The following is a 144,179-nucleotide window of genomic DNA, read 5'->3' as shown; positions in this document are numbered from 1 at the left end:
ATGTCCTGATAGTCAATGCAACAATTGGGTACATGCAGGACAACTGACACTACTGCCGGATCAGACGTTTGCAAGTTGAATGCCATGGCACAGGCCTGTCTGGTGAGTCAGTCTTCACTGTCTCCTGTCACCGGGCCAGTGCATCCACACAACAACTGTCAGCACTTTGGAACAATGAAAGGTCTTTGGGGAATACAAGCTCTGTAGATGACAAGTGCACATGTTCACCCTCTGCCACCCACATCATGAGGACTCAGATTATCAGACATTAAAGAAATGAGACTTTACAGTGACTGAAAACAAGAATCCATACACATGTGCACTTCACAGTCTGATGAGACAATAACAGCCTGCACCGTAATGTTGCATACACCTATGTATGAAACAATATGCCAATCCTATAGTCCCATCTCAGATGGCTGCCTCCCTCAAACTGTTAAAACCCTCCAGCAGTCCACTTAGCGAGGCCACACCACAACAACACAGAGCCCGACACATGAAGGCACTTTTCACAATGCCCAATATGTGAGCTGAGACATGGGAGTGGGAGAACAAAGAGCATTTGATGGCAGGAGTAGGCATTACTGTCCTTGTGCATGTGCAACATGGTATTACCCTGAACACTAGGCAGGTGGCTATGCATGTGTGACACACATGATGTACATACGTCAGAGGCTCCAACATTGGTCTCTCTTGCATCATGAGTGTGTGGCAAATACCTCACACATGTGGTGAGTCAAAGCAGCATTAGGAACAGGTGTCAAAGGCACACACTGAGTACATGTCAGATTACAGGCATTGTGTGAGCACTTGTACCATCCATTAAGACAACGACAAAGTTGCTGTAACGGATGCTGGCCCAGAATTCTACCTCAGGTAACTAAAAGTACGCAGTACCCAAGTGACCTTAGTCACTATGGGCTCGATTCACAGAACTAACTTAAGACAAAATCCTAAACTTACTACTTTTGGTATTCACAGAAGTTAGGATTAATCCATCACCGTTCTTTAGCCCACTCTGCCACCCCAGTTCAGACATGGCTATATGCAAATCAGTTTGACCCTGTGCCTCATGGGACCAGTCCAGCCCGAACTGCCAAGCCATGTCTTCCCTGGACCGGAAACAAGCCTCCGAGGACCGGTTTCTGGCATGGCAGCCTTCTTCAGCCCGGCTTGCTTGAATCCAGTGGCAACATGAGCAAGGGACTCACGTCTGAGCATAGCCTGCCACACTTATGGCGGGCAAAAGCGGTACAAAAGGGGGTGGTGATGGACGGAGCATCTGAACCAATCAAACACTCACACCCAGTCAAAAGATCTGGGTTTAATCCATCACCGTTCTTTAGGCCACTCTGCCACCCCAGTTCAGACATGGCTATACGCAAATCATTCGGACCCTGTGCCTCATGGGAACAGTCCAGCCCGAACTGCCAAGACATGTCTTCCCTGAACCGGAAACAAGCTTCCGAGGACCGGTTTCTGGCATTGCAGCCTTCTTCATGCCGGCTTGCTTGAATCCAGTGGCAACGTGAGCAAGGGACTCATGTCTGAGCATACCCTGCCACACTTATGGCGGCCACAAGCGGTACAAAAGGGGGTGGTGATGGACGGAGCATCTGAACCAATCAAACACTCACACCCAGTCAAAAGATCTGGGTTTAATCCATCACCGTTCTTTAGCCCACTCTGCCACCCCAGTTCAGACATGGCTATATGCAAATCAGTCTGACCCTGTGCCTCATGTGAACAGTCCAGCCCGAACTGCCAAGCCATGTCTTCCCTGGACCGGAAACAAGCTTCCGAGGACCGGTTTCTGGCATTGCAGCCTTCTTCAGCCCGGCTTGCTTGAATCCAGTGGCAAAGTGAGCATCACCACCCCCTTTTCTACCGCTTTTGGCAGCCATAAGTGTGGCAGGGTATGCTCAGACGTGAGTCCCTTGCTCACTTTGCCACTGGATTCAAGTAAGCCGGACTGAAGACGGCTGGAATGCCAGAAACTGTACCTCGGAAGCTTGTTTACGGTCCAGGGAAGACATGGCTTGGCAGTTCGGGTTGGACTGTTCCCATGAGGCTCAGGGTCAGACTGATTTGCATATGGCCATGTATGAAATGGGATGGCAGAGTGGGCTAAAGAACGGTGATGGATTAAACCCAGATCTTTTGACTGGGTGTGTGTGTTTGATTGGTTCAGATGCTCCGTCCATCACCACCCCCTTTTGTACCGCCTTTGGCCGCCGTAAGTGTGGCAGGGTATGCTCAGACGTGAGTCCCTTGCTCACGTTGCCACTGGATTCAAGCAAGCCGGGCTGAAGATGGCTGCAATGCCAGAAACCGGTCATCGGAAGCATGTTTCCGGTCCAGGGAAGACATGGCTTGGCAGTTCCGGCTGGACTGTTCCCATGAGGCACAGGGTCAGATTGATTCCCATATAGCCATGTCTGAACTGGGGTGGCAGAGTGGGCTAAAGAACGGTGATGGATTAAACCCAGATCTTTTGACTGGGTGTGAGTGTTTGATTGGTTCAGATGCTCCGTCCATCACCACCCCTTTTTGTACTGCTTTTGGCCGACATAAGTGTGGCAGGGTATGCTCAGACGTGAGTCCCTTGCTCACGTTGCCACTGGATTCAAGCAAACCGGGCTGAAGAAGGCTGCAATGCCAGAAACCGGTCCTCGGAAGCTTGTTTCCGGTCCAGGGAAGACATGGCTTGGCAGTTCGGGCTGGACTGTTCCCATGAGGCACAGGGTCAGACTGATTTGCATATAGTCATGTCTGAACTGGGGTGGCAGAGTGGGCTAAAGAACGGTGATGGATTAAACCCAGATCTTTTGACTGGGTGTGAGTGTTTGATTGGTTCAGATGCTCCGTCCATCACCACCCCCTTTTGTACCACACTGTATACTAAGTCAGATAAGGCTGCATTACGTGTGTGTGTGTGTGGGTCAACATGTGGTTTGTTGGGTGGCACTTGGGGGCAGCCTCTCCCTGGCTATGCACGTGTTCTTGGGGACAGAATCCTTTGTGTGTTGTGCACATGACCAATGTGATGTGCACCTGGTCAGTTCAGAGCATGTGGCATGGTCACATCTGTGTTCATATGTGTATGTCATGTCAGATACCACACGAGTCATCGGTGGGATGACATGTACATCACAGAGTGACCCTTTGCCGCAATTGTGATGTACATACAATACATACAATCTGTGTGCATGTTGTGTTTCAGATGTCTGAGATTACATGTGCCCATTGGTAGACAGTCTCCACATCCATGTGGTGTGTGCATCAACATTGATGGTGTTTGTGTGTGTGTGTGTCTCACATGTCCTGCAGAGACAACATGGGCCACTACCTGTGGGAGTCATTGTTGTTTATTGGCATGTCCATGATACACCATGTCATGTCAGTGTCCATGTGCCAATCCAGGGTCCATGGGAATCTACCTTCTGAAGAGCTGTGATGCCTGGGACACATCTGTCCTCACTTGTTACTGTGGTGTGTGTTTGATCCGTGGCCACAGTATATAGGTTATGTGACACAGCCTGGTGATTTGCCATGGCACAACATTGAACTTGTTGTGTACACATGTTGAACTGAGATGTTAGATGATTGGCATGTTGATGACATATGTGTCCATACACAACGGCACACACACCAAGTACTTGTGTGTTGAGTATGGTGAATGCCAAAGAGGTGTGGGGATTGACAATTTTTCTTTGCTCACCTATGTGCTGCAGGGAACTAGCTGTCCATAGACCGTTCCCTGACCTTGCAGCCATGGTGGAACGTGACTGCATCTGACGCTACCGCTTCACCAGGCCGCTCATTGAGGAATTGGTGGTGTGGTTGGACCCACATTTGCAACCTGTCCAGACATACCCTACAGCGCTGACCCCCAAGGTGAAGGTCATGGCAGCTCTACACTTCTTTGCCACCGGTACCTTTCAACACACTGTGGCGTCTGCTGGTGGGATGTCACAGACCATGTTCACCCGTGTGCTACGAGATGTGTTGGAGGCAATGTTCCTTTATTTGAACTACTGCATCTATTTCCCTAACCCACGGCAACTTCCTGACATCAAGAGTGGCTTCTGTGCCCTGGGGAGGATGCCACAGGTCATTGGCTCCATTGATGGGACACATGTGGCTTTGGTTCCACCACAGGCACATGAGCAGACATACAGGAAACATTTCCACTCAATCAATGCTCTGGTGGTATGTCTGTCGGATATGGCCATTTAATATGTGTGTGTCCGTTTCCCTGGGTCTGCACACGATGCCTACGTAATGAGGATTAGTCGTATCCGATGCTGATGACACAGATGCAGAACCAACATGCCTGGCTTGTCGGTGTGTGCTGACGTTTTACCATTGTATGTGTTGTGCAATGTTGTATTCCACCCTCTCTCTGTACTCATCTAATGTGCACTTGTCTGTCTGTAGGTGACTCTGGATATCCCAACATGCCGTGGTTGCTGACACCACTCAGGAACCCCGTGACACCAGCCGAGATGCGCTACAATGAGGCACATGGTCGGACCGGAAGAGTGATCGAGCGGACATTTGGACTCCTGAAAAGCCGCTTCAGATGCCGGGACAAAACAGGAGGAGCTCTCCCATATGACCCTGAAAAGGTGTGCAAAATCATCATCGTCTGCTGCATGCTACACAACCTGGCAGTGCGGGAGAAATTGCCTCTCATCAGGGAGGACGATGACCAACATCCGCCACCTTTGGAGGATCCTAGCCTGGGCCACGATGCTAGTGATGATGATGAGGAGGGTGATGTCCGCACACAGCTCATCAACAACTTATTTAGCTGAATGTAAATGTACAGGGATGTTATGTCACTGTCTTGACTTTGCTATGTATGTGTTGGTGGTACTCTGTTGCTGTTTTACTGTGGCTATGTGCTACTTGACTGGATGCATGCAGTGATGTGTCCTTACAGGTTGCCTGTACTCCCCAACAGTGTTGACAAATTTTCTTGGTTTTGTGTGTATATCTTGTGACAGATTTTGGGCATGTGTATTGCAGTTCTACCTTTGTCTTCTGTGCTTTTGACTGTGTCTCATGTCTGTCCTTCACAGGGTTCTTTGGCTGTGGTTTGTTCAACTCTGACCCCCGACACACAGATTCTACTTCCAGGGTGAAAGTAGTTGTTTCACTACAAGTGATGTGCCCTACACCCCTGGACTTCATGTCTTCAAGACCAGGGGCCCGATGTAGGTAAATCCCATTTACCGTTTTTGAAATACCGAATCCTACCGATTCGGTATTTCAAAATCGGTAAATGGTATGTAGGTCCCAACATCTGGATTCGTTACCGAATCCTTAGCAATTCTTTAATTACCGATTCGGTAAATACCGAATCGGTAATGCCCATTCATTCCTATGGGCTTTGAAGCCCATAGGAATGATTAGGCATTACCGATTCGGTATTTACCGAATCGGTAATTAAAGAATTCACAAGGGTGCAGGGGGTGTCACTTTGACACCCTCTGGCACCCCCAAAACAGGCACAGGTGCCATGTGGCAGGCAGACCTGCCCTAAGGGCAGGTCTGCCTGTCACATGACATAGGTGTGCATGCACACATGTGCATGCACACCGGAATCGGTATTTTACCATGGATTTGTATTCCATGGTAAAATACCGATTCTGTAAGCCATGTGCACAAGGTACATTGCCTACCTACATTGCATTTTCGGTAATTTTACCGAATCGGTAAATATTACCGAATCGGTAATTATTTTACCGATTCGGTACATATTACCGAATCGGTAAATTTACCGATTCGGTAATGATACCGATTCGGTAAAATTACCGAAAATGTGCCCCTACATCTCAATAGCCCTTTACCGATCGGAAACGGCCGAAAATCGGTATTTTCGGCCGATTCCGATCGGTAAAGGGCTACCTACATCTGGCCCCTAGTGACTGTGTGGCCATTGCCATGTGGATTTGCCCTGCATTTGTTAAGTAGTTATCCTGTTGCACAAGTGTAATAAACTGTTGCTACACTTTGTGATATGGTTGTTTTTCTCCACACATCTGGCTGGCATTTGCTTACTGCACCTGTGGGCTACTTACCACTGACTCTGGATAGGTGTGGTGTGTGTGCGTCCAACTGTATTTCTTGGCAACATCAGTGTAGGAGATGGGTCAGATGGGCATGGTGTGTATGTGTTGACCTGGTGGTGCCCTAGTGGAATGTCTCCCTCATATGTGTCACATCATCCTTACCCACATGATGGAGTTTACATTGCTGTAGCAGTTAGCAAGCACAGTGTCATTTAGCATATAATCTTCTCCATGACAAAAGCCACATTGGAATCACAACAGAGACAAGTATTGTGTATTTGTGAGTTTATTAGCATGCATGTGTGAGTAAAGTGCACAGGATGGTGGGTGCTGTACAATGTGTTGGAATCCAAAATTCACAGATGAGTAGGAAGCGTTTGTAGATGAAATGTCCAGAGTAAAGTTCACAGTCATCTGATACATCAGACAACTGAAACCCTCCAGGTCATGTGGGAGAGTTGAGTAGCATTCGACAAGGTGAACAGTTTGCACACAAAGGAAAAGTTCCAGAACAGGCGTTGGGTTCCTGGGGGATGTGCATGGTGATCTTTGTCTCACTTGCCCTTCTTTGGACAACCCCTCTTGTTCCTGGGGGGACCCTCAAGTGCAGTGTGCTACTGTGCAGAGGACTCTCCGCCAGAGTTATCCTCTCTCCCTGTGGCAGTTGCAGATGTTGCAGCACCAGATGTTGTGGGCACACAGGGAGGTGTGGACATGTTGGTGGTAATCTGGCGGAGGCATGTTAAAATGTCCCTATGCACCCCTGTCAGTTCTTCCAATGTGTCCCACTTGGACTCTATGCGAGACATGTGTGTCTCCAAGCGGGCATGATGGGCAGCCTGCTGCTGTTGTATGTCCCTGAGGATCCCCACAACCTGGCTGACCTCTGTGGTGGTAACCTGGAATCGTACCGGTTGGGGGTCATCATGCAGTTCAGCCCCCTCTGCAAGGCATGACCTCTGTCCACCACCCCTAGCCACATGGTCCAGACCTGCAGTGGCACGCACAGATGACCCTGTGCCCCCCTGGGAGTCGGTCCGGTTGTTGATGTCTGTTGCTTCCCGGGTGGGCTGGGTCCCTGTGCTGGTGAAATCCTGTGTCCGATGTCTGTCTGTGTGATCAGTGGTGGTGTGTCTGTTGCCAGAACTTGGAGGGGTGGGTGCAGATGATGGTCTTGCTGGTGCTGCAGAACGACTCACACCGGAGGTGCCAGGTCCTTCTTCATCCGAAGAGGACAGAGACTGTTTCACACAAGGGAGCTGATGTTCCACCGGAGCGTGGGACTGGGACTCTTCTTCATTGGCTGATATGTCCTCAGCATCAGCTGTGTTGGAAGAGACACACAATGTATGTTAGGTATATACAGGCATCCCTGGTTCATACACATGACAGTTGTGACTGTTCGTCAGGGTGTATGCCTGGGCATTGCATTGTCCTATGTTGTCACAGACAGAGGTTGATGTAGTTAAAGCACATTGTCCTGCCAACCTGAAACATTTCAATTTGCATGTGGAGGTGTGTGCATGCCCAGCTCATATATTGTTTGACTGTACATGGCCAATGCTACTCAAGTCCCATCACGTGCCTACCACAGGTGTGTCATCCCTGTCAATATTAGTCCATTAACGGTGACATACGCGCAATTCCACTTCAGATATGTTTCTGGATTGGGACATGTGTGTTGTCAGTGCTAGCAAGTCTTTGTGCGTCCCATCGGTGTGTGTGAACAACATGGTCATAGTCCAGTATGCCCGAGATCTCTTTCGTGGATCTATGTTGGTGTCTGCGTTACTAGTTCACGTTCCATTTGAAATGGGTTGTGATGTTGCCGTAGCTAATGATGTGTTTGCAGAGTTTAGTACGTGCAGGCCAGATTTATCCGGTCACTGACCTCCATGGGGATTGGGATTGGGCACAGTAGTGCTCTAACTTTTCCATGTACATGGGAGTGTGGGAAGGGGTGTGTGTGTAGCAATTTTGCTGCTGTGAGGAGCATGTCTCCTCCAATGCAGTCCAGGTTGGTCCTTGTGTCTACAGTATCTATGACAGTGAGTGGTGTGTTTAATGCAGTATGCATACGTCGCAGAATGATGTAGGGGTGGAATTCAGCTCAGTACAGCACCTTGTGTGAACGACACCATGCTACAGTGTCAGCTATATTATTGTGTCCATTCCGTTCAATGTCAGGTGACCTCTGCCAATGATGTCTGTGCGTTCCAGTGTGTTTTGTGCTTTGTAATCTGTCAGATTTTCCACAGTTGTCATGTGCAGAACACACCTTCACAGCCAGGCCAGGAGGCCCCCAGGACACTGCATCCCCAGACCATGTTTGTTGAAATACAGTTGCAATGGCTGTGAGTGTGTATGTGTTTGGGTTGGCCAGTGCAAGTGGGTGATTTCCTGGCACATCTTTACTCATGGCCATGTGTCAGCCATCTTACCAGCCCATTATGTTTGGGAGTGACTTGTCCCACTTGTGCAATGTGTGTTTAGCTGAGACGTTGTGTGAATAGAGAGTTTTTTTGTTTTTTGTCTGAAATCCTGACCTCTTTCTCCCCCCCAGGCCAGTTCTCCCACCATGAAGCATCCCACCCTTGCAGTGTGTATGTTGACTCTCAGGATGTCAGTCAGTGGTGTCCTGTAGTTTATGTGTACCCAGTTCACAACAGGACCATGTGCTCCCCACAGCAGAGCCTAGTGTGAGACATCTTGTAAGTGGCTTTTCACTACCTGTGAGGTGTGCATGGTTCAGGGTGAGCTTGCTGGCCCATGTGGAAGGGGGGATATTGTGCTGTGACTCCAACTCCCACCATGCTCTTGGCTACATCCCCTTCCCAGCATGCCCAGCCTTCCTTCCTGTTATTATTATTATATTTAATTTTATAGAGCGCGCAGCTACCCGGAGGTTTCCCGGCACTAAACCAACAAGGGAGGTGTGCCTGCCGAAATAGTTTATTGATTGAATAACCAAGTTTTTAGATCCCTGCGGAACTTTAGGTAATTAGGTTCAATCCGAAGGGGTAGAGGGAGAGAGTTCCTCAGGGATGGGGCCAGAAAAGCAAAAGAACGACCACCCATTCTGGCTCTCCTAATCCTGGGAATCTGGAGTTTGTGTTGATTGGATGAACGAAGAGTGCGGGAGGGAGCGTACAGATTAATCAAAGATCTCAGATATTGAGGGGCCTTGCCAGTATTAATTCTGTGTATAAAACAGAGTGCCTTAAATTTACAGCGACTATCAATGCAAAGCCAATGAAGGCTACGGCGGGAAGGGGAGGTAGAAGACTTGTAGGGTAGTTTACATAGCAGACGGACTGCCATGTTCTGAACCGTCTGCAATTTACGGATTACCTCTTTGCCCGCCCCCAGAAAAAGAACCTTACCATAGTCCAGGCGAGATGTTATTAGCGCCTGGACTACGGTTTTATGGGTGTCCAAAGGAAGCATCCATGTGATTTTCTTCAACCCTTTGAGAATAGTTGTGCAAGTGGAAGAGACTCTAACAACATGTTGCCTCATGGACAACTGGTCATCAAAAATGATGCCCAAGTTGCGAGCTGTTTTAGATGGGTTAGGAGGGATGCCCATTTGAGCAGGCCAATGAGAGGGTCCCCATAAGGCGGTGTTGTTGCCAAACAGAAGTTCTGTTTTCCCTCTGTTCAATTTTAACTTGTTGTCATGCATCCAGGAGGCAATGTTGTTGAGACCATAGCAGAGGGAGGATGTAGTGGAGTGATGGCTGGTGGAAAGTGAGAAGATGATCTGTGTGTCATCTGCATATGAATATATGGAGAGCCCCGCTTGCTCCGCAATAGTAGCCAAGGGTCTGACATAGAAATTGAAGAGAAGGGAGCTCAAGATGGAACCTTGGGGAACACCGTATGCTAAATTGTGGATTTTGGACGCAGAAGTAGCCGAGAAGACTTGAAATGTCCGATCAGACAAAAAGCTGGTAAGCCATCCAAGGGCAGAATGAGTGATGCCAGAAGTCTTGAGGATGTTAACCAGAGTGGGGTGGGAGACCGTACCGAATGCGGCACTTAAATCTAGTAGAATAAGTGCCACGGTCTCCCCTCTGTCCACCAGATGACAAATGGTTTCAGAGACTCCTAAAAGAGTGGATTCTGTAGAAAAACCCGAGCGAAAGCCAGATTGTGAATGATGTAAAATATTACGAGATTCAATGTAGTTGGTGAGATGTTTATTTACGTGCTTTTCCAGAATCTTAGAATAGACTGGAAGAAGCGAAATTGGACGGAAATTGGCGGGGTTATTTGGATCTGCATTGGCCTTTTTCAGCAACGGTATAACCATTGCGTGTTTCCAAGAACTGGGGACCGCGGCCTCCCTGAGTGACGTATTCAATAACTCCAAGATGAGCTTAAGAGAGGAGGAGTCTAGGGTTAGCAGAATTTGGGGAGGGATGGGATCCAAAGGGGAACCGGATTTAATACTTCTAACTATGTTGTGTAAAGTAGAAAGGGTCAAGGGGTCCCAGGCAGTAATATCCGATTCCGCCGACTGATGATTGCACGGAGTGGTAGAAATGATAAGCTCAGGGGGAAATGGGGGGGGCGTTAGGGGGACCAAAGTCACCATATATATTCTCAATTTTAGAAACAACAAAGTTTGCTAAGGAGTCGCATTGTGCTTCATCCAAACAAGGGGCCTTAGGTTGACAAGTGGCACCAGAGAGTTCCTGCTCAACCTTAAACACGGCTTTGGGACGATTTTGGCCATTTAGAATAGATGAGTTAACATATTCAGTTCTGGCTATCTTGCAAAGGGAATGATATTTTGTTAAAGCAGCTTTATATTGCAATTTAATGTGAGGGTCGTAGTCAGAGCGCCACTTCCGCTCGAGGTGTTAACAGCTGTTTTTTTTCCTTTTTTGAAAGGTCATTGAACCATGGTGCAGGGGGTGATGTACATTAAATATCTGCTTTCGATGTGGAAGACAAGTATTAACAGCAGAAGTAAACCAGTGGTGAATGACGTCCACTTGATCAAGGCTACTAACCTCAGTAAGAGGCATAGAGTTTAACAAAACGGAATTAAATTTGTTGGAATCAAGATTCTTCCAATTGCGGGTCACTCTAGGTGTAGAAGCCGTTGCAAGGGAGTTGAAAGATTGGTCAATCGTAATGGAGAATTCTACAATAAAGTGGTCAGACCACGGGACAGGTAAGGGAGACTTACACATTACTGCTTCTAGATTGGAGAAAATTGGGTCGAGCAAATTACCAGCCTTATGAGTGTGGCCCGAATTATGCAGGGTAATGTTCATGGCTGCTAGATCAGACAACAAATTGGTACTGATAGGGCAGGTTTTGAACATTAAAATCGCCAACAATTAAAAAGTTAGTCGCATTCAATAGTAGAGGAGCTAAATGCTCTGGAAGAGATGAAGCCCAAGAACTGGCAGGGCCAGGGGGGGCGGTAAATCAGGGCACCTGTAAGGGTGAAATTGGGGGATAGAAGTATCTTAAACAGCCCAGCCTCACAATTTGGAAAACAATATCCTCCCACTTATAGGAGAAAGCTCTTTTAAAAATAATAGCTATTCCTTCACCCTCCTTACCCCTTCTGTTACTACCCCTATAGGTGTAACTATCAGGAAGAGCAGCTGCGATATCTGGACCCGAATGGTCCTTCAACCAAGTCTGCGTAAGAAATAGGGCGTCAGGTTGGGAGGAGCTCAAAAGATCAAAAACGTCTCTACTGTGTTTTGGGAGAGACCTGCAATTTAAACTGATAAAGTTAAATGTGTGGGAAGGGGGCTCCTGAATAGGTTTTCGTAAGAAATTGGATGCAGAGATATCTAATGTTGAGGGAAGCGAAGAGAGTGTCAGCGAACAATCAGGGCACGTCAGAAGGGCTTGCTGTGGGCACAGAGGAGTATCATACGAGCATTGGGGTGGCCTAAGGGTCAAGAGTGTATTTTTGGAATAGGTTATCCTTCATGTTGGACACGTCGAGACGGAAGAACTGGCCCTTGGTACAGTCGCGGACGGGCGCAGACGGGCAGGACTCTGGCACGACTCCGGCGCGCCACCGTTGCGCCCGCTGCACGTGTCCGCTGCGCGTCGGCCAGCACATCGGTTAAGTAGGGAGGCAGCGGTAGGACTGTTGACTCTGCTGCCCTGAGTGAGTGTGCCTGTGCAGACAAGATGGCTGACAGTGGTGTCCTGGTGTTGTTTGGATACAGGTCACTCAAATGGCCATGTGCCCCCAACAGCAGAGCCCAGTGTGAGACATATTCTAAGTGGCTTTTCACTCCCTGTGAGGTGTGCATGGTTCAGGGTGAGCTTGCTGGTCCATGTGGAGGGGGGATATTGTGCTGTGACTCCAACTCCCATCATGCTCTTGGCTACATCCCTTTCCCAGCATGCCTTCCTTCCTGCTGACTCTGCTTTCCTGTGAGTGAGTGTGCCTGTGCAGACAAGATGGCTGACAGTGGTGTCCCAGTGTTTGTTTGGATTTAGGTCACTCAAATGGCCATGTGCTCTCCACAGCAGAGCCCAGTGTGAGACATCTTGTAAGTGGCCTTTCACTCCCCGTGAGATGTGCATGATTCAGGGTGAGCTTGCTGGCCCATGGGGGGGGGAGGGGGGGGTATTGTGCTGTGACTCCAACTCCCATCATGCTCTTGGCTACACCCCCTTCCCAGCATGCTCGGCCTTCCTTCCTGTTGACTCTGCTTCCCTGTGAGTGAGTGTGCCTGTGCAGACAAGATGGCTGACAGTGGTGTCCTGGTGTTTGTTTGGATACAAGTCACTCAAATGGCCATGTGCTCCTCACAGCAGAAGCCAGTGCGGCAGATCTTTGTGGGATATTTCAATAGAGTGTGAGGCAATGCATTTTCCTAGGTGAGTTGTGTGGAGTTTGTGTTAAGGGGTGTGTGACAAAACCTGCTAGGAAGTATGGTCAGAGCTGCCATTCCTCCTTTCCACCCAGTCAGATATCCCACCATGAAACATGCTTCCATTGCAAGGAGGGCAAGTTGTCTTTTAGGATGTCAGGCAGTGCTGCCCTGCTGTTTGTTTGACCACAACTCCCAGCAGGGGCTGATCCTCCACACAGCAGTCCCCAGTGTTAGTCATCTTGTGAGTTCTTTTCCACTCCCTGTGATGTGAGCATGGTTCTGAGTGTTGATGATGGGCCAATTGAGTGGGGGTGCATTTTCTGTCACTACAACTCCCATCTTGTTTTTGGGTACATTCACTTCTCCAGAATTCCCACTTTTCCTTCCTTGCAGTCAGCTTCCATGTGGTGTGGTGTGTTGGTGGTGGCAAATTGCCTGACAGTGTTTGTTAGTTGGATTACTGCCACTGCCTTGCTCTATTTGTAGTTAGGTGTGTACATGTCCTGACACAGTTATATATTACTATGTGATGGCAGGTTTGGTGTTTGTCTGACTGGCATACACATCTAGGGATGATTCTCTTGTTGTTAGTGTGGGTTTGCTAACGGTGCATGGTTTGGATGTCCCCTTGCCAGGGATGTGTGTGTATTGGCAAACAATTTTGAGTATATAGGTTGTGTACTCACCAGGCTCTGGGATGTCTGATAGTCCATGTACGCTCTCTAGTGGTAGGATGGCCCACACCTTCTCCTCCCAGGACCGGAAGTATACTTGTTTGGCAGGAGGGCCTCTGCCGGTGCGATTAGCCAACTCGTGGTCCTTGTGGATGAGGTTCTTGACCCTCCTGTGCACATCATACCACCTGTTCTGGATGTCGTCCTTTGTGCGCAACATTGGTGCTTGGGCATTCACCTTGTCGACGATCCTCTCCCACATCTTGGTTTTCTGAGACATGGGGGTCTGTTGTACCAATGTACCAAACAACTGTGGCTCTACTCTGATGATTTCATCTACCAGCACTTCCAACTCACTGTCTGTGAACTTTGGATTCTTCTTTGGGGGCATGGTGATGGGTGGTGGTGGGAATTGATGTGTGTGTGTGCAAGTGAGGGTAAGTGAGTGTGAGTTTTTGTGTGTGTTTGTGAGTGCTTTTAGAGAGGTGCAAATGGTGTATGAGTTGTGGGTGTGTCTGTGGTTGGTGTCTGCTGTTTTATGCTGGACAGTCTGTGGGAGTTGCAAAGGATCATGGTAGGGAATTTGTGGCATTTATATGGGTGGAGTTGTGGGAGTGTCTTTGTCCCACATTTTTTTTTTTATTTATTGACTTTGGGATTGCTTGTTTGGTCCTTTTTTGAGTTTTTTCATTTGTGTTTTGTAGTCATGAAGGAGAGGTTTGAGCGACCGTGACAGACGCTCCTGTTGGCTCGTGCGGGCTTCTCCGGGTCGTTCACGCTGACTTTCTGATGCTTTTCATGTATGGCATACATTTCGGTCGCGGGGGACTCGGTTGCTTTGGCTCCCCGTTTTCTGTGTGAATCGGTCGTGCGGTTTGTGCTCCGTGTGATTCGGTCGCGTTTCACACGCGTTACATCATACTGTGTGTCGGACTTCGCGTGTACGTGTCGGTCTTGTTTCCCCATAGGTACGTGTCGGTCAGTGCGAATCCCGTCATTTTTCCGTCTGGATCGCTCGTTTACGTACGGTTCGGTCGTACGACTTACCTCCGTCCGGCTCGGTTGTAAATCTCTGACTTTGCATCGTACTACACGTGTTGTACGGTGTCGGTCGGTCTGAATACCTGGTCCGAATCGGACGGAACGTTTTCTGCCCGGATTCGGCCCCTTTGTGTCTTCCTGTTTTCAAACACCAGTTGAGAAACCATGGAAGTGATGTATGTAAAACCTTTGGCTATGATAGGGGGAAAGCTCACATCTGTATGTTAATGACACACGTTTGTTTAATGACTGCATAGTGCTGCTGCCCCAGTCCTCCAGTCCTAAACATAGCACAAAATACACTGCTCAAAAATGAGAGAATAAAAACTGCCGATGCCTGGTAAGCGTCCCACCTGCTCTGGCAGGGGATGGGAAAAGGGTTAGGTATTGCAGAACCTTTGAAAACTTGCACATAGTCAGAGTTTTACAGCCTTTATTGAACAGCAGCATTCCCAGCCTTTGGGCACTTGGTAATGTACGCAAGCAGAAAGTTGGTGTAAGTGTGCTTGTGTCGTGGAAAAGGTGACCGGATCACCCCCGATCCCATAGGGTGCAACGTAATCAGCTTCTCAGACACGAATGCAATGGGTTTGTGAACAGTTGAGCCGAAAGGAGGAAGGCTCGAGTAACCTTTTCTGTGTGAAACAAATGGAAATCTTCAGAGAGTGCAGGTTCAAAGCAGCATTGTGTTTCTGTTTGGAGTGTTGCACACTTCCCTGGTCACGCGAGCCTGCAGCGAGTCTGGAGAGATCCCACGCATCGGCTACTTGCTGGTATAGATCCTATGCCTTCTGTATATATTAATGTAGATGGTGTAGCTTTCAGTTGTTTTCTGTGTGTTGGTTGTACAGGATATTTATATACGTAGAACGATGCCAGAAATTGTGTACACGTTAGTGGAAGGTATGTTATTTACATGTATTACGGTACTGGGTGCATGCACCATACATTATCTGCATGTGTGGGATATGAATATATATATCTCATACATGAGTGTGAGGTGTTGCTCAAATATATGTGCTAGAAGTACAGTCTCCATACTATATCTACATGCTAGAGCGAGATGCATGGATCCTCCCATGAATTAATTACTTTACTATTGGAAGAACAGTTAGTTAGATGGGATTACACCTCCCATTAGCCATGCTTGGAGGCCACAGGCCAGTTCCTTTGGGGCACTGGGGGGTCCCTCCAGCCCATGCTCAGCCTCTCCTGTGCTTCAGACTTCCTGGCACAACTCTCAGGAGGCAGCAGAAGGGCATCGCTCCTCCCGTCTCACAGCCTAAATCACCAGTGGTGCCTCCTGCTACGAGGAGGCAATACTGCCGGCTCTGACGAGCAAGCACAACAGCGTGTCAAAAACACACCAGGTGAGACAAAGCCAAAACATGCCCAAACTACAAAAAGAAAGGAACAGGATAAACAAGTGCAACCAAATGTACAAATATAACTTTGACTGCACAAACAGGAGTATGCACTGGCGTCGGAAGAAAACTCCTACCGAATCCAAATCCGGGCTTTTATCTCTGTGATTTACCATTCGCTATCTAGTTTAATTCTTTTTTTACATGATCAGTTTTGCTTTTTTCAATATTTTTAGCCATTGGCACCACTTGGCACTCTTATTTGTTCTGTCCACACTGTTTTTCCCCGGGGCTGAACAATTATTTTCGTTGTTGCTCTACGAGGTTTAATTTTCCAAAAGGTTATTTTCTGCATGTAATCAATAGCATAGGAACTATGCTTTCTAGGCGCTATAGTTCTCAGTCAACATAAGGTTTCTCTGTCACTGCCTTACCTGCTTTTCAAAAGCATGAACCGGATGTGTTACTTCTCCCACAACCCGCATGGTAAATTCCTCCACCTGCCTAGCTCACTGAAGTCCTCTCTTGGCGCTGCATACATATAGAGTTCCGTTCGGTATGACTAGAGCACAGTGCAATGAGTTAAGCCCTGCCTCAGTTCCCACCTGCACGCAGAGTCCATCTGAATATTGAACAGGGGGCTACAAGAAGCATTCTAGGAGGAATGCTAACTTATTCTGAAGACGCCAGTAGTTTATTACACGCAAAATCAGATTTCCTCAGATGCAACATTGACTATTATGTCTGCCCTGCACATCTGTGCAAGGGCACTCTGGATCGGGCCCCTCCTGAGATACTCATCGCAAAGAACGCTTTCTAGGCCTCTATATAGCTCAATGCCATTACATACCCATAAACATCAAGGCCCTTATGTTTCAACGCATTTTCCTATTCACAAAAAATGGGTAAAACCCTTTGCGAGAGAGGGTCGGAGAAAGCGAGGGTGGGTTAGAGAAACCGAGAGGGAGTGGGAGAAAGCCAGAGAGGGTGGGAGAAAGCCAGAGAGGGTCGGAGACAGCCAGAGAGGGTCGGAGACAGCCATAGAGGGTCGGAGAAAGCCAGAGAGGGTGGGAGAAAGCCAGAGAGGGTGGGAGAAAGCCAGAGAGGGTGGGAGAAAGCGGGAGAGGGTGGGAGAAAGCGGGAGAGGGTGGGAGAAAGCGGGAGAGGGTGGGAGAAAGCGAGAGAGGGTCGGAGACAGCCAGAGAGGGTGGGAGAAAGCCAGAGAGGGTGGGAGAAAGCCAGAGAGGGTCGGAGACAGCCAGAGAGGGTCGGAGACAGCCAGAGAGGGTCGGAGACAGCCAGAGAGGGTCGGAGAAAGCCAGAGAGGGTGGGAGAAAGCCAGAGAGGGTCGGAGAAAGCGAGAGAGGGTCGGAGAAAGCGAGAGAGGGTCGGAGACAGCCAGAGAGGGTGGGAGAAAGCCAGAGAGGGTGGGAGAAAGCGAGAGAGGGTCGGAGACAGCCAGAGAGGGTCGGAGAAACCGAGGTGAAAGACAGGGCTCGTTCATCTCGTCGTTGATGCCTTTCAGTCCTGCTACTTGCAGTTTGATTTTTCCATTACAAATGCAGAAGTGTCACAATGCAAGTAAAGACCAGGACACAACAAGCCTTGGCAGGACCAGCTTGGCTGTACAGAGAACTCATTTCACATATTGGAGTCTAACATGTGGGGGTGGTGTGGATCAAGATTAAAAAATAAAAACAGCGGGGCATATTACCAACAACTAGCGATAATTATTGTCTCTAACTTGTTTAGAGACAAAAATTATCGCCGCACATCGGCGATTTTTATCGCAGATAAACCTTGCTATTAGCAAGGTTTATCGCAAATGCGATAAAAAACGGCCGCAATGCATGAATATCGCTGAAAAGTCAGCGATATTCATGCATTATCGAGCAAATGCTCTTAGCCATGTTATCCACCTCCCATTGGATAACATGGCTAAGAACTGCTCAGGGTAGGTGTTAGCTTTTGGAGATATTCGCGCTTAGCGCGAATATCTCCAAAAGTTGGTAATAGGAGATAGCGATGTTAGGGACTGTTTCCAGTCGCTAACATCTTGGCACGCCCACTTTGCATGTCATTAGTGATAAATATCACTGACATGCAAATCGGGGCCCAAGATGGTCGCTATCTCCTATTAGCTGTCACTAACTGGTGTTAGCGACAGCTTGGTAATAGGAAGATAATTTTATCTCCGCTTTCTTGGCTTTTAAAGCCAAAAAAGCGGAGATAAACCCCCTTGATAATATGCCCCAGCATTCCTTAGTGGTTTCCGACAATGTGTGTCTCCTTGTTTTCAAGCACCAGTTGAGCAGCCAAGGAAGTGAGGTATGTAAAACCTTTGGCTTTGAAAGGGGGAAAGCTCACATCCGTGTGTTAATGACACACGTATCATGTTTAATGACTGCTCAGTGCTTCTGCCTCAACCCCCCATTCCCAAACACAGCACAAAAAGCACTGTTCAACAAGCATTGGAAATGCAATAGGTCTCGCATTAGAAAAGTTGGAGCTATTGGTCTTGTAAATGACAAATATTTTATTTATGTGTTGGTTTTTAAAATAGCTAAATGGATAGCTTTGTCATTTACAATGCCAATAGTTATAACTTTCGTGAATGTGACACCTATAGCATTTGGAATGCAACATGTTTTGTATTTACGTGACTTAGATGGCAGCTCTGGCCGTTAGGCCACATCTCTAGAGAGCACGAGAGTGCAGCAGGGGAGAGAAGCACAGAGAGGGAGCAGAGAGTGCAGCAAGGAAGAGAAGCACGGAGAGGGAGCCCAAGAGTGAAGCAAGGGAGAGATGCACGGACAGGGAGCCTGAGAGTGCAGCAGGGGACAGAAGCATGGAGAGGGAGACAGAGTGTATCAGGGGCGAGAAGTACGGACAGGGAGCCCAAGAGCGAAGCAAGAGAGAGAAGCAGGAGAGGGAGTCTGCGATTATAGAAAGGGAGAGAGTTGAGCATAGAAAGGGAGAAGATAAATCTTCCCAGCGCGGTAACAAGAACTACCAACCAACTCAAAGCAAAAGAAAAAAAACCTGTAACCCTTGTCGCATCAGCAGCTTGGGCACGTGGTGTACATTCATTCAAGCTCTTTTTTTCGACAGACATTGGTAAATGCACTCCCGTAGCGATTTAAAAATAAAAAGCCATTTGGCGGCTGACTTTGACAGGTTTCGGGGCGTTTAGTGTAAGTGTGAAGTCTAACTGTTTAGAAGTCACGGCAATGCGTCATTCCACAATCTGCATGTTCAAGTGAACGTTTTGTTTACCCGCTCAGTCCTAATACCTCCTTCGTTTGTTCTTTTAAGTTAACATCTCACATTGGCAAGCTTTTATTAATACCCAGCTGTAGCATTATATCAGCATAAACACGCAGGACTCCACGAAGCTGCTAGCCTTTATAAGGGAACCAATAACGTATTCTGACAGGCTACAAACACTTTGTAGTCTGGGCAGATAACAGTGCGGTACTCACACCTCGTGTCTTGGAAAAAAAAGATAGCTCGGTGCTGGTATGTGGTATTTTATTCGCATTACAGTAAGTGCTTTGCCAGCAGTAGGGTTCTGACTTTGCTAACAGGGTAGCGTTGTCACAAAGGGAACGTTCACAATGAAAGTGTGACAGGCGCAAACAAATCTGCGTGGGGCTGGGAGATTTAATTGGCAGTAGGGGGGGGTGGATTTGAGTGATTGATAGATGCTTGCTCTTACAGACGGCGATATTATGTGATTATGTGAGAGCTGCGAGATGATTCACATCCATGCCTTGGCAGGCGTGAGTCACACTGATTGCTGATTGGGCAGTCGCAGGGGAGGCTGGGGCTGCAGACAGGCAAGGACTCATTCTCTCAGCACGGGACCGGCCCTGGAACACACCAGGACCAGAGGCGGGGCCCTTGCCCAGGTGAGTAAGCAGCGCCCTCAGCTCTGGCTGATCGTATACATCCCACCCCTGGGTCCCGTGCCCTACTCTGCCCGATCCTACAGGCATGCAAGTTACGCAAATACCGGGCACACACGGTGCGCCTACAACCACGTCATGGCAGACAGGAGGGGCGTAGGCAGCAAGGGGTTAATAGGAGCTGTACACCGAGGGATGCCACACGCTTCTGGTGAAAGGGGGCGGGGAACCTCGCAATATGCTTCGCATGCTAGGCTAGGAATCGATACTAACAGTGGCAGGGTGTCTACAGGTGTCGACGTCAGCGTGTGCGTCACACAGTACCCGGGCACACGTGTCTTCCGATGTACCGTTTGGGCGCTTCTTTAGGGTGTATCTGTGATGTCCACGGAAACTTCTATGCTTCTGTAGCGCAGCACATTGGGTTTGCAGGCAGCACAAAATGGCTAATTTCCCCTTAGCAGACGACCAGCGCTGTGAGAAGGTGGCCTGATATGCAGTGCTCACTATTCTAGTGAACACTATGTATCAGTCCAGCAACCCTTATTGATGATTGGTTGTAAGTCAACCTTATAGACCAGCTATCCTAGTAGCGTGGATACGAGCAGTCTAAGGCTAAAGACTCGAGAGGGCGCGTTAAGCCAGCTGTTTACCACACATATACCCCTTGAATACCAAGTGAAAGGACACCACACAAGTGTTATGAAAATAAACAGTTATTTATTTAAAGATCACAACAGCCCTGTACTCTTTATGAGGACAGGGTACTAAGCACAAACCAAAACTCTTACAAAAATACTTAAGTTAGCACAGTATATACAAATGCCCGAGGGGCACGGAAAACCATATACTCTGAAAGTGGAATGCGAAATTCCTAGCAGGTAAGTACAGTGCTAATAGCTTTTGGAATCGCTAGGACTTGACTAGGGAATCGTTAGATTACGTCTAGGAGGCCTAGGGGACTCGGGTGCAGTGTGTGCACTCTCACGCGAGATGCGGGACAAAAGTCTATGGTAGCTAGGAAATAGAAAGTTAGTGTTCTCGGGCGAACCCGACCTGGTAGGGAGAAAACGAAAGTAGATTCTGACCCTTGGATAGTGAGGCTATGCTGGGGCACCGAAATGCCGAAGTTACCTAGCCCAGGGGCTGCAGCTGCATAGGTCTGAAAAGACGTCGGGAATCCTCGTAGACGGACCAGGAGCCGGAAGAAAAGATGCTGGCCGGTGACCAGTGAAGAAAGTTCAGTCGGATCCAAGCCGGGATCTTGAAGATAGATGACACCTGAAAGCAGAGGGGACCAAGTTCGAGACTACTAGCCAGTAGTCAGTGGGCACCAGGAGGGCACCGGATGGTAGCCACCTCGACTAGGTGAGTGGGTGACGCTTGACTCGAAGATCTCACGGACCAGGAGGCGTTGTCGGCGACCAGGATGGAGGATCGAGCTGTCCCACGAAGATAGAAGCTGTCGGCGTCGCTGGACCCAGGATTGGGCAACAAAGCCTTGGCAAATTCAAGCCCACGCGGTGGACCTAAAATGGCGTCTGGAGTGGACCAGGAGGGTCCGGGGTGCCTCTCTTGAAGAAGGAAGCAAAGGCCAGCCTGGAGCAACCAGACCAGCAGTCGTGAAGTCGTTGGGCGTCGTTCAGAGGGCCACAAGCCAGCCGGCTAGTAGCCAAACAACGCGGTGCACAGCAAACAGCAGAAGGGCCCCACGCCGATCGTGGAGATGCAGGGAGGCTGATCTTGGGTGCTGGAGCTGCGCAGGGTTGGGGCTTCTCGGACCCCAAAGCACTCACCAGTGGAAGACTCGGTGGGCTTGCAATAAAGATGTCGTGCAGTCTTGGCGATCGTCGGTCCCTTGAGGTCTCGTCGCACTCACGGTTCTCAGCTGGGCTGTAGAGGTGAGTAGAGGTCAGAGGTGCCAGGGAAGCCGGGTCTCGTCGAGCTGGGTCGTCGGATTCGTGATGAAGGACTTGCAGCAGACCGCAGTGTTCTTTAGGATGGTGCCTGCGGATGCAGGGTGACTACTCCTTAGCCACAAGGGAGAATCTTGAAGAAGAAATCGTGAGGTCCTTTCGAAGAAAGTGGTATCTTGATTCCAAAGATGATCTAATTTGAACAGGGGGCCCGCTCCTATCTTTATACTAAAAAAGGGGGCTGACCCGGTGACTAGGTCCTGCCTATGGGTGGGACCAGGAGGGGGGTGGTTACACCCCTCTCCCCTGCCGGACTTCCCCAGGCCAGGGGCTGGTGTGCCCCTGGAACTGGTTCTGACTGGCCTATGCGTAGTGAGCACCGGGGTGCCACTCAGCAGTCACCTTCCTGAAAAGCCCTGCCTACCCAGGATACACAAAACCATGTCTGGGACGGTGCTAGCACCGCCCCTGACAGGAAACCCTTTGTCCAGGCTCCCCTCACTGGGAGGACTCCCAGCTGCAGGGGGTCAGACTCGTGTCTGTGGTGGCAGCATCCATTTTGTGGAGCTGAGGCTTTGCTTAACTTTAACCGGGGTTCACAGTTACATACATGTCGTGTCCCTCTAGAAGGGTGGAATGCTAACCCCGTCGCCAGAATTGGCGAGGGGTTAGTATTCCAATTCGTATGACACCTTACTCGACATGTTTTGATAAAGCAATACCAAAGTTAGCATTTAACCGCGAGGATTATAATGCACTTAAGAGTATATGGTATGCGATATCCTGGAACAGCTATTAGGACTTGATTCCGCAAGCTGCAGACAGGCTCAGCTCATGCCAGAGCACCATCTCACACGATTCCAAGCACTCTGCCTTCAGGATTGTCAAGGCCTGCCATAGGAGTGACTGATAGGAATCTGTGTGTCCATTTTAGGGTTAGATATAGGTATACTATATCTACAGCAAAGGGTGATTACACGACTTTGCCCCAGCTGTCATGCAGCCAGTTGTGTCAAATTTAGGAGGCCAGCCAGGGGTGGCATAATACATGCTGCAGCCCCTGGCAGCCCTGGGTACACCCATGCCCTGAGTTACAGGGTCTGATAGGGTGGCCCAGTACCAATTGGAAATGTACCTAGGGTACATGGAATCCATTTTAAAGAGAGAGCAGTAGGCCTGGGGTCCTGATTGGCAGGGTCCCAGGTCGACTATGTCCAAAACCAGCTAAAACACAGGGCAAAAAGTTGGGGGCAACCATAGTCAGGATGTACCTTCCTACACAACCCCCCCCCAAACGAAAGGAGATAAGGCTATCCTTGTCCAGGTAAGCCTCTATTACCTAAGTGGCCATATAAGGAAGGACCAGCTCTGGCTTGGTTTCCCCCTGTGTCATGGTCCACTAGGCAACCCCTCACCCTAAGGGTATCTGAGGGTCTCCACCATAGGGAATCTCTGTCTCTGGTGTGTCTTGGGAAAGAAGAAGGCTGATGTTGGGATGGAGTACTGAAGTGAGGCTCCTCTACCTTTGGGCTCAACTTCCTCCAATCACCATCCATCATATGTGCCTTTCTTTCTTTAGCTGAGATGCACTGAGCTCTCAGGGTCAGCCTCTGGCTACCTAAAGCTGGAGGCTGAGTCCCTCTGTTTGGCTTACTGGAGGGACAGGTCAGGTCTGGGGTTTTTAGGCCCCATGTTTGGCTGTGCCCAACAGTGTCCAGCTGTGGGAGTTCCCTAACTGCTTTTAAGGGGGATCCCTCAGGAGTCTGTTCTATTTTCACTTGGCTAGGTTTACCAGCTTCAGTGATCCTAATCTGTTGATTAAGGGGTTCTTTTGGACAGGGGGCCCTTTGGGGTCCACCACTGGCCTCCCTGATCTCTTCAGCCCTGGGCTGACTGAGACAGGGTAGAGAGGTGCAGGTTACCTGCTCCAGACTGGGTCCCACCTGGGAAGGGTCCACTGCCATCAGGGGCTCTGCCAGGCTAGGCCTGACTACCTCTGGGGCAGTTCCCTCAACAGGGGTAGAGTCAGTTCCCTGAGGAGGCTGGCTCTCACCTAGTGTCTGGGAGGGGGAAGACTCTTCTTCCTCCTCAATGCTCTCTGTTTGAGTGGAGTGATCCATTGTTTCAGGCTTCACAACCTCACTATCTGTCTGAGTAGAGGCTGAGACCATTTCAACCTTGCCAACCTTTTCAGGAGGGCACTCAGTCTGTGTTTGGGCTGTGACTGTCACAGCCCTCCTATCCTGTTTTGAAAAGTCTGTCTGAGCCTGGGCTGTAGCTATTACTGCCCCACTAACCTGTCTGGATAGGCCTATCATTCTGGAATGTGTTTCTTGTTCCACCTCAGCCCATGCTGAGAGTTCCAGGTCATTCCCCAGTAAGCAATCTACAGGTAGGTTATCTGTCACTGCCACTCTCATGGGCCCTGTGACATTACCCCAACTGAGCTTGACTACTGCCATGGGATGCCTTCTCTTCACTCCATGAATGTCTGTCACCTGATAAGTAAAACCAGGGGTCAGTTGAGCAGAGGGGACCAGATGGTCACTCACCATAGTGAGGCTGGCCCCTGTGTCTCTGAATGCCTCAACTTTCTGACCATTCACTAAAACTTCTTGTCTATACTTTCCCAAAATGTGGGGTCCAGTAGTGAAGTTGGCAAACCCCATGCCAGTCTCACAGACAAGAGTGTGGTCAGGGAACCTGGCTAGGCCATAGTCCTCCTGATTGCCCAAAGTAATGCCCACCACATTCTTGGGGGCACTCCCACCACCTGGGGGATTACCACTAGTGGTAACAGGAGGTCTGGGAGTGTTACTTGGGGGTATGTTTTCCTTATTGCTATTTTTAGGGCACTTGGCATCACTTTTGTAATGGCCCACCTGTTTACAGGTATGGCAATAAGGTTTCTTCTGTTCTGAAGGAGTGTTCTGGGACCCACCACCCTTGTTGGAGTTTTGGGGCCCTTGGGAAGTCTTCTCTGTGGATTTATCCCCACCCTTCTCTTGAGGCTTGGTTGATTCCTTTTTCTGGTCACCACCCTGGTTTTTAGGCCTCACCCTGGTTCTGACCCATTTGTCTGCCCTCTTACCCAATTCCTGTGGAGAGGTCAACTCAGAGTCTACCAGGTGCTGATGTAATAGCTGGTTCTGACAATTATTTAAGATTTGCTCCCTCATAATTAGATTATACAATCCTTTAAAGTCAGTAACCTTACTACCCAGTAGCCAGCCTTCAAAAGCCTTAGTGGCACAATCAACAAAGTCAGTCCAATCTTGAGACTGAGTTTTCTGGGTATCTCTGAACAGCATCCTGTATTGTTCAGTGGTTAAACCAAACCCATCAACCAGTACATTCTTCAAGATTTTGTAATTGTTAGCATCCTCCACCCTTGTGGTGAGGAGCTTATCTCTACCTTTACCATCAAAGGAGAGCCACAAGATAGCTGCCCACTGACTTTGGGGAACACCCTGCACAGTGCAGGCTCTCTCCAAAGCAGTAATCCATTTGTGGATGTCATCCCCTTCTTTAAAGGGGGGCACTATCTTATTCAGGTGCTTTTTATCAAAACTCCTTTCCCTATTGCTAGGATTATTGCTGCCACCAGTGGGCTGTAGCCCACATAATTCTTGCTCTCTAGCAAGGGCAAGTCTCTCTTTGGCCAGGGCAAGTTCTTCCCTTTCAATCCTCAGTTTGACTGCCCTTTCTTCAGCTTCATACACTCTCCTCTTAGGGGAAGACATTCCTCTGTGAGAAGAGTTGAGAGAGCCATTGGTTCGAAAGGATCTGCTAGAGCCTCTTGATAGAGACCTAACTCGTCCATTCCCAATGTTAAGCTGACCTGAGAGTGGGCCCAGGGGTCCCCCAGTACCAAGCTCATGTCTGCTTAAGTTGGACCTGCTTAGTCTTTTGACTTCTAGCTGTCCCTTATCTGCCTCATCCCCTGACAACTCATCCTCCTCCTCAGCATCATCTGCCTCATGGAGGGGATGGATATCAAAGGGACCCTGTAAGGAGGGCAAACTTCCATCTGGATTAGAAGGGTCTGGGTTACCAGCCCTACTGGCATCATAAGCCTCTAAGAGACCAATCAGAAAGGAAGTGGTGGGGTTAGACCCCTGTTTTAGTTTCCTGAGAGTACACACTTGTCTCATCTCATGGAAGCTAAGAGCAGCATATTTTGAAGTAAGGACCTGTGGAGGGTCCACTGACACAAGGGGATACTCAGAGTTTCCTCCTTTGTCTGACATGCTGATTCTAGTGTGGTGTAAGTGATGCACCTACCTACACTATGTGTTACCTACTGATCCCTCGCTAGAGTTGCAGCCAAGGTGTGCTAAGCCTTGAGGAGCTACAACAGCTGGTTCAGTAGAACTCAGAGTATTCTAAGCTTTAGTTATATGTACCTAACAGTACTTTATGTGATCTTTCAACAAGATATTCTTAGGATACGTGTGGTAAAACAACAGCAAGCTCAAATCCCAACCGCTGCTCACCAATGTGAGAAGGTGGCCTGATATGCAGTGCTCACTATTCTAGTGAACACTATGTATCAGTCCAGCAACCCTTATTGATGATTGGTTGTAAGTCAACCTTATAGACCAGCTATCCTAGTAGCGTGGATACGAGCAGTCTAAGGCTAAAGACTCGAGAGGGCGCGTTAAGCCAGCTGTTTACCACACATATACCCCTTGAATACCAAGTGAAAGGACACCACACAAGTGTTATGAAAATAAACAGTTATTTATTTAAAGATCACAACAGCCCTGTACTCTTTATGAGGACAGGGTACTAAGCACAAACCAAAACTCTTACAAAAATACTTAAGTTAGCACAGTATATACAAATGCCCGAGGGGCACGGAAAACCATATACTCTGAAAGTGGAATGCGAAATTCCTAGCAGGTAAGTACAGTGCTAATAGCTTTTGGAATCGCTAGGACTTGACTAGGGAATCGTTAGATTACGTCTAGGAGGCCTAGGGGACTCGGGTGCAGTGTGTGCACTCTCACGCGAGATGCGGGACAAAAGTCTATGGTAGCTAGGAAATAGAAAGTTAGTGTTCTCGGGCGAACCCGACCTGGTAGGGAGAAAACGAAAGTAGATTCTGACCCTTGGATAGTGAGGCTATGCTGGGGCACCGAAATGCCGAAGTTACCTAGCCCAGGGGCTGCAGCTGCATAGGTCTGAAAAGACGTCGGGAATCCTCGTAGACGGACCAGGAGCCGGAAGAAAAGATGCTGGCCGGTGACCAGTGAAGAAAGTTCAGTCGGATCCAAGCCGGGATCTTGAAGATAGATGACACCTGAAAGCAGAGGGGACCAAGTTCGAGACTACTAGCCAGTAGTCAGTGGGCACCAGGAGGGCACCGGATGGTAGCCACCTCGACTAGGTGAGTGGGTGACGCTTGACTCGAAGATCTCACGGACCAGGAGGCGTTGTCGGCGACCAGGATGGAGGATCGAGCTGTCCCACGAAGATAGAAGCTGTCGGCGTCGCTGGACCCAGGATTGGGCAACAAAGCCTTGGCAAATTCAAGCCCACGCGGTGGACCTAAAATGGCGTCTGGAGTGGACCAGGAGGGTCCGGGGTGCCTCTCTTGAAGAAGGAAGCAAAGGCCAGCCTGGAGCAACCAGACCAGCAGTCGTGAAGTCGTTGGGCGTCGTTCAGAGGGCCACAAGCCAGCCGGCTAGTAGCCAAACAACGCGGTGCACAGCAAACAGCAGAAGGGCCCCACGCCGATCGTGGAGATGCAGGGAGGCTGATCTTGGGTGCTGGAGCTGCGCAGGGTTGGGGCTTCTCGGACCCCAAAGCACTCACCAGTGGAAGACTCGGTGGGCTTGCAATAAAGATGTCGTGCAGTCTTGGCGATCGTCGGTCCCTTGAGGTCTCGTCGCACTCACGGTTCTCAGCTGGGCTGTAGAGGTGAGTAGAGGTCAGAGGTGCCAGGGAAGCCGGGTCTCGTCGAGCTGGGTCGTCGGATTCGTGATGAAGGACTTGCAGCAGACCGCAGTGTTCTTTAGGATGGTGCCTGCGGATGCAGGGTGACTACTCCTTAGCCACAAGGGAGAATCTTGAAGAAGAAATCGTGAGGTCCTTTCGAAGAAAGTGGTATCTTGATTCCAAAGATGATCTAATTTGAACAGGGGGCCCGCTCCTATCTTTATACTAAAAAAGGGGGCTGACCCGGTGACTAGGTCCTGCCTATGGGTGGGACCAGGAGGGGGGTGGTTACACCCCTCTCCCCTGCCGGACTTCCCCAGGCCAGGGGCTGGTGTGCCCCTGGAACTGGTTCTGACTGGCCTATGCGTAGTGAGCACCGGGGTGCCACTCAGCAGTCACCTTCCTGAAAAGCCCTGCCTACCCAGGATACACAAAACCATGTCTGGGACGGTGCTAGCACCGCCCCTGACAGGAAACCCTTTGTCCAGGCTCCCCTCACTGGGAGGACTCCCAGCTGCAGGGGGTCAGACTCGTGTCTGTGGTGGCAGCATCCATTTTGTGGAGCTGAGGCTTTGCTTAACTTTAACCGGGGTTCACAGTTACATACATGTCGTGTCCCTCTAGAAGGGTGGAATGCTAACCCCGTCGCCAGAATTGGCGAGGGGTTAGTATTCCAATTCGTATGACACCTTACTCGACATGTTTTGATAAAGCAATACCAAAGTTAGCATTTAACCGCGAGGATTATAATGCACTTAAGAGTATATGGTATGCGATATCCTGGAACAGCTATTAGGACTTGATTCCGCAAGCTGCAGACAGGCTCAGCTCATGCCAGAGCACCATCTCACACGATTCCAAGCACTCTGCCTTCAGGATTGTCAAGGCCTGCCATAGGAGTGACTGATAGGAATCTGTGTGTCCATTTTAGGGTTAGATATAGGTATACTATATCTACAGCAAAGGGTGATTACACGACTTTGCCCCAGCTGTCATGCAGCCAGTTGTGTCAAATTTAGGAGGCCAGCCAGGGGTGGCATAATACATGCTGCAGCCCCTGGCAGCCCTGGGTACACCCATGCCCTGAGTTACAGGGTCTGATAGGGTGGCCCAGTACCAATTGGAAATGTACCTAGGGTACATGGAATCCATTTTAAAGAGAGAGCAGTAGGCCTGGGGTCCTGATTGGCAGGGTCCCAGGTCGACTATGTCCAAAACCAGCTAAAACACAGGGCAAAAAGTTGGGGGCAACCATAGTCAGGATGTACCTTCCTACAAGCGCTTTATGGATTGATGCCGGTTTCTAAGTGCTTTTGATATTTAGGCGCTTGAGGAACTGTGTCATATGTAGAAAGCGCGAAATGCCCAGGATCACACAACATGAACATTATAGAGGAAGAGAGTCCATCAGAGAGCTGCGACTTGGGTCCTAGACGTCCTCTTCTCCAGGGAGGGTGCATTGATGTGCTGTGGAAGGGTACAACCGGGGTTAATATTGTGTTATCATTTCTTATTATGTGGTTGGCATAAGAAGTTGTTAGAATGTTTAAGAATTGTCGAGAGATTTAGCATTCTGATTTCTGTGTGGTTATAAAAAACAAATAGACGGGGATTTTGTGCAAGGCGTGTTGGGGGTTTTGTGAACACATTTTATGAGTGGTTTGAGGATGTGTTAGGGATGGAGGAAGGTGGTTTATGCATGTGTTCGAGGTGTAGGCATGTGTTGGGGTAATGTAAGTGTGTATTTGATGATGGTGTGCGGTGTTTTGGATGATGAGAGAACGTGCTGTTGTGGTGTAGTGTGATACGTTTGTTTAGGGACGTGTTGAAGATGCAGCGATCGATCTTTTAGGGTTAGGTCTAAGGATATTTTGTAGAAAGTGTAAAGCTGTGTAGATGATAGTATACATTTTGTAATGTGAATTCATCACAAAAAATGCGAACGAGACGGAGGGAAGAGAGGGGAGGGGGGAGGAGAAATGCGACACGGCGGGAAGGGGAGGGGGCGGAGCGGGTAAAATAACAAACAAGACGGAGGGAAGAGAGGGGAGGGGGGAGGAGAAATGCGACACGGCGGGAAGGGGAGGGGGCGGAGCGGGTAAACCAAGACGGACGTGCACGCGCTTTTAAGCTCAATGCGCATGCGCATTGAGCTTAAAAGTCACGGGCACTGCAAGGAATCGCCACGATTCCTTGCAAGTTGGGAAAAGAGTGGATAAGTCCCAATACTCTCGCTTGCTCGATGCGCATGCGCATCGACAGGCGAGACCTAAAAATGAGGGAACAAAACCTGCAGATGCCTGGTAAGCGTCCCACCTGCCCTGGCAGGGGATGTGAAAGGGTTAGGTATCGCAGAACCTTTGAAAACTCGCACAAAGTCAGAGCTTTACTGCCTCTATTTACAGCAGCGTTCCCAGCCCGTGTGCACTTGGTAATGTACACAAGCAGAAAGTTAGTTTCTGTGTGCTTGTGTCATGGAAAAGGTGACAGGGTCAACCCGATTCCATAGGCTGCAGCGTAATCAGCTTCTCAGACCCGAATGCCAGGGGTTCATGGACAGTTGAGCCGGAAGCAGGAAGGCTGGAGTAACCTTTTCTGTTTGAAACAAATGGAAATCTTCTGAGAGCGCAGGTTCAAAGCAGCATTGAGTTTCTGTTTGGAGTGTTGCACACTTCCCTGGAGTGGCCTGGGCACGCGACCCTGCGCGAGTCGGGAGAGAGCCCACCCATTGCCTACTTGCTGGTGTAGATCCTATGCATTCTGTATATATTAATGTAGCTGGTGCAGATTGCAGTCCTTATCTGTGTGTTGGTGTACAGGATATGTATATACGTAGAACAATGCCAGAAATTATGTACACGTTAGTGGAAGGTATGTATGTTATTGACATGTACTACGGCACTGGGTGCATGTACCGTATTATCCATGCTTGGAGGCCACAGGGTCCTTTGGGGCACTGGGGGGTCCCCCCCAGCCCATGCTCAGCCTCTCCTGTGCTTCAGACTTCCTGGCACAACTCTCAGCAGCTGGCAGGAGGGCATCGCTCCTCCCGTCTCGCAGCCGAAACCACCAGTGCTGCCTCCGACTAAGAACAAGCAATACTGCCGGCTCTGACGAGCAAGCACAACAGCGTGTCAAAAACACACCAGGTGAGACAAAGCCAAAACATGCCCAAACTACAAAAAGAAAGGAACAGGATAAACAAGTGCAACCCAATGTACAAATATAACTTTGAGTGCGCAAACAGGAGTATGCACTGGCGTCGGAAGAAAACTCCTGCGACTCCAAATCAGGGCATTTATCTCTGTGCTTTACCATTCGCTATCTAGTTGAATTATTTTTTTACACTATCAGTGTTGCTTTTTTCACTATTTTTAGCCATTGGCACCTCTTGGCTCCACTTGGTCCTCTCTTATTTGTTCTGTCCAAACTGTTTTTCCCCGGGGCTGAACAATTATTTTTGTTGTTGCTCTACGAGGTTTAATTTTCCAAAAGGTTCTTTTCTGCATGTAATCAATAGCATAGGGACTATGCTTTCTAGGCGGTATAGTTCAGTCAACATACGGTTTCTCTGTCACTGCCTTACCTGCTTTTCAAAAGCATGAACCGGATGTGTTACTTCTCCCACAGCCCGAATGGTAAATTCCTCCACCTGCCTACCTCACTGAAGTCTTCACTTGGCGCTGCATAGATGGCCAAAGCCATTTCATACATATAGAGTTCCGTTCGGTATGGCAGGGGAGAGTGCAGGTTCAAAGCAGCATTGCGTTTCTCTTTGGAGTGTTGCACACTTAACTACATGCTAGAGCGAGATGCATGGATCCTCCCATGCATTAATTACTTTACTGGTGGAAGAACAGTTAGTGAGAGGGGATCACACCTCCTATTAGCCATGCTTAGAGTCCACAGGGTGCTTTGGGGCACTGGGGGGTCCCTCCAGCTCATGCTCAGCCTCCCCTGTGCATCACACCTCCCGGCACAACTCTCAGCAGGTGGCGGAAGGGCATCGCTCCTCCCGTCTTACGGCCGAAACCACCAGTACTGCCTCGGCAAAGAGCAGGCAGTACTGCCGGCTCTGACGAGCAAGCACAACAGCGTGTCAAAAACGACTCCATATCGGGGCATGTATTTCTTTGCTTTAACATTCGCTATCTAGTTTAATCTTTTTTTACATTATCAGTTGTGATTTTTTCTCTATTTAAGCCGTTGGCACCTCCTGACTCCTCTTTGTCCTGCTGTTATTTGTTGTCTCCAAACTGTTTTTTCCCCGGGGCTGGACATAATTGTTCGTTGTTTCTCTATGAGGTTTAATTTTCCAAAATGTTATTTTCTGCATGTAATCAATAGCAGAGGGACTATGCTTTCTAGGCGCTATAGTTCTTAGTCAACATTAGCCCTGTCTCAGTTCCCACCTGCACGCGAGTCCATCTGATTATTGAACAGGGGGACAAGAAGCATTCTAGGAGGAATGCTAACTTATTCTGAAGACGCCAGTAGTTTATTACACGCAAAATCAGATTTACTCAAATTCAACATTGACTATTATGTCTGCCCTGCACATCTGGACAAGGGCACTCTGGATCGGGCACCTCCTGAGATGCTGATCACAATAAACGTATACAATAGGCCTCCATATAGGTCAATGCCATTTCATAGCCACAAACATCCAGGGCGCTATGTTTCAATGCATTTCCCTATTCACAAAGGAGGGTCGGAGAAACGGAAGGAGCGTCGGATAAACCGAGAGAGGGTCGGAGATAGCGAGGGAGGGTCGGAGATAGCGAGAGGGGGTCGGAGATAGCGAGAGAGGGTCGGAGATAGCGAGAGAGGGTCGGAGATAGCGAGAGGGGGTCGGAGATAGCGACCCCCGGGTCGGAGATAGCGAGAGAGGGTCGGAGATAGCGAGAGGGGGTCGGAGAAACCGAGGGAGGGTCGGAGAAACCGGGGGAGGGTCGGAGAAACCGAGGGAGGGTCGGAGATAGCGAGAGAGGGTCGGAGATAGCGAGAGGGGGTCGGAGATAGCGAGAGGGGGTTGGAGATAGCGTGAGAGGGTCGGAGAAACCGAGGGAGGGTCGGAGAAACCGAGGGAGGGTCGGAGACAGCGAGAGAGGGTCGGAAAAACCGAGAGAGGGTCGGAAAAACCGAGAGAGGGTCGGAGAAACCGAGAGAGGGTCGGATAAACCGAGGGAGGGTCGGATAAACCGAGAGAGGGTCGGAGATAGCGAGAGAGGGTCGGAGAAACCGAGGGAGGGTCGGAGATAGCGAGAGAGGGTCGGAGACAGCGAGAGATGGTCGGAAAAACCGAGAGAGGGTCGGAGATAGCGAGAGAGGGTCGGAGATAGCGATAGAGGATCGGAGACAGCGAGAGAGAGTCCCCTCGCCTGTGCTTTTGTTCCGTTCTCGTGCTTGCGGGGCCGTCGGTGCACCGAGCGTACGTGCCCCCCCTCCCCTTGCCTCTGCCCGCCACCTTTCGCCTTCCCCTGTTGCTCCATTTGGGAGTCCCGCTGGCCCTGTTTAGGAGCTGTTCCGCGGCTTGCCTGGGGCGGGGTCGGGTCTGGTTCGCCTTTTCAACCGGTGTTTGGTGAAGCGCGTGGGGTCTTGCTCCCTCTGGCCCGTCCAGGCGCTTGCTTGTGGGTAGGCGTGGGTTGGCTTCCTCGGGCTCGGTTCGGTTGCGGTCCCTCGAGGAGGGGGGGCGGCTTCGGGATTGGGACCCCCATGCACGGGGTGTCATTTATTATTTTATTTTGCGTTTGTAATTAGCGCGGACTTCGACCCGAGGGCGTCAGAGCGCTTCACAGGCAGGGTGTGATGAGAAGCCCCAGATATTTGCATCCTTCCCATGTCCGCATGCTGTGCGCGGTAAAGAGCTTTCTTGTCCATGTACCTCCTTCAGTTATAGTCACCAGGAATTGAAGTTTCTTTGTAAAAAAAAAAAAAACTGCTTATGTGAAATATGGTAAAAGCGAACGTTTAACAAGGCTCCTTTCGCTCTTCTAGCAAGTTAGTCGTTACAATTTTCATTTGCAGCAGTTCACAAAGGCTTCTCCCCTGGGAATCGCTTCACATTAAGAACCGTGCGGTTCCCTTTTTGGAATGGGTTTAAATTGTTTTTAATATGATCGTGTGGGTCCTTCCGGTCATTGTTTACAGTGAGAGCGTCAGAGCGCTTCCCAAACGAACAGAAATTTAGTAATCAACAATTTACAAAAGCAGACGATAAGTTACATGAAGTAAAAGTGACGATGGTGAGCACTACAAATTCCACGAGGTAGCGCCGAGGTCTTTTGATGGGGCAGAATAGCTCAATGAGTTAGAGCGCAGTGCTAATAACTCCAAGGTCACGGGTTCGGATCCCGTGCTGATAACTATTCCCCTTACCTGTTGCTTCTGCTTTGCGATCAAGGGGGCACTTTTATTACGTATGTGGTTGTCGGATATCATGTTGAGCCTTTTCGAATGATGTGGTTAGCAGTGCTGGCTTCTACTTCTGCCTGTTTTATGTTTTAATATGGCAACATTTATATTTGTTGTGCGTTTTACAGGTACAATCAATTATATGGGATAATGTGACTTGGAAAATGTATGTTTGATGGACGCTCGGACATCTATAATGTAAAGTTGTTTGTAGGGAGTACCACATTTTAAAGCACTGCTATTAACCTTTTAAGAGACTGGGGCACATTTCGCTTTTAATGTTTGTGTTTATGTTGTAGCATTTTATAAGTTTATTGACTTGGGCTCTGGGCGGTACGTCCCCGGCTCCTCGAGTGCATGGGGCATGTATGTGGCACAGCGGCGCGCTCGCCGTGTGGTCAGGCATTTTAGATTCCTCCTCTGCTCCTCGTTGGCGAGCGGGAGGGGATTCCCACCCTGTGCAAAGAGGCGGCCCTCCGCCCATGGCCGTCGACGATCTAGCAGGCTGGAGGGTTCGTTCCTCAGCGCTGCTGTATCCTTTTTAGTGTCCTCACTTGATAATTTCACGTACAATTCAGGGGTAAGCGCAGGAAGCTGCCAGTCGGATACACGTCAGTGTCAGCATCACGCCTTTCCATGCCATTGGCCCCGCATTGGCCAGTGCGATACTCGACCAGACCAGGGTTATGCTGCACTAGCCTGGTGCTTCATGCCTTCCCATGCGTGGAGGCTATTTACTATCGGGGGCAACCTTGCGGTTGCTCCCCTTCTGAGTGCAAGTAGGCATCGCCCTATGGGCAGGCAGTGGTCAAAAGTTTCTTGACCACTTTTCCGTGAAGCGCAATTTACTAATCAAGCATTTGCAATGCAATAGGTCTTGCATTAGGTTAGTGTGAGCTATTGTTATGACGCAATTTTCCCTTGGTGGTTTTGTTTAGGGAGTAACTGGAAGGGCAATCGGGGCTGTTATATGTTACATATAAGGTTGCACTAACATGGGTGTACTTTCAGGATGGTACGTGTACAGCTGGCGAGGACTGGCGGTGAGGAAGCTGAAATACGGTGGCATGATGCCGGAAGCTGAAGGAGCACGATAGATTAAAGAGCTCAATTTAAAGAATGGGGGGACGTTGTGACATTTTCTTTTATTTTTCAGGATACAAAGCAAAGTAATCATCGCTAAGGACGAGGAAGCGGCACAGGTGGCAATTGGTGGGCCAGAGACAGGTATATGGCGAAGGACCAGTGTTTGGTGTGGACACAGAGGGGGGGGCGCATACACACAGAAAGGGAGAGGGAACACGTCGGTGTGTTGTCTAGTAAATTGTCACTTACAAGTGTGCCAACTAACATTACCTATTTCCCTCCATAGCCCCTTCTCGCTCTCCCTCGCTGATTTCCTCCGAATTTTCATTCCGCCTTGTCGCCCATTGTAATTTCCCGTGTGGGCGAACAGAAGGGAGAATGGACAGCCAAAGTTTCCCTCCCCTCTTTCAAGAATATACCCATGTGGAGTACTCGTTGCCGAGCAACTCCCAGGACTCAGTATGTGCAGACTTTATGGAGATGGCAAAGCTTAAAGGCCTTGCTTGTGCATAGAATTTGATGAACGCGCCAGAGCCAGAGGATTCTGGTTTCCCGGCTGAATCCTTACCTTCTGATACCCAGAACAGTACCGATGCGCTCCCTCCAGGCCCAAACGGGTCTGAAAGCCCACTGTTAGGGTTTCCCCCCGGGAATCTTTGCCACTGACACGAAGCAAATCAGTGGCAAAACCCTGTGACGTTCCGTCACAAGGGGCAAGTGCTACGCCACCGCCCCCGGTCCTTTCTAAGGACAACCAGGCTGCCCAAGGTAATTTTGCTACCAGAGACGATCCGACCATAATATTGGACACTTTGAACAATTTTGGAGTTGGAGTGACCATTGCACAAGAATATTGCAGGTCTACCCGGGGGAATTGGGCCTTGCATGAGGTTATGGGTGCATGAACTCTTAACAACTTGAAGCTGAACTCTTGGGGAGCGAGAATAGATTTAATCTCTCAGTTAAACGTGGAATGACTGACCCAAGCTTCATTCTAGAGGCCCGCCGCCGAGTAGACAGTGCAGTGAATGGAAGCTTGCTGCAGGCTCTGCAGTTCTATTGCGCTTGGCGTTGGAGCACGGACTTTGTCCGAATGGGGGTCAAAACGCTTCTCAAGGGGGACAGAACAGTCACTCCCATAGGTGTTCTCAGTACATAACTACACGAAGTTACCAGACGCAAGTTGCAACAAGAGCTGATAGTAGAAGATGCTTGTACTGGGCATTACAGGAGGAGAAGGGGTCTTGGGTGCCACTTACATTAGCATATATAGTACAAGTGAGGTACATTCTAGGTGGTCAGTCTAACGTAAAAATTAAACGTTAATTAAGCATTGGGGCAACTCGTGCACACCCGGATCTAAACAGACTGTGAGAGGTAGCAAGCTGTGTGTTACCAGAAGTTGGTGACGGGCGCATGCGGCATCAGAGGATCTTCTCGGTTAGAGGGATAATACTGCTTGAATGGGCAGCCTCTCTAGGCATCAGAACACTTGGGTAGACACCTTCAGAGCCAAGGACAGGAGGGTTTCGTTTATGAATGGACTTCCTTCAATTAATAAGGGAGGTCATCTTTAATTGTGGAAGGGTGCAGGTAATGCTAACTAATTAGTGCTCGGAACCCCAACTGGCCTGGGTAGCGTGTGGGCATTGAGGGCCATGTCTCATTGCAGAGAATGCAGATGGTGGATCAGGGGGGGACGTTTTAATCAATGTTTTCTGTCTCCAATGCAGGAACCGCGCACAAGAACAGCCCCACCAACATGGGGGGCCACATGAATTATCAACAGGTTTAAGGATCATAGCACACTGGGGCAGTGTGTTAGGGTCTGGGATTCCCATGTTCTCCCCAGCTGTCATTACTATCCGGGGTGTGGGACGCGTGCTGGTTTCACTCATGGAAGTAATACATGGATAATAATGGGAGCTGGGACTTATTAGGCAGCCCTGTGCAGTTATTGTTTAACAACTTTAGGCAACGACCAAACAGTATCAAAGTCTTATTTTCCAGTTGGGCTACAGCTACTAGGTGACTGGACAAGTAATCTCATGGGAAGATGGTAGACGACTGGGCGGGTCCTCATGGTGGGGTACATGGAGGACTTCTCTTAAAATCTCTGGTCTCACGGGGCCAGGCAGTTCTGACTGACTGGGGAAGGTTGTGATATTCTGCTCCATTTGAGTGACGTAGTCTCATTCACGAACAGGCACTCTTACGCCCAAGGTGTCGTGCGTAGTTTACTGCCTTACACAGGCACACTCCAAGCTATGGCTTGCGGGTCTGAGGGGCGCAATCCTGTCATTGGGTCTCCCTCATCTTCTAGGATGTGTACTAGCAAGAAAGTGTTTTCCTAGTCCCTCAATGTCACTCATTATGCACTGTAATATGGAAATGTCACACATAGCAGTTTGACGCATTCAGCTCTGCAGGGGGTGGCTAGTTCGTGGTTGGCTATGCGAGACAGCTTTATCTGTGGCTTTTTCATCTTGGGCAAATAAGCAACCGACTGTGGTAGTGGAGTGCTTCTTTTGTAAATTACAGGGAGGCAATTGGCATAACGTCTATATACCAAGCAATATTCAGCACTTTACCTGAACAAGCTGGATAGCCCTGCAGATCAGTGGGCCGGTGTAAGCCTCACATTAACTGCTGCATCCTGGCCTACGCTGAGACTCACATAGTTGTACCACAGCATTGCCAGTTTTCTCTACTCTGGCCCATTGGCACTATGGGGATGCATTATCAGGTTGCACAGAACTTTGGGCCTACATTAGCCACTCACATACCTCCTCCAGTATGATTCCACTAAGACCTCTCAGCTCTGCATCCACTTTGGATCAGGCTGATACGGTATGCCTCTAACTTGTATTTCATGGGACTCATGTTGGCACATAGTTGGCCATGTAAGCGTTTGGTTTGGCTGGTTAGAGGAGGGCCCGTGGCTAGGTGTTCGGGTAAGCTTTCACCTAGATAATATCTACTTGGTGTTTTCAGGTGCTAAAGTAAGGATTCCTTTGACAGTGCGCTCATGCCAGTAAGTAAGAGCGAGGAAGGATTAATTCTCTTAGTTACACAACTTATATATACAGTTGTATAGGCGACTTGTTACAAGCTTCATAGGGTACATCGAAGGCCAGGCACAGGGGGACGTCTTGTTCAAGTGTTAAACATGAAGAGATCCTCTACACAGTGTTGTAAGCTAACTCCAGAACGCAGTTCGCAGGCATAGATGAGAGGTGAGGGTCTTACAATTAGGTTCCATTGGGTTTGAAAGTACGTGTCTTTCCAGTGAGGCTGAACAGGCGAGAAGTTGGTTAGCCTCCAGTAGGGTCCGCGTCATGGGAGTGAGCCGACTGGCGTGACCTGGATGGTGAAGATGTCCCCAGTATGCATAAGTAAGGGTGTGAGGCCATATGCTAGACGGGGGACACCAGGCCAGTGGCCGTGGTGTCGTTTACCTGATAGAGGCTTGTTTGTTGCTGGTCAGCCAGCGGTATAGAATAGGTGAGACTGAGGGATGGCGTACTAGATGGACACCTAAAAAGCACAGTGGGCAGTTAGTTGTGAAGTTCATGGACATCACTGTCACAGTTCCCTGTCTGAAGGGCCGCAGAAGTGAGAAGGAAGTTTGGTTGCGCGCCAGCTTGGCGGGGCGGAGGAAGAGAGCAGACTTGTCCTTGCCTGAGCCGAGGGAGGCCGGTGATTGCAATTGCAGGGCAATAGGTCCTTGGCGCAAAGGAGAGGTGGATAGTGTTTCCCAACAACTTGGGAGTGGCCTGAAGCAGAGGAGAACTTGTTTCATCAGGCTTGGGTTGCTACTGGCCAAATGCACTGTGTGCTTTGATGTAGACGGGGTTCATTTACCCGAAGTTGATATGGCGATCTTTGGTTGGTATAGCGGAAGACACTAGGAGGAGCAGGTTGTACTAATAGGAAGCTGGTTGGTGGGGGGACTCTGGGGCGGCGGCGGCCACACCCAGAGCCTTGGCAGAGTTACAGGGCGATCCAATGCAGAAAGGTACAGAGGGGTACCCTCTACAGGAGCACCGGTGGGTGCGAGAGTAGAATTATCCTCCAGGGAGATCCACGCTGTGATGGATCCTGGAGGACTAACGGCGCCCCGTTAGTCCTGCGGGCGGTTGAAGACCTGAGCAACCGGGGGTTGCCAACGCTCCGCCCCCCGAGGGGGGGCCTGAGTAAGAGGCGGAATAGAGGTCCGCCCAGGGGAGGGGTTAGACCTTCCCTCAAAACTGACAACGCCCCTTGCGGTTAACACCCCGGGGGGGTTATGGCTCATCAGGTGGGCGGGTCGCGAGGGGCGGCCTGCTCTTGGATCGACCGTAAGATAACCCAACATGTTGGCATAATGTATGTGCTAATAAAGCTGCAACAACTTTCTCCATCAACTTGTGTCGTGTCGGTTATTGGTGGAGAGGTATGTTGTATGAAGCAAGGTCTGGGTCTGGGCCGATATTGGCACTAAGATAGGGCCTGTTCATTTTGTCGTTGATGCCTTCCCGTCCTGCTACTTGCAGTTTGATTTTTCCATTACAAATGCAGAAGTGTCACAATGCAAGTAAAGACCATTACACAACAAGCCTTGACAGGACCAGCTTGGCTGTACAGAGAACTAATTTCACATATTTGAGTCTAACATATAGAGGGGGGTGGATCACGATTAAAAAATAACAAGCATTTGCAATGCAATCGGTCTCGCATTAGGAAAGTTTGAGCTATTGGTATTGTAAATGACATTTTTTTATTTATGTGTTGGTTTTGAAAATAGCGAAATTAATAGCTTTGTCATTTACAATGCCAATATTTTTAACTTTTGCAAATGTGACACCTATAGCATAGCACCTATAGCGTGATGAATGTCCAGATATACCTTTTGCATCCAGAAAGATTTGCAGTTTAGTAAACTAGCTATTGTGAATTTGTTTAAAAAAATAAAATGACACCAATTTTATTTTGATGGCATACCTATGCCTGTGATAGATGCACAGTTAGTTAGAGAGTCAGTGAGAGTTATTTAGTCAGTTAGTTTGTGAGGGAGTAATTCAGTTAGTGAGTGAGAGAGCTAATTAGTTAGTGAGAGAGAGAGCTAGTTTGTTAGTGAGAGAGAGTTAGTCAGTTAGTTAGCGTGAAAGTTAGTGAGTGAGAATGATAAAGTTAGTTAGTGAAAGAGAGTTAGTTAGCGAGAGAGTTAGTGAGAGAGACAGAGTTAGTGAGTGAGAGAGTCAGTTAGTGTGAGAGAGAGCGAGATAGTGAAAGTTTACCAAAGACTATACCTAACACTGTTTTCTTAGTAAACCCACTGTGTAAACCTTCATGGTAACATTGAACCACAGTTCCTCAGCCAGTCATGATATAATAGGTCACATAAACACCTTGCATCCCTTAGGAAACAGTCCTTAATTAAAATATAGACACAATGAAAGGCAAATATACATTAAGGAAAAACATAACATGGTGCTGAAACGTTTGTTAAACATAATACATTGTTAGCGGAACCCTAATTATAACAAGTTGGCCAGAGGCTGAAAACACACACAAAAAAAACCTTTTGGAAGGCACATGGATATTAACAGATTTGTGCAAAATCACATTGGGGCGACCCACGACGTGACTTGAGCATGTGTCCCCAACTTTCAGCTTAGCAGCTCAAGCCATTGCGCCACACCCTTGTGGTTTAGGGATATTGCCTACCGTTGAGTTGTGTGCATATGCTCTTTTTGTACGCTTCTGTTGCAGAAAGCCCTATGTCAAGTAAAGTGAAATGTAGTAACTCGTCGTTTTGGCAGTGAAAAAAGCAGAGAGACGAGATAAATAGGATGTGCGCAAGATCACAGATTTGTGTAGCGGATACACACCTACCGATCCTGAAGGGCACAATCCCGTAAATAAATAGGAATCCAAGATATTTGCAACTCGCAAACTCTTTTTCACCATTGTATACGTTTCATTATTAATTTAGCATTTAGTGTAGGTTAGTTTACAGTGTAAAATAGCTTACATAAATAAGCACCTCGCATCCCTTGGCTAACAGTCCCCAATTTAAATACAGACACAATGAAATGCAATTACATGCCCAGGAAAGACATAACAAGATAGTGCATAAACGTTTAGGAAATATAAGTAAGCGTGTTTGGAAACGCTAATTATAAACCGTTAACCCCAGAAATATGTGCGCATGAAGCAGATACCGGGTTAAAACAAAGCAAAGCTGACTGTAACTTTTATGATTCATACACTTGTTTAAGCATTAGAGCAATACTATTGTGTTACGATTGTAGGAGAGTAGGGTCTGCAATCCTATGATCACCCAGATTTTTCGCTTTTGTTTCACTGGTTTACGACTTTCTCTGGCTGTGGGCCTGCTAATCAGACCCACAGCCTGGCTGTTCTCTTTCTAAATTACGATATGTACCCAAGGTGCATTTACCAATTGGTACTGGGCCACCTTATCAGACCCTGTAACTCAGGGCATAGGTGTACCCAGGGCCGCCAGGGGCTGCAGCATGTATTATGCCACCCCTGGCTGGCCTCCTAAATTTGACACAACTGGCTGCGTGACAGCTGGGGCGAAGTCGTGTAAACACACTTTGCTTTAGATATAGTAGCCCTATATCTAACCATACAATGGACACTCGAGTTCCTATCAGTCACTCCTATGGCAGGCCTTGACAATCCTGAAGGCAGAGTGCATGGGCTCGTGTGAACTAGGCTCTGGCCCGAGCCGAGCCCGGTTGCAGCTTGCGGAATCAAGACCCAATGGCTGTTCCATGATAACGCGTACCACATCGGTAACTTCGGTGTCGCGTTATCAAGACATGTCGAGTAAGGTGTCATACGAATCGGGATGCTGCCCTCTCACCAACTCTGGCGACGAGGTTAGCATTCCGCCCTTCTAGAGGGACACGACATGTACGTAACTGTGAACCCCGGTTAAAGTTAACTAAAGCCTCAGCTCCACAAAATGGATGCTGCCACCACAGACACGAGTCTGACCTCCTGCTGCTGGGAGTCCTTCCAGCGAGGAGAGCATGGACAAAGGGTTTCCTGTCGAGGGCGGTGTTTGCACCGTCCCAGACAGGGTTTGTGTATTCTGGGTAGGTAGGGCTTTTGCGAGAAGGTGACTGCGGAGTGGCACCCCGGTGCTCACTACGCATCTGCCGGTTAGAACCAGTTCCAGGGGCGACAGCCCTGGCCTGGGGAAAGTCCGGCAGGGGAGAGGGGTGTAACTACCCCCCTTCCTGGTCCCACCCTTAGGGCAGGACCTAGTCATGTGCCCACCCCTTTCTTTAGGATAAAGGCCGGAGCGGGGACCCTTCCCAATGAGATCATCTTTGATTCAAGAACTACTTTCTACGAAAGGACATTCAAGACTCTTCTCAAGATTTCTCCCTTGTGACTAAGGAGTAGTCACCCTGCATCAGCGGGCACCATCTAAGAACTCTGCGGTTTGCTGTAAGTCCTTCCTCAAGGAATCCGACGGCCCAGCTCGCGAGAACCGGCTTCCCTGGCACCTCTGACCTCTACCCACGTCATCAGCTCAGCTGTGATCTGTGGGTGCGACGAGACCTCGAGGGACCGGCCATCATCAGAACCTGCACGCTCTTAACCAGCACGACCATCGAAGCAATTCCCTGGTGAGTGCTCTGGGGTCCGAGAAGCCCCGACCCTGAGCCGCTCCAGCACCGAAGTGCAGTCTCCCAGCATCTCCACGATCTGCGTGGGGCCCTTCTGCTCGCTGCTCAGCACGTTGTCTGGTCACTAGCCGCTGGCTTGTGCCCTTCTGTGACGACATCCGGAAATCAACACTGCTGGTCTGGTTGCTCCAGACTGGCCCTTGCTTCCATCTTTTCGAGAAGCACCCCGGACCCTCCTGGTCCACTCAAGACGCCATCTTAGGCCCACCACGTGGCCCTGAGATTTGCCAAGGCTTGTTGCCCCATCCTGGGCCCAGCGACGCCGACAGCATCATCCTTCGTGGGACAGCTCGCACCTCCACCGTGGTCGCCGACAACGCCTCCTGGTCCGTGAGACTGCAGAGCCTAGCGTCGCCCACTCACCTGGTCGAGGTGACGGCCAACCGGTGCCTTCCTGGTACCCTCTGACTACTGGCTAGTAGTACGAACTTGGTCCCCTCTGCTTTCAGGTATCATCAATCTCTGATCCAGGCTTGGATCTCTACGAACTATTCATCACTGGTCGCCGGCCAGCAACTCCTTTTCTTCCGGCTCCTGGCTCGTCAGCGAAGACCCCGACGCCTGTAAGACTTGTGCAGCCGCAGCCCTCGTGGCTAGGTAACTCGGCATTTCGGTGCCTGCATAGCCTCTTTACTCTAGGGTCCCAAGTCCCTCGCTTCCGACTTGCCTTATCGGGTCCGCCCGAGACCTTAAACTTTCCGTGTCCTCGGACACTTGTTTTAATTGTGCACTTGAAGTATTTTCCTAAGAGATTTGGTTTGTGCTTAGTATCCTGTCCTCATAAAGAGTACAGGGCTGTTGTGATTCTTAAATAAATATACCGTTTATTTTCATAACACTTGTGTGGTGTCCTTTCACTGGGTGTTCAAGGGATACATGTGTGGTAAACAGCTGGCTTAACACGCCCTCTCGAGTCTTTAGCCTTAGACTGCTCGTATCCACGCTACTAGGATAGCTGGTCTATAGGTTGACTTACAACCAAACACCATAAGGGTCGTTGGAACGATACATAGCGGTCGCTAGAATAGCGAACGTTGCATATCGGGCCAACTTCTCACATTGGTGAGCAGCGGTTGGGATTTGAGCTTGCTGTTGTTTTACCACACGTATCCTAAGAATATCTTGTTGAAAGATCACACAAGTACTGTTAGTACATATAACTAACGCTTAGAATACTCTGAGTTCTACTGAACCAGCTGTTGTAGCTCCTCAAGGCTTAGCACACCTTGGCTGCAACTCTTAGCAAGGGAACAGTAGGTAAACACGTAGTGTAGGTAGGTGCATCACTTACACCACACTAGAAGCAGTATGTCGGACAAAGGAGGAAACTGAGTCTCCCCTTGTGTCAGTCGACCCTCCACAGGTCATCTCCTCAAGATATACTGCGCTTAACTTCCATGAGTTACGACAAGTATGTACCTCTAGGAAGATTAAGCAAGGGGCTAACCCCACCACCTCCTTTCTGATTGGTCTCCTAGAGACTTATGATGCCAGAAAGGCTGAGAAGCTTCTTAGCCATTCTAATCCAGAAGGAGACATGCCTCCCCTCGAGGGAACCAGAGACGATCCTGACCTCATCCACCTCGCAACTGAGAACGAAGATGTGGAGGATGATGAGGATGAGGATCCCTCTGGGGATGAGGCAGATAAGGGACAGGTAGAAGTCGTTAGACTAAGCAGGTCCAACTTAAGCAAACATGATAGTGGTACTGGGGCGCCCCCAGCGCTACTGACAGGTCCGCTTAACATTGGGAATGGACGAGCCCGATCTCTGTCAAGAGACTCTGGCAGATCCCTTCAAACCAATGGCTCTCACAACTCTTCTCAAAGAGGGATGACGTCCCCTCAGAGGAGAGTGTACGAAGCTAAGGAAAGGGCAGCTAATCTGAGGATCGAAAGGGAAGAACTTGCCCTGGCCAAAGAGAGGCTTGCCTTTGCTAGAGAGCAACAGTTAAGTGGGGTAGTCCCCACTGGTGGCAGCAATGTACCTAGCAATAGGGAAAAGAGTTTCGATACGAAACACCTTGGTAAGATAGTGCCCCCCTTTAAACAAGGGGACGGCATCCACAAATGGATAACTGCTTTGGAGAGGGCCTGCACTGTGCAGGGTGTTCCCCAGAGTCAGTGGGCAGCTATCTTGTGGCTCTCCTTTGAAGGAAAAGGAAGAGACAAGCTCCTCACCACAAGGGTGGAGGACGCTAACGATTACCAAGTCTTGAAAAATACACTCGTTGAAGGGTTCGGCCTAACCACTGAGCAGTACAGGGTGCTGTTCAGGGATACCCAGAAAACGCAGTCTCAAGATTGGTCTGACTTTGTCGATTGTGCCACTAAGGCTTTTGAGGGCTGGTTGCTGGGCAGTAAGGTTACTGATTACAAAGGATTGTATAATTTGATGATGAGAGAACACATTTTAAACAATTGTCAGAACCAGTTGTTGCATCAGCATCTTGTCGACTCGGATCTGACCTCTCCCCAAGAATTGGGAAAGAAGGCGGACAGATGGGTTCGTACGAGAGTTAAACAGAACCAGGGCCAGAATCAAGGTGGTCAGAAGAAAGCAGACCAGAAGGGTAAAGATTCTAAAGGGGAACAAAATGACCAGAAGTCTTCGACAGGTCCCCAACAACCCAAAGAGGGTGGGGGTCAGGCTCCCCAAAAGAAGAAAGAAGGCCAATCCAAAAGATGGTGCCAGTACTGTAAAAGTAAATCTCACTGGTTTAATGAGTGCACCAAGAAAGGAGGAGGGCAGACTCCTGCCACTGCAGCCCCTAAGGCGCCTGTGCCCCCTAGTACAGTCAGCAGTGGTAGTGCGCCTCCCAAGGGTTTAGTAGGGTTAACCCTGGGTTCTGAGGGGCGTGACAGCTTAGTTGGCACACTCACTCAGGCTGTCCTTGTCAGTACAGGGGACGTGGACGTGTCCCCTGACGTAAGCCCCAATACTTTGGGCAAATACCGACAGATGCCTTTCATAAATGGAAAGATGGCTCAGGCCTATAGGGACACTTGTGCCAGCGTCACCATGGTGACGCCTAACTTTGTGGACCCTGGACAGATCATGCCAGGTACAGAATTCCTGGTGACCAATGCAAGCAATGTTACTACCAATCACAGTATGGCAATTGTAGCTTTCTCCTGGGGAGGGGTAACTGGCCAAAAGAAGGTTGTAGTTAGTCCAGACCTCCCAGTGGATTGTTTGTTGGGCAATGATTTGGAGTCATCACAATGGTCAGAAGTGGAGCACCGGACTCACATGGAAATGTTAGGTTTGCCAGCACATGTGTTCGCTGTGACCAGGTCACAGGTCAGGAAATGCCCCATTGAACAGGTGCTGGATCCTGGAACAACGGACCAGACACCTCCCAAGAAAAAGAGCAGTAGGGTTAAGGCTGCGCCTTCCCCCTTGCCCCAGGTCGAGGATCAAGTCTCAGAGGAGGCTGACCTACAGGAATTGAGGGAAACTGAGCCTAGGGAGTTCGAACTTGATCAAGTTGAATTCTTGGGTTCAGGGGGACCCTCAAGGGAAGACCTGGGGAAGGACCAGTTAGACTGCCCTTCTCTTGAACCCCTCAGACAGCAGGCTGCTGCTGAGGCTGCTGGGAACGCCACAGGTACCCACAAGGTATACTGGGAAGATGGACTCCTGTACACTGAGTCAAGAGACCCCAAGCCTGGCATGACCAGGAGGCTGGTTGTACCCTTGTCTCAGCGTGGTTTCCTACTTACCTTGGCCCACGAGATTCCCTTAGCAGGTCACTTAGGCCAGACGAAAACGTGGGACAGGCTTGTCTCACACTTTCACTGGCCTCATATGAACGAAGATACCAAGGAGTTTTGCCGCTCCTGTGTCACTTGCCAAGCCAGTGGTAAGTCAGGTGGCACGACAAAGGCCCCCCTTATACCAATGCCTGTGGTGGGGGTGCCCTTTGATCGGGTGGGGATCGACATCGTCGGTCCCATGGAACCACCAACAGCGTCAGGGCACAAGTTTATACTGGTGGTAGTGGATCATGCCACCAGGTATCCTGAAGCTATTCCCCTTAGGACCACTACAGCACCTGTTGTGGCAAGAGCCCTAGTTGGAGTGTTCTCCAGAGTGGGCTTCCCTAAGGAGGTCGTCTCCGACAGAGGTGCAAACTTTATGTCGAGCTACTTAACTGCTATGTGGAAGGAATGTGGTGTCAACTACAAGTTCACTACACCCTATCATCCACAATGCAATGGGCTTGTTGAGAGACTCAACAGGACCCTAAAAGGGATGATTCATGGACTACCAGAAAAGCTTCGGCGTAGATGGGACGTCCTGATCCCCTGCCTCTTGTTCGCCTACAGAGAAGTCCCACAGAAGGGGGTTGGCTACAGCCCTTTTGAACTTTTGTACGGACATCCTGTAAGGGGACCCCTGTGTTTGGTGAAGGAAGGATGGGAGAGACCTCTCAAAAAGCCTGCAGCCAACATAGTGGACTATGTGCTTGGCCTCCGCTCGCGGATGGCTGAATACATGGAGAAGGCATCTGAAAACCTTAAGGCCAGTCAAGAACTCCAAAAAGCTTGGCATGACCAAAAGGCTGTCTTGACTGTTTACCAGCCCGGACAGAAGGTGTGGGTGTTGGAGCCAGTGGCCCCAGCAGCACTCAAGGACAAATGGTCCGGGCCCTACACCATCCTGGAGAAAAAGGGAGAGGTCACCTACCTGGTCGACCTGGGAACTCCCCGGAGCCCCCACAGGGTGCTTCATGTCAACAGGCTCAAGGCATATGTCGACAGGAAGGACATGAGTTTGCTCATGGCCCTAGATGAGGGACAGGAAGAAGAGAGTGACCCTCTCCCCGACCTGCTCACTCAGAATCCTGACGATGGATCGGTAGATGGTGTTGTCTTTTGTGGCAGCCTCTCCGAACATCAACAGAGCGACTGTAAACAGGTTCTTCAGTCGTTCAGACATATGTTTTCTCTAACACCCAGTCAGACCGATTGGTGCACCCATGAGGTTGACACTGGTGACAGCTTGCCCGTTAAGAGTAAAATCTACCGGCAGCCTGATCACGTTAGAGACTGCATCAAGAGTGAAGTGCAGAAAATGTTGGAGCTGGGAGTCATTGAACCCTCGGATAGCCCGTGGGCTAGTCCCGTAGTTCTAGTGCCGAAACCTCACACCCAGGGTGGTAAGAGAGAGATGAGGTTTTGCGTAGACTACAGGGGTCTCAATGCAGTCACTAAGACTGACGCCCACCCAATACCAAGGGCAGACGAGCTTATCGATAGATTGGCTTCGGCCAACTACTTAAGTACGTTTGACCTGACAGCTGGGTATTGGCAAATCAGGTTAGCTGAGGACGCCAAGCCTAAAACCGCATTTTCAACCCCTGGTGGGCATTATCAGTTCGTGGTGATGCCCTTTGGTCTGAAAAATGCACCTGCCACCTTCCAACGGTTGGTGAATCAAGTCCTTACTGGGCTGGATGACTTCTGTGCGGCGTATCTTGACGATATTGCTGTCTTTAGCTCCACCTGGGAGGATCACCTGGTCCACCTGCGGAAAGTGTTAGAGGCTCTGCATGCGGCAGGCCTCACTATCAAGGCCACCAAGTGCCAGATAGGGCAGACACAGGTTGTATACCTGGGCCACCTTGTAGGTGGAGGCCAGGTTCAGCCACTGGAGAGCAAGATACAGTCAATCAGGGACTGGGCTCCTCCAACCACCCAGACTCAGGTTCGAGCTTTCTTGGGCCTGACTGGTTACTATAGGAAGTTTGTCAGGAACTATGGTTCAATTGTGACACCATTAAATGAACTGACAAGCAAGAAAATGCCAAAAAAGGTTCAGTGGACAGCGAGCTGTCAAAAAGCATTCGATGACCTAAAGCAGGCCATGTGCACGGCGCCTATCCTCAAGAGTCCGGACTACTCCAAACCATTCATTGTCCAAACAGATGCTTCTGAGTTGGGTGTGGGAGCTGTTCTTTCTCAACTGAATTTTGATGGTCAAGACCAGCCCATTGCTTTTATAAGCAGAAGGCTGACCCCTAGAGAGAAGAATTGGTCAGCTATTGAGAGGGAGGCCTTTGCTGTGGTTTGGGCCCTGAAGAAGCTGAGGCCATACTTGTTTGGCACTCACTTCAAGATTCAGACCGACCATAAGCCCCTCTTGTGGCTAAATCAGATGAAGGGTGAAAACCCCAAACTGCTTAGGTGGTCCATTTCCCTACAGGGGATGGACTTTACAGTGGAACATAGACCTGGTACTGATCATGGCAATGCCGATGGGCTCTCCAGATATTTCCACTTAGAACAAGAAGACTCACCTGGTCAAGGTTAGCTTATTGTTCCGACGTTTGGGGGGGGGTCATGTAGGAGAGGAGGGTCTGCAATCCTATGATCACCCAGATTTTTCGCTTTTGTTTCACTGGTTTACGACTTTCTCTGGCTGTGGGCCTGCTAATCAGACCCACAGCCTGGCTGTTCTCTTTCTAAATTACGATATGTACCCAAGGTGCATTTACCAATTGGTACTGGGCCACCTTATCAGACCCTGTAACTCAGGGCATAGGTGTACCCAGGGCCGCCAGGGGCTGCAGCATGTATTATGCCACCCCTGGCTGGCCTCCTAAATTTGACACAACTGGCTGCGTGACAGCTGGGGCGAAGTCGTGTAAACACACTTTGCTTTAGATATAGTAGCCCTATATCTAACCATACAATGGACACTCGAGTTCCTATCAGTCACTCCTATGGCAGGCCTTGACAATCCTGAAGGCAGAGTGCATGGGCTCGTGTGAACTAGGCTCTGGCCCGAGCCGAGCCCGGTTGCAGCTTGCGGAATCAAGACCCAATGGCTGTTCCATGATAACGCGTACCACATCGGTAACTTCGGTGTCGCGTTATCAAGACATGTCGAGTAAGGTGTCATACGAATCGGGATGCTGCCCTCTCACCAACTCTGGCGACGAGGTTAGCATTCCGCCTTTCTAGAGGAACACGACATGTACGTAACTGTGAACCCCGGTTAAAGTTAACTAAAGCCTCAGCTCCACAAAATGGATGCTGCCACCACAGACACGAGTCTGACCTCCTGCTGCTGGGAGTCCTTCCAGCGAGGAGAGCTTGGACAAAGGGTTTCCTGTCGAGGGCGGTGTTTGCACCGTCCCAGACAGGGTTTGTGTATTCTGGGTAGGTAGGGCTTTTGCGAGAAGGTGACTGCGGAGTGGCACCCCGGTGCTCACTACGCATCTGCCGGTTAGAACCAGTTCCAGGGGCGACAGCCCTGGCCTGGGGAAAGTCCGGCAGGGGAGAGGGGTGTAACTACCCCCCTTCCTGGTCCCACCCTTAGGGCAGGACCTAGTCATGTGCCCACCCCTTTCTTTAGGATAAAGGCCGGAGCGGGGACCCTTCCCAATGAGATCATCTTTGATTCAAGAACTACTTTCTACGAAAGGACATTCAAGACTCTTCTCAAGATTTCTCCCTTGTGACTAAGGAGTAGTCACCCTGCATCAGCGGGCACCATCTAAGAACTCTGCGGTTTGCTGTAAGTCCTTCCTCAAGGAATCCGACGGCCCAGCTCGACGAGAACCGGCTTCCCTGGCACCTCTGACCTCTACCCACGTCATCAGCTCAGCTGTGATCTGTGGGTGCGACGAGACCTCGAGGGACCGGCCATCATCAGAACCTGCACGCTCTTAACCAGCACGACCATCGAAGCAATTCCCTGGTGAGTGCTCTGGGGTCCGAGAAGCCCCGACCCTGAGCCGCTCCAGCACCGAAGTGCAGTCTCCCAGCATCTCCACGATCTGCGTGGGGCCCTTCTGCTCGCTGCTCAGCACGTTGTCTGGTCACTAGCCGCTGGCTTGTGCCCTTCTGTGACGACATCCGGAAATCAACACTGCTGGTCTGGTTGCTCCAGACTGGCCCTTGCTTCCATCTTTTCGAGAAGCACCCCGGACCCTCCTGGTCCACTCAAGACGCCATCTTAGGCCCACCACGTGGCCCTGAGATTTGCCAAGGCTTGTTGCCCCATCCTGGGCCCAGCGACGCCGACAGCATCATCCTTCGTGGGACAGCTCGCACCTCCACCGTGGTCGCCGACAACGCCTCCTGGTCCGTGAGACTGCAGAGCCTAGTGTCGCCCACTCACCTGGTCGAGGTGACGGCCAACCGGTGCCTTCCTGGTACCCTCTGACTACTGGCTAGTAGTACGAACTTGGTCCCCTCTGCTTTCAGGTATCATCAATCTCTGATCCAGGCTTGGATCTCTACGAACTATTCATCACTGGTCGCCGGCCAGCAACTCCTTTTCTTCCGGCTCGTCAGCGAAGACCCCGACGCCTGTAAGACTTGTGCAGCCGCAGCCCTCGTGGCTAGGTAACTCGGCATTTCGGTGCCTGCATAGCCTCTTTACTCTAGGGTCCCAAGTCCCTCGCTTCCGACTTGCCTTATCGGGTCCGCCCGAGACCTTAAACTTTCCATGTCCTCGGACACTTGTTTTAATTGTGCACTTGAAGTATTTTCCTAAGAGATTTGGTTTGTGCTTAGTATCCTGTCCTCATAAAGAGTACAGGGCTGTTGTGATTCTTAAATAAATATACCGTTTATTTTCATAACACTTGTGTGGTGTCCTTTCACTGGGTGTTCAAGGGATACATGTGTGGTAAACAGCTGGCTTAACACGCCCTCTCGAGTCTTTAGCCTTAGACTGCTCGTATCCACGCTACTAGGATAGCTGGTCTATAGGTTGACTTACAACCAAACACCATAAGGGTCGTTGGAACGATACATAGCGGTCGCTAGAATAGCGAACGTTGCATATCGGGCCAACTTCTCACAACGATCACATGCCCCCATAAAATAAATAAAAACTTCAGAAGTGAAGCGCCCGGCGTATCTCACGCAACTGGGCGCTGAGATCTGTACACCGCTAAAGAAGGATAGGCATGTAGCTATAACAAGCATAGTGATTAAAAGCGAGCCATAGTAACAAACATTTTTCAATATAAAAAAAAGCGTTCAAAAGGGAAAGCGAGTGGTAGACGAACAAACGGAAAAGAAAAAGAACACAGAAGAAATCCACGGCAACAAAAGCATTTGGGAAAATATAGACACATTGAAAGGCAAATATACGTTACAGAAAAACATAACAACATATTATTATGTTTCTTATATAGCGCAGAATCGACCCCCGAAGGGGTATCTCCGCGCTTGCCTTGGGAACCCGTCCTGGCTTTTCCCTGTTTGAGATAGCCCCTACAGGGCATCCCCAAGGTGAAAGCCAGGCATCCTGCCGCGGGGGTGGCGGGGCGTTGTGGAGATTAAGCAAGCTTAATGCCCAGAGTTGCAGAGTGTGAACCCATGATTAGGTCAGGAACCGAAGCGAGAATTGTCGAGTCCATGGACATTTGAGCTCAAGACCCTGCCGCGTCGGGAATTGAACCCTGGTCCCGGGTCTGACTTCTGCTTCAGGGTCTGCCTGCTCTAACCAGTGAGCCACACTTCTCCACATGGTGCCTAAACAATTGTTAAAAATAGTAAATTGTTAGCGGAAATGCTAATTATAACCAGTAGGCCACAGGCTGAAAACACACGAAAAAATGTCCTTTTGGAAGGCACGTGGATATTAACTGAGTTGTGCAAAATTACTTTGGGGCGACCCACGACGTGACTTGAGCATGTGTCCCTAACTTTCCGCTTAGCAGCTCAAGCCAATACACCACACCCTTGTTGTTTAGGAATATTTCCTATCGTTGAGTTGTGTGCATATGCTGTTTGTGTACGCTTCTGTTGCAGAAAGGCTTTATGTAAAGTAAAGTGAAAAAGGATGAGAAAAAGTTAACGGGGAGCATGGGGAAGTAGCAATAAAGGGGGCTACACGCAGATATGGGGTGAGTGGAATCGAAAGGGACGGGACGTTAGAGGACGTGGTAGTGACGAGAGCAGGCAAAGAGACGTAGTGGAACGTACGCCAAGACAAATAAAGACCAGACTCGAGACAAGAAACAGAGATAAACAAAACAAGCACTGACAACCAACAATGTACAGTGGCAAAGATTCCATTCAGCGTACAACCAGCTCACAAGCACAGTCAGTCAACACTGAGTAGTGACAGTCTACAGAGTACACAACCTACTCACATACACGGATAGCCAACAATGTGCTGTAGAACATAGTCCAGACAGCCTACAGCCACACTCATTGACAGCCAACTACGTGCAGTGACAGTGTAGACAGCTCCACAGCTTGCTCACTCGCATAGACAGCAAACTATATGCAGTGACCCCCATTCCAGACAGCTCTCAGCCTGCTCACACGCATTGACAGCCAACCATGTGCGATGAAGCATAGTCCAGACAGCCCACAGTGCACTCACATGCACGGACAGCCAATAATGTACTTTGGCACACAGTGTACACAGCCCACAGCCTGCTCCAAAGCACAGACAACCAACCATGTGCAACGAAACACAGTCCAGACAGCATGTTCACACTCACGGACAGCCAACAATGTGCAGTGTTGCACAGTGTACACAGCCAGCAGGCTGCTCATACGCAAGGGTAGCCAAATATGTGCTATGTTTTATATAGCGCTGGCTAGACCCTGCTGGCTTTACATATACGGTAAGCATTTTTAAATAGTTAAATCAGTTACATTTTACACAGTGATATAAAATAAACACTAATGCTTAATAAGTAACTTCAGTCAGACGATGACACCCCCCCCTCCCGTGGACAACTCAATATAAGACAACAGACGCTTAGCGCCAAGAAGCATTTCCCACGCCACGTGGTGCAATTTAGAAACGTGGATAAAAACGTGTCCACCATTTAGTAAGCAGACTTTTGTCCCGATGAGTGTAGAATATTTTATGAAATAACGTGCCACGCATGTCATAGGACGCACATACTCCCTATGCCAACCTTCAATTCTTCACAAGTCAGGCTGCGCCTTGGAGAATCAATCCCCTGGCATGCCATTGATGGCCGGAGGGGGCATCATGGGATGTGGGATGAAAGAGCGGTACAGCTGAGTGTTTCTAGTGCCCACAGTGATCACCTGCTGTCACTTCAATGCCACCCGTGCACACCAACTCTAGCCATGAACAGGCTATAAGCAGTCTGTCCTTTGGTTGCGATGCCACCTGTCAGGCCTTTCGTCGTTACTCCTCAGGATGGGTTTGATGCTGATAGGGGGCCCACCTCTAGATCATCCCAAGTCTGGCTCTTTGGACCACAGACTGTTAAGGAGATCAAGCGGGGGAAAAAGATAGGTAGTCCGGAGGGGAACAGCTGGGCAACTGGAGCAGGAACCTGTAACATATAAAACAGGGAATCAATGGAAGAGCGGCGCTAACTCTATCTATTCTCTGCGATCAGTGGTATGTCCGCCACCCACCTGAAGAGTCCTATAAGTGATGAGAGAACGAAGAGTGACAGGTAAGGCGTCTTCTCAATTCTCAGAGTGTCCTGTGCAAAAGAGATAAAGAAGACCATAAATGTGCCCCCTTTGTCCCACCACTAGATCAAGGGTTTCAAACTTCCCCTGAGTTAAGGAAAACCATTCACCACCTACCCTCTGCGAACAGGAAGATGACCTAAAGCAATACTGAGGATGCCCTTCGCTTGTCACAGTGTACATAAATGAAAGAACTTTCCCCTCCGATAGTTTGGTTACTGTTTAGTACCGACAGGCACTTCAAATACCCTAAGAGTATCTCAACCACAGCAAACGGGAGTCAATTAGGGTACTTCCATACGTGAATGCAGCAACTGAAATAATGCCCAGTTAAAGAAAGCAAAAAATGAATGAAAAGCACTCCTCTGCAGATACGTCTCTGCGAGGAACAGAAAGACCTCCTGTTTCCACTGTTGCCCACTGGAAAACAAAAGCGTCAAAATCCTGAACACTTCAGACTCAGCCGAGTCGGAAGATAACCGGGTTAATAGCAACTGCAGTTCAACACTAAACAAACGCTCCCCTAAGCGCGGGGAAAACCTGTAGCTGGCACACTGAAGACGAAGTGGGCGCTTCCTAAGCCCCTCCAATGTATCCACCCAGGTTTCGACGGATCCGGAGTCCCCAGAACTCGAACAATCAGCCAATGATGCGGGCGCTTCCTAAGCCCCACCTGATATTCCAAAGGATCCGCAAATCTGTCCGACGCGAGCTTAACCACAGCCCGCCCGGAACGAACGCCAAAGCACAGAACGGGTCGCACAAACCACCAAGCCAAAACAGGAAGGAATAATCGGCAAAGTCACTTCCGCTACCGCCAGGATATCCCGTTTCCCAGGCGCGCATCGTCATCTGACGCGCCGCGTTTAGGAAACATGGGTAATGTAGTCTTTGCATGAGCGAGATACTTTCACAATTGCAGGCAGTGATTTACCGGAGGCCGGGAAACCTGACAGAACACCCCCCCGTACAAGATTCACTGACTGCCTCCAGGTTTACCAGGATGCGACAAATGAAATTTCTTAACCAGTCTAGGAGCATGAACAGCACCCGCAGGTTCCCAAGAGTCCTCCTCAGGCCCATAGCCCTTCCACGCCACCAGATACTGGAGCTGACCCTTCACCCTACGTGCATCCAGAATGCCTCTCACCTCATATTCAACGTCCTGCTGCACTCTCACGGGTTCAGGGCCTTTAGCCCGAGGACCCTTTGCGGGCTTGAGCAGGGACACATGGAAAACAGGATGGATCCGGAAATGTCCTGGGAGGCTCAGTTTCACAGCCACAGGGTTGATGTGACGAATCACCTGGTAAGGGCCAATGAACCTGGGGTTGAATACACTGTATTTGCGGAAGCGAATATTTCTAGTGGACACCCATACCCAATCTCCCTTGGCATACTGAGGACAAGCCTTCCGATGTTTATCGGCCTGTGCCTTGTATTTCCCTTTAGCCCTCTCCAGATTCACCCTTGCTAGCCGTACTGTTTCCCGTAACTGGACCAACCTAGACTGCAACTGAGGGATCGGGACCTCGGAGGATGAAACGCTTAAAGGGGCAAACCTAGGGTGAAACCCGTAGGTGCAGAAAAACGGGGTATATGAAGTTGAAGAATGAACAGCATCATTGTAAGACACCTCCGCAGTCCATAACCAATCAACCCAAGCCTCAGTAGTGGTATCCACAAAGCATCTCAAGTATTGCTTGAGTGTTTGGTTTAACCTCTCGGTTTGCCCGTCAGTTTGGGGGTGAAAGCTGGTGGACAAGGAAGGGGCAATGCCCATCCTATTACACCACACTTTCCAAAACCTAGCAGTGAACTGGGCTCCCCTGTCTGAAACTATGACTTTAGGCAATCCGTGTAACCTAACTACATGAAGGAGCAATAGGTGAGCAAGTTGGCTGGCAGTTGGGACCCCTTTGCATGCAATAAAATGACCTAGCTTGGTCAAATAGTCCACAACTACCAATACCGCAGTCATCCCCCGATCTTTGGGAAGACCCACCACAAAGTCCACAGAAAAGCTCTCCCAAGGACTCACAGGAGTAGGCATGTTTCGCAAAAGTCCTTGTGTTGGACGATGATCACTCTTGGCCTTAGAACAGGTGTCACATCGCTGAACCCATGCAGAGACATCAGGACGGATGGTAGGCCACCAATACAGACGTAGCATCTTCTCCAAGGTTTTCTTTCCTCCTGTGTGTCCAGCGCATGGTAGATCATGACACCATTGAAAAGCTTGTCGTCTTAGAGCTACCGTAGGCAGTAATATCTGGGTTCCTTTTCTCGGCAACCCTTGTCGAATTTTCCACTCCGGATGTGGACGAATCCAGGTCTTCCAGCTAAAGGTTTGCATCCCTCTTTTTACTTTGTGAAGAAACTCATCAGTGTGTATAGTCCCTATCACTTTCTTGGGGTCAATGATGCTTTTTTCTTGTGCCACTTCCATGGCAGAGCTGTGTTCCTGACGCGAGAGTGCATCAGCCTTCCGATTATCACAACCTGGACGAAATGTCACCGTGAAGTGGAATTCGGCCAAAAACAGCATCCAACGTAGTTGTCGAGGGGTAAGGTGCCGAGCAGCTCGCATAAACTGTAAGTTGCGGTGATCGGTGTACACCGTGATTTGTTGTGATGCTCCCATCAACCAATGCCTCCATTCTGCGAAGGCGTCCTTTATTGCTAGCAGTTCTTTTTCCGCAATGGTGTAATTACGCTCCGCGCGGTTTAGTTTCCGAGACATGAAGGCAATGGAATGGAGATGTCCTGTATTTTCATTCCGTTGGGAGAGCACCGCACCAACAGCTACTTCGGAGGCATCTGCTTCCACCACAAACGGGAGGGTCGGATCGGCGTGGGTTAGCACAGGAGCAGTCATGAAAGCCGTTTTCAAATGTTCAAAAGCTGTCTGTTCCTCCAAACCCCACACAAAAGGAGTGTTCTTCCTGGTGAGCTTAGTAAGCGGAGTCACCATGTCCGAGAAGTGTGCAATGAACCTCCTATAAAAATTTGCAAAACCAAGGAGTCTTTGGATGTCTTTGATGTTGCGAGGGCTTGGCCATTCCATGATTGCCCGTACTTTTCTGTCAGCCATAAGTTGCCCGGAGGGAGTGAGCATGACTCCAAGAAATTCAACAGTAGTGACGTGGAATTCGCACTTCGTCAGCTTACAATATAGATGGTTCTGTTGCAAGGCGCGAAGGACTTGGCCGACATGTCTTTGATGTTCCATCACTCCATTCGAGTAAATCAGAATGTCATCAATGTAGACGACCACAAAGATGTCTAAAAAGTCTCGCAAGACCTCATTAAAAAAAAATTGAAAAGAGGCTGGGGCATTGCAGAGCCCGAAGGGCATCACCAAGTATTCAAATAGTCCGTACCGCGTTTTAAACGCGGTCTTCCACTCATCGCCACTTCTTACTCGTACCAGATGGTAGGCTCCCCTGAGGTCCAATTTGGTGTAGATATTGGCAGATCGTACTTGCTCCAGTAATACTGGTATCAAGGGGAGCGGGTACTGGTTTTTGATCGTGATGGCATTCAAAGCCCTGTAATCGATGCAGCATCGGAGTTCCCCGTTGGCTTTAGGGATGAAAAACAGCGGGGAAGCTGCTGGGGATCTGGAGGGACGTATGAAACCCAATTTAAGCAGGTCATCCAAATACTCCCGGAGGTGTGCAGTTTCAGGTTGTGATAAAGCATAAATCCTACCACAAGGAACCACGGACCCTGGCGTCAAATCAATACGGCAATCGTATTCGCGATGTGGAGGGAGGACTTCTGCTTTTGCTTTGCTGAATACCTCCTCATACTCCCTATAACACTGAGGTAACTCTACTTCCTTCTCCGCAGCCGTGGAAAGGTAATGAGTAGAGGCTAAGGACAGGGAAGGTCGAGGCGTCTCTCTCAGGCAATGGGTTTGGCAATAGGTGGAATGAAACTGTACTGAATGATCCGTCCAGCTAATAGTGGGCTCATGTTTTTTCAGCCACGGAAGTCCCAAAATAACCCCGTAGGTCGGGGCATGAATGAGGTTGAATGTGATGTTTTCTGTATGGTCATCTCCATACCACATTTCATATTCTGGCGTATGTTGATTGATTGGGCCAGACTCCAGTTCATGTCCGTCAACCGCAAACACAGCCTCAGGAACAGATTTGGTAACGGGAACTACCCCCAACCGCCGGGCTTCCCCTAGGTCCATAAAGCATCCAGTGGCCCCAGAGTCTATCATCGCTCGAATGGTCTTGGGGGTGTTGTCTATCCACAACTCCAGGGTCAGGAAGAACAGGCGGTTTTCTACATCTTCTTCTTCGGTTACTGAAGGGATGAAGTGAGTGCTCGAGTTTCTCCCTTCTGCTAAACTCAAGCGTTGGAGTTTTTCGACCCCTTCTCCACTGTGGATACTGCCACCTGTCCTGAACGATAACGACCGCCCTTAGGTTTCACAGGGCATTCCCTTAAGAAGTGTCCTTTCTTCCCACAATAGAGGCAGAGCCCAAACTTACGACGATGCTCTCTTTCATTCGGGGTTAATGATGCCCGCACAACCCCAATCTCCATGGATTCTACTTTCCCTTCAGATTTTTCCCCAGTGGCGGTCTTCTCACCCAAGAGGACTGGGCGGTCCTTTCTGCCTTGTTCTCCTTTGCGTTCCCGGAGACGGTGGTCCAAGCGTAGAGCTAAATCAATAAAAGCAGTGCACGTCGTAGGCTGGGGTTCAACTTGAGCGATAACATCCTTAAGATTTTCTGTGAGCCCCTGGTAGAACAGAACCATCTGTTTTGCTTCAGGCCAATCGGTTTCAGCGATTAACCTCCTAAAGTGGTTAAGGTAAGTAACTAAATCAGAGGAGCCCTGTTTTAGCACAAGCAATTCTTTATCCGCTGAAAAAGTTTCAGCCCTCCGGTCAAAGGTCTTCTCAAACTCAGATCTAAATAGCTCCCAATCATATAGAATAGCATCATTATTCCTCACTATGGGAACCGCCCACTGAGCTGCCTCTCCCCCCAGGTACGAGATCAAAAAGGAAACCCTGGATTGGTTAGTCAAAAACACTTCGGTTTACACGTGAAGTGCAACAATACTTGAGTCATGAACACTTGTACTTTTTTCCTATCACCTAAAAACCGTTCAGGGGGGGCCAAGGGAACCGGAGAAGGCATTTCCACCACTACTGAGGCAGGTTGAGAGGCTGAGGCCCCTGCATCAAACGGGTTACGCTGTGCGGCGTCAAATCGAGCCTGCAGAGCGGCTGTTTCTTGACGGGAGGTGGCTAGTTCTGTTTGCACTAAGGCCAGTGCCGCTAGAACATCATCTAAGGTGGCCATCCTTTAATTCAATCCCACCAGGAGGAGAAGAACTCGTGGGCCGATTATTCTGTCAGGCCTTTCGTCGTTACTCCTCAGGATGGGTTTGATGCTGATAGGGGCCCACCTCTAGATCATCCCAAGTCTGGCTCTTTGGACCACAGACTGTTAAGGAGATCAAGCGGGGGAAAAAGATAGGCAGTCCGGAGGGGAACAGCTGGGCAACTGGAGCAGGAACCTGTAACATATAAAACAGGGAATCAATGGAAGAGCGGCGCTAACTCTATCTATTCTCTGCGATCAGTGGTATGTCCGCCACCCACCTGAAGAGTCCTATAAGTGATGAGAGAACGAAGAGTGACAGGTAAGGCGTCTTCTCAATTCTCAGAGTGTCCTGTGCAAAAGAGATAAAGAAGACCATAAATGTGCCCCCTTTGTCCCACCACTAGATCAAGGGTTTCAAACTTCCCCTGAGTTAAGGAAAACCATTCACCACCTACCCTCTGCGAACAGGAAGATGACCTAAAGCAATACTGAGGATGCCCTTCGCTTGTCACAGTGTACATAAATGAAAGAACTTTCCCCTCCGATAGTTTGGTTACTGTTTAGTACCGACAGGCACTTCAAATACCCTAAGAGTATCTCAACCACAGCAAACGGGAGTCAATTAGGGTACTTCCATATGTGAATGCAGCAACTGAAATAATGCCCAGTTAAAGAAAGCAAAAAATGAATGAAAAGCACTCCTCTGCAGATACGTCTCTGCGAGGAACAGAAAGACCTCCTGTTTCCACTGTTGCCCACTGGAAAACAAAAGCGTCAAAATCCTGAACACTTCAGACTCAGCCGAGTCGGAAGATAACCGGGTTAATAGCAACTGCAGTTCAACACTAAACAAACGCTCCCCTAAGCGCGGGGAAAACCTGTAGCTGGCACACTGAAGACGAAGTGGGCGCTTCCTAAGCCCCTCCAATGTATCCACCCAGGTTTCGACGGATCCGGAGTCCCCAGAACTCGAACAATCAGCCAATGATGCGGGCGCTTCCTAAGCCCCACCTGATATTCCAAAGGATCCGCAAATCTGTCCGACGCGAGCTTAACCACAGCCCGCCCGGAACGAACGCCAAAGCACAGAACGGGTCGCACAAACCACCAAGCCAAAACAGGAAGGAATAATCGGCAAAGTCACTTCCGCTACCGCCAGGATATCCCGTTTCCCAGCCGCGCATCGTCATCTGACGCGCCGCGTTTAGGAAACATGGGTAATGTAGTCTTTGCATGAGCGAGATACTTTCACAATTGCAGGCAGTGATTTACCGGAGGCCGGGAAACCTGACACCACCACACACCACCGTGTGCCCCTCTCCACTTCAGATTGGCAGCGGTGTGGGGCACAGCGCCTTGTCTCTGTGACCCTGCACGGTGCAGCTGTCGTGTGGTTGGGCGGGTCGTGTGGTTAGGCGAATCGTGGGACAGTAAGCCGTGTAGCTGTGCGGAAGGGCAGGGCGGGAGTGTAGCGCTCTTGCACTGTGACTGTGCAAGGTGCAGCTGCTGTGCTGATGCTGGGGTACTGTGCCCAGGCCTCAGGACTGTACGAGCCTCTACTATGCAGAGGAACAGTGCGGCCCGGGATATAGAGCCCTAGCTGTGTGACTGCGCAGTGTGCAGCTGCAGTGTGGACTGTAAGCGACTGTGATACAGTACCCTGGCTATGGGATAGCTGGGGTGTGGTTGTGTGACTCTGCAAAGCACACCTGATGTGGCCTAACGGCCAGAGCTGCCGATTTTGGCGCTGGGGGACCTGGTTCGAGTCTCGGCTTCCCCTCAGCTTCCTGTGCTGCTGGGCAAATCACTTAAACTCACTGTGCCTAACAAAAATGAATGTGTGCTTGTGGAACGTAATTGGTGCTCGGGACCTTGAGTGGGAGTGTGATGGTGAGCGTGAGCCTGGGCTCTGAGGTGCATGTGACTAAATGCTCGACACTGCCGTTGCACGTTAAAAGCCCTGACAAACGTCCTCGCGACTCAATACGAACAAAGACGGGGACAGGGCATTTGTCCAGAGCTGATTGGCTTATGTCCACGAGGGCGACCCGCCTTGAAGAACGGACTGTGCACTGGCGCTTGGGGGCTCACGTGGCCTGCAGCTGTGCCTCCGGAAGAATGCTGCGGACACACTGACCCCGAGGCATGGGCTTGGGTCACGACACTGCCCAGGAAGAGGGACCAGGAAGCGATAATTTCATTAGCACGTGCACGCCAAGCACCACATGTCTCAGTGCGGCGGAGCGAAGCTGGCCATTGTGTGAAAGGGTGCGGTGAGAGGAGGACATCCACTCTGGAAATGTACAGAGTGCAGGCTGTTAAAGTATAGTCAACATTGCGCCATTTTGATGTGCTTAGAGTGCCCCTGTTACACCCCCCACCCTAAGCGCAAAACTTTAAGTAGAATTTTACAACAGCTAAAAAAAAACAAGCAACTCTGACAAAGGCACACCAAGTAACAAACGGGCCAGCGAGGCAATGCGAGAGAGAAGGCAGGCGCTGGAGAGGGAGGGGGTGGGCTTCCCATATGGAGAGGGAGGGGGGTGGGCTGCCTGCTGGGCTGGGCTGCCTCTAATGATCGAATGCGAGTCACGGAAGGCAGGCGCTGGAGAGGGCGTGGGTGGTCTGCCCATATGGAGAGGGAGGGGGGGTGGGCTGCCTGCTGGGCTGGGCTGCCTCTAATGATCGAATGCGAGTCACGGAAGGCAGGCGCTGGGGAAGGAGGGGGTGGGCAACTCGAGCTACCATATGGCTGGGAGAACCTTGTGTGAGGGAGGCTGGGCTGGCTGGGCTGCTTTTGATGATGGAATATGAAGCTGCAATGCCAGCGTGGAACAGATGCACCGACGTCCAGACTTCAACGAGCGGATTGGTGTATCCACCCGACCGCCGCCACAGAGCCCCTGGAACCCGAGTGAGAACGCCAAGCTTGGCGCTCATTCGACTTCAATCAGCCATTTGGCGCTGCTACGGGATACAATTTTCCCGTGCCAAGGTGAGCAAGTAGCCGCTCCTGCCCCTTAAGTTGGTTGTCCACAATCTGCCCAGTGCTTAATCTGGACAATCCTTTTGCCCGCAGATTGTTCCTCCATTTCTCCTCTTTACGAGGCAGCCCGATTTGGGTAGTCGTTCCAGCTCAATCAAGATATAGCCTCTTGTTCGTCATTGTACCGCAATATCGAGGCCAAACATCAAATGAAAGTGCGTTCTTCAAATCCACCTCTGGGCTTGATTGTTTAAATTCCAGGCATATATTAAGTCCTGATGATGATCCTTCTATCATAGAGCATAGGATCGAAACGCCGTCGACACTGTTATGTAGACATACATTGTTATTTATTGTGAATTACTGGTGTATGTTCTACTATAGGGAATACTGCCAATTTTAATTCTAAAGCAGTACCACTTTTTTGCTCAACTCTTCCTTTGCCTGATGTAAAATACTCTTTTCTCTGCACCCTTTCTCACAAACTTTTTCTTTATTCTGATGAGTTCGGTACAGGCCTGTGCCTTACTTCAAACAATATTATGTTTGCTATGTGATTGAAAGATTCAAATTGACTTTGTGTCAAACATTCCTAAAATAAATTCTATGCCCGGCTGGGTATTAGAAGAACTATACATGGTTTCCGATTGTGGTCCATTTGTTATTCATTTTTCCAGAAATTGTTTTGAGCTTAGGACCTTTGTTCTTTTAAATAGGAATATGAGCTCGAGCACGAGAGGCTTGTGGTCACGTGATTCACGTGAACTGTTGGAAATCCTCATCGTAAAAAGTCAGTTTTGTGGATCGGTGGCAATAGGTCTCTCTGCGAGACCTAATAACAGCATTCCTTAGTGGTTTCCGCCACTTTGTGTCTCCCTGTTTTCAAGCACCAGTTGAGAAGCCAAGGAAGTGACGTGCATGAAACCTTTGGCATCACATCCGTGTGTTAATGACACACGTTTGTTTAATGACTGCTCAGTGCTGCTGCTCCAGTCCTCCATTCCCAAACACAGCACAAAATGCACTGCTAAACAAGCATTTGCAATGCAGTAGGTCTCGCATTAGGAAAGTTTGAGCTATTGGTCTTGTAAATGACAAATTTTGTATGTATGTGTTGGTTTTGAAAATAGCGAAATTAATAGCTTTGTCATTTACAATGCCAATACTTTTAACGTTTGCAAATGTGATACCTATAGCATTTGTAATGCAACATGTTTTGTATTTACGTAACTTAGATGTATTGATATTACAAATAACAATGTCTTTTGTTTTTTTTAAATAATTAATACTTAAATAAAAGTTATTGTAATTTATAATGGCAATAGCTTAAACTTTAGTAAATAACTTTTGTGAAGATTATGTTCAGTGTATTTTATTGTGGCGAAAATCCAAGAGCAGAAGTGAAATATCAACATCTTTTTGTGACATTTGTAATAAAGCTTGAAACATTGAGAGAACATATTTGAACCAGTTGTTGTTGAATAGTTGCACAGATTGATGATGTGGCTTTCAGTGATGCTGTAGTATCGCATAGTGATGTTGTGGTGCCCCTGAGTGATGCTGTGGTGCCCCTGAGTGATGCTGTGGTAGTGCGATAGATTGATACAGTGAGGGCGATAGATAGAAAGATAGATAGAGTGAGGGCGATAGATAGGTAGATAGAGTGAGGGCGATAGATAGGTAGATAGGTAGATAGATAGATAGAGTGAGGGCGATAGATAGAGTGAGGGAGATAGATAGATAGATAGAGGGAGGGCGATAGATAGAGGGAGGGCGATGAATAGATAGATATATAGATAGAGTGAGTGAGAGCAATAGATAGATAGATAGAGAGTGAGAGCAATAGATAGATAGATAGAGAGTGAGGGCGATAGATAGATAGATAGAGAGTGAGAGCAATAGATAGATAGATAGAGAGTGAGGGCGATAGATAGATAGATAGATAGAGTGAGGGCGATAGATAGATAGAGTGAGGGCAATAGATAGATAGATAGATAGATAGATAGATAGATAGATAGATAGAGTGAGGGTGATAGATAGAGTGAGGGCGATAGATAGAGTGAGGGCGATAGATAGATAGATAGATAGATAGATAGATAGATAGATAGATAGATAGATAGATAGAGTGAGGGCGATAGATAGATAGAATGAGGGCGATAGATAGATAGAGTGAGGGCGATAGATAGATGTTTGTGGTTGTGTGTGTGTGGTTGTGTGGTTATGTGTGTGTGGTTGTGTGTGGTTGTGTGTGCAATTGTGTGTGTGGTGTTGTGTGTGTTCGTGTGGTTGTGTGTGTATGGTTGTATGTGTGTGTGTGCGTGGTTGTATGTATGTGTGCGGTTAGAGAAGGATGCATGTGGAACAGAGCAGCAGATCAGCAGAAGAGAACAGGGAGTTAAAGAAGGAGGCGGGTGGTAAAGAGCAACAGATCAGCACAGGAGAAGAGAACAGGGAGTTAGAGAAAGGGGTGGGTGGAAGAGAGCAGCAGATCAGCACGGATGAAGAAAACAGGGAGTTAGAGAAGGAGGCGGTGGAAGGGAACAGCAGATCAGCACGGGAGAAGAACAGGGAGTAGGAGAAGGGGGCGGGGTGGAAAAGATCAGCAAATCAGCACAGGAGAAAGGAACAGGGAGTTAAAGAAGGAGGCGGGGTGGAAGAGAGCAGCAGATCAGCACAGGAGAAGAGAACAGGGAGTTAAAGAAGGAGGCGGGTGAAAGAGAACAGCAGATCGGCACAGGAGAAGAGAACAGGGAGTTAGAGAAAGAGGCGGGTGGAAGAGAACAGCAGATTAGCACAGGAGAAGAGAACAGGGAGTTAAAGAAGGAGGTGGGTGGAAGAGAGGAGCAGATCAGCACAGCAGAAGAGAACAGGGAGTTAAAGAAGGAGGTGGGTTGGAAGAAAACAGCAGATTAGCACAGGAAAAGAAAACAGTGAGTTAAAGAAGGAGGCGGGGTGGAAGAGAGCAGCAGATCAGCACAGGAGAAGAGAAGAGAACAGGGAGCTAGAGAAGGAGGCGGTGGAAGAGAGCAGCAGATCAGTACGGGAGAAGAGAAGAGAACAGGGAGTTAAAGAAGGAGGCGGGGTGGAAGAGAGCAGCAGATCAGCACAGGAGAAGAGAACTGGGGGTTAAAGAAGGAGGTGGGTGGAAGAGAAGAGCAGATCGGCACAGGAGAAGAGAACAGGGAGTTAAAGAAGGAGGCGGTGGAAGAGAGCAGCAGATCAGCACAGCAAAAGAGAACAGGGAGTTAATCCTTTCGATGCTGATGCCGAGCTCAGCTCGTCATCACCCACGGGTGTCGTGTGCTGATGACGAGCTGAGCTCGTCATGCAAACAGCAAAATGATCATTTGCAGCACAGTGCAAAAATCCCCGCAGCAGCCATGTGGTTAAAGAAGGAGGTGGGGTGGAAGAGAGCAGCAGATCAGAACAGGAGAAGAGAAGAGAACAGGGAGTTAGAGAAGGAGGTGGGTGGAAGAGAGGGACAGATCAGCACAGCAGAAGAGAAAGGGGAGTTAAAGAAGGAGGTGGGGTGGAAGAGAGCAGCAGATCAGCAGAAGTTAACAGGGAGTTAAAGAAGGAGGCGGGGTGGAAGAGAGCAACAGATCAGCACAGGAGAAGAGAACAGGGAGTTAAAGAAGGAGGTGGGGTGGAAGAGAGCAGCAGAATAGCACAGGAGAAGAGAACAGGGAGGTAGAGAAGGAGGTGGGGTGGAAGAGAACAGCAGAATAGCACAGGAGAAGAGAACAGGGAGGTAGAGAAGGAGGTGGGGTGGAAGAGAACAGCAGATCAGCATGAGAGAAGAGAACAGGTAGTTAAAGAAGGAGGTGGGTGGAAGAGAGCAGCAGATCAGCACATGAGAAGAGAACAGGGAGTTAAAGAAGGAGGCGGGATGGAAGACAACAGCAGATTAGCACAGGATAAGAAAACGGTGTGTTAAAGAAGGAGGCGGGTGGAAGAGAGCAGCATATCAGCACAGGAGAAGAGAAGAGAACAGGGAGTTAGAGAAGGAGGCAGAGTGTAAGAGAGCAGCAGATCAGTACGGGAGAAGAGAAGAGAACAGGGAGTTAGAGAAGGAGGCAGAGTGTAAGAGAGCAGCAGATCAGCACGGGAGAAGAGAAGAGAACAGGGAGTTAGAGAAGGAGGTGGGTGGAAGAGAGGATCAGATCAGCACAGGAAAAGAGAACAGGGAGTTAGAGAAGGCGGCGAGGTGGAGGAGAGTAGCAGATCAGCAGAAGAGAACAGGGAGTTAAAAAAGGAGGCGGGTGGAAGAGAGCAGCAGATCAGCAGAGGGAGAAAAGAAGAGAACAGGGAGTTAGAGAAGGAGGTGGGTGGAAGAGAGCAGCAGATCAGCACAGCAGAAGAGAACAGGGAGTTAAAGAAGGAGGTGGGGTGGAAGAGAGCAGCAGATTAGCACAGGAGAAGAGAACAGGGAGTTAAAGAAGGAGGTGGGGTGGAAGAGAGCAGCAGACAGCACGGGAGAAGAGAACAGGGAGTTAAAGAAGGAGGTGGGGTGGAAGAGAGCAGCTGATCAGCTCTGGAGAAGAGAACAGGGAGTTAAAGAGGGTAAGGTAAGGTAAGGTAAAACTTTATTTGCATGGTTACTTAAAACCATTGCAATGCATACAATTAATACAACCATATTAAAATGTTCCATGTTTAAAAGTGAATGCTCCCTCATGAGCGTCGCAACATGACCTTCAAAAGACGTTTCAATGTCAATACAATTTAAATGTCCCAGATGTTTTTGTCTTTACTGCCTGTGAGAGGTTGTAATCCGCTGTAAGATTTATCCAATCACTTAGTAAAATTTCCCCCATAGCGCAATGGACTACAAAGTGACAATCAGTTTGGCATTTTTAAACGAGCTGCTTCGAGAAATTTAACTAACCTAGTGTTCAGTTGTGGTGATGAGGGATCAAAGCATTCCAGGACAGCTTGTCTCCTTGTCCTGATACCTCTTTGATTAAAGCAAGTTTTTAGCAGCTGTCTCCTTTCTTGACACAGCTCAGTGCAGGTGCAGATTGTATGAATGATGTCGCCCGAGTCCTTGTTGCACAGACTACAGAGAGTGAAAGCCTGCTCCCTTTTCCAAGGTGGAAGCTGCTGCGTGGTTGGTAACACTCCAAGTCTGAACTTTAAAAATTTTTGTTTTAGTATTTTTGAATATCCCAGATTAAAGTAGTGTTGTGGGGCTAAGTGCTTATATGTGGCCAAGGTCATCCAGGCATGCGCTCTGAGCGAGAAGGTCGCCTTATCCTCTAGCAAGGAGAGTGTCTTCAGCGTCTTCCACACCGTTTTTTTGAACGCCGAATGGAGGCAGTGTGTGTCCCATAAGGGGGACAGGCCTGTGATCGTCAGAGCCTCCTCAAGATATTGGCCTACGGGTGATTTCGGCCTCTGTTGAATCTCTTGCCAGAGGAGGTAGTTTAATGTGTTCGGGTTTGCTGTCCTAATCTTGTGCCAGCAGTTAATGAAAGCGCCGTAACTAGCCCAAGTTTGCTTTATAAGGCCAAATTCCAGACGAATTTGTGCCGGTGAAGTGTAGGTCGGGAGGCTGAACAATGTTCTATATGCTTTAACAACTGTTTTGTCCAGCAGATTGCTGACTCTCCCACACAGTGCCTCAGTGCCGTAAGTAATAGAAGGCAATATTTTGGCCCGGGCTACCATCAAAAGTGGATTCAGAGTAGGGCCCAGTAATTTGGCTGAGACTCCCTTCAGAGAGAGTGCAAGAATCATCCCTTAGTTAAAGAGGGAGGAGGGGTGGAAGAGAGCAGCAGACAGCACGGGAGAAGAGAACAGGGAGTTAAAGAAGGAGGCGGGGTGGAAGAGAGCAGCAGACAGCACGGGAGAAGAGAAAAGGGAGGCAGAGAAGGAGGCGGGTTGAAGAGAGCAGCTGATCAGCTCTGGAGAAGAGAACAGGGAGTTAGAGAAGTAGGTGGGTGGAAGAGAGCAGCATAACAGCACAGCAGAAGAGAACATGGAGTTAAAGAAGGAGGCGGGTGGAAAAGAGCAGCAGATCAGCACAGGAGAAGAGAACAGGGAGTTAAAGAAGGAGGCGGGGTGGAAGGGAGCAGCAGATCAGCACGGGAGAAGAGAAGAGAACAGATAATAATAATAATACTTTATTTGATTTCACCATGCAAGCGGTATTTACATCATAAAAACAACACAGAATAAACTTTGAGTCGAGTTAGAAATTAATAACATGCTCTGCAAAAGTGGCAGAAAAAAAGGTCTAAGAAGAGAAGAAAAAAGTATAAAAGAATAATGGTTATTCAAACAAGAGGCTCGTTATTATTAACTCATGATGCACAAAAACAACCATTGGAAAAAAAGGAAGGAAAAGTCTGTGGTCTGCCAAAGCCTGTCCTATTGTCCAGGGACCTCTTTGGATGGTGCCCTTTTTTCCAGCTCTATGGCAGCAAGGTTAAAAAATGTTATGGTTTTACATGATAGTTCTATCCAAGAACTGCTTAGGCATCTTATCACCGCCGCCCTGCAAGTTCTCACCTGGGCTTCTCTTAAGGGAGATCGAAGAAGCGTTTTGTTTAGATTTTGGAGTGCCGGGCATATACATATGAGGTGCAGTAAAGACTCTGCGCCGTTGCCGCAAATGCGGCAATTGGGAGTTGCCCACTGCCGTAGCCATTTGGGAGTGAGGTCTTTGGACGAGAAGCAACCCAACCTTAGAAGGCTTAGTTTCATTTTATAGTGGTCCCTGAAGCATTCTTTCAAATAATCCTGTGGTTTTAGGTGGGTATATGACGGCAAAACGATCTGGGCATGGCTTTTGCCAGCCACTGCTGCTTTGTCCATGAATAGTGATGATTGTTTGACTGCTTTCTTGATTATCAGTTTGTAGGCAGATTATGTCATGGGCAGACGCCAAGATTCATCTAGTTTTAATGCCTCCAACGCTTGCCTCAAGATCTTGTATATTGAGTCTGGCTGCCCGGCCTGTTTTTTGACTTCTAACCAGCAAAGGTGGGCCAGGGATTCGTCTTCTGCCTCCCTCATAAGCCAATAATATTTGACGAGTGCTCCTTGTCTTGCTGGGAGCTGGTTGGTGAGACCGAACTCAAACGGATTTGGGCTTGCAAAATGTGTCTCGGGATTGAGAAAAGAGTTTTGAACAGCCTAGATTGGGCGAGATTTAACGCTGTAGCGTCCCGGGTTGCCAGTAGTTCGGAGCCGAATGTCAATGATGGCAAAGAAGAGAACAGGGAGTTAGGGAAGGAGGTGTGTGGAAGAGAGGGAGGGCGATAGATAGAAGGAGAGAGGGCGATAGATAGACAGAGGGAGGGCGATAGATAGAGGGAAAGTCATTGATAGAGTGAGGGAGGGCGATAGATAGAGTGAGGGAGGGCGATAGATAGAGTGAGGGAGGGCGATAGATAGAGTGAGGGAGGTAGAGTGGTAGAGTGAGGGCGGTAGAGTGAGGGCGGTAGAGTGAGGACGGTAGAGTGAGGCCGGTAGAGTGAGGCAGCTAGAGTGAGGCAGCTAGAGTGAGGGTGTGAGGGCAGTAGAGTGAGGGCAGTATAGTGGTAGAGTGAGGGCGGTAGAGTGAGGGCATGAGGACGGTAGAGTGGAAGAGTGAGGGCGGTAGACATGTAGAATGAGGGCGGTAGAGTGGTAGAGTGAGGGTGGTAGAATGAGGGCAGTAGAGTGGTAGAATGAGGGGGTAGAGTGGTAGAATGAGGGCGGTAGAGTGAGGGCGTGAGGGCAGTAGAGTGGTAGAGTGGTAGAGTGAGGGCGCTGTAGCTTCTTGGGGAAGACTTTGTATACCTTTAGTGCTAAGTGGCGGAGGACCGCAATGGTGTCCTTTACGCAAGCCTCCCTCGAAGGCGAGGCCAATAACAAATCGTCAATATACTGGATAAGTGTGGATCCCTCCTTAAGTACCAGGGAGTCTAAATCCGTTTTTAAGGCATGTGTGAAAATAGAAGGTGACTCTGTATAGCCCTGTATGAGCCTCGTCCAACAAAATTCCTTCTGTCTGAAACTAAAGGAGAAGAAATGTTGGCTTTCAGGGTGCAAGGGAATGGTAAAGAAGGCGGAGCTAAGATCCATCACTGTGAAGGTGGTGGCTGTCACTGGGATGTTGGATAATATTGTTGCTGGGTTTGGGACCACCGCAAAGAGGGCAACACTATTTTGTTCAATTCTCTCAGATCCTGTGTGAATCTATAGACAGGGGCCCGATCCGGGCCCTTTGTAGCTTTTTTCACCGGGAGTATGGGTGTGTTACATTGACTGTATTGAATCTCCCTTAGAATTCCTTGCTTCAAGAGGTCCTGTATGACTGGTGCGATGCCTTCCTCCCCCTCTTTGGAAATCTTGTATTGTGGTTACTCTTGGGAGAATTGCTCCTGGCTTTAGTTTTATCTGTACTGGTGGGTAGTTTAATACCCGCCCTAAGTTATTGACACTGCTGGCCCAGACTTCAGGCGGCACACCGTGCCGTAGTTCTGGCAGTATTGTAGGGTCAGTGCATTCCATGAAGGCTTGTAACATGAGGCCATTGGTCTTGCTCTCTAGAAAGACCCCTGTTGGTGAACAGTGTATGGTGCATTGCAATTTGCATAACAAATCTCTACCCAGCAAATTCACGGGCAAAATCTGCTAAGGATAAACTGATGGTAAACTGTTATCGTACCTACTACAAACTGTAGTGGCTCAGTAAGGAATTCTGTAATGGGTTGTCCGGTCATGCCTACTGCGGTTACCTTAATCCTAGAAAGTGGAGCCTCAGGCGTTGTTAGTGCCTTCAGCATTGATCTTTGAGCCTCCGTATCAATAAGGAATGGAACAACCCTACCCAATATTTTTCCGTCTACATAGGGTCCGGATTGATCCACTGCTATTGCTGGTGCTATTACGCAGTTTCCCACTTTCAGGTACCCCTAGAATGAGTTTGGAGGCGGTGGTTCGGGCCAGCCATTGTCTACTGGTTTCCACCCCTCCCCTCCTGTCCACTGTTGCTGGTGTTGAGGCTCGTGTCCCTGTTGCGTATTGTTCCGGTACCCTGTGGGGCGAGTGTAATTGGTGTACTGGTGTCGGCCCTCCTGCCCGCTGTTCTGTGTGTACCTATTGTCCTCATTCCCTTTCTTCAATATTGGGCAATATGCTTTCCAATGGTTGGGGTCCTTACAATAGAAACATGTTGTTCCTTGTGGTGGCAGGGAGGCTGATCTGCGGGGTAAGGAAGGTGTCCTACTGTTCTGTTGCCTTCCTGGGCCTTGTGCCCCCCCCCCCCTCTGCTCCTTTCCCTCCCTCTGTTATTGCTGTAAAATCGTTTTTGTGCTACCATTAGCCTCACTTTTTCTTTCTTTAAATTTTCTGTCTCCATTACCTGCGCACTAGACTGAAAATCTGAGCAGTACCTGGCTGCTGCCAACTCCTTTTCTATTGGCTCTTGCTGCCAGCAGACAAAATAAGTTTGTAACTGTGTTTTGATAGGTTGTGTGAGACCTTGTACAAATGACTGCACAGTGCTCAGTGGCGGTTCTAACATGGGGGCGTTTGGGCACCCCCCCCCTGCTTTCTCGCCGTGCGAGAAGGCAGAAACAAATGGTAATTATTTATTTATAACTACCATTTGTTTCTGCCTGCCCTTCTCGCACGGCGAGAAAGCAGTCAGCAGAACAGAACTTCCTTGTTACTCGAGCCTCAGGGCAGGGTGGAGTGGCTTGGGGGAGTGGCTTGCCCACTGTTGTTAATACTGACTGTTTGGACAGCCTGAGAGGCTGTCCAAACAGACAGTATTAGCAACAGTGGGCAAGCCGCTCCCCCAAGTCACCTCCCACTCTCCGTTCTGCAGTATGCAGACTAGGAGAAATGACGCGGTTAGGGTAGCCGGCCGAACCAATCAGCGCCGGCTGCCATGGAGGGGAGGGAGGCTGCCTGCAGCCTTCAGTGACGAGAGCCCACACGACCACGTCAGACGCAGCGGCGGCATTCTAAATCCAGGACGGCGGGAGTCTCTGCAGTCTCGGGACTCAAGTCGGGAGTCAGCGCTGGAAGCCAAGGTAAGGAAATAATTTGAATTCTGGCTTTTTAATTAGTTCATTTCCCTTTCTTTCTTGTATTGCCAGTAGATACAAATTTTTCTGCTTGATCTTGATTTTGTTTTTTACTTTGTGCATTGCGCTACCTTGTTCATTCTAAAGCACCAAGTAGCGAAGCCAGCATGCCCTTACACAACATAATGTAGATCTTGGTTCGGTTGGAAGCTGGTGGAAGTGGGAACAGTTTGCATTACATAAGTCTTGTGAGCCAGTGAGAATGTTGCTAAATCCGCAGCAATGCCATTTTTTCTGTAGTGTCTACTTCTGTATAGCTTGTTGATGATTTTCTGTATGTATAAAATGCAAGCTACAACTCCCAAAATATATGGATGTGGTATCTTCCGCCATCCCTTCTGGCTGTATCGGGAATGAAGATTTGGGTTTTTCAGTGTATAGGCTTTAGATATTACCCATAAATTAAGTTTTTTTTTCTTGGAGTTTGTGATCAAACAAAGATTTCGATTTGTTATTTGATGTTACTACCACAATCCATGCTGCTGTTACTAAAGTGTGAGTCCCTGCACTGGGCTGACTCTTGCCAGGTACACTGGTTTTATTTGGGGTAGGACACTGCTAATGGACACTGCTAGGGCCCAGCCCTGCCACATCCGAGAATCGAGTGTCAGAAAGTAGTGCTCCAAAGATGACCGTGTGCAGCATTGGTTGTCGGGATCTGTTTTCAAGGTGCACTATGTGAAAGGGCCCAGCAGGCTCACCACAGTTCACTTATCCATACATGTTATGCCCTACCCCTTTCAAATGTCACCAGCCGCCACTGACAGTGCTGCTGCCCCAGTCCTCCAGTCCTAAACACAGCACAAAATGCACTGCTCAAAAATGAGAGAATAAAAACTGCCGATGCCTGGTAAGCGTCCACCTGCTCTGGCAGGGGATGGGAAAAGGGTTAGGTATTGCAGAACCTTTGAAAACTCGCACATATCAGAGTTTTACAGCCTTTATTGAACACCAGCATTCCCAGCCTGTGGGCACTTGGTAATGTACGCAAGCAGAAAGTTGGTGTAAGTGTGCTTTCTCGGCCTCTATATAGCTCAATGCCATTACATACCCATAAACATCAAGGCCCTTATGTTTCAACGCATTTTCCTATTCACAAAAAATGGGTAAAACCCTTTGCGAGAGAGGTTCGGAGAAAGCGAGGGTGGGTCGGAGAAACCGAGAGACAGTGGGAGAAAGCCAGAGAGGGTGGGAGAAAGCGAGAGAGGGTCGGAGAAAGCGAGAGAGGGTGGGAGAAAGCCAGAGAGGGTCGGAGAAACCGAGAGACAGTGGGAGAAAGCCAGAGAGGGTGGGAGACAGCCAGAGAGGGTGGGAGACAGCCAGAGAGGGTGGGAGAAAGCGAGAGAGGGTGGGAGAAAGCGAGAGAGGGTGGGAGAAAGCCAGAGAGGGTCGGAGACAGCCAGAGAGGGTCGGAGAAACCGAGGTGAAAGACAGGGCTCGTTCATCTCGTCGTTGATGCTTTCCCGTCCTGCTACTTGCAGTTTGATTTTTCCATTACAAATGCAGAAGTGTCACAATGCAAGTAAAGACCAGGACACAACAAGCCTTGGCAGGACCAGCTTGGCTGCACAGAGAACTCATTTCACATATTGGAGTCTAACATGTGGGGGTGGGGTGGATCAAGATTAAAAAATAAAAACAGCATTCCTTAGTTGTTTCCAAAAAATTTGTGTCTCCTTGTTCAAGCAAAAGTTGAGCAGCCAAGGAAGTGAGGTATGTAAAACCTTTGGCTTTGAAAGGGGGAAAGCTCACATCCGTGTGTTAATGACACACGTATCATGTTTAATGACTGCTCAGTGCTTCTGCCTCAATCCCCCATTCCCAAACACAGCACAAAAAGCACTGTTCAAAAATGAGAGAACAAAACCTGCAGATGCCTGGCAAGCGTCCCACCTGCCCTGGCGGGGGATGTGAAAGGGTTAGGTATCGCAGAACCTTTGAAAACTCGCACAAAGTCAGAGCTTTACTGCCTCTATTTACAGCAGCGTTCCAAGCCCGTGTGCACTTGGTAATGTACACAAGCAGAAAGTTGGTTTCTGTGTGCTTGTGTCATGGAAAAGGTGACAGGGTCAACCCGATTCCATAGGCTGCAGCGTAATCAGCTTCTCAGACCCGAATGCCAGGGGTTCGTGGACAGTTGAGCCGGAAGCAGGAAGGCTGGAGTAACCTTTTCTGTTTGAAACAAATGGAAATCTTCTGAGAGCGCAGGTTCAAAGCAGCATTGAGTTTCTGTTTGGAGTGTTGCAAACTTCCCTGGAGTGGCCTGGGCACGCGACCCTGCGCGAGTCGGGAGAGATCCCACCCATCGGCGACTTGCTGGTGTAGATCCTATGCATTCTGTATATATTAATGTAGCTGGTGCAGATTGCAGTCCTTATCTGTGTGTTGGTGTACAGGATATGTATATACGTAGAACAATGCCAGAAATTATGTACACGTTAGTGGAAGGTATGTATGTTATTGACATGTACTACGGCACTGGGTGCATGTACCATATTATCCATGCTTGGAGGCCACAGGGTCCTTTGGTTCAAGTGGAGAAGCGTGGCTCAGTGGTTAGAGGTGGCAGTCCCGGAAGCTGAGATCGACCGTGGACCAGGGTTCGATTCGGCGGGTCTCGGGCTCAAAATTCCACTGGTGCCTACTCAACTCACGGGGTCACACTCTGCGACTCTGGGCAATAGCTTGCTTAATCTCCACTACGGCCCCTCGCAGTGGGATGCCTGGCTTTCACCTTGTGGACACCCTGCCGTGGTTTCTCACAGGGGAATACCAGGACGGGTTCCCTAAGCAAGCGCGGGACGCTTACGGGCAGCTGTGCGCTTTACAAGTCCAGCACATTTACATTTACATGCTCAGCCTCTCCTGTGCTTCAGACTTCCTGGCACAACTCTCAGCAGCTGGCAGGAGGGCATCGCTCCTCCCGTCTCGCAGCCGAAAACACCAGTGCTGCCTCCGACTAAGAACAGGCAATACTGCCGGCTCTGACGAGCAAGCACAACAGCGTGTCAAAAACACACCAGGTGAGACAAGGCCAAAACATGCCCAAACTACAAAAAGAAAGGAACAGGATAAACAAGTGCAACCCAATGTACAAATATAACTTTGAGTGCGCAAACAGGAGTATGCACTGGCGTCGGAAGAAAACTCCTACCGACTCCAAACCAGGACATTTATCTCTGTGCTTTACCATTCGCTATCTAGTTGAATTATTTTTTTACACTATCAGTGTTGCTTTTTTCACTATTTTTAGCCATTGGCACCTCTTGGCTCCACTTGGTCCTCTCTTATTTGTTCTGTCCAAACTGTTTTTCCCCGGGGCTGAACAATTATTTTTGTTGTTGCTCTACGAGGTTTAATTTTCCAAAAGGTTCTTTTCTGCATGTAATCAATAGCATAGGAACTATGCTTTCTAGGCGCTATAGTTCAGTCAACATAAGGTTTCTCTGTCACTGCCTTACCTGCTTTTCAAAAGCATGAACCGGATGTGTTACTTCTCCCACAGCCCGCATGGTAAATTCCTCCACCTGCCTACCTCACTGAAGTCTTCACTTGGCGCTGCATGGATGGCCAAAGCCATTTCATACATATAGAGTTCCGTTCGGTATGGCAGGGGAGAGTGCAGGTTCAAAGCAGCATTGCGTTTCTCTTTGGAGTGTTGCACACTTAACTACATGCTGCGAGATGCATGGATCCTTCCATGCATTAATTACTTTACTAGTGGGAGAACAGTTAGTGAGAGGGGATCACACCTCCTATTAGCCATGCTTAGAGTCCACAGGGTGCTTTGGGGCACTGGGGGGTCCCTCCAGCTTATGCTCAGCCTCCCCTGTGCATCACACCTCCCGCACAACTCTCAGCAGGTGGCGGAAGGGCATCGCTCCTCCCGTCTCACGGCCGAAACCACCAGTACTGCCTCGGCTAAGGGCAGGCAATACTGCCGGCTCTGACGAGCAAGCACAACAGCGTGTCAAAAACGACTCTAATCGGGGCATGTATTTCTTTGCTTTAACATTCGCTATCTAGTTTAATCTTGTTTTACATTATCAGTTGTGCTTTTTTTCTCTATTTAAGCCGTTGGCACCTCCTGACTCCTCTTTGTCCTGCTGTTATTTGTTGTCTCCAAACTGTTTTTTCCCCGGGGCTGGACATAATTGTTCGTTGTTTCTCTATGAGGTTTAATTTTCCAAAATGTTATTTTCTGCATGTAATCAATAGCAGAGGGACTATGCTTTCTAGGCGCTATAGTTCTTAGTCAACATAAGCCCTGTCTCAGTTCCCACCTGCACGTGAGTCCATCTGAATATTGAACAGGGGGCTACAAGAAGCATTCTAGGAGGAATGCTAACTTATTCTGAAGACGCCAGTAGTTTATTACACGCAAAATCAGATTTACTCAAATTCAACATTGACTATTATGTCTGCCCTGCACATCTGGACAAGGGCACTCTGGATCGGGCACCTCCTGAGATGCTGATCACAATAAACGTATACAATAGGCCTCCATATAGGTCAATGCCATTTCATAGCCACAAACATCCAGGGCCCTATGTTTCAATGCATTTCCCTATTCACAAAGGAGGGTCGGAGAAACGGAAGGAGCGTCGGATAAACCGAGAGAGGGTCGGAGAAACCGAGGGAGGGTCGGAAAAACCGAGAGAGGGTCGGAAAAACCGAGAGAGGGTCGGAATAACCGAGAGAGGGTCGGAATAACCGAGAGAGGGTCGGAATAACCGAGAGAGGGTCGGAATAACCGAGAGAGGGTCGGAATAACCGAGAGAGGGTCGGAATAACCGAGAGAGGGTCGGAATAACCGAGAGAGGGTCGGAATAACCGAGGGAGGGTCAGAGAAACCGAGAGAGGGTCAGAGATAGTGAGAGAGGGTCGGAGACAGCGAGAGAGGGTCGGAGACAGCGAGAGAGGGTCGGAGACAGCGAGAGAGGGTCGGAGACAGCGAGAGAGGGTCGGAAAAACCGAGAGAGGGTCGGAAAAACCGAGAGAGGGCCGAGAGAGGGTCGGAAAAACCGAGAGAGGGTCGGAAAAACCGAGAGAGGGTCGGAGACAGTGAGAGAGGGTCGGAGACAGCGAGAGAGGGTCGGAAAAACCGAGAGAGGGTCGGAAAAACCGAGAGAGGGTCGGAAAAACCGAGAGAGGGTCAGAGATAGCGAGAGAGGGTCAGAGATAGCGAGAGAGGGTCAGAGACAGTGAGAGAGGGTCGGAGACAGCTGGGTCGGAAAAACCGAGAGAGGGTCGGAGATAGCGAGAGAGGGTCGGAGACAGCGAGAGAGGGTCGGAGACAGTGAGAGAGGGTCGGAGACAGTGAGAGAGGGTCGGAGACAGTGAGAGAGGGTCGGAGACAGTGAGAGAGGGTCGGAGACAGTGAGAGAGGGTCGGAGAAACCGAGAGAGGGTCGGTCGGAGAAACCGAGAGAGGGTCGGAGATAGCGAGAGAGGGTCGGAGATAGCGAGAGAGGGTCGGAGATAGCGAGGGAGGGTCGGAGATAGCGAGGGAGGGTCGGAGATATCGAGAGAGGGTCGGAGATAGCGAGGGAGGGTCGGAGATAGCGAGAGAGGGTCGGAGAAACCGAGGTGAATGAGAGGGGGAAGCGCTGCAGAGCGTAAAAGGTATCGGGCTGGGAGCCCGTGAACTTTTCAAGCGCTACTGAGCATACGGATGTGCCGCGTTGCTTCTCCTGTGGCATGGGGGGGGGGCTGTGCTAGGGTGACCAGATTCTCAAAACAAAAAACGGGGACCGGTCATAGACATAGAAGTAGGACTACAGTTTGCAGTAACCATCGACATAAAAGTAGCATTATTTGACAGCTGTCATAGACATAGAAAAGGGACAAAAACAACAGCTCCCTCCACAGACCGAGATGAAGCATTACAGACAACAAATCTGAGGTCTTTTATTGGCACCCCTCTCCTTTACACAGCAGCATTAGTACTTCTTATTACATTTACACTTTTAAGGACTACAGCATATATTTGCCAAAAATCAATAAAACATCACAGGCTAGCAAATGCCAGTGCAAAGAGAGCATGCGCATGCATGATCAACTGGAACAATGAAAAACAGGGACATTTCTGTGTTTACCTGGGACACTGTTTGAAAACGGGGACATTTGAGTCACTTGGAGAAAAGTGTCGGGACACGGGGACATTTCTCCAAAAACGGGGACCGTCCTGGGAAAACGGGGACGTCTGGTCACCCTAGGCTGTGCTGAGGGGGGCTGTGCTGAGGGAGGCTGTGCTGAGGGAGGCGAGGCTCGCTGCTGGGGCAGCTGGTGCTAGTTCCCGTACGGGGATGGGGACCGGGGTTTCCTGGGGGCCTTGCTTGTTTCGCGAGCGGTCGGGAGGCTCCCCCTCGCCTGGGCTTTTGTTCCGTTCTCGTGCTTGCGGGGCCGTCGGTGCACCGAGCGTACGTTCCCCCCCTCCCCTCACCTCACCTCACAATTGCCTCTGCCCGCCACCTTTCGCCTTCCCCTGTTGCTCCATTTGGGAGTCCCGCTGGCCCTGTTTAGGAGCTGTTCCGCGGCTTGCCTGGGGCGGGGTCGGGTCTGGTTCGCCTTTTCAACCGGTGTTTGGTGAAGCGCGTGGGGTCTTACTCCCTCTGGCCCGTCCAGGCGCTTGCTTGTGGGTAGGCGTGGGTTGGCTTCCTCGGGCTCGGTTCGGTTGCGGTCCCTCGAGGGGGGGGGGGGAGGGGCGGCTTCGGGATTGGGACCCCCATGCACGGGGTGTCATTTAATATTTTATTTTGCGTTTGTAATTAGCGCGGACTTCGACCCGAGAGCGTCAGAGCGCTTCACAGGCAGGGTGTGATGAGAAGCCCCAGATATTTGCATCCTTCCCATGTCCGTATGCTGTGCGCGGTAAAGAGCTTTCTTGTCCATGTACCTCCTTCAGTTATAGTCACCAGGAATTGAAGTTTCTTTGTAAAAAAAAAAAAACTGCTTATGTGAAATATGGTAAAAGCGAACGTTTAACAAGGCTCCTTTCGCTCTTCTAGCAAGTTAGTCGTTACAATTTTCATTTGCAGCAGTTCACAAAGGCTTCTCCCCTGGGAATCGCTTCACATTAAGAACAGTGCGGTTCCCTTTTTGGAATGGGTTTAAATTGTTTTTCATATGATCGTGTGGGTCCTTCCGGTCATTGTTTACAGTGAGAGCGTCAGAGCGCTTCCCAAACGAACAGAAATTTAGTAATCAACAATTTACAAAAGCAGACGATAAGTTACATGAAGTAAAAGTGACACTGGTGAGCAATACAACTTCCACGAGGTAGCGCCGCGGTCTTTTGATGGGGCAGAATAGCTCAATGAGTTAGAGCGCAGTGCTAAAAACTCCAAGGTCACGGGTTCGGATCCCGTGCTGATAACTGTTCCCCTTACCTGTTGCTTCTGCTTTGCGATCAAGGGGGCACTTTTATTACGTATGTGGTTGTCGGATATCATGTTGAGCCTTTTCGAATGATGTGGTTAGCAGTGCTGGCTTCTACTTCTGCCTGTTTTATGTTTTAATATGGCAACATTTATATATGTTGTGCGTTTTACAGGTACAATCAATTATATGGGATAATGTGACTTGGAAAATGTATGTTTGATGGACGCTCGGACATCTATAATGTAAAGTTGTTTGTAGGGAGTACCACATTTTAAAGCACTGCTATGAACCTTTTAAGAGACTGGGGCACATTTCGCTTTTAATGTTTGTATTTGTGTTGAAGCATTTTATAAGTTTATTGACTTGGGCTCTGGGCGGTACGTCCCCGGCTCCTCGAGTGCATGGGGCATGTATGTGGCACAGCGGCGCGCTCGCCGTGTGGTCATGCATTTTAGATTCCTCCTCTGCTCCTCGTTGGCGAGCGGGAGGGGATTCCCACCCTGTGCAAAGAGGCGGCCCTCCGCCCATGGCCGTCGACGATCTAGCAGGCTGGAGGGTTCGTTCCTCAGCGCTGCTGTATCCTTTTTAGTGTCCTCACTTGATAATTTCACGTACAATTCGGGGGTAAGCGCAGGAAGCTGCCAGTCGGATACACGTCAGTGTCAGCATCACGCCTTTCCATGCCATTGGCCCCGCATTGGCCAGTGCGATACTCGACCAGACCAGGGTTATGCTGCACTAGCCTGGTGCTTCATGCCTTCCCATGCGTGGAGGGGGCTATTTACTATCGGGGGCAACCTTGCGGTTGCTCCCCTTCTGAGTGCAAGTAGGCATCGCCCTATGGGCAGGCAGTGGTCAAAAGTTTCTTGACCACTTTTCCGTGAAGCGCAATTTACTAATCAAGCATTTGCAATGCAATAGGTCTTGCATTAGGTTAGTGTGAGCTATTGTTATGACGCAATTTTCCCTTGGTGGTTTTGTTTAGGGAGTAACTGGAAGGGCAATCGGGGCTGTTATATGTTACATATAAGGTTGCACTAACATGCGTGTACTTTCAGGATGGTACGTGTACAGCTGGTGAGGACTGGCGGTGAGGAAGCTGAAATACGGTGGCATGATGCCGGAAGCTGAAGGAGCACGATAGATTAAAGAGCTCAATTTAAAGAATGGGGGGACGTTGTGACATTTTCTTTTATTTTTCAGGATACAAAGCAAAGTAATCATCGCTAAGGACGAGGAAGCGGCACAGGTGGCAATTGGTGGGCCAGAGACAGGTATATGGCGAAGGACCAGTGTTTGGTGTGGACACAGAGGGGGGGGCGCATACACACAGAAAGGGAGAGGGAACACGTCGGTGTGTTGTCTAGTAAATTGTCACTTACAAGTGTGCCAACTAACATTACCTATTTCCCTCCATAGCCCCTTCTCGCTCTCCCTCGCTGATTTCCTCCGAATTTTCATTCCGCCTTGTCGCCCATTGTAATTTCCCGTGTGGGCGAACAGAAGGGAGAATGGACAGCCAAAGTTTCCCTCCCCTCTTTCAAGAATATACGCAGGTGGAGTACTCGTTGCCGAGCACCTCCCAGGACTCAGTATGTGCAGACTTTATGGAGATGGCAAAGCTTAAAGGCCTTGCTTGTGCATAGAATTTGATGAACGCGCCAGAGCCAGAGGATTCTGGTTTCCCGGCTGAATCCCCACCTTCTGATACCCAGAACAGTACCGATGCGCTCCCTCCAGGCCCAAACGGGTCTGAAAGCCCACTGTTAGGGTTTCCCCCCGGGAATCTTTGCCACTGACACGAAGCAAATCAGTGGCGAAACCCTGTGAGGTTCCGTCACAAGGGGCAAGTGCTACGCCACCGCCCCCGGTCCTTTCTAAGGACAACCAGGCTGCCCAAGGTAATTTTGCTACCAGAGACGATCCGACCATAATATTGGACACTTTGAACAATTTTGGAGTTGGAGTGACCATTGCACAAGAACATTGCAGGTCTACCCGGGGGAATTGGGCCTTGCATGAGGTTATGGGTGCATGAACTCTTAACAACTTGAAGCTGAACTCTTGGGGAGCGAGAATAGATTTAATCTCTCAGTTAAACGTGGAATGACTGACCCAAGCTTCATTCTAGAGGCCCGCCGCCGAGTAGACAGTGTAGTGAATGGAAGCTTGCTGCAGGCTCTGCAGTTCTATTTCGCTTGGCGTTGGAGAACGGACTTTGTCCGAATGGGGGTCAGAACGCTTCTCAAGGGGGACAGAACAGTCACTCCCATAGGTGTTCTCAGTACATAACTACACGAAGTTACAAGACGCAAGTTGCAACAAGAGCTGATAGTAGAAGATGCTTGTACTGGGCATTACAGGAGGAGAAGGGGTCTTGGGTGCCACTTACATTAGCATATATAGTACAAGTGAGGTACATTCTAGGCGGTCAGTCTAACGTAATAATCAAACGTTATTTAAGCATTGGGGCAACTCGTGCACACCCGGATCTAAACAGACTGTGAGAGGTAGCAAGCTGTGTGTTACCAGAAGTTGGTGACGGGCGCGTGCGGCATCAGAGGATCTTCTCGGTTAGAGGGATAATACTGCTTGAATGGGCAGCCTCTCTAGGCATCAGAACACTTGGGTAGATACCTTCAGAGCCAAGGACAGGAGGGTTTCGTTTATGAATGGACTTCCTTCAATTAATAAGGGAGGTCATCTTTAATTGTGGAAGGGTGCAGGTAATGCTAACTAATTAGTGCTCGGAACCCCAACTGGCCTGGGTAGCGTGTGGGCATTGAGGGCCATGTCTCATTGCAGAGAATGCAGATGGTGGATCAGGGGGGGACGTTTTAATCAATGTTTTCTGTCTCCAATGCAGGAACCGCGCACGAGAACAGCCCCACCAACATGGGGGGCCACCTGAATTATCAAGAGGTTTAAGGATCATAGCACACTGGGGGCAGTGTGTTAGGGTCTGGGATTCCCATGTTCTCCCCAGTTGTCATTACTATCCGGGGTGTGGGACGCGTGCTGGTTTCACTCATGGAAGTAATACATGGATAATAATGGGAGCTGGGACTTATTAGGCAGCCCTGTGCAGTTATTGTTTAGCAACTTTAGGCAACGACCAAACAGTATCAAAGTCTTATTTTCCAGTCGGGCTACAGCTCCTAGGTGACTGGACAAGTAACCTCATGGGAAGATGGTAGACGACTGGGCGGGTCCTCATGGTGGGGTACATGGAGGACTTCTCTTAAAATCTCTGGTCTCACGGGGCCAGGCAGTTCTGACTGACTGGGGAAGGTTGTGATATTCTGCTCCATTTGAGCGACGTAGTCTCATTCACGAACAGGCACTCTTACGCCCAAGGTGTCGTGCGTAGGTTACTGCCTTACACAGGCACACTCCAAGCTATGGCTTGCGGGTCTGAGGGGCGCAATCCTGTCATTGGGTCTCCCTCATCTTCTAGGATGTGTACTAGCAAGAAAGTGTTTTCCTAGTCCCTCAATGTCACTCATTATGCACTGTAATATGGAAATGTCACACATAGCAGTTTGACGCATTCAGCTCTGCAGGGGGTGGCTAGTTCGTGGTTGGCTATGCGAGACAGCTTTATCTGTGGCTTTTTCATCTTGGGCAAATAAGCAACCGACTGTGGTAGTGGAGTGCTTCTTTTGTAAATTACAGGGAGGCAATTGGCATAACATCTATATACCAAGCAATATTCAGCACTTTACCTGAACAAGCTGGATAGCCCTGCAGATCAGAGGGCCGGTGTAAGCCTCACATTAACTGCTGCATCCTGGCCTACGCTGAGACTCACAAGGTTGTACCACAGCATTGCCAGTTTTCTCTACTCTGGCCCATTGGCACTATGGGGATGCATTATCAGGTTGCACAGAACTTTGGGCCTACATTACCCACTCACAAACCTCCTCCAGTATGATTCCACTAAGACCTCTCAGCTTTGCATCCACTTTGGATCAGGCTGATACGGTATGCCTCTAACTTGTATTTCATGGGACTCATGTTGGCACATAGTTGGCCATGTAAGCGTTTGGTTTGGCTGGTTAGAGGAGGGCCCGTGGCTAGTTGTTCGGGTAAGCTTTCACCTAGATAGTATCTACTTGGTGTTTTCAGGTGCTAAAGTAAGGATTCCTTTGACAGTGCGCTCATGCCAGTAAGTAAGAGCGAGGAAGGATTAATTCTCTTAGTTACACAACTTATATATACAGTTGTATAGGCGACTTGTTACAAGCTTCATAGGGTACATCGAAGGCCAGGCACAGGGGGACGTCTTGTTCAAGTGTTAAACATGAAGAGATCCTCTACACAGTGTTGTAAGCTAACTCCAGAACGCGGAGGAAGAGAGCAGACTTGTCCTTGCCTGAGCCGAGGGAGGCCGGTGATTGCAATTGCAGGGCAATAGGTCCTTGGCGCAAAGGAGAGGTGGATAGTGTTGCCCAACAACTTGGGAGTGGCCTGAAGCAGAGGAGAACTTGTTTCATCAGGCTTGGGTTGCTACTGGCCAAATGCACTGTGTGCTTTGATGTAGACGGGGTTCATTTACCCGAAGTTGATATGGCGATCTTTGGTTGGTATAGCGGAAGACACTAGGAGCAGCAGGTTGTACTAATAGGAAGCTGGTTGGTGGGGGGACTCTGGGGCGGCGGCGGCCACACCCAGAGCCTTGGCGGAGTTACAGGGCGATCCAATGCAGAAAGGTACAGAGGGGTACCCTCTACAGGAGCACCGGTGGGTGCGAGAGTAGAATTATCCTCCAGGGAGATCCACGTTGTGATGGATCCTGGAGGACTAACGGCGCCCCGTTAGTCCTGCGGGCGGTTGTAGACCTGAGCAACCGGGGGTTGCCAACGCTCCGCCCCCGAGGGGGGGCCTGAGTAAGAGGCGGAATAGAGGTCCGCCCAGGGGAGGGGTTAGACCTTCCCTCAAAACTGACAACGCCCCTTGCGGTTAACACCCCGGGGGGGTTATGGCTCATCAGGTGGGCGGGTCGCGAGGGGCGGCCTGCTCTTGGATCGACCGTAAAACGTTTAGGAAATATAAGTAAGCGTGTTTGGAAACGCTAATTATAAACAGTTAACCCCAGAAATATGTGCGCATGAAGCAGATACCGGGTTAAAACAAAGCAAAGCTGACTGTAACTTTTATGATTCATACACTTGTTTAAGCATTAGAGCAATGCTATTGTGTTACGATCACATGCCCCCATACAATAAATAAAAACTTCAGAAGTGAAGCGCCCGGCGTATCTCACGCAACTGGGCGCTGAGATCTGTACACCGCTAAAGAAGGATAGGCATGTAGCTATAACAAGCATAGTGATTAAAAGCGAGCCATAGTAACAAACGTTTTTAAATATAAAAAAAAGCGTTCAAAAGGGAAAGCGAGTGGTAGACGAACAAACGGAAAAGAAAAAGAACACAGAAGAAATCCACGGCAACAAAAGCATTTGGGAAGATATAGACACATTGAAAGGCAAATATACCTTACATAAAAACATAACAACATATTATTATTATGTTTCTTATATAGCGCAGAATTGACACCCCTTAAGGGGTATCTCCGCGCTTGCCTTGGGAACCCGTCCTGGCTTTTCCCTGTTTGAGATAGCCCCTACAGGGCATCCCCAAGGTGAAAGCCAGGCATCCTGCCGCGGGGGGGGGGGCGTTGTGGAGATTAAGCAAGCTTAATGCCCAGAGTTGCAGAGTGTGAACCCATGATTAGGTCAGGCACCGAAGCGAGAATTATCGAGTCCATAGACATTTGAGCTCAAGACCCTGCCGCGTTGGGAATTGAACCCTGGTCCCGGGTCTGACCTCTGCTTCAGGGTCTGCCTGCTCTAACTAGTGAGCCACACTTCTCCACATGGTGCCTAAACAATTGTTAAAAATAGTAAATTGTTAGCGGAAATGCTAATTATAACCAGTAGGCCACAGGCTGAAAACACACGAAAAAATGTCCTTTTGGAAGGCACGTGGATATTAACTGAGTTGTGCAAAATTACATTGGGGCGACCCACGACGTGACTTGAGCATGTGTCCCTAACTTTCCGCTTAGCAGCTCAAGCCATTACGCCACACCCTTGTTGTTTAGGGATATTTCCTATCGTTGAGTTGTGTGCATATGCTGTTTGTGTACGCTTCTGTTGCAGAAAGGCCTTATGTAAAGTAAAGGGAAAAAGGATGAGAAAAAGTTAACGGGGAGCATGGGGAAGTAGCAATAAAGGGGGCTACGAGCAGATATGGGGTGAGTGGAATCAAAAGGGACGGGACGTTAGAGGACGTGGTAGTGATGAGAGCAGGCAAAGAGACGTAGTGGAACGTACGCCAAGACAAATAAAGACCAGACTCGAGAGAAGAAACAGAGATAAACAAAACAAGCACTGACAACCAACAATGTACAGTGGCAAAGATTCCATTCAGCGTACAACCAGCTCACAAGCACAGTCAGTCAACACTGAGTAGTGACAGTCTACAGAGTACACAACCTACTCACATACACGGATAGCCAACAATGTGCTGTAGAACATAGTCCAGACAGCCTACAGCCACACTCACTGACAGCCAACTACGTGCAGTGACAGTGTAGACAGCTCCACAGCATGCTCACTCGCATAGACAGCAAACTATATGCAGTGACCCCCATCCCAGACAGCTCTCAGCCTGCTCACACGCATTGACAGCCAACCATGTGCGATGAAGCATAGTCCAGACAGCCCACAGTGCACTCACATGCACGGACAGCCAATAATGTACTTTGGCACACAGTGTACACAGCCCACAGCCTGCTCCAAAGCACAGACAACCAACCATGTGCAACGAAACACAGTCCAGACAGCATGCTCACACTCACGGACAGCCAACAATGTGCAGTGACGCACAGTGTACACAGCCAGCAGGCTGCTCATACGCAAGGGTAGCCAAATATGTGCTATGTTTTATATAGCGCTGGCTAGACCCTGCTGGCTTTACATATACGGTAAGCATTTTAAAATAGTTAAATCAGTTACATTTTACACAGTGATATAAAATAAACACTAATGCTTAATAAGTAACTTCAGTCAGACGATGACGCCCCCCCCCCCTCCCGTGGACAACTCAATATAAGACAACAGACGCTTAGCGCCAAGAAGCATTTCCCACGCCACGTGGTGCAATTTAGAAACGTGGATAAAAACGTGTCCACCATTTAGTAAGCAGACTTTTGTCCCGATGAGTGTAGAATATTTTATGAAATAACGTGCCACGCATGTCATAGGACGCACATACTCCCTATGCCAACCTTCCATTCTTCGCAAGTCAGGCTGCGCCTTGGAGAATCAATCCCCTGGCATGCCATTGATGGCCGGAGGGGGCATCATGGGATGTGGGATGAAAGAGCGGTACAGCTGAGTGTTTTTAGTGCCCACAGTGATCACCTGCTGTCACTTCAATGCCACCCGTGCACACCAACTCTAGCCATAAACAGGCTATAAGCAGTCTGTCCTTTGGTTGCGATGCCACCACACACCACTGTGTGCCCCTCTCCACTTCAGATTGGCAGCGGTGTGGGGCACAGCGCCTTGTCTCTGTGACCCTGCACGGTGCAGCTTTCGTGTGGTTGGGTGGGTCGTGTGGTTAGGCGAATCGTGGGACAGTAAGCCGTGTAGCTGTGCGGAAGGGCAGGGCGGGAGTGTAGCGCTCTTGCACTGTGACTGTGCAAGGTGCAGCTGCTGTGCTGATGCTGGGGTACTGTGCCCAGGCCTCAGGACTGTACGAGCCTCTACTATGCGGAGGAACAGTGCGGCCCGGGATATAGAGCCCTAGCTGTGTGACTGCGCAGTTTGCAGCTGCAGTGTGGACTGCAAGCGACTGTGATACAGTACCCTGGCTATGGGATAGCTGGGGTGTGGTTGTGTGACTCTGCAAAGCACACCTGATGTGGCCTAACGGCCAGAGCTGCCGATTTTGGCGCTGGGGGACCTGGTTCGAGTCTCGGCTTCCCCTCAGCTTCCTGTGCTGCTGGGCAAATCACTTAAACTCACTGTGCCTAACAAAAATGAATGTGTGCTTGTGGAACGTAATTGGTGCTCGGGACCTTGAGTGTGAGTGTGATGGTGAGCGTGAGCCTGGGCTCTGAGGTGCATGTGACTAAATGCTCGACACTGCCGTTGCACGTTAAAAGCCCTGACAACCGTCCTCGCGACTCAATACGAACAAAGACGGGGACAGGGCATTTGTCCAGAGCTGATTGGCTTATGTCCACGAGGGCGACCCGCCTTGAAGAACAGACTGCGCACTGGCGCTTGGGGGCTCACGTGGCCTGCAGCTGTGCCTCCGGAAGAATGCTGCGGACACACTGACCCCGAGGCATGGGCTTGGGTCACGACACTGCCCAGGAAGAGGGACCAGGAAGCGATAATTTCATTAGCACGTGCACGCCAAGCACCACATGTCTCAGTGCGGCGGAGCGAAGCTGGCCATTGTGTGAAAGGGTGCGGTGAGAGGAGGACATCCACTCTGGAAATGTACAGAGTGCAGGCTGTGAAAGTATAGTCAACATTGCGCCATTTTGATGTGCTTAGAGTGCCCTTGTTACACCCCCCCACCCTAAGCGCAAAACTTTAAGTAGAATTTTACAACAGCTAAAAAAAAACAAGCAACTCTGACAAAGGCACACCAAGTAACAAACGGGCCAGCGAGGCAATGCGAGAGAGAAGGCAGGCGCTGGAGAGGGAGGGGGCGGGCTGCCCATATGGAGAGGGAGGGGGGGTGGGCTGCCTGCTGGGCTGGGCTGCCTCTAATGATCGAATGCGAGTCACGGAAGGCAGGCGCTGGAGAGGGAGGGGGTGGGCTGCCCATATGGAGAGGGAGGGGGGGTGGGCTGCCTGCTGGGCTGGGCTGCCTCTAATGATCGAATGCGAGTCACGGAAGGCAGGCGCTGGGGAAGGAGGGGGTGGGCAACTCGAGCTACCATATGGCTGGGAGAACCTTGTGTGAGGGAGGCTGGGCTGGCTGGGCTGCCTTTGATGATGGAATACGAGCTCGAGCACGAGAGGCTTGTGGTCACGTGATTCACGTGAACTGTTGGAAATCCTCATCGCAAAAAGTCAGATTTGTGGATCGGTGGCAATAGGTCTCTCTGCGAGACCTAATAACAGCATTCCTTAGTGGTTTCCGCCACTTTGTGTCTCCCTGTTTTCAAGCACCAGTTGAGAAGCCAAGGAAGTGACGTGCATGAAACCTTTGGCATCACATCCGTGTGTTAATGACACACGTTTGTTTAATGACTGCTCAGTGCTGCTGCTCCAGTCCTCCATTCCCAAACACAGCAGTAAATGCACTGCCAAACAAGCATTTGCAATGCAGTAGGTCTCGCATTAGGAAAGTTTGAGCTATTGGTCTTGTAAATGACAAATTTTGTATGTATGTGTTGGTTTTGAAAATAGCGAAATTAATAGCTTTGTCATTTACAATGCCAATACTTTTAACGTTTGCAAATGTGATACCTATAGCATTTGTAATGCAGCATGTTTTGTATTTACGTAACTTAGATGTATTGATATTACAAATAACAATGTCTTTTATTTTTTTTAAATAATTAATACTTAAATAAAAGTTATTGTAATTTATAATGGCAATAGCTTAAACTTTAGTAAATAACTTTTGTGAAGATTATGTTCAGTGTATTTTATTGTGGCGAAAATCCAAGAGCAGAAGTGAAATATCAACATCTTTTTGTGACATTTGTAATAAAGCTTGAAACATTGAGAGAACATATTTGAACCAGTTGTTGTTGAATAGTTGCACAGATTGATGATGTGGCGTTCAGTGATGCTGTAGTATCGCATAGTGATGTTGTGGTGCCCCTGAGTGATGCTGTGGTGCCCCTTAGTGATGCTGTGGTAGTGCGATAGATTGATACAGTGAGGGCGATAGATAGATAGATAGATAGATAGAGTGAGGGCGATAGATAGATAGAAAGATAGATAGAGTGAGGACGATAGATAGGTAGATAGAGTGAGGGCGATAGATAGGTAGATAGATAGATAGAGTGAGGGCGATAGATAGAGTGAGGGAGATAGATAGATAGATAGAGTGAGGGCGATAGATAGATAGAGGGAGGGCGATAGATAGATATATAGATAGAGTGAGTGAGAGCGATAGATAGATAGATAGATAGAGAGTGAGAGCGATAGATAGATAGATAGATAGAGAGTGAGAGCGATAGATAGATAGATAGATAGAGAGTGAGGGCGATAGATAGATAGATAGATAGAGTGAGGGCGATAGATAGATAGATAGAGTGAGGGACATATATAGATAGAGTGAGGGCGATAGATAGATAGAGTGAGGGCAATAGATAGATAGATAGATAGAGTGAGGGCGATAGATAGATAGAGTGAGGGCGATAGATAGATAGATAGATAGATAGAGGGAGGGCGATAGATAGATAGAGTGAGGGCGATAGATAGATAGAGTGAGGGCGATAGATAGATAGAGTGAGGGCGATAGATAGATGTTTGTGGTTGTGTGTGTGTGGTTGTGTGGTTGTGTGTGTGTGGTTGTGTGTGGTTGTATGTGTGTGTGGTTGTGTGTGTGGTTGTGTGTGCGATTGTGTGTGTGGTGTTGTTGTGTGTGTTCGTGTGGTTGTGTGTGTATGGTTGTATGTGTGTGTGTGCGTGGTTGTATGTATGTGTGTGTGCGGTTAGAGAAGGATGCATGTGGAACAGAGCAGCAGATCAGCAGAAGAGAACAGGGAGTTAAAGAAGGAGGCGGGTGGTAAAGAGCAACAGATCAGCACAGGAGAAGAGAACAGGGAGTTAGAGAAAGGGGTGGGTGGAAGAGAGCAGCAGATCAGCACGGATGAAGAAAACAGGGAGTTAAAGAACGAGGCGGTGGAAGGGAACAGCAGATCAGCACGGGAGAAGAACAGGGAGTAGGAGAAGGGGGCGGGGTGGAAAAGATCAGCAAATCAGCACAGGAGAAAGGAACAGGGAGTTAAAGAAGGAGGCGGGGTGGAAGAGAGCAGCAGATCAGCACAGGAGAAGAGAACAGGGAGTTAAAGAAGGAGGCGGGTGAAAGAGAACAGCAGATCGGCACAGGAGAAGAGAACAGGGAGTTAGAGAAAGAGGCAGGTGGAAGAGAACAGCAGATTAGCACAGGAGAAGAGAACAGGGAGTTAAAGAAGGAGGTGGGTGGAAGAGAGGAGCAGATCAGCACAGCAGAAGAGAACAGGGAGTTAAAGAAGGAGGTGGGTTGGAAGAGAGCAGCAGATTAGCACAGGAAAAGAAAACAGTGAGTTAAAGAAGGAGGCGGGGTGGAAGAGAGCAGCAGATCAGCACAGGAGAAGAGAGGAGAACAGGGAGCTAGAGAAGGAGGCGGTGGAAGAGAGCAGCAGATCAGTACGGGAGAAGAGAAGAGAACAGGGAGTTCAAGAAGGAGGCGGGGTGGAAGAGAGCAGCAGATCAGCACATGAGAAGAGAACTGGGGGTTAAAGAAGGAGGTGGGTGGAAGAGAAGAGCAGATCGGCACAGGAGAAGAGAACAGGGAGTTAAAGAAGGAGGCGGTGGAAGAGAGCAGCAGATCAGCACAGCAAAAGAGAACAGGGAGTTAAAGAAGGAGGTGGGGTGGAAGAGAGCAGCAGATCAGAACAGGAGAAGAGAAGAGAACGGGGAGTTAAAGAAGGAGGCAGGGTGGAAGAGAGCAGTAGATCAGCACGAGAGAAGAGAACATGGAGTTAGAGAAGGAGGTGGGTGGAAGAGAGGGACAGATCAGCACAGCAGAAGAGAAAAGGGAGTTAAAGAAGGAGGTGGGGTGGAAGAGAGCCGCAGATCAGCAGAAGTTAACAGGGAGTTAAAGAAGGAGGCGGGGTGGAAGAGAGCAACAGATCAGCACAGGAGAAGAGAACAGGGAGTTAAAGAAGGAGGTGGGGTGGAAGAGAGCAGCAGAATAGCACAGGAGAAGAGAACAGGGAGGTAGAGAAGGAGGTGGGGTGGAAGAGAATAGCAGATCAGAATGAGAGAAGAGAACAGGTAGTTAAAGAAGGAGGTGGGTGGATGAGCGCAGCAGATCAGCACATGAGAAGAGAACAGGGAGTTAAAGAAGGAGGCGGGATGGAAGACAACAGCAGATTAGCACAGGATAGGAAAACGGTGTGTTAAAGAAGGAGGCGGGGTGGAAGAGAGCAGCATATCAGCACAGGAGAAGAGAAGAGAACAGGGAGTTAGAGAAGGAGGCAGAGTGTAAGAGAGCAGCATATCAGCACAGGAGAAGAGAAGAGAACAGGGAGTTAGAGAAGGAGGTGGGTGGAAGAGAGGATCAGATCAGCACAGCAGAAGAGAACAGGGAGTTAAAGAAGGAGGTGGGGTAGAAGAGAGCAGCAGATTAGCACAGGAAAAGAGAACAGGGAGTTAGAGAAGGCGGCGAGGTGGAAGAGAGCAGCAGATCAGCAGAATAGAACAGGGAGTTAAAAAAGGAGGCGGGTGGAAGAGAGCAGCAGATCAGCAGAGGGAGAAAAGAAGAGAACCGGGAGTTAGAGAAGGAGGTGGGTGGAAGAGAGCAGCAGATTAGCACAGGAGAAGAGAACAGGGAGTTAAAGAAGGAGGTGGGGTGGAAGAGAGCAGCAGACAGCACGGGAGAAGAGAAAAGGGAGGCAGAGAAGGAGGCGGGTTGAAGAGAGCAGCTGATCAGCTCTGGAGAAGAGAACAGGGAGTTAGAGAAGTAGGTGGGTGGAAGAGAGCAGCATAACAGCACAGCAGAAGAGAACATGGAGTTAAAGAAGGAGGCGGGTGGAAAAGAGCAGCAGATCAGCACAGGAGAAGAGAACAGGGAGTTAAAGAAGGAGGCGGGGTGGAAGAGAGCAGCAGATCAGCACAGCAGAAGAGAACAGGGAGTTAAAGAAGGAGGCGGGTGGAAAAGAGCAGCAGATCAGCACAGGAGAAGAGAAGAGAACAGGGAGTTAGAGAAGGAGGCAGGGTGGAAGAGAGCAGCAGATCAGCACGGGAGAAGAGAAGAGAACAGATAATAATAATAATACTTTATTTGATTTTTAAAAAAATCATAAAAGGGTGGACTTACCACCATGCAAGCGGTATTTACATCATAAAAACAACACAGAATAAACTTTGAGTCGAGTTAGAAATTAATAACATGCTCTGCAAAAGTGGCAGAAAAAAAGGTCTAAGAAGAGAAGAAAAAAGTATAAAAGAATAATGGTTATTCAAACAAGAGACTCGTTATTATTAACTCATGATGCACAAAAACAACCATTGGAAAAAAAGGAAGGAAAAGTCTGTGGTCTGCCAAAGCCTGTCCTATTGTCCAGGGACCTCTTTGGATGGTGCCCTTTTTTCCAGCTCTATGGCAGCAAGGTTCAAAAATGTTATGGTTTTACATGATAGTTCTATCCAAGAACTGCTTGGGCATCTTATCACCGCCGCCCTGCAAGTTCTCACCTGGGCTTCTGTTAAGGGAGATCGAAGAAGCGTTTTTCTTAGATTTTGGAGTGCCGGGCATATACATATGAGGTGCAGTAAAGACTCTGCGCCGTTGCCGCAAATGCGGCAATTGGGGGTTGCCCACTGCCGTAGCCATTTGGGAGTGAGGTCTTTGGACGAGAAGCAACCCAACCTTAGAAGGCTTAGTTTCCTTTTATAGTGGTCCCTGAAGCATTCTTTCAAATAATCCTGTGGTTTTAGGTGGGTATATGACGGCAAAACGATCCAGGCATGGCTTTTGCCAGCCACTGCTGCTTTGTCCATGAATAGTGATGATTGTTTGACTGCTTTCTTGGTTAGCAGTTTGAAGGCAGAATATGTCATGGGCAGACGCCAAGATTCATCTAGTTTTAATGCCTCCAGCGCTTGCCTCAAGATCTTGTATATTGAGTCTGGCTGCCCGGCCTGTTTTTCAACTTCTAACCAGCAAAGATGGGCCAGGGATTCCTCTTCTGCCTCCCTCATGCGCCAATAATATTTAACGAGTGCTCCTTGTCTTGCTGGGAGCTGGTTAGTGAGACCGTACTCCAAACGAATTTGGGCTTGCGAGATGTGTCTCGGAATTGAAAAAAGAGTTTTGAACAGCCTAGATTGGGCGAGATTTAACGCTGTAGCGTCCCGGGTTGCCAGTAGTTCGGAGCCGTATGTCAATGATGGCAAAGAAGAGAACAGGGAGTTAGAGAAGGAGTTGTGTGGAAGAGAGGGAGGGCGATAGATAGAAGGAGAGAGGGCGATAGAGTGAGGGCGATAGATAGAGGGAGGGCGATAGATAGATAGAGGGAGGGCGATAGATAGACAGAGGGAGGGCGATAGATAGACAGAGGGAGGGCGATAGATAGACAGAGGGAGGGCGATAGATAGATAGAGGGAAAGTGATTGATAGAGTGAGGGAGGGCGATAGATAGAGTGAGGGCGGTAGAGTGGTAGAGTGAGGGCGGTAGAGTGAGGACGGTAGAGTGAGGCCGGTAGAGTGAGGCAGCTAGAGTGAGGGCGTGAGGGTGGTAGAGTGAGGGTGTGAGGGCAGTAGAGTGAGGGCAGTATAGTGGTAGAGTGAGGGTGGTAAAGTGAGGGTGTGTGGGTGTTAGAGTGAGGGCGGTAGAGTGGTAGAGTGAGGGTGGTAGAATGAGGGCAGTAGAGTGGTAGAATGAGGGGGTAGAGTGGTAGAATGAGGGCGGTAGAGTGAGGGCGTGAGGGCAGTAGAGTGGTAGAGTGGTAGAGTGAGGGCGCTGTAGCTTCTTGGGGAAGACTTTGTATCCCTTTAGTGCTAAGTGGCAGAGGACCGCAATGGTGTCCTTTACGCAAGCCTCCCTCGAAGGCGAGGCCAATAACAAATCGTCAATATACTGGATAAGTGTGGATCCCTCCTTAAGTACCAGGGAGTCTAAATCCGTTTTTAAGGCATGTGTGAAAATAGAAGGTGACTCTGTATAGCCCTGTATGAGCCTCGTCCAACAAAATTCCTTCTGTCTGAAACTAAAGGAGAAGAAATGTTGGCTTTCAGGGTGCAAGGGAATGGTAAAGAAGGCGGAGCTAAGATCCATCACTGTGAAGGTGGTGGCTGTCACTGGGATGTTGGATAATATTGTTGCTGGGTTTGGGACCACCGCAAAGAGGGCAACACTATTTTGTTCAATTCTCTCAGATCCTGTGTGAATCTATAGACAGGGGCCCCATCCGGGCCCTTTGTAGCTTTTTTTCACCGGGAGTATGGGTGTGTTACATTGACTGTATTGAATCTCCCTTAGAATTCCTTGCTTCAAGAGGTCCTGTATGACTGGTGCGATGCCTTCCTCCCCCTCTTTGGAAATCTTGTATTGTGGTTACTCTTGGGAGAATTGCTCCTGGCTTTAGTTTTATCTGTACTGGTGGGTAGTTTAATACCCGCCCTAAGTTATTGGCACTGCTGGCCCAGACTTCAGGCGGCACACCGTGCCGTAGTTCTGGCAGTATTGTAGGGTCAGTGCATGTCATGAAGGCTTGTAACATGAGGCCATTGGTCTTGCTCTCTAGAAAGACCCCTGTTGGTGAACAGTGTATGGTGCATTGCAATTTGCATAACAAATCTCTACCCAGCAAATTCACGGGCAAAATCTGCTAAGGATAAACTGATGGTAAACTGTTATCGTACCTACTACAAACTGTAGTGGCTCAGTAAGGAATTCTGTAATGGGTTGTCCGGTCATGCCTACTGCGGTTACCGTAATCCTAGAAAGTGGAGCCTCAGGCGTTGTTAGTGCCTTCAGCATTGATCTTTGAGCCTCCGTATCAATAAGGAATGGAACAACCCTACCCAATATTTTTCCCTCTACATAGGGTCCGGATTGATCCACTGCTATTGCTGGGGCTATTACGCAGTTTCCCACTTTCAGGTACCCCTAGAATGAGTTTGGAGGCGGTGGTTCGGGCCAGCCATTGTCTACCGGTTTCCACCCCTCCCCTCCTGTCCACTGTTGCTGGTGTTGAGGCTCGTGTCCCTGTTGCGCATTGTTCCGGTACCCTGTGGGACGAGTGTAATTGGTGTGCTGGTGTCGGCCCTCCTGCCCGCTGTTCTGTGTGTACCTATTGTCCTCATTCCCTTTCTTCAATATTGGGCAATATGCTTTCCAATGGTTGGGGTCCTTACAATAGAAACATGTTGTTCCTTGTGGTGGCAGGGAGGCTGATCTGCGGGGTAAGGAAGGTGTCCTACTGTTCTGTTGCCTTCCTGCGCCTTGTGCCCCCCCCCCCTGCTCCTTTCCCTCCCTCTGTTATTGCTGTAAAATCGTTTTTGTGCTACCATTAGCCTCACTTTTTCTTTCTTTAAATTTTCTGTCTCCATTACCTGCGCACTAGACTGAAAATCTGAGCAGTACCTGGCTGCTGCCAACTCCTTTTCTATTGGCTCTTGCTGCCAGCAGACAAAATAAGTTTGTAACTGTGTTTTGATAGGTTGTGTGAGACCTTGTACAAATGTGGTTACCAGTGCCGTCATCGCATCCCCATAGGGTTTTTCAATCCACTGTTCTGCCTATATACTTACAGGAGGCGGTCAAAGTATGTATTCACACTTTTGTCCTTCTCCTGTTTAGTGCTCGTGATCTTACTCCAATCAACCCTATCTTCCGGTACCTTCTCCTTCAAATGTTCTACCACTTTCATGTATAATTCATCTATTGCTGGACCTGGCATCCTGTCCTTGCCCCTCTGTGGCTCCACGTCTGGCCACCCAACCTTCCTTTTACAGTCTTCCCAAAGGTCCTTTAGGACAATTATATTAAACAATGTGTCCAAATGCCTTCATAATAATCCACCCAATGCAGCCATCAGCTTTAATTCTTCGTACCACTTCTGTGGCTCATCCCTAAGCTTGGGAAAGTCTTTAGTAAACCAATTAATGTCCTGCCTGGAGCTTGGGACATAAACATATGCTAGAGCATTTGGCGCACTGCCAGGTGGTGGCGGTATTTCCCGTAGGGGCATGCTAAGCGATGGAACTTCTGTTGTGCTGGCTGCGGTGGTGCAGTAGGAAAGAGTCTGGGCTACATTGATCACTGCACAAGTGTGTATTAACTGTTTCCATTGTTGCAATTTGTCTTCCCCATATCTAAGCGTGTCCTGCAACTTAGACTCCCCAATGTTATAAAATCTGAGTCTGTGAATCCGAACTTCCCTACTTCCCAGTCATATTGTGCTGGTAGTGGGGTATGGTTACCCGTTGATGTCTGGGTATTGGCTTGCTTAGCAAATGCCAAATGAGCTTGGGGTACCTTGTTCATTACCTCTGCTCGTGCTAAGGACAACGTTTTTCTACATACCTTATACTCTGTGTTTCGCTCTTCAGCATCAATTTTGGTGAATTTGGAGTGGATGCGGAAGCGCGTCCCACCATGCTGCCTCGTCTTTTGCTCTCCGGAGCTCACTCTATTTCTGCCAAACATTGCTCTAAAGTCGAAATGTCGTGTTCTGTGCAGTGGACATATTTAAATGCATCCCATATTAGTGAATGCCACTGTGACTGTCTGAATGATCCATCCTGTGATTTATCTTCAAATAATTGATGCCACTGTCTGTCAATTAATTTAGGAATTTTAACCTTTTTCTGAACACATTCTTTTAGACTGTTATGTTTCTTATCGTTGTACTCTGCAGCTGCTTGGACAGCCGTTTCCTTCATCACTTTCAGAGAAACCAGGTCATGGACAGCGTCCAATTCCAGTCTCGTAACCTTATCTTTGAGCGCTCTGTGAACAAAAGTTACTGCTGCCTCCCGCTCCTCGGAAGTTAGCTCAGTGTGTTCTGGCTCAGGCGCAGGCAGCGGTGAATCGCATCCCAAGCACCCCAAGAGAATATCTTCTAGGAGTTGGTCCTCCACCCCTGCATCACCCTCTACCTTCTTTTCTTCTGTAATGGGATCGCATGGGAACACATGAGTTTTTTCTCCAATTGCCCTCCAGTTATGCCTGTAATACCCCTTTCTTAATCTCCATTATCTCACTGTGGACCTTTGACTTGACCACGTTGGTTGAACGCATGTCACTGAGAACCCAATTCCAATTATAAAACGCTTCCCATTCGACTCCCCTAACCTTCTTTCCCTTTAAATTCAACATTTGGCGCAAATATGATAATTTTGCCATGTCGTTTGTGCCATTACATGGGAACTGCAGGTCTGAGTTTTTAGATGTGAGATCGTGCCATTTGTGGGTGTACATAATTGAGCTCAAGCCTCTTTTTTTTTTTTTTTTGGGAAAACCTTTATTTGTAGAAAAAGTACACCGCTATTCAGCCATACATCCCGGAGGCCAGGCAGCATTGAGGTAGCAGGTAAAATCGTGTACAATACTGTGCGCAGAAGCAATCAGGTTTAATTTTCAATAGCATCAAACCTAGAGTAAACAAACCAAAGAATCAGAAAGCCTCAAAAAAGGCTAAGAGAAGCAGGCGTGCAATAGGCACGAAAGAGAGTCAAAGAGAAAAAGAGTGGCTGAGGACAGTACAGAAGCAGCGGGATTGCGCAGCGGGAGGGGGTCGAGGGCCGCACACCCAAGACAGCACACAGTAACAGTGACAACAGTAAGGCATGTGGGGGGTAACTCGCCAGGATGACCCATCTGGAATTGCGGGGGGGGGGCTCTACGGGGAAGGTTGGACCTCAGGGTCAATCTCTATTGGGGGATCGCAAATGTCACCTCTATAGGAGTTCCAGGCTCCCCATACAGACCTCCACATTTTAGGCTTGCCCCTGGCCACGTACACCGTTTTCTCACGCAGCATGCACCAGTCCATGTTGGTTTCCCATGAGCTGAGGGAGGGAGGAGCAGGCGCACCCCATTTCTGGGCGATGTCCCTCTCGGCCACCATGTTACCCAGGGTGACCCAACGGGTCTGGGCTACACTGTAATCATTCGGACACCAAACATTAAGGAGGCATCGCCGGGCCTCAGCCGGTAGGGCCACTCCAGTCACTTCCTCCATCACCCCATGCACTCGCGCCCAAAACCGGGCAACCCCAGGACACTCCCATATGATGTGCAGGAAAGTAGCAAGCATACCACAACCCCTCCGACACAGGCCGTCCGTGGAAAGTGCCATGTGTATGAGTCTAGGGCCAGTGACATACACCCTGTGTAGTATTTTCAACTGAACAAGGCGAAGTCGTGCTGATATGGCCACCTCCCTGGGGGATGAGACCGCTGACTGCCACTCCTCGTCGTCCATCTCTATACCATCATTCACCCAGTGCGACCTCAATCGTTCAAGCAAATCCATTCTCACATTGATGAGTTTTTTGTACGTCAGGGAGATAGCGCTGTCCGGCATGTGGCCGTCCAGCACCCGATCCTCCAGGGGTGATGACTCAGGGATCGCATCTCCTTCCGATATGTGAGGGGAGAGGGCATGATGAAGCTGGGCGTGTCGGAAATATTCCGTCGACGCCAGCTGGAACTCAGACTGTAGCATGGCGAACGACTTGATCCTCCCCCTCGCCATCATGTCCCCAACCTTAGATATCCCGATGGTGTCCCACCGGTCGAAACCCTTAGTTTTCCACAGCTTTCCCAGTATGTCTGAGTCATATAGGGGTGTGGCCAGGGTAATCCTATCTTTCCAGCCCAGGGTGTCAGTGACCGCGCGCCATATATGCACCGTCGTTTCGGTGGGGCCCGTCAGCTTCCGGTCCAAGGACCTGGAGTATAAGGCTCTATAATAGTTCCCATCGTTCACGAGCCACCGATCCATGGCGTAGCCCGGGCTGGCCGCTGGGCCATAAAGGCCGTGGTTGATGGCCGCAAGCTGGGACGCCCAGTAGTAGCGTCGCATATCCGGCAGGGCGATACCCGCGTCGTAACACGGTATGGTCAGTTTGAGCAACGAGATCCGTGGCCTCCCATCCCATAGCAGTGCTCGCTGCAGGGATTCGATCTCTCCAAAGTATTTGGCCGGGACCGGATCCTGGGTGTTTTGCAGAGCGTAGAGGAAGCGGGGTAGCGCCATCATTTTGAATAAAGCGGCTCTGCCCATTAGGGAGATCGGTAGCTTCTTCCATCCCTCGACATCCCTGCGTAAACGCGCAAGCGGTGGTAGAAGGTTGTGCGAGTATCGGGCTCGGGGGTCGCGCGACACGTAAATGCCCAGGTATCGAAAGCCCTGCTGGGCTATCTGTATTGAGCACCCACGGGGGAGTCGCGGAGTGTCTCCACACAACGTGTATAGTGAGGATTTAGACCAGTTGATCACCAAGCCGGAATGTGTCCCGAAGGTACCCAACAGGTCAAAAACCACAATAAGGGATCGGCAAGGAGAGGTGAGATACAAGAGGATGTCGTCCGCGTAAAGCGACACTCGGTCCTCAAAGCCTGGTGACCACTTAATCCCGGAGACATCAGGGTGTGTCCTGATCCAAGCCGCCAGGGGTTCCAGTGCCAGGGCGAACAGGAGCGGCGAGAGCGGACAACCTTGTCTGGTGCCTCTGTGCAGCGCAAAGGAGGCCGACAGCCGACCATTGACGGCCACAATAGCCAACGGTGCGGAATACAGCAGCCGGACCCATCCGATGTAAGCGGGCCCAAACCCCAATTTGGCTAGAACTGCCCACAGGTAATTCCACTCCAGCGAGTCGAATGCCATAGTGGCGTCAAGCGAGGCGAGAACTGCAGGCTCGCGAAGCAGGTGAGCACGTGCCATGACCGCGTGAAGCCTCCTCAAGTTGAGCGCCGTGTTCCGGTGCGGTATGAAGCCGGACTGGTCCGGGTGAACCAAGTCCTTAATCACACCCACTAGCCGGTTGGCCAACAATTTGGCCAGGATCTTGGGTTCGGCGTTCAGTAGCGAGATGGGTCTATAGGACCGGCACAAATCACGTGATTTCCCTTCTTTATGGATCACCACAATGGTGGCGAGTCTCTGGTCGAGGGGGAGTTCTCCCGTCTCGCGGGCTTCAAGGAACATATTAAGCAACGGTGTAGCCAGCGTGTCGGCCTTGAGTTTGTAAAGCTCGACCGGGATACCGTTGGGTCCCGGTGCTTTGCCGGAGCGCAGCGAGCGGATCGCGAGGGCCACCTCATCTACAGACAGGTCTCGATCCATGTCCTCCCGGTCAAGATCTGAGAGGCAGGGAAGGTCGATGTCCTCCAGAAAGGAGGCCGAGACAGACTCCGGGAGAGGATTCGCGGAGGTATATACCCCTTCGAAGTATTCAGCAAAGGACCCAACTATAGCCGCCGGGTCCGTCAGGGATAAGCCATCCTCACCCATCAGTTCTGGGACCACCCGGGACGCCAGCTCCCGTCTATCCAGCCACGCCAGGAGCTTGCCCGCCTTATCGCCCGAGTCATATATCCTGCCCTGCTGTTCCCTGCTCAGGGCCTTCGCTGCGTCAGTGGTGGTCGCCCGGAGCTCGGACTGTTTAAGGGAGAGAGCGTGAATCAAGTCGGGGGACGGATCCAGCACCATTTGGGCGCTCAGGTCAGCGAGGTCAGATTCCAGCCGCACCACGTCCTCATCCCGGCGGCGGCGGGCCTCCGCAATCAGGGGGAAGGCCTCACCACGAAGCACAGTTTTAAAGGCCTCCCAAAGGGAGATAGCGGAGGCAACGGAGCCAGTATTTTCGGCAAAGTACCGGTCCATAGCTTTAGGCAGGAGAGCCCTGGACTTCGGATCGCGAAAGTACCACGGGTTAATGGGAGCCACTCGCGAAGACGCGGGTATCTGGAAGTCAAAAGAGACCCAGACCGGGGAATGATCTGAAATGCCCCTAGCTAAGAGACGAAGCCTCTTTTTTAACCCACAATATAGGCAGGTGAGTTCTTGGGTGGGGCCGGCTGAGCTGTATTTAAATTCTTTTCACTATTGCTGTTCCCCATTGTTGAGTTGTGTGTAGTGCAGCAGCTGGTCCTAAACGCCTCACAAATCACTGTTTAAATATACCAGACAGATGGGTTGCGGGGTGGACTACAAGACGGTAACAGTTAATACAATAGGTTGGCAAAAATACTTCATATATATTTCAGCCACATACCAGTATTTGCAAGAGAGCAAAAAGAAAGCCATCAATCAGTCACGCCAACAGGTCACTTGATGCCAATTCACCAAAGCTTTTTCACAAGGAAGGAAGAAGCCAGATCCCGGTTGTTGTTGAGCCTTGATGGCTCGTGAAATAAGTAAGATAGGAAAAGAGACCCTGACTGTGGCTGTGCCACAGGGTCCCAACATCCAAAAATAGAGCAAGAGTGGTGAATTGCTTCATACAGTTCAAACAATCACATACAACACTTAGGACAAGTTCTGGGGTTCCTACGCGGCAGCACTGTAGAAAAAAACCTATGTGCTGAGAATTTGTGTGGGTCTGCTGTACTAATCCCAAAAGAGTAAGGGGAGTGACAGAATTTTTTTTTGCCTTGGTATTTTACAGGAATGCACATTAATAAAACTTTACATCCAGTCCCTTGTAGAGGCAAGAGAGTATTAGGGGTGGACGTACTAGTTGGTAATGTTGGTAAAGGGATGTATCAGGTAGAGTTCCTTTATCAGATCTCGGTCATGTAACGTTCTAATTACCAGAGTAAACTAATAAGCTGACAAAGGAAATTCTCAGAACCTGACACCAGTTGAAAACACACCACATACCTAACAGTATTTGGCCACTACATAGGCCAAGCACATCACAAGAACACAATAGAAAAATGCAATGAAACCTACAATGATTGAGAAAAGAAATACCGGTGCACCAAGCATCACACCCCCCTCTTCGTGCCGAGAAGGATCCCAAGGCACGAACCTAGAACCACCCTAGCGCCTAGAAGGATATTTCCAGGGGGAGGGTGGAGGCGGAACCCAGTCAGGGCGATGGGCGCTAGCCAAAGAGCCAGCGTTCCTCATAAATGCCCAGAGCTGAGGCCGGCGGCGCCGAGGCGAAAGCGATTGACCCAGATCAGAGCTAATGAGAACAAACAAACCTATTATCGAAAAACACACAGTAGAAAACAGAATCCGACAGCCTACCTGGTCACCCGTATCACGATACCTAACAGGCACAAACACTGTGTCCCAATCTGGGCAGCAAAACCACCACGCCCTAAAACAGGGGGAAACCTGCTGCCACCCATAGGGGAGCCAAAACCGCCACATCCCAACAAAGATGGGCTAACTGCTACAACCCAATACCGGAGGATGTAAATCCCCCCCCAGCGTACTCACCGGGCCCCGTCCCCTCTGTCAGAGCGTACAGCATAGGGGGCTGGATGCCTACCACCACCCCCAATCATAGGGGGTTGGATACCCATCACTACCAGCATTGTCCACCCCATAGGGGGCTGGATGCCTACCACTAACAGCATTGTCCACCCCATGGTGGGTGGATGCCTATCACTACCAGCATTGTCCACCCCATAGGGGGCTAGATGCGCATCTACCAGCATTGTCCACCCCATAGGGGACTGGATGCCTACCACTAGCAGCATTGTCCACCCCATAGGGGGCTGGATGCCTATCACTACCAGCATTGTGCATCCCATGGTGGGTGGATGCCTATCACTACCAGCATTGTCCACCCCATAGGGGGCTAGATGCCTACCACCACCCCCAAATCATAGGGGGTTGGATGCCTACCACTACTAGCAGTCCCCACACACAAGATGTGTAATGCTTAACACTACCACCCTCCCCACACAGTTTAAAATAAAGCATCACCCCCATCATGCCATAAGTCTATTACTTGTGTCAAAATGCCCACGACATTGCATCTGACAGGGCACATACAATGTGAATCACATCACATGTGTGAGTCAAACGTTGGCTGTGGGATTCACAATTCAAACATAACATGCACACTGTGTTAATGGGGTCTAAGCCCCCCCATCATCACAGTGAGCAAAAGGTAAGTGTGGGTTTCAAAACTACAGCAGTCCAAGATTACTGTGGTAATGGGGTCTAAGCCCCCCATCATCACAGTGAGCAAAAGGCAAGTGTTGCAATGTGAATGATGCAACACTTCGCTCCAGGCAGCGTCACGATCGGACATCGTAGCACCGCTTGTGATTGATGCTGGGCACTCCCCCCACCCACCGGAGCCGCCATCTTGGGTAGGGAAGGGAGACGGTACAGTCTATCGTCCCTCCCACCCTCCTCACCCAATCAATGAATAAATACAGCCGCACTACCCGTCCGCGCAGCGGGCGGGCGCAGCGGGCGCGCCGGTGGCGCGCCAAAGGCGCGCCTAAGGCAAGCCCGTCTGCGCCCGTCCGCGACCGGACGGGACCAGGGGCCACCCCCCCTGTTCAAACTTGCATAGATGACGCCTTGCATATACGGTATGACTCTCTCTCCCTGAAAAATCTATTGCCACCTACTCATGATATCTGCTGCCATTCAATCCATCCGAACTCAACCACTGGCACTTATTCTCACTGCAACTATACCCTTACCAGTCATAGTGGTTCTTCCCACAGCGTCAAACACTACAAAATGTTCCTCCTAAATTGTCGCTCTCTAACTAAACATGCAGTGCAGATGGCGCTACTCCTAGAAGAAACCAGTCCTGACGTAATATTTTTAACAGAGACTTGGCTTAAAGATGTATCTGACCCGGACATTACTGCCCTTATGCAACTGGGATATGCCCTCCATAGGATGGACAGACCACAAGGTAGAGGAGGGGGCTTAGCCATTCTTTTTGAAAACCACTACCAATGTAGGGTTAGCCCGATCACGATATCCAATTGTGAGAGTATGCACTTCTCCTTGGATTTTGAACCCACCGCCACTTTCTCAGGTATTCTTATTTACCGCCATCCTAACCAAATAGGAGATTTTCTTGATTCACTCCACTCAAAAGTCGCTGAATTAGTGATTACTTGTCCCCATTTTTCACTATTAGGAGATGTTAACATCCATTTGGATGACCCTAGCAACACGACGGCCAGATCCCTGGTAGACGATCTGGCAGCCCTTCAAATTACACAGAAGGGCTTCCAATCCACTCATGAAAAAGGTCATCTCCTAGACTGGGTATTCAGCAATGACCCAAGACTAGAGGTAGGTGCTCCTCTGCCCCTCGTCTGGACAGACCACTATTTGGTTCTGATACAATGAACACCAGTTATCTCAGCACCAACTGTCCCCCGCACTGTTTTGCAGGGGAGAGAATGGTCAAAAATTTCCATGGACCAGTGTACTGAATCCCTGTCCCTTGCTCCCCCCCAATTGGGAACAGACCCTACATCTCTTTATGACAATTACACCAATTGGTTGCGTACAGCTATGGATCATGTCGCACCCCTGAAAGAGCTCAAAGAAAAAACGAAATCAAAAGACTCACCTTGGTACACCTCCCAACTCAAAGAGTCGAAAAGAGGTTGTAGGAAATTGGAACGAACTTGGAGGGTCTCCCGCAAAAATTCAGATAAACTCAACCATCAAGAGGCAATTAAAAAATACAAAGCAGAAATTAGAACTTCAAAAGCTGTTTATTTTGAAAGCAAAATTATTAGTGCCTCGAATTCATCAAGTGAAATCTTCAAAATTGCAAAATTCCTCATGGATACCCCGACCATTCCCCCCGATCCCAATAAAACCCAACTACGGTGTGACAACCAGGCAGAATATTTTTACAACAAAATACAGAACATTATCTCCAACTTTGAACTAGCTACTGGGGCCACTGATAACGGAATTACCCCATCATATTCTACGCCTCAGACACTGGATGAATTCCCTCTACTCAATGAGGACTCACTTGATATCTTAATGCGGAAGGTCAAATCTGGATCACCCAGTGACCCTGCCCCTCCCTATTATCTAACTAAGATTACAGACATCATTAGGCCTGTTATTCTTAAAGTCCTAAACTCCTCTATCACCACAGGTATAGTTCCAACGGCGTGGAAATGTGCCCAAGTCAGAGCACTTTTAAAAAAAACCACCCTTGACCCAGATAACATGGCCAATTATCGTCCAATCTCACTTCTCCCCTGGGTCAGCAAATTGTTGGAGAAACATATCAATGCCTCCATTACTCAATACCTGGAAGATAATCTCCTGCTTCAAGAGTCCCAAGCAGGTTTCCGCCCAAAGTTAGGAACGGAAGCGGCTCTTCTGACAGTGACTGAGATGGCAAGGAAACAGATGGATCAAGGCGGCACCGTAGCAATCATGTTGCTTGATCTCAGTGCCGCCTTCTACACCATCAATACCAGCATTCTTCTCCACCGCCTACGCCAAATAGGAATCTCAGGGAAGGCCATACTTTGGCTCCAATCTTTTCTGAAGAATCGTTCGTTTGAGGTAGTTGAGAGCAATGCCCATTCAAAAATCTGGCCCCTTGATCAAGGTGTACCACAGGGCTCGTCTTTGAGCCCTACCCTATTTAATGTGTATCTACAACCCCTCGCTGAAATTGTGCATTCGTTTGGCCTAGACATTGTAACCTACGCCGACGATACACAACTGGTTGTATCTATGAACCAGCCTAATACCTCCTCCCTAACCTCACCAAATGTCTAGTTGCAGTAAATCAGTGGATGACTTCCTCACACCTAAAGCTCAATGGTGAGAAAACTGAGCTTATGATCCTGGGCAACTCACTCACTCCTGGTCCCATGTTGGAATGGCCCCCTAGCTTGGGAAACCCGCCTCAACCTAAAACTCAAATAAAGAGTCTGGGTATGTGGCTGGATACAAAGCTAAATTTCAAGCAACAAGCTACTGTCCTGTCCACCACCTGCTTTGGCCTGATGCGGATGCTTAGGAAAGTGTTGCCACTATTACCATTCCAAGCACGCAGAATCATGGTGCAAGCCATTATTCTATCTCGATTAGACTATGGAAACTCTCTATACTTGGGAGCTCCCATCTCCACCATAAGAAAACTCCAGGTCACCCAAAATGCAGCTGCTCACCTCCTCTTAGGCCTGAGCCGGCGAGAATCTGCTACAGCAGCTTTGAAGGAACTGCATTGGCTGCCCATCAAGGCCAGAGTTTTGTTCAAATCTATGTGCATTATGCACAAGGCCATGTGGAGGACTGCTCCACCCATGATCTGTTCTCTGGCAACCCCTTATCTTCCTTATAGATCACTGAGATCTAGCTCAGCTTTCTTAGCCACTGTAAACAAAACCAAACGGGCCAGATGGGGCGGGCGATCCTTCTTTGGAATGCCGCCAAGGCTTGGAACTCCCTGCCTGATACCCTTCACGGCGAATCTAACCTGCTGAAGTTCCGGAAACACCTGAAAACGCTCCTCTTTATCTAACTTGACTCTCTGGCCCTCTCTTGACTCAGACAATATAGCGCTACGAGGCCTCCGGGTTGTTTGCGCTCAACAAAACACTATTAATAATAATAATAATAATAATAATAACAGGCAAACATCATGAATGAATACTGGTACCAATACCACAATCATGTGTGTGGCAAAGTAGTAGTTGTGTCCCATACTGACACAGCAGTGGTCAGGCAAAGGTTGCACTGCAACAAACACCATCTTCCATTTGCACCGAAGCATTGCACATGGGGGCTCACAATGTGTACAATAGGACAAACTCCCACACCATGGCAGCAATGGGACATATCAAACAGGAGGAATGTGCACACTGATGAGGCAAGAGTCCCATGGACAGTAGGGAAGAACTTACAAACAACATACACCCAATAGCACACAAAACACATACCAATTCAGTGCTGCGTATGCACAAATACAGCCAGGCAGCTCCACACACACACTGCATATCAAACACCACGTGTGTGTGCGCAACTACCCACAGGATAGTACAAAACACATGAGGGGGCTGGACTCCAATGACACAGATCCCCACATAGTGCCATGAACAAGTAAACATCACCTGGGCACCCCTTTGTGGTCAATCATGCATTCTAAGATGAGTGGGATATGTAAGAATACTGTGACACAAGCTGGGCGGAACAGCAACCAACACACCAAGAGACACAACCACCACAGCACTGTCCTCATGAAACCCACAATTTGCTGACACTATCATGCATGCTAATTCCTCAGTGATGAGAAATGGAGATGTGGCACATACTGTGTATCACGGTCACTTATGCACACAGGTACATGGACTTTACCTGAAATGTACCAGAATACCTGAAATCCCAGACACAGTCCCACACCAATCAATAACACAAGGAGACCCATGATGAAAACATGCTGACACCTCACAACATTGCATCACTGAACCGGACGAGTGAGAGCAGTCACACACACAGATACGTGTCACAATGACTGAAAGATAACACATTGCCACAACACCCAGATGGAAGTACCACAAAAGGGACTTGTAGACCCCTGAATGTGTCCCACATGTGTTTGCCCACATCCCAGGACCTCTCCACAAAAACGCAGAGTGATTACACCCTGATGATCAGCAGTTTGCCATGCACCCACTGTGAGAAGTTGGCCCGATATGCAGCGTTCGCTATTCTAGCGACCACTATGTATCGTTTCAAACGACCCTTATGGTGATTGGTTGTAAGTCAACCTTAGACCAGCTATCCTAGTAGCGTGGATACGAGCAGTCTTCGGGCTAAACTCTAGAGGGCGTGTTAAGCCAGCTGTAATACCATCACATACCCCTTGAACACCAAGTGAAAGGACACCACACAAGTGTTATGAAAATAAACAGTATATTTATTAGAATCACAACAGCCCTGTACTCTTTATGAGGACAGGGTACTAAGCATAGAACCAAAGCTCTTTAGAAAATACTTCAAGTGCACAATTTAAAACAAGTGCCCGAGGGCACGGAAAGTTTAGTGGTCTCGGGCGGACCCGATAAGGCAAGTCGGAAGCGAGGGACTCGGGACCCTAGAGTAAGGAGGCTATGCAGGCACCGAAATGCCGAAGTTACCTAGCCACGAGGGCTGCGGCTGCACAAGTCTTACAGGCGTCGGGGGTCTTCGCTGACGAGCCAGGAGCCGGAAGAAAAGGAGTTGCTGGCCGGCGACCAGTGATGAATAGTTTGTAGAGATCCAAGCCTGGATCAGTCGTTGATACCTGAAAGCAGAGGGGACCAAGTTCGTACTACTAGCCAGTAGTCAGAGGGTACCAGGAAGGCACCGGTTGGCCGTCACCTCGACTAGGTGAGTGGGCGACGCTAGGCTCTGCAGTCTCACGGACCAGGAGGCGTTGTCAGCGACCAGGATGGAGGTGCGAGCTGTCCCACTAAGGTTGATGCTGTCGGCGTCGCTGGGCCCAGGATTGGGGCAACAAACCTTGGCAGATCTCAGGGCCACGTGGTGGGCCTAAGATGGCGTCTTGAGTGGACCAGGAGGGTCCGGGGTGCTCCTCTCGAAAAAGGGAGCAAGGGCCGATCTGGAGCAACCAGACCAGCAGCGTTGGTTGTCGGATGTCGTCAAAGAAGGGCACAAGCCAGCGGCTAGTGACCAGACAACGTGCTGAGCAGCGAGCAGAAGGGCCCCACGCAGATCGTGGAGATGCTGGGAGGCTGCACTTCGGTGCTGGAGCTACTCAGGGTCGGGGCTTCTCGGACCCCAGAGCACTCACCAGAGAATTGCTTCGATGGTCGTGCTGATTAAGAAAGCGTGCAGGTTTTGATGATGGCCGGTCCCTCGAGGTCTCGTGGCACCCACAGATCTCAGCTGAGCTGACGACGTGGGTAGAGGTCAGAGGTGCCAGGGAAGCCGGTTCTCGTCGAGCTAGGCCGTCGGATCCTTGAGGAAGGACTTGCAGCAAACCGTAGAGTTCTTAGATGGTGCCCGCGGATGCAGGGTGACTACTCCTTAGCCACAAGGGAGAAATCTTGAGAAGAGTCTTGAATGTCCTTTCGTAGAAAGTAGTTCTTGATTCAAAGATGATCTAATTTGGAAGGGTCCCCGCTCCGGCCTTTATCCTAAAGAAAGGGGTGGGTACATGACTAGGTCCTGCCCTAAGGGTGGGACCAGGAAGGGGGGTAGTTATACCCCTCTCCCCCTGCTGGACTTTCCCCAGGTCAGGGGCTGCGCGCCCCTGGAACTGGTTCTAGCCGGCAGATGCGTAGTGAGCACCGGGGTGCAACTCCGCAGTCACCTTCTCGCAAAGCCCTACCTACCCAGAATACAAAAACCCTGTCTGGGACGGTGCGAACACCGCCCTTGACAGGAAACCCTTTGTCCAAGCTCTCCTCGCTGGAAGGACTCCCAACAGCAGGAGGTCAGACTCGTGTCTGTGGTGGCAGTGTCCATTTTGTGGAGCTGAGGCTTCGTTTAACTTTAACCGGGGTTCACAGTTACGTACATGTCGTGTCCCTCTAGAAGGGCGGAATGCTAACCTCGTCGCCAGAGTTGGTGAGGGGGCAGCATCCCGATTCGTATGACACCATACTCGACATGTCTTGATAACGCGATACCGAAGTTACCGATATGATACGCGTTATCATGGAACAGCCATTGGGTCTTGGTTCCGCAAGCTGCAACCGGGCTCGGCTCGTGCCAGAGCCCAATTCACACGGTTCCATGCACTCTGCCTTCAGGATTGTCAAGGCCTGCCATAGGAGTGACTGATAGGAACTCGGGTGTCCATTTTAAGGTTAGGTATAGGGATACTATACCTACAGCAACGGGCGAGTATGCCACGTGGCCCCAGCTGTCGTGCAGCCAGTTGTGTCAGATTTAGATGGCCATCCAGGGGTGGCATAATACATGCTTCAGCCCCTGGTAGGCCCTGGGTACACCGATGCCCTGAGTTACAGGGTCTGACAGGGTGGCCCAGTTCCAATTGGGTAATGCACCTAAGGTACACATATCAATTTAGCGCGAGAACAGCTAGGCTGTGGGTCTGATTGGCAGCCCCACAGCCCGAGAAAGTCGTAAACCAGTGAAACAAAAGCAAAAAGTCCGGGTGATCATAGGATTGCAGACCCTACTCTCCTACATGACCCCCCCCCCCAAACGTTGGGACAATAAGCTAACCTTGACCAGGTGAGTCTTCTTGTTCTAAGTGGAAATACCTGGAGAGCCCATCTGCATTGCCATGATCAGTGCCAGGTCTATGCTCCACTGTGAAGTCCATCCCCTGGAGGGAAATGGACCGCCTAAGCAGTTTGGGGTTTTCACCCTTCATCTGATTTAGCCATAGGAGGGGCTTATGGTCGGTCTGAATCTTGAAATGAGTGCCAAACAAGTATGGTCTCAGTTTCTTCAGGGCCCACACCACAGTGAAGGCCTCCCTCTCTATAGCTGACCAATTTTTCTCTCTGGGGGTCAGCCGTCTGCTTATAAAAGCAATGGGCTGGTCATTACCATCAAAATTCAGTTGAGATAGAACAGCTCCCACACCCAACTCAGAAGCATCTGTTTGGACAATGAATGGTTTGGAGTAGTCTGGACTCTTGAGGATAGGTGCCGTGCACATGGCCTGTTTTAGGTCATCAAATGCTTTTTGACAGCTCGCTGTCCACTGAACCTTTTTTGGCATTTTCTTACTCGTCAGTTCATTGAGCGAAGTCACAATCGATCCGTAATTCCTGACGAACTTCCGGTAGTAACCAGTCAGGCCCAAGAAAGCTCGAACCTGAGTCTGGGTGGTTGGAGGAGCCCAGTCCCTGATTGACTGTATCTTGCTCTCCAGTGGTTGAACTTGGCCTCCACCGATGAGGTGGCCCAAGTATACAACCTGTGTCTGCCCTATCTGGCACTTGGCAGCCTCGATAGTGAGACCTGCTGCTTGCAGAGCCTCTAACACTTTCCGCAGGTGGACCAGGTGATCCTCCCAGGTGGAGCTAAAGACAGCAATATCGTCAAGATACGCCGCACAGAAGTCATCCAGCCCAGTGAGAACGTGATTCACCAACCGTTGGAAGGTGGCAGGTGCATTTTTCAAACCAAAGGGCATCACCACGAACTGATAATGCCCACCAGGGGTAGAAAATGCGGTCTTAGGCTTGGCGTCCTCAGCTAACCTGATTTGCCAATACCCAGCTGTCAGGTCAAACGTACTTAAGTAGTTGGCCGAAGCCAATCTATCGATAAGCTCGTCTGCCCTTGGTATTGGGTGGGCATCAGTCTTAGTGACTGCATTGAGACCCCGGTAGTCTACGCAGAACCTCATCTCTTTCTTTCCGCCCGGGGTGTGAGGTTTCGGCACTAGAACTACGGGACTAGCCCAAGGGCTATCCGAGGGTTCAATGACTCCCAGCTCCAACATTTTCTGCACTTCACTCTTGATGCAGTCTCTAACGTGATCAGGCTGCCGGTAGATTTTACTCTTGACGGGCAAGCTGTCACCAGTGTCAACCTCATGGGTGCACCAATTGGTCTGACTGGGCGTTAGAGGGAACATATGTCGGAAGGATTGAAGAACCTGTTTACAATCCTCCTGTTGATGTTCGGAGAGGCTGCCACAAAAGACAACACCATCTACCGACCCATCGTCAGGGTTCTGAGTGAGCAGGTCGGGGAGAGGGTCACTCTCCTCCTCCTGTCCCTCATCTATGGCCATGAGCAAACTCACGTCCTTCCTGTCGACATATGCCTTGAGCCTGTTGACATGGAGCACCCTGTGGGGGCTCCGGGGAGTTCCCAGGTCTACCAGGTAGGTGACCTCTCCCTTTTTCTCCAGGATGGTGTAGGGCCCGGACCACTTGTCCTTGAGTGCTGCTGGGGCCACTGGCTCCAACACCCACACCTTCTGTCCGGGCTGGTAAACAGTCAAGACAGCCTTTTGGTCATGCCAAGCTTTTTGGAGTTCTTGGCTGGCCTTAAGGTTTTCGGATGCCGTCTCCATGTATTCAGCCATCCGCGAGCGGAGACCAAGCACATAGTCCACTATGTTGGTTGCAGGTTTCTTGAGAGGTCTCTCCCATCCTTCCTTCACCAAACACAGAGGTCCTCTTACAGGATGCCCGTACAAAAGTTCAAAAGGGCTGTAGCCAACCCCCTTCTGTGGGACTTCTCTGTAAGCGAATAAAAGGCAGGGGATCAGGACGTCCCATCTACGCCGAAGCTTTTCAGGTAGTCCATGAATCATCCCTTTTAGGGTCCTGTTGAATCTCTCAACAAGCCCATTGCATTGTGGATGATAGGGTGTAGTGAACTTGTAGTTGACACCACATTCCTTCCACATAGCAGTTAAGTAGCTCGACATAATGTTTGCACCTCTGTCGGAGACGACCTCCTTAGGGAAGCCCACTCTGGAGAATACTCCAACTAGGGCTCTTGCCACAACAGGCGCTGTAGTGGTCCTAAGGGGAATAGCTTCAGGATACCTGGTGGCATGATCCACTACCACCAGTATAAACTTGTGCCCTGATGCTGTTGGTGGTTCCATGGGACCGACGATGTCGATCCCCACCCGTTCAAAGGGCACCCCCACCATAGGCATTGGTATAAGGGGGGCCTTTGTCGTGCCACCTGACTTACCACTGGCTTGGCAAGTGACACAGGAGCGGCAAAACTCCTTGGTATCTTCGTTCATGTGAGGCCAGTGAAAGTGCGAGACAAGCCTGTCCCACGTCTTCGTCTGGCCTAAGTGTCCTGCTAAGGGAATCTCGTGGGCCAAGGTAAGGAGGAAACCACGCTGCTACAAGGGGACGACCAGCCTCCTGGTCATGCCAGGCTTGGGGTCTCTTGCCTCAGTGTACAGGAGTCCATCTTCCCAGTATACCTTGTGGGTACCTGTGGCGTTCCCAGCAGCCTCAGCAGCAGCCTGCTGTCTGAGGGGTTCAAGAGAAGGGCAGCCTAACTGGTCCTTCCCCAGGTCCTCTCGTGTGGGTCCCCCTGAGCCCAGAAACTCAACTTGATCAAGTTCGAGTTCTTTAGGTTCAGTTTCCCGCAATTCCTGGAGGTCAGCCTCCTCTGAGACCTGATCCTCGACCTGGGGCAAGGGGGAAGGCAAAGCCTTTACCCGACTGCTCTTCTTCTCGGGTGGTGTCTGGTCCGTTGTTCCAGGATCCAGCACCTGTTCAGTGGGGCATCGTCTGACCTGTGACCTGGTCACAGCAAACACGTGTGCTGGCAAGCCTAACATCTCCATGTGAGTCCGTTGCTCCACTTCTGACCATTGTGATGACTCCAAATCATTGCCCAACAAACAATCCACTGGGAGGTCTGAACTAACAACAACCTTTTTCTGGCCATTTATCCCTCCCCAGGAGAAAGCAACAATCGCCATACTATGACTGGTAGTGACGTTGCTGGCATTGGTCACCAGGAAATCTGTACCTGGCATGATCTGTCCAGGGTCCACAAAGTTAGGCGTCACCATGGTGACGCTGGCACAAGTGTCCCTATAGGCCTGAGCCATTCTTCCATTTATTAAAGGCGTCTGTCGGTATTTGCCCAAAGTATTGGGACTGACATCAGGGGATATATACACATCCCCTGTACAGACAAGGACAGCCTGAGTGAGCGTACCAGCTAAGCTGTCACACCCCTCAGAACCCAAGGTTAACCCAACTAGTCCCTTGGGAGGCGCACTACTACTGCTGGCTGTACTAGGGGGCACAGGTGCCTTAGGGTCTGCAGTAGCAGGAGTCTGCCCTCCTTTCTTGGTGCACTCACTAAACCAGTGAGTTTTACTTTTACAGTATTGGCACCACCTTTTCGATTGGCCTTCTTGATTCTTCTTTTTCTGGGAAGCCTGACCCCCCCTCTTTGGGTTGTTGGGGACCTGTTGAAGACTTCTGGTCAGTTTGTTCCCCTTTCGAATCTTTACCCTTCTGGTCTGCTTTCTTCTGACCACCCTGGTTCTGGCCCTGGTTTTGCTTAACCCTTGTTCTGACCCATCTGTCTGCCTTCTTTCCCAATTCTTGGGGAGAGGTCAGATCCGAGTCGACAAGGTGCTGATGCAACAACTGGTTCTGACAATTGTTTAAAATCTGTTCTCGCATGATCAAATTATACAATCCTGTGTAATCAGTAACCTTACTGCCCAGCAACCAGCCCTCCAAAGCCTTAGTGGCACAATCAACGAAATCAGACCAGTCCTGAGACTGAGTTTTCTGGGTATCCCTGAACAGCAACCTGTACTGCTCAGTGGTTAGGCCGAACCCATCAATCAGTGTGGTCTTCAGGATCTGGTAATTGTTAGCGTCCTCAACTCTAGTAGTGAGGAGCTTATCTCTACCTTTACCATCAAAGGAGAGCCACAAGATAGCTGCCCACTGACTCTGGGGGATGCACTGTACAGTGCAGGCCCGCTCCAAAGCAGTAATTCATTTGTGGATGTCGTCCCCTTGCTTAAAGGGGGGCACTATCTTATTCAGGTGCTTAGTGTCTAAACTCCTGGGTTCCCGTGGGGGAATGCTGCCACCAGTGGGAATTGTCCCACTCAACTCTTGCTCTCGAGCAAAGGCGAGTCTCTCTTTGGCTAGGGCAAGTTCTTCCCTCTCGATCCGCAGATTGACTTCCCTCTCCTTTGCTTCGTACATTCTCCTCTGAGGTGATGTCATCCCTCTTCGAGCAGAACCTCGAGAGCTATTGGTTCGAGCGGATCTGTTAGAGCCTCTCGACAGAGACCTAACTCGTCCGTTCCCAATGTTAAGCTGGCCCGAGAGAGGGCCCAGGGGTCTCCTAGTACCAATCTCGTGCCGGCTTAAGTTGTCCTGAGTTAGCTGACTAACTATGACTGGACCTTCGTCTGCCTCATCCCCAGATGTCTCTGGTTCCTCGTCCTCCTCTTCGCCCTCGGCGGAGAGATGGATAAGGTCAGGGTCACCTCGGGTTCCCTCGAGGGGAGGCATCCCCATTTCTGGATGAGAAGGGTCGGTGTTACCCGCCCTCCTAGCATCATAAGTCTCCAAGAGACCAATCAGAAACGGAATGGTAGGGTTTGCACCCTGTTTTAACTTCCGAGATGTACAGATCTGTCGCATCTCGTGGAAGCTAAGTGCAGCATATCTGGAGGTGACCTGTGGAGGGTCGACTGACACAAGGGGAGACTCAGAGTTTCCTCCTTTGTCCGACATGCTGCTTCTAGTGTGGTGTAAGTGATGCACCTACCTACACTATGGGTTTACCTACTGATCCCTTGCTAAGAGTTGTAGCCAAGGTGTGCTAAGCCTTGAGGAGCTGCAACAGCTGGTTCAGTAGAACTCAGAGTATTCTAAGCTAAGTTATATGTACCTGGAGTACTTATGTGATCTTTCACAAGATATTCTTAGGATACGCGTGGTAAAACAACAGCAAGCTCAAATCCCAACCGCTGCTCACCAATGTGAGAAGTTGGCCCGATATGCAGTGTTCGCTATTCTAGCGACCAATATGTATCGTTCCAAACGACCCATATGGTGATTGGTTGTAAGTCAACCTTAGACCAGCTATCCTAGTAGCGTGGATACGAGCAGTCTTCGGGCTAAACTCTAGAGGGCGTGTTAAGCCAGCTGTAATACCATCACATACCCCTTGAACACCAAGTGAAAGGATACCACACAAGTGTTATGAAAATAAACAGTATATTTATTAGAATCACAACAGCCCTGTACTCTTTATGAGGACAGGGTACTAAGAACAGAACCAAAGCTCTTTAGAAAATACTTCAAGTGCACAATTTAAAACAAGTGCCCGAGGGCACGGAAAGTTTAGTGGTCTCGGGCGGACCCGATAAGGCAAGTCGGAAGCGAGGGACTCGGGACCCTAGAGTAAGGAGGCTATGCAGGCACCAAAATGCCGAAGTTACCTAGCCACGAGGGCTGCGGCTGCACAAGTCTTACAGGCGTCGGGGGTCTTCGCTGACGAGCCAGGAGCCGGAAGAAAAGGAGTTGCTGGCCGGCGACCAGTGATGAATAGTTCGTAGAGATCCAAGCCTGGATTAGTCGTTGATACCTGAAAGCAGAGGGGACCAAGTTCGTACTACTAGCCAGTAGTCAGAGGGTACCAGGAAGGCACCGGTTGGCCGTCACCTCGACTAGGTGAGTGGGCGACGCTAGGCTCTGCAGTCTCACGGACCAGGAGGCGTTGTCGGCGACCAGGATGGAGGTGCGAGCTGTCCCACGAAGGTTGATGCTGTCGGCGTCGCTGGGCCCAGGATTGGGGCAACAAGCCTTGGCAGATCTCAGGGCCACGTGGTGGGCCTAAGATGGCGTCTTGAGTGGACCAGGAGGGTCCGGGGTGCTCCTCTCGAAAAAGGGAGCAAGGGCCGATCTGGAGCAACCAGACCAGCAGCGTTGGTTGTCGGATATCGTCAAAGAAGGGCACAAGCCAGCGGCTAGTGACCAGACAACGTGCTGAGCAGCGAGCAGAAGGGCCCCACGCAGATCGTGGAGATGCTGGGAGGCTGCACTTCGGTGCTGGAGCTACTCAGGGTCGGGGCTTCTCGGACCCCAGAGCACTCACCAGAGAATTGCTTCGATGGTCGTGCTGATTAAGAAAGCGTGCAGGTTTTGATGATGGCCGGTCCCTCGAGGTCTTGTCGCACCCACAGATCTCAGCTGAGCTGACGACGTGGGTAGAGGTCAGAGGTGCCAGGGAAGCCGGTTCTCGTCGAGCTGGGCCGTCGGATCCTTGAGGAAGGACTTGCAGCAAACCGTAGAGTTCTTAGATGGTGCCCGCGGATGCAGGGTGACTACTCCTTAGCCACAAGGGAGAAATCTTGAGAAGAGTCTTGAATGTCCTTTCGTAGAAAGTAGTTCTTGATTCAAAGATGATCTAATTTGGAAGGGTCCCCGCTCCGACCTTTATCCTAAAGAAAGGGGTGGGTACATGACTAGGTCCTGCCCTAAGGGTGGGACCAGGAAGGGGGGTAGTTACACCCCTCTCCCCCTGCTGGACTTTCCCCAGGTCAGGGGCTGCGCGCCCCTGGAACTGGTTCTAGCCGGCAGATGCGTAGTGAGCACCGGGGTGCCACTCCGCAGTCACCTTCTCGCAAAGCCCTACCTACCCAGAATACACAAACCCTGTCTGGGACGGTGCGAACACCGCCCTTGACAGGAAACCCTTTGTCCAAGCTCTCCTCGCTGGAAGGACTCCCAACAGCAGGAGGTCAGACTCGTGTCTCTGGTGGCAGCGTCCATTTTGTGGAGCTGAGGCTTCGTTTAACTTTAACCGGGGTTCACAGTTACGTACATGTCGTGTCCCTCTAGAAGGGTGGAATGCTAACCTCGTCGCCAGAGTTGGTGAGGGGGCAGCATCCCGATTCGTATGACCCCTTACTCGACATGTCTTGATAACGCGATACCGAAGTTACCGATATGATACGCTTTATCATGGAACAGCCATTGGGTCTTGGTTCCGCAAGCCTCAACTGGGCTCGGCTCGTGCCAGAGCCCAATTCACAGGGTTCCATGCACTCTGCCTTCAGGATTGTCAAGGCCTGCCATAGGAGTGACTGATAGGAACTCGGGTGTCCATTTTAAGGTTAGGTATAGGGATACTATACCTACAGCAACGGGCGAGTACGCCACGTGGCCCCAGCTGTCGTGCAGCCAGTTGTGTCAGATTTAGATGGCCATCCAGGGGTGGCATAATACATGCTTCAGCCCCTGGTAGGCCCTGGGTACACCGATGCCCTGAGTTACAGGGTCTGACAGGGTGGCCCAGTTCCAATTGGGTAACGCACCTAAGGTACACATATCAATTTAGCGAGAGAACAGCTAGGCTGTGGGTCTGATTGGCAGCCCCACAGCCCGAGAAAGTCGTAAACCAGTGAAACAAAAGCAAAAAGTCCGGGTGATCATAGGATTGCAGACCCTACTCTCCTACACCCACATCTAAGACAACCCGGGGCGGAGATGTTAAATTAACAATGGACAACTCATCAAGCACCACAAACTGGGACATCTGATGGGAACACAGGCTGTGTAGGAAAATGGAAGTGAACACACACACACATGCTCACACAACACACACCATGGGCTCAGACAATGCCACGGAATGGCACACTCCTATTAGGTGACTATAATCCAGTGGAATGTCAACTGTGCCAAATGTTGTCTCTGTAGGGCTCGGTCATGTCAGCATAAAACGTGGTCAGTGAGCCAACAATAACACCACAATGAAGGCTCTGGTCACATCAGCTTGTGTACGGGAGTGGCTATTATGTCACATGCACATACTCAGCACACATGTACGGCAAGTTGCACTGATGACACAGTTGACTACTGTCGTGTTCTTGTGGGTGGCAGTGGACACATCAAACACTGGACAAAGGTTGGTGAGTACAATCCTCTTTATTGCATGTACAGGAGCGGTCATCTGCACATCTGTCCTCTAGTCCATCCTAGTTCTGAATGCCCTTTCTTGTCCCCTAACCGGATGTGGTGTCCGGTGACCTGGTCACCTCCCTCATGACCCACAGGGTCCTAACGTCCTCCTGTCCTGTTGCCCTATCTGTCGCCTGTCTGTCGGGTCACGACATCTCCCCCTTTGTTGCAAACAAATGTTCGTGGTACAGTTCTATTGATCAATTCTGCCCCATCACCCTTTACCGCATTGATTCATTGTTGAGAGAGTGTCCAGGTGTCGTGATTGACTCGTCTCGTGATTGACTCGTCTCTCTACTTTCTAACTCCTATGTTTTATCGCTTAGTCTCTCTGTCTCCTTGCATTCTTTTTGGTCGCTGTTCTCTGCCATCGTCTTTTTCTTTTGTTTGTTCGTTGTCCTCCTTCTGCTCTCTGCGTGCCAGCCTCCCTCTTTCCACTTCTAGCTCCTTGTCACGCGTCCGATGTCCTGGGCCAGCTGGCGCTATCTCTGTTGGCTCCTCTCTTACTACGGCCGCCCTATGTTTTGTGTGATCTTTCAGTCATTCTTTTTCATGCCCTTCCTCTTTCTCTGGTCCCTGCTTCTTCTCTTTGCTTGCTTTCGGTGCGTTGTTCATTTTCTTTTTTTTCATATGTCATAGTTATGAGACCCATTGTTAGGGCGGTGTTGTTGCTTAGCAGGCATGGTCCTGGAACGTCGCCTTGCAGCACATGTATGTCTTCTTTGTTCTTTTTGTCTTTATATTTCAGTTCCCTTGTGAACTTTCCCAAGTTTGTTATCTCTTTCTTTGACCCCCAGGTGAAGATCTTCACCTTGGACGCTCTCAGTGTCGGCTTTGATTCCATTTTCTCGTATTCTGATGCACACATGACATTGCATGTTGCACCACTGTCCAGTACGAACTCCGCTTCATGTTCTCCTACTTCTATCTTTGCCAAGTCCGTCTTTTCCTGGGTGCTTCTGCCTGTACGAGTTGTTGTCTCTCCTTTTCTGTCTTCCCCACTCAGTTCTATGTGAACCTCCGACATGTGGTATAGTCGTCCCACTTTCTCTTCTTCCTCATCTTCTCCTGATCCTCACGATGAACTTCTTCTTTCTCTGTCGACATATCTGACGTGTCTTGTAGTCGACTCTTGTTGTCTTCCAGTTGTTCTCCTGTCATCTCTGAATTGTCCGCCTTGGCACATACTGGCGTAGTGATTTCTCCCGTTACATCTTTTGCACGTCTGGCCAAAAGCTGGGCACGGACCTCGGTGTGGAAATTCCATGCCACACTTGTAGCATGTTTCTTCATGTTGTCTCCTCCCTGTTTGTTCTCTCTGGTCGTTCCTCCACCGGCCTGTGCGATATTTGTTCGTCACGTAGTGTGCGTTTTCTATTTCAACGTTCTTCCCTCTTTCAATTTCCTTGGCATGTGCCGTTGCTCTCACCTCTGTTCTTGCCAGAGACAGGATGTTCTCCAATGAGATCGGTTCTTTGAGGATCCTTTCCCTGAATCCTGTGTCGCGACAGCCTTCAATGATCCGTAGCCTTATTGCTTGTTCGTTGTCAAACTTGTCGAACTCACAATGTGTCACTAATTTTCTCAGCCTTGTCGCAAAGTCATCCAGCGTCTCATCCACTTGTTGACACGCAATAGTGAATGTATATCGTTCAAAGTCAATGTTCCTTTGTGGGTCAAATTTGGCCGTTAGGCATTTCTTTAATGTCTCATATGTAATGTAAATGTAAATGTAAATGTATAGGCATTTATATAGCGCACTACTTACCCGGAGGGTCCCAAGGCGCTTCGACCGCTGCGAAACCCTTCCTGGCTTCCCTGAGAGATGGTCCCTTAATGGGTATCTCCAGGGTGAGACCAGGCATCCCCGGCGGTCTGGTGGGGCCGTTAGTGAAGTGAGGCAAGCTAATGCCCAGAGTTGCCGAGTGTGATCGCTGATCAGAGTGGGCACCGAGGCGAGAGAATTATCGAGTCCGCTGACCCTGGTCCAGAAACCTGCCACGCCGGGAATCTCACCCTGGTCCCGGGCCGTCCTCTGCTCTCGGGTCTGCCGCCTCTAACCAGTGAGCCACACTGTCTTGGTTTCTTCGGTTGGCAGTGTCACTAGAAGTTCTTCGATGTCATCCCCTGCTAAGTTCAGCAGTAACCCTAGTCTCTTTCCTTCGGTTACGTCTGTTGCTTCCATGTATCTTTCGAACCGTCTGATCCACTTCTCCCACCTTATTCCTGTTTGTGGCTCAGATAAGTTGAACGGCAGTGGCCTCCTGTATTGTGCGCTGGGCTTTGGGTCTGCCATCCTTGCCTTCTTGCCTTATCTGTTCTTTCCTCTTTCTGTTCTTTCGCTCCTTTGTGCGTTATTCAATGTTTCCTTTGCTCTTTGTCTTTTCTTCTTTTCTTTCTTTTTTTGGTATCGTCTCTTTTCTCTTTCCTTTCTTCCTTTTTCTTTATCTTCTTTTGCTTTGTCTTTTTGTCTTTATTTTTTTTTTTTTTAAATTTTTGAAAACCTTTATTGTGCATAAAGTCAGTACAAATACAGGCCTACAACCGTCCGGCCGGCCACGAACTCACATGAAGCACAAGTGCATGCAATACGGTGACAGGGTAATGCAGTCGAGCAGCAAGTGTAGCGTAAAGTACAGAGCAGGAAACACCACAGTACCCAGGCGCAGGAGCAATGCAGGTTAATTTTGAACTTTTTAAGCGACTATTTAGATCAGAACACAGTACTCCGCACATAAGCTAGTAAAAGATAAAAAACAGGTCCGTGTAGGTGGGACTTGACTAGGAACAGCAGCACCAAACAGTTCGATTCACCACATGCCAGTCCCGACCAAAGGAGGGTCACAAACGAGTCACGCCACCAGAAAGCTATTTCAACGACCCCTAAACATGCGCGCCACCACCCATCCCCCAGTATGCCTAACACCGACCAGAGAAAAAGGAAAAATCATAGAAGAGCAAAAAAAGGCACCATAGAAAAAAAACTCCTCGAACCAATAAGTAACCCCCCACCCTACACACATGCAGAGGCTATGGCCTGCCCCCCCCCCCCTAGCAGAGTGTCTGTCGCCCCAAAAAACCCGAAATATAGCGAGAGTAGAGAAAGGAAGAAGAAGAGAAAGCAAAGGGAAAAAGAAAAAGAAAAATAACCCTGTGACTTGGAGAGTAGGAACAGTAAACCATCCCCGAACTCCCACAAGAGTGAAAACCGGGAGGAGGACCAATCGTATATACATACAGACTCCGCCAGCCTAAATAACAGTTCCCGCCCCCACAATAGTATCAAGCAAAGCAACAAACAGTAAATCAGTCAGGGCGAATCAATAGACAGTCCGTAAAACTCAGGCCTAGGTCAAGAACCACCGTGCCTCCCCCCCATCCGCCCGGCTATCAAACCATAGAAAGTCTCCTAGCCCTGGCCCGTTCTGGGACTCGGCCCCTCACCCCTCTTGCATAGTAGTCCAGTGCGGTCCAGGAAGACGTTAGGAAATGGCCGCTCCAAGGAGGGGGGCGATGCGTAGACAAAGGAGAAATGGCGTCCGCTCCCAGGATACTGTTGTCCCTCGGTATCAATCCCCTTTAGCATGTCCAAGCCGCCAGAGTCACAAATCAAAGCAAACCAAACTCGCGACAAGAGTGTAGTTGAAAAACCAGGAGGGCAATCCACCGGTAGCCGACTGTCCCCCATCGCAGACTGTAGCACACAGTTGAGCTCGGAGCTAGGGGGAAACTCCGTAGCGCCGACCGAGCTGTAAATTGGCAACAATCCGCTACTCTCCACCGGTGTAGTAACTGTTGCATCCACTGTATCCCTCCGAGGAAATGCCGCGGCAGCAGACTGTGGCAGCTCCCGCCTGGAGCTCCGTGGAGGACAAGACCCTTGCTCCTGTCCGAAGGCTCGGGCGCAAGCATCGAGCCGCACCCCCAACTCGGTGTATGTGGTCTTCATCGCTAATGCCAACTCACCCAGGGCTGCCAGCACGTCTCCAAGAGTGAAGTCAGGCAGAAGTGTCCCCGTTCCCGCACACCCATGGGGGGGGCCTACCACGGCCCCTTCAGGATCAATGCGCTCGCTATGCCGTGGGGTGACTAGGTAAAGGTCCGCACCATGGCGAGCCACCGGCGTCGCCATCTTGTCTTCTCCCCAACGAGACGCTGTGGGGTGGGGAACGGGGAAAATCACGGGGCGCGATGTTGGTGTCGGATCAGTCCCCGGGCGTGCAGCAGTCCGCCCGAGTTGGGGCAATGCCTGTGGGTCCATAGCAAGCAATGAGGCAAGCAGTGCCTGGTGGGGATTGCAGTTAGCGACCAGTGGGACGAGGAGAGCAGCGCCAAGACATGGCGGCCGGGAACAAAGGACTCGCCGGGTAACACTTCTTCACCCTGCCACCGCACTGCAGGAAGCGTGTACAGCGTTCACCAGCGGCAGGCAGCGCCAAGGGTGCGCTCCTGCGAGGAAGCGCCGTCCAGTAGCGCCACCCCCGCAGCGGATCGGCTGTGCAGCGTTTGCGGGGTCTGGGCGCGTTGTAGTGCGAGCTGGTTCCCGGGCCGGGGCGAATCGTTCCGTAGCTGGTGATCCCGGGCGAGTGGAGAGGCCGGCGGATCACCGGTGACAGCAGCGCCGTGTCCCGCACCTTCTAGGACAAAAACAGGTAAGCGAAGCTAGCAGGATTATGGTGCGGGATTCCGGGGCCGGCGGAGCCGAGAGCTGCGCGTCCGATCAGGTCGCCATCTTGGCTCCTCCCCTCCCTTTTTCTCTTTATTCTTTCACTCTTTCTTTTCTTTCTTTTATTATTTCTTGTCTTTCTATTAGTATTTTCTTTTTCTCTTTTTGATTTCTGTCCAGCCTTTATTTACTGTCTTTTTTTTAGCTTTGCCTGTGCTTTGTTTCTTCTTTCTTTTTCAAATTCGGCACTTTTCCATTGCTCACGATCTTTTTCTGACTTTAAAATGGCCGCCGAGTCGTCCTGGCTTCCTATTGGCTTATTTGCCTGACTCCAAGATGGCCGCCGATAGTCTCGCGAGACTTTGCAGCCAATCCGATTGTTTCCTGACTCTAAAATGGCCGCCCGTGCTTTCCCGCTTGCTGATTGGCCCTCGCGCCTGACTCTAAAATGGCCGACGAGACTCTCGCGAGAGCTCGTGCCAGGTCCTTTAAACTTCGCGCTTCTTTACGCGGCGCTTACCGGGGCAATCGTGTTTTCTTTTTTTGCAGTGGTCGGGGTGGGCTCCCGCGTCGCTGCGCTTCTTTGTCTCCGTGGATGCTCGTCCTTTTTATAACTTCTCCTCGTCTTTTCTGTGCACTCCCAACGCTCCTTTAATCCACGGGCAGATGGGTGATCCCGCCTCTCGTCGCCAGTTGTCGTGTTCTTGTAGGTGGCAGTGGACACATCAAACACTGGACAAAGGTTGGTGAGTACAATCCTCTTTATTGCATGTACAGGAGCGGTCATCTGCACATCTGTCCTCTAGTCCGTCCTAGTTCTGAATGCCCTTTCCTGTCCCCTAACCGGATGTGGTGTCCGGTGACCTGGTCACCTCCCTCATGACCCACAGGGTCCTAACGTCCTCCTGTCCTGTTGCCCTATCTGTCGCCTGTCTGTCGGATGACGACAACTACTATACCATTGATGCGCACACCTTCATGTCCACTGGATCCCCCTCAGATTGTTACATAGGATGACATGGATACCAACCAGAATAAAACGCAAATCACACAGAACACACGGAGTACATTACATCAACACGTCAGTTTCTTCTTCTGAAAAACACTATTACCACTGCAAGTACGTGATACTCGTCATCAACATCATGTATATCAAAAGGAAAACCACAAGATGACAAAAATAAACTTTAATCAGCAATTCAGGAAAACAAACGTGCAGTCCTGAAAACACAAAGGCCAATGGCCAGTCCATTAGTAAAATCCAAACAGGGGGACATGGGACAAGTTGCCACACATTGCTTGCCTGCACTGCTACGGCCAGGGGACATCTCCCCTTGGAGGGGCACACATAGGGGCAGGCCAGGCACTGCAGGGAAAAGGTTCACGGGATAGCAGAATAAGTCAGGGTAGTGGTGGTGGGAGCAGGGGGCTCACTGGCAACTGCAGTGGAGGTGTCTGACACAGTGGACCCAGTAACCACTGCCGGGCACAAGTCAGGTGTGGTCGACGCAGACATCACTCTAGGGCATGACTCAGATGTGGTGGGTACTGACCCCACTGCAGTGGGCTGGTCACACGGGGGTGTTGCGGCCTCCACTGTAGTGGAAGGGGGCACCAATGAGCTGGGTAGGACAGAGGGGGGGTACGGTCTCCACACCAGTGGCACAAACAGGCTGAGCGTCTGGGGTGGGTGTGAATGTGCATGTGCTGGGGGGGGGAGGGGCAGCTGATTTTGGGATTGCGGTATGTGTTTGTGTGGGAACCTGGGGCAGGGTATGGCGGGGGAACCTGTGGAGTGGTGGGCTGGAGTATGGAGACTGTGTGGTGGAGCTACGTGGTGGTGGTGGGGTCTTGCTCCTCCTGCTATGGGTGGACTAGGGAGTGGGGGTCTTAGTCTGCCTGGGCCTCGTGGAGGGCGTCCGGGTGTGAAGGGCAGTCCTCTCTGTGCTTGCTGACTGTTTCTTCCCCTTGTGAGTCTTATCTGATGGGTCGGCGGGGAAGAGGCCAAGGTCAAAGAGAAAGAGCTGCTTGGAGGTGAGGGTTGCAGGTGAGGCAAGGGAAGGGGTTTTGGAGGGAGAGGTATCTGAGGACTGAGGAGTGCTTGTGGAAGCCTGTGTGTGTGTCTGCTCCCCATCCCCTGTGAGTGAGGTATCAGTCCCCTGACTGTGCTTGCATGTACGTTTTAATTGTGGCTTGCGTGTCTGTGTGGTGCCTGTGGTGGTGCGTGTTTATGCTGGGGTGTGTGTGCTTGTGGCAGGTAGGGTAGTGGGGATTAAGGATGTGGCAGAGGTAGGAGGGGTGAGGGACTGTTGTAGGAGGGACATTGCTGCCGTCAGTGAGGAGTCCATGGACTGGTTGGCCCGCTGTAGGGCACATGCTAGAAGAGATCCCCTCCATGAACGACACCAGTTGTGTCAACAGACTGGTGTGTGCATGGAGGACACTCAGCATAGATGTCTGCTCTACATGGATCTGTTTAAGCAAGTCCACAGACTCCACACTCAGGGCAGCAGGGGAGACTTGGTCCCTGACATGGGACCCTCCACGGACCTCTGGCATTGGAGCAGATGGGAGGGTGGTGATGGTGGCGGGGACAGATCTGCTTGATGATGTCTGCTGACTGCTGGCACCGCCTTCACAAGGGATTCATCATCCGATGAGCTGTGTTCCTCAGCTGAGGTGGATGGCCCTGAGGTCTCATTGTAGTGGCTCCCCTCACCCTCCGTGCCACTGTGCTCCTCCGAATCCTCGGCGAATGGCCCAGTCTGTCTCTGCTGCTCCTCCTGGTCCGTGGAGCTGTCTCCCCCCGTGGCTTTAGATGTATCTGTAAGTAAGCAGGAGAAACAGATCCCTATCACTCAACTGTATTGACCTGACACACCGCAGTAAGTAGAGCACATCTCGGAGCAAGTCTTCACATCATTTGCCAATGGTGCAAACACCTATGTGAACAAGACACTGGACGGTCTGCCACTCAAATATTCCCCTTATTTAACTCCTATCCATGGAGACATCAATCTGGCGCATGTTGTATGCCACCAATCATTTGTGCACATATGCACCACATAGACAGTTGTTGGACATCCAAGATAACACATTGAAGTGTGTCACTCCACACACATGCCATCCCCTGCCAATGATTCAGTACATGTGTCAGGAAAAGGGATGGGCAGAGTCTGTCGATATGCGGGATATGCTTCCATCACCAGACACAATGATGTTCTCATGTCCTGATTGTGAGAAGGTGGCCTGATATGCAGTGCTCACTATTCTAGTGAACACTATGTATCAGTCCAGCAACCCTTATTGATGATTGGTTGTAAGTCAACCTTATAGACCAGCTATCCTAGTAGCGTGGATACGAGCAGTCTAAGGCTAAAGACTCGAGAGGGCGTGTTAAGCCAGCTGTTTACCACACATATACCCCTTGAATACCAAGTGAAAGGACACCACACAAGTGTTATGAAAATAAACAGTTATTTATTTAAAGATCACAACAGCCCTGTGCTCTTTATGAGGACAGGGTACTAAGCACAACCCAAAACTCTTACAAAAATACTTAAGTTAGCACAGTATATACAAATGCCCGAGGGGCACGGAAAACCATATACTCTGAAAGTGGAATGCGAAATTCCTAGCAGGTAAGTACAGTACTAATAGCTTTTGGAATCGCTAGGACTTGACTAGGGAATCGTTAGATTACTTCTAGGAGGCCTAGGGGACTCGGGTGCAGTGTGTGCACTCTCACGCGAGATGCGGACAAAAGTCTATGGTAGCTAGGAATTAGAAAGTTAGTGTTCTCGGGCGAACCCGACCTGGTGGGGAGAAAACGAAAGTAGATTCTGACCCTTGGATAGTGAGGCTATGCTGGGGCACCGAAATGCCGAAGTTACCTAGCCCAGGGGCTGCAGCTGCATAGGTCTGAAAAGACGTCGGGAATCCTCGTAGACGGACCAGGAGCCGGAAGAAAAGATGCTGGCCGGTGACCAGTGAAGAAAGTTCAGTTGGATCCAAGCCTGGATCTCGAAGATAGATGACACCTGAAAGCAGAGGGGACCAAGTTCGAGACTACTAGCCAGTAGTCAGTGGGCACCAGGAGGGCACCGGATGGTAGCCACCTCGACTAGGTGAGTGGGTGACGCTTGACTCGAAGATCTCACGGACCAGGAGGCGTTGTCGGCGACCAGGATGGAGGATCGAGCTGTCCCACGAAGATGGAAGCTGTCGGCGTCGCTGGACCCAGGATTGGGCAACAAAGCCTTGGCAAATTCAAGCCCACGCGGTGGACCTAAAATGGCGTCTGGAGTGGACCAGGAGGGTCCGGGGTGCCTCTCTTGAACAAGGAAGCAAGGGCCAGCCTGGAGCAACCAGACCAGCAGTCGTGAAGTCGTTGGGCGTCGTTCAGAAGGCCACAAGCCAGCCGGCTAGTAGCCAAACAACGCGGTGCACAGCAAACAGCAGAAGGGCCCCACGCCGATCGTGGAGATGCAGGGGGGCTGATCTTGGGTGCTGGAGCTGCGCAGGGTCGGGGCTTCTCGGACCCCAAAGCACTCACCAGTGGAGGACACGGTGGGCTTGCAGTAAAGATGTCGTGCAGTCTTGGCGATCGTCGGTCCCTTGAGGTCTCGTCGCACTCACGGTTCTCAGCTTGGCTGTAGAGGTGAGTAGAGGTCAGAGGTGCCAGGGAAGCCGGGTCTCGTCGAGCTGGGTCGTCGGATTCGTGATGAAGGACTTGCAGCAGACCGCAGTGTTCTTTAGGATGGTGCCCGCTTGATGCAGGGTGACTACTCCTTAGCCACAAGGGAGAATCTTGAAGAAGAAATCGTGAAGTCCTTTCGAAGAAAGTGGTATCTTGATTCCAAAGATGATCTAATTTTAACAGGGGGCCCGCTCCCATCTTTATACTAAAAAAGGGGGCTGACCCGGTGACTAGGTCCTGCCTATGGGTGGGACTAGGTGGGGGGTGGTTACACCCCTCAGCCATGCTGGACTTCCCCAGGCCAGGGGCTGGTGTGCCCCTGGAACTGGTTCAGACCGGCCTATGCGTAGTGAGCACCAGGGTGCCACTCAGCAGTCACCTTCCTGTAAAGCCCTGCCTACCCAGGATACACAAAACCATGTCTGGGACGGTGCTAGCACCGCCCCTGACAGGAAACCCTTTGTCCAGGCTCCCCTCGCTGGAAGGACTCCCAGCTGCAGGGGGTCAGACTCGTGTCTGTGGTGGCAGCATCCATTTTGTGGAGCTGAGGCTTCAGTTAACTTTAACCGGGGTTCACAGTTACATACATGTCGTGTCCCTCTAGAAGGGTGGAATGCTAACCCCGTCGCCAGAATTGGCGAGGGGTTAGTATTCCAATTCGTATGACACCTTACTCGACATGTTTTGATAAAGCAATACCAAAGTTAGCATTTAACCGCGAGGATTATAATGCACTTAAGAGTATATGGTATGCGATATCATGGAACAGCTATTAGGACTTGATTCCGCAAGCTGCAGACAGGCTCAGCTCATGCCAGAGCACCATCTCACATGATTCCAAGCACTCTGCCTTCAGGATTGTCAAGGCCTGCCATAGGAGTGACTGATAGGAATCTGTGTGTCCATTTTAGGGTTAGGTATAGGTATACTACACCTACAGCAAAGGGTGATTACACGACTTTGCCCCAGCTGTCATGCAGCCAGTTGTGTCAAATTTAGGAGGCCAGCCAGGGGTGGCATAATACATGCTGCAGCCCCTGGCAGCCCTGGGTACACCCATGCCCTGAGTTACAGGGTCTGATAGGGTGGCCCAGTACCAATTGGAAATGTACCTAGGGTACATGGAATCCATTTTAAAGAGAGAGCAGTAGGCCTGGGGTCCTGATTGGCAGGGTCCCAGGTCGACTATGTCCAAAACCAGCTAAAACACAGGGCAAAAAGTTGGGGGCAACCATAGTCAGGATGTACCTTCCTACACAACCCCCCCCCAAACGAAAGGAGATAAGGCTATCCTTGTCCAGGTAAGCCTCTATTACCTAAGTGGCCATATAAGGAAGGACCAGCTCTGGCTTGGTTTCCCCCTGTGTCATGGTCCACTAGGCAACCCCTCACCCTAAGGGTATCTGAGGGTCTCCACCATAGGGAATCTCTGTCTCTGGTGTGCCTTGGGAAAGAAGAAGGCTGATGCTGGGATGGAGTACTGAAGTGAGGCTCCTCTACCTTTGGGCTCAACTTCCTCCAATCACCATCCATCATATGTGCCTGTCTTTCTTTAGCTGAGATGCACTGAGCTCTCAGGGTCAGCCTCTGGCTACCTAAAGCTGGAGGCTGAGTCCCTCTGTTTGGCTTACTGGAGGGACAGGTCAGGTCTGGGGTTTTTAGGCCCCATGTTTGGCTGTGCCCAACAGTGTCCAGCTGTGGGAGTTCCCTAACTACTTTTAAGGGGGATCCCTCAGGAGTCTGCTCTATTTTCACTTGGCTAGGTTTACCAGCTTCAGTGATCCTAATCTGCTGATTAAGGGGTTCTTTTGGACAGGGGGCCCTTTGGGGTCCACCACTGGCCTCCCTGGTCTCTTCAGCCCTGTGCTGACTGAGGCAGGGTAGAGAGGTGCAGGTTACCTGCTCCAGACTGGGTCCCACCTGGGAAGGGTCCACTGCCATCAGGGGCTCTGCCAGGCTAGGCCTGACTACCTCTGGGGCAGTTCCTTCAACAGGGGTAGAGTCAGCTCCCTGAGGAGGCTGGCTCTCACCTAGTGTCTGGGAGGGGGAAGACTCTTCTTCCTCCTCAATGCTCTCTGTTTGAGTGGAGTGATCCATTGTTTCAGGCTTCACAACCTCACTATCTGTCTGAGTAGAGGCTGAGACCATTTCAACCTTGCCAACCTTTTCAGGAGGGCACTCAGTTTGTGTTTGGGCTGTGACTGTCACAGCCCTCCTATCCTGTTCTGGAAAGTCTGTCTGAGCCTGGGCAGTGGCTACTACTGCCCTTCCAACCTTTTCAGGGAGGACTGGTGCTTGGACTGGGGCTGTAGCTATTACTGCCCCACTAACCTGTCTGGATAGGCCTATCATTCTGGAATGAGTTTCTTGTTCCACCTCAGCCCATGCTGAGAGTTGTAGGTCATTCCCCAGTAAGCAATCTACAGGTAGGTTATCTGTCACTGCCACTCTCATGGGCCCTGTGACATTACCCCAGCTGAGCTTGACTACTGCCATGGGATGCCTTCTCTTCATTCCATGAATGTCTGTCACCTGATAAGTAAAACCAGGGGTCAGTTGAGCAGAGGGGACCAGATGGTCACTCACCATGGTGAGGCTGGCCCCTGTGTCTCTGAATGCCTCAACTTTCTGACCATTCACTAGAACTTCTTGTCTATACTTGCCCAAAATGTGGGGTCCAGTAGTGAAGTTGGCAAACCCCATGCCAGTCTCACAGACAAGAGTGTGGTCAGGGAACCTGGCTAAGCCATAGTCCTCCTGATTGCCCAAAGTAATGCCCACCACATTCTTGGGGGCACTCCCACCACCTGGGGGATTACCACTAGTGGTAACAGGAGGTTTAGGAGTATTACCTGGGGGCATATTTCCCTTATTACCATTTTTAGGGCAACTGGCATCACTTTTGTAATGGCCCACCTGTTTACAGGTATGGCAATAAGGTTTCTTTTGTTCAGAAGGAGTGTTCTGGGACCCACCACCCTTGTTGGAGTTTTGGGGCCCTTGGGAAGTCTTCTCTGTGGATTTATCCCCACCCTTCTCTTGAGGCTTGGTTGATTCCTTTTTCTGGTCACCACCCTGGTTTTTAGGCCTAACCCTGGTTCTGACCCATTTGTCTGCCCTCTTACCCAATTCCTGTGGAGAGGTCAACTCAGAGTCTACCAGGTGCTGATGTAATAGCTGGTTCTGACAATTACTTAAGATTTGCTCCCTCATAATTAGATTATACAATCCTTTAAAATCAGTAACCTTACTACCCAGTAGCCAGCCTTCGAAAGCCTTAGTGGCACAATCAACAAAGTCAGTCCAATCTTGAGACTGAGTTTTCTGGGTGTCTCTGAACAGCATCCTGTATTGTTCAGTGGTTAAACCAAACCCATCAACCAGTACATTTTTCAAGACTTGGTAATTGTTAGCATCCTCCACCCTTGTGGTGAGGAGCTTATCTCTACCTTTACCATCAAAGGAGAGCCACAAGATAGCTGCCCACTTACTTTGGGGAACACCCTGCACAGTGCAGGCTCTCTCCAAAGCAGTAATCCATTTGTGGATGTCATCCCCTTCTTTAAAGGGGGGCACTATCTTATTCAGGTGCTTTGTATCAAAACTCCTTTCCCTATTGCTAGGTTTATTGCTGCCACCAGTGGGAACTAGCCCACATAATTCTTGCTCTCTAGCAAGGGCAAGTCTCTCTTTGGCCAGGGCAAGTTCTTCCCTTTCAATCCTCAGTTTGACTGCCCTTTCTTCAGCTTCATACACTCTCCTCTTAGGGGAAGACATTCCTCTGTGAGAAGAGTTGAGAGAGCCATTGGTTCGAAAGGATCTGTTAGAGCCTCTTGATAGAGACCTAACTTGTCCATTCCCAATGTTAAGCTGACCTGAGAGTGGGCCCAGGAGTCCCCCAGTACCAAGCTCATGTCTGCTTAAGTTGGACCTGCTTAGTCTACTGACTTCTAGCTGTCCCTTATCTGCCTCATCCCCAGACAACTCATCCTCCTCCTCAGCATCATCTGCCTCATGGAGGGGATGGATATCAAAGGGACCCTGTAAGGAGGGCATATTTCCTTCTGGATGAGAAGGGTCTGGGTTACCAGCCCTACTGGCATCATAAGCCTCTAGGAGACCAATCAGAAAGGAAGTGGTGGGGTTAGACCCCTGTTTTAGTTTCCTGAGAGTACACACTTGTCTCATCTCATGGAAGCTAAGAGCAGTATATTTTGAAGGGATGACCTGTGGAGGGTCAACTGACACAAGGGGAGACTCAGTGTTTCCTCCTGTGACCGACATACTGCTTCTAGTGTGGTGTAAGTGATGCACCTACCTACACTATGTGTTACCTACTGGTCCCTTGCTAGAGTTGCAGCCAAGGTGTGCTAAGCCTTGAGGAGCTACAACAGCTGGTTCAGTAGAACTCAGAGTACTCTAAGCTTTAGTTATATGTACTAACAGTACTTATGTGATCTTTCAACAAGATATTCTTAGGATACGTGTGGTAAAACAACAGCAAGCTCAAATCCCAACCGCTGCTCACCAATGTGAGAAGGTGGCCTGATATGCAGTGCTCACTATTCTAGTGAACACTATGTATCAGTCCAGCAACCCTTATTGATGATTGGTTGTAAGTCAACCTTATAGACCAGCTATCCTAGTAGCGTGGATACGAGCAGTCTAAGGCTAAAGACTCGAGAGGGCGTGTTAAGCCAGCTGTTTACCACACATATACCCCTTGAATACCAAGTGAAAGGACACCACACAAGTGTTATGAAAATAAACAGTTATTTATTTAAAGATCACAACAGCCCTGTGCTCTTTATGAGGACAGGGTACTAAGCACAACCCAAAACTCTTACAAAAATACTTAAGTTAGCACAGTATATACAAATGCCCGAGGGGCACGGAAAACCATATACTCTGAAAGTGGAATGCGAAATTCCTAGCAGGTAAGTACAGTACTAATAGCTTTTGGAATCGCTAGGACTTGACTAGGGAATCGTTAGATTACTTCTAGGAGGCCTAGGGGACTCGGGTGCAGTGTGTGCACTCTCACGCGAGATGCGGACAAAAGTCTATGGTAGCTAGGAATTAGAAAGTTAGTGTTCTCGGGCGAACCCGACCTGGTGGGGAGAAAACGAAAGTAGATTCTGACCCTTGGATAGTGAGGCTATGCTGGGGCACCGAAATGCCGAAGTTACCTAGCCCAGGGGCTGCAGCTGCATAGGTCTGAAAAGACGTCGGGAATCCTCGTAGACGGACCAGGAGCCGGAAGAAAAGATGCTGGCCGGTGACCAGTGAAGAAAGTTCAGTTGGATCCAAGCCTGGATCTCGAAGATAGATGACACCTGAAAGCAGAGGGGACCAAGTTCGAGACTACTAGCCAGTAGTCAGTGGGCACCAGGAGGGCACCGGATGGTAGCCACCTCGACTAGGTGAGTGGGTGACGCTTGACTCGAAGATCTCACGGACCAGGAGGCGTTGTCGGCGACCAGGATGGAGGATCGAGCTGTCCCACGAAGATGGAAGCTGTCGGCGTCGCTGGACCCAGGATTGGGCAACAAAGCCTTGGCAAATTCAAGCCCACGCGGTGGACCTAAAATGGCGTCTGGAGTGGACCAGGAGGGTCCGGGGTGCCTCTCTTGAACAAGGAAGCAAGGGCCAGCCTGGAGCAACCAGACCAGCAGTCGTGAAGTCGTTGGGCGTCGTTCAGAAGGCCACAAGCCAGCCGGCTAGTAGCCAAACAACGCGGTGCACAGCAAACAGCAGAAGGGCCCCACGCCGATCGTGGAGATGCAGGGGGGCTGATCTTGGGTGCTGGAGCTGCGCAGGGTCGGGGCTTCTCGGACCCCAAAGCACTCACCAGTGGAGGACACGGTGGGCTTGCAGTAAAGATGTCGTGCAGTCTTGGCGATCGTCGGTCCCTTGAGGTCTCGTCGCACTCACGGTTCTCAGCTTGGCTGTAGAGGTGAGTAGAGGTCAGAGGTGCCAGGGAAGCTGGGTCTCGTCGAGCTGGGTCGTCGGATTCGTGATGAAGGACTTGCAGCAGACCGCAGTGTTCTTTAGGATGGTGCCCGCTTGATGCAGGGTGACTACTCCTTAGCCACAAGGGAGAATCTTGAAGAAGAAATCGTGAAGTCCTTTCGAAGAAAGTGGTATCTTGATTCCAAAGATGATCTAATTTTAACAGGGGGCCCGCTCCCATCTTTATACTAAAAAAGGGGGCTGACCCGGTGACTAGGTCCTGCCTATGGGTGGGACTAGGTGGGGGGTGGTTACACCCCTCAGCCATGCTGGACTTCCCCAGGCCAGGGGCTGGTGTGCCCCTGGAACTGGTTCAGACCGGCCTATGCGTAGTGAGCACCGGGGTGCCACTCAGCAGTCACCTTCCTGTAAAGCCCTGCCTACCCAGGATACACAAAACCATGTCTGGGACGGTGCTAGCACCGCCCCTGACAGGAAACCCTTTGTCCAGGCTCCCCTCGCTGGAAGGACTCCCAGCTGCAGGGGGTCAGACTCGTGTCTGTGGTGGCAGCATCCATTTTGTGGAGCTGAGGCTTCAGTTAACTTTAACCGGGGTTCACAGTTACATACATGTCGTGTCCCTCTAGAAGGGTGGAATGCTAACCCCGTCGCCAGAATTGGCGAGGGGTTAGTATTCCAATTCGTATGACACCTTACTCGACATGTTTTGATAAAGCAATACCAAAGTTAGCATTTAACCGCGAGGATTATAATGCACTTAAGAGTATATGGTATGCGATATCATGGAACAGCTATTAGGACTTGATTCCGCAAGCTGCAGACAGGCTCAGCTCATGCCAGAGCACCATCTCACATGATTCCAAGCACTCTGCCTTCAGGATTGTCAAGGCCTGCCAAAAGAGTGACTGATAGGAATCTGTGTGTCCATTTTAGGGTTAGGTATAGGTATACTACACCTACAGCAAAGGGTGATTACACGACTTTGCCCCAGCTGTCATGCAGCCAGTTGTGTCAAATTTAGGAGGCCAGCCAGGGGTGGCATAATACATGCTGCAGCCCCTGGCAGCCCTGGGTACACCCATGCCCTGAGTTACAGGGTCTGATAGGGTGGCCCAGTACCAATTGGAAATGTACCTAGGGTACATGGAATCCATTTTAAAGAGAGAGCAGTAGGCCTGGGGTCCTGATTGGCAGGGTCCCAGGTCGACTATGTCCAAAACCAGCTAAAACACAGGGCAAAAAGTTGGGGGCAACCATAGTCAGGATGTACCTTCCTACACTGATAGTCAATGCGACAATTGGGTACATGCAGGACAGCTGACACTACTGCCGGATCAGACGTTTGCAAGTTGAATGCCATGGCACAGGCCTGTCTGGTTCAAGTTCAAGTTCAGGAATTTGTATAGCGCGCTGCTCACCCAGAGGGTCTCAAGGCGCTCGAGGGAGGGGTACGTTATTTGTCGAAAAGCCAGGTTTTCAGTTCTTTTCTGAAGGAAATGTGGTTCTGATTAAGGCGGAGGTGGGTGGGGAGTGAGTTCCAGGTCTTGGCAGCTAGGAAGGAGAAGGATCTGCCACCCATGGTGGATTTTCGGATGCGCGGGACTGCGGCGAGGGCTTGATTGGATGATCTTAGTTGGCGGGTGGGATTGTAGAAGGACAGTCGATTGTTGAGGCATTCGGGTCCTAGATCATAAAGGGCCTTGTGTGCGTGGGTGAGAAGGCGGAAAGTAATTCTTTTGTTGACGGGGAGCCAGTGGAGGTCTTTTAGGTGTCCGGTGTTGTGCTCTAGACGCAGGATGTCTAATATGAGTCTCGCTGACACGTTTTGGATGCACTGGAGTTTTTTCTGTAATTTTGTTGTAATTCCGGCGTAGAGTGTGTTGCCATAATCTAGTCGACTCGTGACCAGTGCATGGGTGACAGTCTTTCTTGTCTCGAGGGGGATCCAGCGGAAGATCTTTTTGAGAATGCGAAGGACGTTGAAGCAGGAGGATGAGACGGCGTTGACTTGTCTGGACATTGAGAGAGAGGAGTCTAGAATGAAGCCAAGGTTACGTGCATGGTCTGTGGATGTGGGTGCTGTGCCCAGAGCGGAAGGCCACCAGGAGTCGTCCCAGGCTGAGGGGGAGGATCCTAGGATGAGCACCTCCGTTTTGTCTGAGTTGAGTTTTAGGCGGCTCTGTTTCATCCATTCGGCTACTTCTTTCATGCCTTCGTGAAGATTGGTTTTGGTGGTGTTGGGGTCTTTGGTGAGGGAGAGGATTAGCTGGGTGTCGTCGGCGTAAGAGATGATGTTGAGGTTGTGATGACGCGCGATAGAGGCGAGAGGACTCATGTAGACGTTGAAGAGGGTGGGACTGAGTGAGGATCCTTGAGGTACGCCGCAGATGACTTTGGTGGCCTCTGAGTAGAATGGGGGAAGTCGGACTCTCTGACTTCTCCCAGCTAGGAACGAGATGATCCAGTCCAAGGCTTTTCCTTGTATGCCGATGTTGCTGAGGCGTTGTATAAGGGTGCTGTGGCAGACTGTGTCGAAAGCGGCGGATAGGTCGAGTAGGATGAGGGCCACTGTTTCTCCGTTGTCCAGGAGTGTTCGGATGTCGTCGGTCGCTGCAATGAGGGCGGTTTCGGTGCTGTGTTTGGCCCGAAATCCGGATTGAGATGGATCAAGGGAGTTGTTGGATTCAAGGAAGGCGGCGAGTTGGCTGTTGACGGCTTTCTCGATGACTTTGGCCGGGAAAGGGAGGAGGGATATGGGTCGGTAGTTTTTCAGTTCTGAGGGATCTGCTGTGGGTTTTTTCAGAAGGGCGCTGAGTTCGGCGTGTTTCCAGATTTCTGGAAAGGTGGCAGAGTTAAAAGAGCAGTTGATGACATTGCGGAGTTGGGGTGCGATGATGGAGTTAGCTTTGTTGAAGATGTGGTGGGGACAGGGGTCAGAGGGCGAGCCAGAGTGGATTGAGTTCATGAGGTGAATGGTGTCTTCAGTGGTGATTGGGTTCCAGGCGCTGAGGTTGTTGGTTGGAGGAGTGGGATCTGAAGGGGGTAGGGCGGGTTGATCACTGGGAGTATTCTTGAAGCTGTTGTGGATGTCGGCAATTTTGTTGTAAAAGAAGGAGGATAGCGCATCGCATATGTCTTGGGAGGGAGTGATGTCGTTGGATGCTGCGGTGGGGTTAGTGAGTTCTTTGACGATATTGAAGAGTTCCTTGCTGTTGTGAGAATTGTTGTCGAGACGATCCTTGAATGCAGATTTCTTGGTGGATCGAATCAGTTGGTGGTGTTTGCGGGTGGCTGTCTTGAGTGAGGCCATGTTGTCTGAGGTTGGGTTTTTTCTCCAATTCTTCTCCATGGGGCGGCATAGCTTCTTGGATTTTTAAAGTTCATCATTGAACCAGGGAGCCTTTTTGTTTGCTGATTTCAGCTGGGGCTTTTTCACGGGAGCTAATTCGTCCGCACTGTGGGTAATCCATTGCCTGAGGTTGGTGGCCGCTTGGTTTGGGTCCGTTGCTAGGGTGGGAGGGTTTTGGTTGAGTGATGTGAGGAGTTGGTCAGTGGTGATTTTGTTTTAGTTTCTTCGGGGAATGGGTTGTGGACGGTTGTGGGTCAGGGTGGTTATGTAGCTGAAGTGAACACAGCTGTGATCCGTCCAGTGGAGAGCTGTAGTGCGATCGAAGGAGATGTGCTTGCTGGAGGTGCAGATAGGGTTGAGTGTGTGTCCGGCTGTGTGAGTGGGGGTGTCAACAAGTTGTTTGAGTCCGAGATTGGCCAGGTTGTCCAGAAGGGTGGTGGTGTTGCTGTCGAGGGTGTTTTCAAGGTGGTAGTTGAGGTCTCCTAGAAGAATATAGTTCTCGGAGGCGAGGGCATGTGGGCTGACGAAGTCAGTGATGTCATCGCTGAATTGAGTGTGGGTACCTGGGGGCCTGTAGATGAGGGTGCCTCTAAGGGTGGTTCTGGGGTCTGTGTGGATCTGAAAGTGGAGATGTTCGGCGTTTGCAAGATTGTCCTCGGAGCTGGTTGTGATTTTGATGGTATTTCTGTGGACGATGGCGATGCCTCCACCAGTTTGATTGGCGCGGTTTTTTCGAATAATCTTGTAAGCGTCCGGTATGGCGATGGCGATGTCGGGAGCAGAGGAAGCGTTCATCCATGTTTCAGTGAGGAAGGCGATGTCAGGTGACGCAGTGTCGATTAGGTCCCAGAGTTCTGTTGCATGTCTGTGGACCGAGCAGGTGTTTAGTAGCATGCAGTTCAGGCGGTTGGGTTCGGAGCTGTGAGAGGAGGAAGTGGGTTTGGTAAGGGTCCTGAGGCAGTTGAACTTGCAGGAGAGGCAGACAAAAGGGCAGTGGGTACCTCTTGGGGTAGCTTCGCAGCATTGTGGTGCGCGTCCGGGGTTGAGGGCGAGGAGAGTAGCGGCATCATAAGTGGCTCTAGAGGATAGGGAGACGTGGGGGCCAGGGGGTCTGGCGCTGGGCGCGGTCCAGGTGCGGACGGGCGTAGACGGGCTTACCTTTGGCGCACCTTCGGCGCGGCCGTAGCGCGTGGACGCTGCACGTTGGTGCATCTGCCTTAAATGGAGAGTGGAGGGGGGCGGAGCGTGGGAGGGGCAGCTGGGAGGCGGGAGCTGGGAGGAGACACGGGCTCACAGAGGTAAACAAACACTCCACAAAATGGCAGCCCGGTACCTGAAACAAAACTGGGGCACAGCCGGAGTGCGAGATAAGGTACAGAAATAATTTAAACACTGTGCAGGCACTTTTTACCTTCCCCGCAATGCAGGGCCAATGTACAGAAATTATGAAAGGCAAGCAAACGATATCAGGCGCTAAATACGCTCTATCAGGGCAAGCAGGCAGCAGGCAAAAAATTCAATGTGAACGATACCAGGCGCTGCGTGCACTTCGAGGCGCTCAATCAGGGCAATCAGGCAGCAGGGAGCAAAGCGTCTGTCAGCACTTTGGAACAATGAAAGGTCTTTGTGGAATACAAGCTCTGTAGATGACAAGTGCACATGTTCACCCTCTGCCACCCACATCATGAGGACTCAGATTATCACACATTAAAGAAATGAGACTTTACAGTGACTGAAAACAAGAATCCTTACACATGTGCACTTCACAGTCTGATGAGACTCAACAAAAACAGCCTGCACCGCAATGTTGCATACACCTATGTATGAAACAATACCGAACCTATAAACCCATCTCAGATGGCTGCCCACCTCAAACTGTTAAAAGCCCTCCAGCAGTCCACTTAGCGAGGCCACACCACAATAACACAGAGCCCGACACATGAAGGCACTTTTCACAATGCCCAATATGTAAGCTGACACATGGGAGTGGGAGAACATAGAGCATTCGCTGGCAGGAGTTGGCATTACTGTCCTTGTGCATGTGCAACATGGTATTACCCTGAACACTAGGCAGGTGGCTATGCATGTGTGACACACATGATGTACAACCGTCAGAGGCTCCAACATTGGTCTCTCTTGCATCATGGGTGTGTGGCAAATACCTCACACATGTGGTGAGTCAAAGCAGCATTAGGAACACGTGTCAAAGGCACACACTGAGTACATGTCAGATTACAGGCATTGTGTGAGCAATTGTACCACCCATTAAGACAATGACAAAGTTGCTGTAACGGATGCTGGCTCAAAATTCTACCTCAGGTAACTAAAAGTACGCAGTACCCAAGTGACCTTAGTCACAGACTATTTGGGCTACACCTGTGAATGAGATGAGGATGGGGCATGACACAAGTGAGGGACATGTCAAGTCAAGTCAAGTCAAAAAATGTATATAGCGCGCTACATACCCAGAGGGTCTCAAGGCGCTTGCAGAGGGGTGGGGAATTACTTGTCAAATATCCATGTTTTAAGTAGCTTTTTGAATGCTAGGTGGTTCTGAGTAAGGCGAAGGTAAGTGGGAAGTGAGTTCCAGGTTTTAGCTGCCAGGTAGGAGAAGGATCTACCTCCCATGGTGGTTTTGTTGATGCGAGGTACAGTGGCAAGGGCTTGGTTGGATGATCGTAGCTGGCGGGAGGGGGTGTAGAAGGACAGTCGTGTGTTGAGGCATTCGGGTCCGGTTTCGTAGAGTGCTTTGTGTGCGTGGGTTAGGAGCCGGAAAGTGATCCTCTTATTGACGGGGAGCCAGTGGAGGTTTTTCAGGTGATCAGAGATATGTTCTTTACGAGGGATGTCTAATATGAGCCTGGCTGAAGCGTTCTGGATTCGTTGGAGTTTTTTCTGGAGTTTAGCGGTAGTTCCGGCGTAGAGGGTGTTTCCGTAGTCCAGTCGGCTCGTGACCAGAGCATGGGTGACCGTTTTCATAGTTTCGATGGGGATCCAACTAAATGTTTTTTTGAGCATGCGAAGAATGTTGAAGCAGGATGAAGAGACAGCGTTGACTTGTCTGTTCATCGAGAGTGAGGAATCCAGGATGACGCCCAGGTTCCGTGCGTGGTCCGTCGGGATGGGTGCTTTTCCAAGGGATTCTGGCCACCAAGAGTCGTCCCAGGCAGAGGGGGAGGTACCTAAGATAAGGACTTCTGTTTTATCTGAGTTCAGTTTCAGACGGCTGTGTTTCATCCATTCGGCTACTTCTTTCATTCCTTCGTGTAGGTTAGTTTTGGCGGTGTTTGGGTCATTGGTGAGTGATAGGATCAGTTGAGTGTCATCCGCGTAGGAGATGATGTTGAGGTTGTGTTGGCGTGCGATGGCCGCGAGGGGGCTCATGTATACGTTGAAAAGGGTGGGGCTGAGTGAGGACCCTTGGGGTACGCCGCAGATGACTTCAGTGGCTTCTGAGATGAATGGAGGGAGGCGAACTCTCTGGGTTCTTCCGGCGAGGAACGAGGTGATCCACTCCAGTGCATTTCCTTGTATTCCGATGTTTCTGAGACGCTGTAGAAGGGTGCTATGGCAGACTGTGTCGAAGGCTGCGGAGAGGTCAAGGAGGATGAGGGTGACTGTTTCTCCATTGTCCAGGAGAGTTCAGATGTCGTCTGTTGCAGCGATGAGGGCGGTTTCAGTGCTGTGCTTGGCTCGGAAGCCGGATTGTGAGGAGTCAAGGGATTTTTTTGTTTCACGGAAGGCTGGTTGTTGACCGCTTTCTCGATGACTTTGGCCGGGAATGGAAGGAGCGAGATGGGGCGGTAGTTTTGAGTTCGGTGGGGTCAGCTGTGGGTTTCTTCAGAAGGGCGCTGAGTTCGGCGTGTTTCCAATTTTCCGGGAAGGTTGCGGAGTCGAGGGAGCAGTTGATGACGTCTCGGAGGTGCAGTGCTATGATGGAGTCTGCTTTGTTAAAGATGTGGTGGGGGCATGGGTCTGTGGGGGATCCTGAGTGGATGGAGTTCATCAGACGGATGGTGTCCTCAGTGGAGATTGGCTTCCAATCATTGAGGGTGTTCAAGGGAGGTGGGGGACCTGCAGGGGGATGGGATGGTTGGTCTTCGGGTTGGTTGTCGAAGCTGTTGTGGATGTCTGCAATTTTGTTGTGGAAGAATGAGGCTAGGGAGTCGCAGAGGGCTTGGGAGGGGGTGATGTCATTGGAGTTGGCCGAGGGATTGGTGAATTCCTTGACGATGTTGAATAGTTCCTTGCTGTTGTGGGCGTTGTTATCTAGTCGGTCCTTGAAAGCGGCTTTCTTAGCATTTCGGATCAGTTGGTGGTGTATGCGGGTGGCGTTTTTGAAGGCGTCCTTGGTGCTGGTGGTTGGGTCTTTTTTCCAGGCCTTCTCAAGGGAGCGGCAGAGTTTCTTGGATTTCTTAAGATCATCGTTGAACCAGGAGGCCTTCTTGATGCCGAGTTTGATTTGTCGTTTTTTCAGTGGTGCTAGGATGTCGGCGCTGTTGGATAACCATAGGGTGAGGTTGGTAGCTGCTTGGTCGGGGTTTGAGGAGTGGGCTGGGGGGTTTAGAAGAAGCGATGAGGAGATCTGGTCGATGGTGATTTTGTTCCAGTTTCTTTGCAGAGTTGGTTGGGGGTTGTTGTTGTGTTTGGGCTTGTTGTAGGTAAAGTGAACGCAGTTGTGGTCAGTCCAAAGGAGATCCGTGGTGTGGCTGAAGGAGACATGATTGCTGGAGGTGAAGACAGGGTCGAGTGTGTGACCTGCGATGTGGGTGGGGGAAGTGACAAGTTGTTTAAGTCCGAGGTTGGCGAGGTTGTCCAGAAGGGTGGTGGAGTTTCGGTCGTTGTTCTTTTCAAGGTGGAAGTTGAGGTCTCCTAGAAGGATGTAATCTTTGGAGGGGAGCGCGTGTGGAGTGATGAAGTCTGTGATGTCCTCACTAAATTGTGCGCGGGGTCCTGGAGGTCTGTAAAGGAGGGTGCCTCTGAGTGTGGTTTTGGGGTCTATGTGGATCTGGAAGTGAAGGTGTTCAGAGTTGGCGAGATTTACGTCTGAGCTGGTTGAGATGTGGATGGATTTCTTGTGGACGATAGCGATTCCTCCTCCTGTGTGGCCGATACGGTCCTTGCGTATGATCTTATAGTCTTCAGGGATGGCAATGGTGATGTCTGGAGCAGAAGAGGCATTCATCCATGTTTCTGTTAGGAAGGCGACGTCCGGAGAGATGGAGTCTAGTAGATTCCATAGGACTATGGCGTGTCTGTGGACCGAGCGGGTGTTGAGCAAGATGCATTGTAGGTGGTTGGGGTCGGGTATCAGTGGTGTGATCGTAGCGGAGTTGTTGTCGGATCCGTTGAATTTGCAGGACTTGCATGAGAAAGGTCCGTGGGTTTGTCCAGGAGTTGCTTGGACGCAGTTGGGGGAGCGGCCGGGGTTGAGGGCTAGGAGGGTGGTGGCATCGTAAGTAATGCGGGAGAGGTGGATATTACGAGGACCAGGGGCTCTGGAGCTGGGCGCGGTCCAGGCGCGGACGGGCGTAGACGGGCTTACCTTTGGCGCACCTTCGGCGCGGCAGTAGCGCGTGGACGCTGCACGTGGGACCATCTGACATAAATGGACAGTGGAGGGGGCGGAGCGTGGGAGGGGCAGCAGGGAGGCGGTAGTGAGGCTGAGGGGCGGGCCTGGGGAGATCAACAACAACAAAATGGAGGGTCCGAGGGGAGGCAGACAGGGGTAACAGTAACAAAGATATAGCGAGTGAGCAGCAAGCACAATCAAAACTAAAGCGCTACACAAATACAGCGGCAATGACACAGATACAGCAACAATGATCCCAATAGCGCTGACGGAGGCAGATAAATAGCAGAGGCGCTACGCGTGTGAGGCGTCCAAATACAAGCACAGCAACAATGATCCCAATAGCGCTGAAAGGGGCAGGCAATCAACAGAAGCGCTACGCGTGTGAGGCGCCAATATGCAAATATAGCAGCAGTTCAGTGTTCAGCGCGCTGCTACGATACCAGGGATCGTCGCAGCTGAGGCACGGGAGGAGCGTGGAGGAGCGGCCGTACTGGAGCAGGTCCAGGTGGTCACAGTTAGGCTGGGAGAGAGGAAGGCTCACAGACGTA

Source organism: Lissotriton vulgaris, chromosome 9 (assembly GCF_964263255.1).
Source record: "Lissotriton vulgaris chromosome 9, aLisVul1.2, whole genome shotgun sequence".
In the NCBI taxonomy this organism is placed as follows: Eukaryota; Metazoa; Chordata; class Amphibia; order Caudata; family Salamandridae; genus Lissotriton; species Lissotriton vulgaris.
Note: the sequence above shows the minus strand (reverse complement) of the source record.